Source organism: Neomonachus schauinslandi, chromosome 2 (genome assembly GCF_002201575.2).
Source record: "Neomonachus schauinslandi chromosome 2, ASM220157v2, whole genome shotgun sequence".
Taxonomy (NCBI): domain Eukaryota; kingdom Metazoa; phylum Chordata; class Mammalia; order Carnivora; family Phocidae; genus Neomonachus; species Neomonachus schauinslandi.
The window spans coordinates 159,514,653-159,658,831 of record NC_058404.1 but is presented as its reverse complement, the minus strand read 5'-3'; the positions used below and the strand labels follow the sequence as shown (position 1 = coordinate 159,658,831).

General features: G+C 38.6%; 2 protein-coding genes across 4 annotated transcripts; both read left to right on the top strand.

Annotated features, from left to right (window-relative positions):
• The first annotated feature begins 12,463 nt into the window (after window positions 1-12,463).
• On the top strand, window positions 12,464-28,037 carry EXOC1L (exocyst complex component 1 like). Its single transcript, XM_021701712.1, has 3 exons — window positions 12,464-12,584; window positions 21,241-21,371; window positions 27,771-28,037. Exons 1-3 carry the CDS (start codon window positions 12,464-12,466, stop codon window positions 28,035-28,037), a joined length of 519 nt encoding a protein of 172 aa, XP_021557387.1.
• A 23,302-nt stretch (window positions 28,038-51,339) lies between these two features.
• On the top strand, window positions 51,340-115,706 carry EXOC1 (exocyst complex component 1). Of its 3 annotated transcripts, XM_021701566.1 has the most exons (20): window positions 51,340-51,461; window positions 55,653-55,786; window positions 58,815-58,945; window positions 68,857-69,016; window positions 73,446-73,633; window positions 75,700-75,927; window positions 76,134-76,266; window positions 76,918-77,027; window positions 85,042-85,191; window positions 91,510-91,615; window positions 96,119-96,163; window positions 97,452-97,615; window positions 98,179-98,286; window positions 99,534-99,610; window positions 100,161-100,389; window positions 106,916-107,099; window positions 109,505-109,704; window positions 113,331-113,381; window positions 113,451-113,525; window positions 115,170-115,706. In XM_021701566.1, exons 2-20 carry the CDS (start codon window positions 55,663-55,665, stop codon window positions 115,320-115,322), a joined length of 2,616 nt encoding a protein of 871 aa, XP_021557241.1. In that variant the 5' UTR covers window positions 51,340-51,461; window positions 55,653-55,662; the 3' UTR covers window positions 115,323-115,706. The 3 variants fall into 3 exon arrangements, with proteins under 3 accessions (XP_021557241.1, XP_021557239.1, XP_021557240.1); XM_021701564.1 differs by having other exon boundaries at window positions 113,331-113,525; XM_021701565.1 differs by lacking the exon at window positions 96,119-96,163 and having other exon boundaries at window positions 113,331-113,525.
• The last annotated feature ends 28,473 nt before the right edge of the window (window positions 115,707-144,179 follow it).

Sequence of the window (144,179 nt, the reverse complement as noted above, 5' to 3'; positions counted from 1 at the left end):
ACAGTTGCATGTTCCACCAACTGATCCAGCCAGGTTCCCCAAGGTTAGCTAATTTTTAAAGATAGCAAACAACTCATCCCTGAGCATGCCCTTATATGCAAACCAACCAACTCAAAGCCCACACCCCAATCACTTTCTTTATCAAACTCTCATTCACCAAGCCAACATTCCCCCTGCCCTAAATCACTCCAGGGCCAGGTACTTGATAGCTAGAAACCACTTCCCACAGCCCAGAGCCTATAGAAATGATTCAAACTGTCTGATCCTAAAACATGCCCTGCCTTGCCTTTCCTGAAGATACCACAGCAAAGGCTTGTACCCATGCTTTCTCCTCCTTCCACTTCCTGACCCACCTTGGTGCTTCCCATGTTGTCCTGCATGGAATGCTATGTCTCCTTTCTCCAGAGGTCTGTGAATATGAACTTCTTCCTTCACAAAAGTCATGTCTGTGTCTGTGTGCTTTACCTTACCTGATTAAAAACAATCCCAAGTACATTTTTCAAGACACCAGCCAAACAGTGCTCCTCCTCAGAGACGTGATTATCAGTTGCATGGGGCCTCTTCTCTAAGTTTCTAAGTTTTAATAATTTCAATCTCCTTCCTTTGCTTCCCCAGTCCCAGAGAGTGGTGGTTGCTTTCTGTAGCTGCTACATTCAGGACACAGAGCTTCTTTTAGCTTTTCAGTTAAAGATTCTTCTTACCTAGTCAACAGTTCTTCATATTAAATCTTCTCTGTCAAAATTACTGTTGTGTTTTTCAGCCTCTTGACTAGACCCTGATGAATACACAATTTTATGGTTAATCCTGGCACTTGGGTTTGCATCAGAGCTTAATAATTTATCAATAGCTCATGAGATATTGCCAAGGTAGGGGAGAGGTGTGTGTGGAATAAGCCCAGCCAGTGAAAATTCTGGGAAATCAAAGAGATTCAGATCAACTTATGATGTGTCATTCTCAAGAAAAGAATGCTAAATTCTTCATACTTGCCAATTCCTCATCTTAGGCAGCAATGATGTTCTAAATCTTCACCTTTTATTAAATCAATACAGGAGACATATCCAAGTCTCTATTGTCAACAAAGATCATGATACATTTCTAATCTTCTGAAAAGCAAGAGGGTTTCAAAAACATATGTCTTTGTCATTGGGCCGCTGTAACAAAATACTATAAACTGGGTGGTCTATCAACAATCACTTATTCTGCGCAGTTCTGGAGGCCAGAAGTGTGAGCTCAGAATGCCAGTGTGGTCAGGTTCTGGTGAGAGCCCTCTGCTGGGTTGCAGACTATAGACTTCTCTTTGTATCCTCACATGGACGAAAGAGAGTAAACTATCTCTATAGCTTCCTCTTATACGGGCATTATTCCCATCATGAAGGCTCTACCCTCATGACCTAAATACACCCCAAACACCCCACCTCCAAATACCATCAGATTGGGAGTGAGGATTTAACATATGAATTTGGGACATAAGCATTCAGTCCACAACCATGTGTATAATAGAGAACAAGATCTTGCCCTGTTACAAACTTCTCAATGACATCCTTATGTTCCTAGCCCATGAGAATCACTCAGTTATGCCACCTATTATTATGATGATGGGTAATGGGAAATACAGGTATCCCCTGCTTATCAAAAGTTTGCATTAAGCCACTTTGCTTTTTATGAAAGACCTACATTATTGCCTGTTTTTGTTAACTGAGAGAAAGCCAAAGACCATTTTCGCTTTTATGCAAAGGGGGTGAAAGAAAAAGAGCATTCAGCATTTTTTGCAGCAAGCCATTACAGGGACAGCTCACATCCCAAGCAGCAAAAGCGGAACCACCAAGCTCCTTCCCCAGGAACTACACTCAGCATCTCAGCTTCAAGCTGCGATGGTTTTGAACTGTGCCTGGGAACATCTGTGCTTTATCTTGATTTATTTTGTGTATCTGCCAGCAAGATGTGTCCTAAAGTATAAGAATGCCTAAGAGAGGTTATTTTTGGGGTCTGAGAATGCTCAAAAATTTTTCCATATGAATTAAAAACTGTCTCATTTCTTCTCACCATTTTGGCTAATAAAAGTTTTCATAGGAATGTTCTACTTCCAGGTGGGGGAAAGGTATACTCTGGAGCAGGTGGCAAATACCTGGGTTCTAATCCAGCTATACTACTGCATACTGACTTGATAACCTTGGGAAAAGCATGAATTTCTCTGAGCTTCAATTTTTTTATCTGTCAAATGGGGTTATTAACACTAATTATTCCACCTACATTGTAAGCTTACTCAATTCACTAAATATTTATAGATCATCTATAGGTAAGATCTTATTCTAGGCATTCCATGACATACAGAGAAGTAAAAATGTTCCCTGCCCTCAAGGAATTTATAATCCAGTATCATTCTATCATTCAACAAACAGTTGTAAAATACCTCCTACCAGGCACTGTACTGGAGCTAAGAATATAAAGCTGTCTAAAATATGGTTCTTTCCTTCAAGGGGCTTAAAATCTGATAGAGAGATAAAATAAAAGCACAGATAACTAGAACAAGAGGTAGAGTGGGCAATGAAAGTTTGAAACAAATCAGCGTGGCAGTTAAAGGAATCGAAGCTTACACCTAGTTGAGAAGGTCAGGAGAGGCTTGGTGGCTCTGGTGCCATTTGAATTGACCATGAACAAAAACCTGAAAGAAGAAAAGATGAAGGCAGTGACCAGAAGAGTGCCTAGTTAGCTGTTATAAGAGCCTGAAGTGGAGTGGAGGTGGTAGAAATCAGAGAGAAACAATGAATATGAGTGATATTTGTTGAACAATGCTTGGCAATCCACATAGGACAATTATAGTAGTAACTGAGAGTTATGGATGAGGATACAACAGTGAATAAGGTGGGTGTGGCCTCTGTTTTCAAGGAACTTTAGATTGGTTGGGAATATAAAAAAATTTTAAAGTTCCCCTAATACCATCTTTGTTTTAAAATAGAGTTTAGAAATGGAACATTGGAAGTTCAGTAAGGCTGACAGATCAGGAAACAATTGTTATATTCACAGATGCCAAGAGGAGGGGCCATGCATGCCACGCCACAGGGAGATGCACAGAGAAGCCCCGGGGTCTGTCAGGAGGAAGAGGGGGGACACGTGGGCAAGAGTCTTTACTTTGGTTTGCATGGGGAGAAATGGGTGAGGCAGGATAAGCAGGTTTGGGATTGGCTAGTTTGATTAATTAAAGTGGGCTCTGGGGCTGAGGAGCTGTCCCCAGACGCCTGGTACTTGGCCCTGGGTGGATTATGACAGGTGGCCTGATAAGGAAGGTGATGGGGTTATGACCCCTCTAGGGTCAGCAAGGCTCCGGATGTCAATGCGTCAGAATACAGAAAATAAAACACTGTTCATACAATCTCCTCAAAAGTAGGAAAGTTTATTTAGTTTTGTATCCCTGGCATCCACCACAATACTTTGTATATAATATGGAAAGACTCCATAAGTGTTTGTTGAATGATGAGGTTAATATATCCCTTCTTTGACTCTTTAACTTTATTGAAGTTGGATAACTGTAACACATCCTTGGGCATCAGCTTGGTGGTCACTTTGTTCTGGAGGTCCTCTTTAGATTCCTCGGACTCAGCTGGGCACCCCTGCAGTGGGTACTACAATGCATTGCCCCAATCCCCCTCCAGCGAAGGAGGGCTGCTAGAGATTGCCCTCAGGAGATTGTGAATAAAAGTTAAATAAATAAATGATCCTTTTAAAAATTAAAGATACTATTAAAATAAAAAATGAAAAGTGAATAATATTTCTTTTGTGGCAAAGCTACTTTATATCCTGGTTAGTGCTCTTTCAATTTCAAGAGACAGAAATCCAACTTGAACTTGCTTAAGAAAAAAAAGGGAATTTAGTGGTAATATGACTAGAAAACCATCTTCAGTCATGGCTGCTCTCCACTTTCCCTTGTCTCTCATATCTATTTATCTCTATGTATGACCTCATCTTTTTTTTTTAACTGAAAATAGCCTCTCTGTGTTTGGGGACAATGGCCTCAAACAGCTCCAGCTTACTTTATGCTTATAGTGCTTGATCCAGTAAGAGGAGAGAGAAACCATCTTTTTTTTTTTTTTTTTCCAGAATCTCTGCATAATTTTCAGAGGAAACTGTTGAATCCAGTCTGGAGATGGAAACCACACAGGTTCCTTAAACAGAAAACAGCAGTTACTAACTGTAGACTAAGGACGGGTAAACAATAAAATACTAAGAACTAAAGGAGTCCCCTCCCCATCAAGAATGAGATTCAGGCCTTTTGAAGGGGGCGTGGCTAACACAGGAACCAGACACTTACCGGTGGTACGAGAGACTTGCCACCGGGTGCTGGAGGCCGGTCTCCGGAAGCAGCTTGCCGTCGTGGGAGGGTGTGGACAGGCTGCAACTGGTCTGTACAAGAAATCCACTGCTGCCAGAGGGTATGGGCGGCTGCTGATGGGAAGAGCATGGCCTGAAGGTTTAGCTAGAATTCCCCTGTGTAGCCACTAGGCTTCCACCCTGAATATCAGTAATAATGGAGGACCAGAACCTGGAAGGGACTTGCCTTCCTGCTGCTATTGCCTCGCAGGGTCACTCCCATTGCCCTCTGCTAATGCACTTTAACATTCCATCAGCTAGCGGGTGAAAGAGATAGGTTTACAGGGCCCATCTGCAAGATCACAAAGCAAGGCAAAGAAGGGTGGATTTGAAGCCGAGAGACAATCGGTGAGGCCCTATCCTGCTCGGAGCATATGCACAGCCCTGCGCCAACCACTGTGACCAGGGGCAGGAGTGTTCTTATTAGCTAAGACGAGGCCAGGGTCATGTGCTCGTGCCTGTGCGATGGTGAAGCAAATGGCGGGGGGGGGGGCAGCCCCACGGCCACACATGGAATGGCTCCTCCATGGAAAAGATGGATTCTGCTACCCGAAGAAAGGAGAGTGCGAGGCAAAGAGGAAACAAGTAGGTATCCTTTGTATGTTGTATGTTGACCTGTGTATTTCCAGTTCCATTTGGAGTTGTTGATATAGGCAAGGGAAAACCATGGCCTGTCCCTAAGACTGATAACTGCATTTTAATTCATTTAAGAGACATTTATTAAGCACCTACTATGAGAGGAGTCACCCTTCCTAGTCCTAAACTACTGGCATCTTTGTGGACACAGGTTGAATTGAAAGGCCTTAAAATGAAAAGGCAGTTAAAAAACAGGGTGAGACAAGAAAATAGTACCTTTATTTACAGATTAAAATGTCCTAAGAGGTAGATCTACAACTTCGTAGCGAAGTTTTTAAATACTACTCATGGTCAAGCTGGAACAAAGCAGTATGGTCTAGTGGTTCAGAACACAAATTATACAGCAAGACTGCCTGCATCCAAATCCAGCTCCACTACAGTGTGAGACTGGGCAAGTAACGGGCCACTGGTAGGAAAGTTTTCTCATACATAAAACTGGAATAACAGTAATACACACCTCATAGGACTATGGGAAAGATTTTTAAAAAGCCAACATCTATAAAGTTTTTAGAACAGCACCTGGCACCTAGGAAGTGCTGTACAACTATTACGCACTTATTATGAATTGACTATTATTAGTTGGATATCAAGTAATGTGAGGTTTTTTTTTTTAAGATTTTTTTATTTATTTGACAGAGAGAGAGATAGCCAGAGAGGGAATACAAGCAGGGGGAGTGGGAGAGGGAGAAGCAGGCTTCCCGTGGAGCAGGGAGCCCAATGCGGGGCTCGATCCCAGGATTCTGGGATCATGACCTGAGCCGAAGGCAGACACTTAACAACTGAGCCACCCAGGCGCCCCAAGTAATGTGAGTTTAATGTGAGTTTCTCTCTATTAACTAATTGGAAATCCTCTTATCTCCAAAATACAAAACAAACAAAAAAAACTTGCTTAAAAACATCTAACTGCGACATATATATATACATATATATTAGCACCCATTCTATAGAAATAATTTTATTATTTTCACTACCTTACAACATTGAGGTATTCTCCTTATGATGTAAGTCATATATTCCTGGGAACCAAATAAAGCCAAACAAAAACTTGTTCTTGGTGTTATTCTGCAGCATACGAAGAAGATAGAAAACTTTTCTTTATAACCTTTCCTTAAATGTTTGTAAAAATGTATGAAAAGACGAAATCTTCCCCGAAAATAAATTTGTATATATATCTTGTCAAAGGAATATTTTTTATGAGTACTTTTAGAATTTCTTTTTCTTTTTCCCTTTTAATAGGAAACTGCTTCTATAAATCCAATGTTTTAAAATGACACTAGAACATTCCGAGCAAGAAATGTACTCCATCTCTGGCTGAGTCAGAGAAACCCTTTCTTAATGAGGACTCTGGCACTGACTGTGAACCACTGAAGCCTTCCTATTGTGACATATTCGGCAATATTAGTGATAAACTGAAGTCCGAGATATCAAGTATCTCAGCAAGTCCTCATCAGTGAGTGGTAGAATGTCGGGGAATGGCGGGCACCAAAAGAAGGAATTGCATTTCTTTTCCTTTCAGGGATAGGGCTGTATTCTCTAATAACTCTTACAACAGAGAGTGGAGCATGGGACTATGTGGAGCATCCATAACTGGAAAAAAAAATGGAAACCAGAGAAAACACTGGACGAAGTACATCTATTTGGAATTTATCCTAAATCACCAAAGTGATTTAGTCCATTTGGGCCACTATAATAGAGCACCATAGGTTGGGTGGCTCAAACACAAAACATTTGTTTCTCACAGTTCTGGAGGCTTGGGAAGTCCAAGATCAAGGCACTAGCAGATTTGCTGTCTGGCGAGAGCCTGGTTCCTGGTTCTTTTCCCTGTGTCCTCCTCATGGAAGGAACAAGGGCGTTCTCTAGCATCTCTTTTATAAAGATAATCCATTCATGAGGACTCTATCCTCATGACCTAATCAACTCTCCAAGGCTGTACTTCCTAATTCTATCACATTGGCCGTTAGGATTTCAACATACGAATTTTTGGGGGAAGGACATACATTCTAGACTATTGCACACTCACATACATACACAGACACACACACACACACACAAAATATTTCTAGACTAGAATTACCAAGAACTACTTTGATTAAAGAACAAATATTTCTTGGATTAAGTAAAATATGATATGATATAGTAATAGAATTTTTTATGTGTAAAAAAGATTATTTTGATACCAACATTGTCCTGATTCCTACAAATAAAAGACTAAGAAATATAACACAGAACTGACAATTTTCAATCTGCATGTAAACTAACATAAAAAGGTATCATGTTCAGGACTCTCATAATGAAAAAGATTTAGTTACAATAACATATTATTACTAAAGACATTCTTACCAAAGGTAGAAGCAATAAATATGGGACAGAGATGCATTACCCTCCTTGTCAAGCATTAAGGAGGGCTACCGTGTTTCCACAGAATACTGTTTCCTCCTAGGGAAAATGGAGACAATCATATATCTTAGCTTTGCTGGAAGACTAAATTAAACAATGTATATTGCAATGGCCAACACTCAGAGTCTGGCACTGATTAGTGCTGATAAATAGTATTTTCTCTTCTCTCCTGGAGGCCATTCCAGGACTTAGTAATACGAGGGCATACACAACCACGGCCTTTTGCTTAAGCAAAAGGATGTGGGTCTAGAAAGAAGGCACAGAGTTGGGGCCTAGCCTGTATCCACAGTGTTTACCACCCTCTCATCATGCCCCTACAGAGCAGCCTTGAGAAGAGTAGAACTTTGGTCTACAAACTCCCAATTAGGCCAACTCTGTAATTCCAAGGAACAATTACCTTAGCCCCCAGCTCTGTGCAAGCCTACACTCCTATAATTTGTGAATGTGCAAAAGGGAGAATAATATTATCACTTGTACACATTATTATCCTGTTACCTATGAACACTTACTCCTAGATACCTTAAGCAAATAAATTCTGTAGTTGCAAGAGAGTGTAAAATTTTTACAGACTAGGTTGGGAAGTGATTAAAACAAAATTCCAAAACTGAAAATTGAAAGAAAAATAGTTCTTTGGTCTCTAAAAAAAAATTGTAAGAATAAAATAGATCTGGACTTTTTACAGACTTAGATATTATAGTCCACTCTTCTAGTTGTGGGTCGTGTGGAATCCAGGCTTCAGTTCCTCAGTTAACACAAAAGTTAATCTGTGAGTCTTTATAGGACTCACAAGGAGGCCTTTTCTTCTGAGTAATTTGCCTCCCTGTACACCAGCTGGGCTATATCTACATAGACAAAATCTTCATTATTTTACCCAGGATGGTAGACTGGCTGGACCTCATAATGAAACAGTAGGTATTAAAAATTCCTTCTCTAGGGGCACCTGGGTGGCTCAGTAGGTTGAGTGTCTGACTCTTGATTTCAGCTCAGGTCATGATCTCAGGGTCATGGAATCGAGCTCTGCATCAGGCTCCACGTTTGGCGTCGAGTAGGCTTGGGATTCTCTCTCCCTCTCCCCCTGCCCCTCTCCCCCACTCTCTTTCTCTCTAAAATAAATAAATAAATCTTTAAAAAAATGTTGCCTCTCTGTGGAAAATACATTTAGGGGATGTTGGAGTTTTAAATATAAGGGTTTCCAGAAAAACACCATTTTTTTCCCAATGGTTTCCTCATCATCATCCCCATTGACAATTCCATAGCATTTTAGAAAATAAATTTACAGACTAGAATGATCTTTGGCCATGAGGAAAGAATGTTTTTATAGCACCATTAAATACCTTTTTTAAAAAAAAATTTAATACCTACGCCCAGCATGGGGTTTGAACTCATGACCCCGAGATCAAGAGTCACATGCTCTACCAACTGAGCCAGCCAGGAACCCATTATAGTTCTCTTAAATATCTTAGTGAACACTTTCGGGGGTCTATTTGTTATTTTTCTATAACCTCTTCTGTTGATGTTAGTTTCTAAAGGTTTAGTACTGTATTCCTCTTCATTAACAAAGAAATTAGGGTATCTAGAGATTTTCCTTGTTTCCATTTTTTGATGAATTGCCATTTGTAATTCTTTTAAGTTTGAATCCTTTGATTCTTTATAACTTAGATAATGTTTTGATAGATTGGTCTCATAGAATGATTTAGGATCTTAAAAAAGACATTTATTAGCACTTTAATATGACTTTTCCCCTAGGACTGTCAAACAAATCAGTACAATAAGAATATTCAAACCAATTGGCAAATCGTTCCTGAACACATTTGTTGATAGCAAACATTTCAATTTGGAACTAAAAGGTCACTATGTCAGTTCCTGAACCTCTAATTTCAACATTACCTAAGACCATGCCAGAATACATAGCCACTCTTAAGAACTTTCAGAGAAGGTTGTAGTAATTTCCTTCAGAAGTGCAGTTGAGACTATCACAACTAAAGTGCATGCATTCATGGCAACAAGAGCAAATGGATATTGATACAGGATAAGTCATTGGTAAGACTAATAACTGTCAAGTCCAGCTATGAGGATATATAACAGTTATGGGGAAATATAAGCTGCAAAATCAGCCATTCAAAAAAAGAAAAAGTCATTATAAGACTGATTCACTTATTTGTTCTTTTGTAAATATTTACAAATAAAGTGAGTGAATAAATGAATGCAGGAATGTTGAGGATATGCTAGACACTGCATATCACATATCCTGGTTGTATGGTGAGCAGGAAAAACATGGTTCTTGCCCTCATAAAACTTACAGTCTAGCAGGAGAGAAAAACATTTTAAAAAATCACATAAATAAGTATCTCATTAAATTTCTTTTTTTTTTTTTAAGATTTTATTTATTTGACAGAGAGAGACACAGCGAGAGAGGGAACACAAGCAGGGGGAGTGGGAGAGGGAGAAGCAGGCTTCCCACAGAGCAGGGAGCCCGATGCAGGGCTCTATCCCAGGACCCTGGGACCATGACCTGAGCCCAAGACAGCTGCTTAAGGACTGAGTCACCCAGGCGTCACTAAATTTCAATGACAATGCTGTTGATGAGTGTTCTGACTGTAATACCATTTTTTTTGTTCTCCATAAGAGGACTAAAACACCCAGGAAATAATTTTTCAAGTGTAAAAGCTGGAAAAAACATCTTTTCTGAAAATCTCCCTTCTGTAATATGGGTCCATTATCTCATTCCCTCCATGGAAGTGGAAAGTCTTTGTGTCACATTGACTCTCCCTTCCACCTTTCATATCCAAGTAGGTACCATGGCTTATTGATTTTATCATCCAAATATATCTTATATTCATGCCCTCTTCTCCATTTCTTTTTAGAGAAGGGGGAGAGAGAGGTAGGGGGCACAGAGAGAGAAGGAGAGAAAGAATCTTAAGCAGGCTCCACACCCAGCATGGAGCCTGATGTGGGGCTCAATCTCACGACCCTGAGATCTTGACCTAAGCTAAAACCGAGAGTCAAATGCTTAATCAACAGAGTACCCAGGTACCCCACCTTCTTCTCCATTTCCATATCCAAAAGCATAGTACTAGTTCTCTGTTACTCTACCCAAATTGTTTTATCTTGACTCCCAGAATAGGAGATATTAAAGTAGGAAAGGACCCTAGAGATCATTCTTCAGATGGAGAAACTGAGGCTCAGAAAGACAAATGTCTCACCCAGGACCCCACAATTCAGCCTAGCCACAGCCATGCCAGTAATTTTTCTCTAGAGCAGCTAATATGGAAGCCATGGAACATGGCTCTTCTTCCTTGTTAGAAAATCCCAGCCTCTTCTTCCTTGTTAGAAAATCCCCTTTCCCATGGTAGGAACCAAAAATGACATATACTTGTTTCCTAGGGATGGCCCTGTGACCCAGTTTTGGCCACCAAGATATAAAGGGAAGTCTCTGGCTGGTTTCTGAGAAAGAGTTTGCTTCTGACATAAAGTGAAATCAACTAGAGCAAACAACCCCCTGATCCCCTGTCTTCCTGTCCTTGGAGCTGAACAACAACAGCCTAAGGACAAATAGCTAACAGCTGAGAATTGAAAGAATCAAAGCACTTGGGACCCTCATCTATGAGCCCTGAGCTAATCTTGAAACTGCCTACTTGCAGACCTTTTATAATGAGAGATTGTTTGAAGTCTTTCCTACCTACAATTTTATGTCATGTGTTCTGTTACTTGCAGCTGAGTGCACCCTGAATGGTCACTGGTTTATTTCTTTATTTTCCCTCTACCCCTCTAAGCTCTACAGGAGCAAGGAATTGACCTATTTTTTTTTTTTTTTCATTGCGTGTTCCCAGTTCCTAGAACAGAGCCTGGCACAAAATCAGCTTGAGAAATAGTTGTTGAATGAATGAATGCCCAAAAATCTTCACTGGCTCTCTAATTCTGCAGAATAAAGTCCAAAGGATTAATCTGGCATTCAAGGCCCTTCCTGATCTAGCCCCAATCCATCTTTCCAGCCTTATCTTTTACTTTCACACATGCTACCACTCAGGAAAACTGACTACTTCCTGTCCTCCCAAACATCCACTGAGCTTTCTGATGCAGGGCTTTGGCTCACAGAGTTTGTCTGTGGAATAGGCTCCTTCCCCTCCTCCACTTTGACACTTTTCATTAGTTCTTCAAGCTCCAGATAGATCTCCTATTAGCACTTCCTCTGATACTTTTCAGGTACAAATATCTTTTCTATGTTCCCTTTTCTTTTGTGCCATTTATCACTTTTAAACATTCATGCTAATTATTACAGTGTACTCATCTCTATCAGATTATAAACTCCTTGGGGATAGAAAATTCACCCTCCCAAGAAACAAACAGAAAGCTTTGCTCCAGTGGATACCTAGTACATTTTTCTTTGTGAGTGGGAGCATAAACAACATCAAAGTGAGCCCATTTAAACAATAATTCGGACCCAGGAATTGGTGCTGACTTTCATTGAAGCAGAGGTCTGATGAATTGCAGGAGGGGAAAGAAGGAGGGCAAGAGACTTGTTGGAAGTGTCAGGAGCTAGCACTGACGCTTTGTCTCCTGCCGATGATAGCAAAGTTCTTAACGGAAGATGATCCCAGTCAATAGAGCCAGACGTCTGATTTATATAATGGAGTCAAGCAGAAGCAGTGGTCTTCCTCCGCAGAGCGACGGAAAGGGACAAAAGGCTACTAGACTAGAATAACCGAGGGACTCCACAAGTAGAGCTGCCGGTGTTCAGAAATGTGTTCCCCATCAGCAAACCACAGGAGAGCTCCCGAGAGCAGCCTCCTTGAGCCTGGATGCTGAGGAGTGACGGTGGGGCGAGTGTCGCTGCTGGATTTTGGCCGCCGCCGCAGCTGCCACGGGGCACGCTGCGCAGTGAGGGGTCTGACCGCGCACCGACCGCTCTCGGCTCTCCGCTCTCCGGAGCCTGGGTCTGGCTGGGAATGAGAAGTTAAAGAGAGCCAGGGCTGGGAGGCGCAAACCCCAACAAGAAATCTAGGGAGCGAAGGGAGAGCGACGGTGATCTTGAGCCAGGACATCAGGCCAAGTGGACCTGGAGGAAATGTCATCATTGGTAAAGGAGGACTTGGAGAAGAAACTGTTTAAGCCGCTCTCGCAGAATCTGTACGAGTTTATTGAGATCGAGTTCTCGGTCCAGGACAGGTATTACCTCTGTGTGTCAGGTAATCTGTTCTTTCTGTTATGACTTCAAAATGTAAATAACTCCAAGAGGCATGGGTGGTGGAAGGACATGTTTGTATTTTCCAAAATAATAACAGCACGTGTATCTTCTCGTGATAGAGCTTAACTATGCCAAGTTTAGGAATTCAGATTCCACAGGATTTTATTTTCAGTGCTAAAATGGAAGACAAAAATAATATCATAGTAAGAATATCTTGGTTGGCTGTTCAGAATGAAACCGGGTATGTATTTTCCTGCTTTGATTATTTTGTCTCCAATCTTTTATTTAACTCACTTGCATGGTATACAATCTTTATGTGTAAGAGCTTATTTTTAAAAATTCAACAGAGAGCTTTCTTTATATTTTTAAATACACTAGAGAATTGAGTTATACAGCTCTATTTCCAACCAGCCTGGACAACTAGGAGATTCTCCTTTTTCATGCTAGGAAGGAAAAAAAGACCTTAGATTTTCTTCTAAGGGCTTATTTAGACTTCCTGGTGGTTTATTTTGAAAAGAGAAATGATCTTCTAAAAATTCTTTCTCTTCTAGGAAGTATGCTCACAGAAACAATACTTTAATCATAGAAATTAGTTCATGAAGATGGAACTTTAACGATAAGGGGCTGCTCTCTAAACTACTTAACTAAAATACAGATTTTTCCCTCATGTTCTTAAAATTCACAAAAATTGTCCATACATGGGAATAGGCTTTTGTGCTTAATTATGATTTGCCTAACCTGCCATGTTTGTGAATTTAGACAGAAATGTTTGTGCCATTATTGAATTTAATATATAGCATTCCCTTTTCCCAATCCATGCCTTTTGCTACTTCTTAGGGGCTTAGGAGGAAAGAGCTCAGAAACTCTAAGTGTTCATTGTGGACTTTCTTTTTTAAGGCACACACCTCAACATTTTCAGAAAACAACTCCTGATAATTGCCTCAGAAGGAATCTCTAAAGTTGTCAAGTTGGAGTACTATAAGGGAAGTAGAACAGCCTTAAATAAAGTGCTCAGAATTTTTTAAAATTCTATCATTCCTAATAAGAACAATGTTTACTCAATAGTAAGCATACTAATATTTATCTAACACTTTACCTAGCATATGTTGCTGTATATAAATACAAAGTATGAGGACTTGGCATATCAGCAAGGTAAAAAACTTAATTGGCCAGGAAAAAGAAAGAAATCAAATTATGGGAAAATGTCAAATGAAATAATTTGAGAAACTATATTGTATCCTAACCACGAAATCACTGTATGTTTAAGTATTTTGACTTAATATATTAGAGAAGATGTTTATTCCATCATTAATATTTAATCATTTTATTCCTCTCATGATCCTCTTTATAAAGTTAATTACTCATCATGTAACATTAGTAAACAAGTATTTTTAAGGAAAACTTATAAAAATAAAATAATCTGAACAATGTATATATCTAACTTACCAAATATATTTTAATTCCTTTCTCCAATCATATAAATAACTAAACTTGTCCTATCTGGTATGAAAAAAAAAAAGTCCCCTGGAATTAAACTTTTGGAAATGGATAATGTCTTTTTTCTGCTGTCCTTGAGTTCTAAGAAAGATACTGTGGGCTGGGGTTACCTGCTGTCTTTTTTCATAAATGACCTGAATCCTTTTAACAATGATCAGAAGGTCAAGGGGTTAACATTCTTAATATGTGTGAAGGCAACCTCTTCAGGGTTCAATTTTCTCATCTGGAAAATGACAAGAGTAGGTGATCACTTTCATTAGTAAAATTCAATGATTCTCTTCTGTAAGAAGGAAGGAAGGAAAAAAAAAAAAGGTCCTCTCAGATGTGAAGAGAAAGCAAGATTGTGTTATTTCAGATAAAAGTTAACATTATAAGTCATATTTATTCCTAATTTTTCATACTCTTCTCTGTATCACAGCCATCAAATGGAGAGCACTTTCCTTAAATGTAACATCTCTTTATGACCCTTTCAAATACATTTAGGCAGAGTGGTAATTTAAAATGAAGTCAGTGTGATGATTCATAGTCTTTAATCTTTGATCATGCTTTACTCAGAAGATTTCTATTGATATGAATCAAACAGGTCATATCACAATTATTGAGGCAGGTAACTCCAAATTTTGAATGTTGGCGACCTTCACAGAGTAGAGACTGATGATTATAATTTTCTCTTTATTTCCTACAATCTAGCAGTTCTAAATTTGTAAGAATTGAAAGGCTAGACTAGCTGAATTCCATCAGGCACTTTTCAAACTAAAGAAGGTATGTTTAGATAAGTTAAATTTTCTACTTATCTGATCAGAATCTGTCTTTTGTAGGGGTCTCACAACCAGATGATTCTGATTTACTGTTATCTTAATATTTTACCTGATTGATGTCAAAAATCAGATGTCATAAACCCAATCTCCCTCTCTGTATTTTGCTAGGATTTACACTGCGGATTTCCTGGCACCTCAGTCTCCTCCCAACTCAGGGTTTGCATGGTCATTTCTCCTTGGGATTAGCTTCCCCTAGCCTAGAATATCATTATCCCTGTCAGTTAAAAGCAGCATCTTCTTATAGAGGATAGAGGAGCCCTATTTTATGCAGTCACTAGAAAGGGATAAGTCACTGTGCAATGATGAGTGCAAATGAATTAAAGGAATTCTGAAGGACTTGAAATAGTATATCCAGCATTTGCCATAATTGAATGGGAAGTAGCAGGGCATGGTAGAATGGACCCTGGGATGCTCGCAATCAGGTCTGGTATAAAACGTGACTCTACTTTGTCCACCTGCCGGCTGTGAAATTTGGGACAAGATAATTAACCTCTCTGGCCTCAGTGTTGGCATCTCTGAAATGGAAATAATAACACCTACATATGCACATAGTGCTCTCCTGTTAAATCCTACCTAGGGAAAAAAAAAAAACATGATAAATTATGTTCCAAAGAAATAAAATAAAAGATAGGGTTATATTTTTTAAATGTATAGAAAAATATATTTACTGTAAAAATATGCTGAAATATATTTGTATAATCATATATACCTTAAATATTCATAATAAAAATAAAATAGACACTAAACATATATATTATATTTAATATATAATGAAAATTGAGATATTATATTGTATATTTTACAAATATAAATTATATACATATTCAGATACAGAGTATTTTAAGTATTCTCATATATTTAGAAAAACATTCTTCATTCATAAATATTAATTTTAAAATAAATGGAATTGTCTAGAATTATGAAAACTGTGTGTATAAATTATCCATACATACTACATTTTAATGTCAGAACAGAACTTCTCTGTGAACCAGGAATCTAACCATTTTGTCAAACCATTTACAGTAAGACTGGTAATAATAAGTTAAATAAGAATAAGAATAAATTAACAAGAAAAAGAAACAAAATATTAGAGACCAGGTGCCTTATAAACAATAAATATTTATTTCTCACAGTTTGGGAAACTGGGAAGTCCCAGATCATGGCACCAGTAGATTCAGTGTCTGGTGAGGACCACTTCCTCAGAGACCACCATCTTCCTGTAACCTTACATGGTGGAAAGGGCAAGAGATTTCTCTGGAGTCTTTACATAAGGGGACTAATGCCACATCACCTCCCAGTGTGCCCACCTCCTAATACCGTCACTGTGGGGGTTAGGATTTCAAAAATGAATTTTGGGGGGGGGGAACACAAACATTCAATCTATAGTGCTCAGTATAGCCCCAAAATTGATTTTATAAAAATATTTCTAGAAAAAAATATGATTTGAAAGTTGTTTTTTTAATGAAATCAATACTAGCATTCTCAACGACCCCAAGACATCACCCATACATTGAAACATTTTCACTGAGGCTTCCTATCTTTGATATCTCATGGTGATTTTTTCATATTATTTCATTTCAGTGATGAAAACAATTATGTAATACTAGGATTGTAAAATAGCAGTCATTTGTTTATTTAAAGCATTTCTGTGTAGCTCATTTGTGAGCTATTGTTTTTCCTCTATTCTGCAAAATTATATTGGTTCAATTAGCCAACCTTCTTTCCATTTAGTCTTATGAATTATAGTGACTGTTTTACCATGATAACAGAGGCAGTTATTAATGAGTGTTTCTTTTGAAATTCAAAGTGAAAATAAATGGTTGGTGTGAAGTTAAGATTGTAATTCTGAAAATGCTAACGAAACCGTTAATACTGGAGCAGGTTACTTTGAAATTCCCTGAGTCTGTGGATTACTCACTGAATCAGCATTATATGACGGTGCCTCTGATGTTACTGAAACCAACTCTCTAACACTTTGACTATATAAACACATTTCTGTTTTAAGACAATGTGATAAGTTTCCACTTTGCCGCTGCATTAATGTGGATACGGCCATTTAATTTCAGCTGGCAGCACAGGGCAAGCATGGAAATTAGGGATTGGGTCCACTCCAGCGTGAGTAGACTTCTTTGACTCTTGGCCAAAGACAATTCGTGGAGCCTCCTTGACTCCAGAGGAGGCTCCTTTTGCCAAATTAAAGAGTCTGCACTGTCTCTGTGCTGAATCATTGTATCAAAAGGTTGGCTTTTAAAGTGTGCTTGTTTCCTTAGTTTGGTGGTCCTGGGACAGTAGTCATTAATGTAAGAAAACTTGATAACTGGTAGGTTCTACCTTCTTAACATCTCTTTCCATCCTTTATAGAACTGCTCAAGAAAACTTCCTAGAATTTAAAGCTTAGCCTATTAGTTAAAATCCTTCAGCGACACCCCTCCTCCCAAGGGACCCCTCCACACACACATAGCTTTTAGGATCGCATTTGAACTCCTTAGCCTAGCATTCTAGACCCTTCAGGAACCACCTCCTGCCTTACCTGGTTCCTACTACCTATCCACCCTCACACTTCATGCCAACAATACCTAATACCTGTCATGACTCAAAAGGGTCAAGTACTTCATGCTTTTGTACACATGCTGCTCCAGAACTCCTTCTACTACTTTCTTTATTCTGCGAACTCTTACTTCCCTTTACAACTCAGATTACCCGCTTCAAGAAGTTCTCCCTGACCCCACCTTCTCCATTTTCCTATATTACCCTGTCTGTGCCTCCCTCATTCCCAGCACTGTGATCATGTGTGTTCTTTCTGAGCCCCTGCTCCCCGTAATCTCAGGGAGAGCAGGAATGGTGCCTTATGGGAATTCATTGTTTTCATGCCTAGCATAGGGCTTTGTACAAAAGGGGAACTCAAATATTTATCAAAATAATGAAATGAATCCGTGGGCCTATAGGCAATCAGCTAACTATCATAACATGTAGATGAGGCAGTGGAATTTGCTTCACATTACATTTTCATATAGTATCCAGTTATTTGTCCCCAAACCCATCCTCTCCCACACCCTAAGTAGCGAGTGAGACAGCGAGCCGGAACTAGAACACTGTCCTTTGGTTCTGAGGTAGAGCCTTCGTCTGAACAGACACAGCTGCCTCGTGGTGGAAGGAACTGTCTCCAAGATCTTGTCCTTATTAAGTCTGACAGAATCAACTTGGCCTCCACGTCAACACGCCATCCTAATGGCTTCCTTTCTAATCCTTTCCTCTTCCCAAAGCTAACATCTAGACCAGTAGAAATGGAGAAATATACATAGGCAAAAACCCACCAATTTTTGGAGGCTCACAGACTCTGAGCCAGTTTGCTGATACTGAATTAAGATCTTCTGTTCTGGGTCTTCTCAAGGACATGCTTTTCAATCACTCCCTTCATCCCCCAGAATACACGATCCCTCCTCTTCCAAACTCGTGGAATGTGTGATCTAAATCATAGCCTTTAATCTCCTCCTGTTTCTTTTTCTAATCCTACCTAACCTGGGAACTGGCACACAGTATGACTCAATATTAGCTAGTGCATGGAGGAGTCCTCTGCAAGTTGTCTTCTGCCCTCACCATTCCAGAGAAACTGCCCTCGGCAAAGAAATCAATGATATTCCCCAAGTCAGATTCAGTGCCAGGTCTGAACTCTGCTTTACCCAACAAAGTGACCTCACGGGATGATCTCCAATTTTTTAAAATCCTCCGTCCTTTTGATTTCTATAGCATTGCCTTGTTGGGCTTGTCTCTTCCTGCGGCACCTTCTCAGACCTCTCTGCTGACACCTTTATCTTCTCTGCTCTGTCTCACCTCTTTCCTCTGCTCTTTTCCCTATAAACTTGGTCTTGGAAACCTGTCCACACAGAAAAATCCCAAGCCCATATTTCCATTCCTAAACTATAAGCTTCCATCTCCTTCTTTTCTGAGATCGTTTATGGACACCTTGTCTGAATGTCAAAATCTAAACTCATTATTCTGCCCAATCAGCTCACTGTCCGGACTTTCCTGTTTGGGTTTCCATCCAGTGTTGTCAATGCCTCATTTGAAATCTTACTTAGATTTGCCACAACTATTCTATTGCCCACATTCTGTGCCTAGATTACAACAACAGCCTCTTAAAACAAACAAAATAAACTACTTTACCACTTACTGCAAACCAGGCACTATCCTACCTCATCTATATATTTTATCTTTAATCTTTACACCCTATGAGTTTGTCCAATTCTGATGTGCACTTTACAACTTGAGCGAATGGAGATTTAATCTCTCTGAACATGAAGTAGTTTACTCAGACCACACTGTAAGAAGTGGTGTCATGATTTGAATCCAAACTGTCTAACGCCAGAGCCCACTAAGCCTCACTGCCTTTTCCAGGGATCTCCAGTCCTTCTTTGTTTTCTTCTCCAGTGTATCTTGTGCATCACTGCTCCCAGAAAAATACTCCTTTAACAGGGCACCACTGTACTAGCCTCCGGTTCAAGGAGGAAAGAGACTTATTGAATATGTATAACTGTATGAGCTTTCACTGAACACCTGACAGAGAGCCCTCTTCTTAGATTTGTGAACCTGCTCAGACTCCCTCCGCTAGAGGATTGAAGTCACTGAGCAACTCTAAAGTTTGACTGGTTGCCTTAATTTCAGTCTCACTTGCACCTTCAGAGAATAATTACTCCCTTCACCAGCCCCAATTCTGGAGCCCTCACTGCCCAGGCCAGAATCCCATCCCTTCCACCAGAAGGAGGATTCGGGTATCACAGGTCCTCAGTGGTCTCTGTCCCTTTTCAAATCCAGAGGTTTTCAAAACATTTTCACAATCTTCTCAACCTAGTTAATCCTATTGCCCACCGTATCCTATCACCAACCAATCTACACAGTCCACTTGTTCTAATTCTATTGGTGAGGTTCAGCTTCTATTGTCATCCATTTCCTCATGCTGTCCTTCACCTAGAGGTGCTTTCAGTATCATCCCTGCCTTCCCAAACAGGACTATTATAAATCTGTCTCAAATTCTATTTCTCCCATAATTCCTTCCTTAACTATTCCAATCCTCTCCGTCCTCAGAAATCCTGTTGAACATATAGTCTGCTGCACATTGCTTATCTAGCATTATGATTGTATCTTAATGTATTATTGCTTTATATCTTCTTAACCAAGAGGACATGCCAAAGGGCACTTTCCAGAACCAAAAGAAAGTTCCTCAAAGACAAATTCCAGTTTCACTCTTAGAGGACAGAACCAGTTTGCAACTCTCTAAGTGACATCATCCATCTTGAAAGAAGCTTTCAGAAATTCAATTCCTACTGCAACCTCTTTATAATATACCTACATACCATTGTATAATATACCTATATACCATTATGTACCATCACTATATATTTTGTGTGACTCATGTGTGTTAGCAACAAAACCATAGATTCTAGAGGGCATGGACTATGTCTCATACTTGTATCCCCTCTGGCATCTGTAATAGCTCTATCAGGTAAATAGCAGATACTCAGTAAATATACCTTTATTAATTCATTGATAATTTTCAATCCAAGAGCTCCAACATCAAATGTTGATTCCTCTGTCATGTTCATCTGAGACCAAAGATTTTAAGTCCAGGAAATTATTTCCCTCATTTTGTTCACATCAAATAAGCAATGATTTTTCCCATGCCTTTCAAGTATAGTACTAAAGCTTTTTGTCTTGATGGAACATTTTGAATGCTAAAATTTGGAAACATGCTAAAGAAGATTAAAAATCTCAAACAATACCAAACAGGTCAACAGTAGCTGCGATGCAAGCACTTCTACATAAAAAATCTCACAGTGACTTTAAAAGAAAGCATGCAGAGTAGTATTCATATGGTCACTCTTCAACACTGTGTTGCTGTGTGAGCAGAACTGTTTGCTTTCCTGAACTCACTTTCTATATTGTCATAAATTAAAATTCCAATTTGTTCTGGTAAATACTTTGGCACTGACTGTATGCTAATGCTAAGCCTCTTATTTCCTGTCATGAGTCGAACGCCATTCTCCACCACAAAGCTCATAGCTGAAAGCCCATAGCTCAGTGCACCATCCGACAGACATTACCAGGGCAGTATGTAACCACAGTTGTAGCAAAAAGTAAGTTAACATATGGAGCAAATTAGGGGGCATTGTCATGAAGGTTCAGATACATCAGGATTCATCATTGGGGTACAGATACAATGAAGGCTCAAACTCATTCTATGAAAAGGAGATACATAAATACTGAAAGGTATAAAAAGTATAACTTGATGAATAATTTATTACGTTCTAAGAGTTTATGAAAACTAAATGTTTTTCTGCCCTCCAGTGACCAAAAATGAAGAAGTAAAAATAATCATGGTGAAACACTACAGAATAGGTTTAGATGAAAAATACGAAGTGACAAAAAAGTGGTCTTTGAACGATCTGCAGATGATTGATGGAAAAGAAGCAGATACTGTAAGTGTTACGTTTTGCAAGGGAGATGTGGGATCAATATGCTAGAAATCTTTGTGTTCAATATCCTACTTCATATTATTTTTGGCATATACTAAGTGTTAAGATGACGTATTGTTCTTAAGTGCTATGGGTTTTTTCTGCTGGGATAATCCACGGGGTTTTTGTTCCATTTTTCTGAGTTGGAGTTTGAATTTTTGTCCATTAAATTTAAAAGCATCTTTCCCAAGGGATTCTTAACAGGTTAAACACGATCTGCCAGTCAATCCTAAAACTTTATATGATGCTTCCACCACCGCCCTCTCCCCACCCCAAGTTCCTCCATTAAATTTTGGGGATTCCTTCCTCATCTTCTTCAAACTACTGTTAGTTAGCCACTTGATCCTCCAGAAAAACCAATTAACTCCTGGAAATCCTACAACCTTAGAGTTGAAAGGTGGGGAGAGGGTGTATATGCCAATCTCTCCACATAACCTCTTGACAAGTGGTTTTCTCAGTTTTCCCTTGAACTTGTCCATTGATGGGGAACTCATTGTCATGTGAGGAAGTCCATTCAATTTCTGAATTGCCATACTTTATTTTTAAATTTTCTGCTATGTTTAACCAAAAATCTGCTTCACTCTAACATCCACCCATCAATCCTGGTTTTACCATTTGGAGCAACTTAGAAAAACTCCAATCCTCCTTTCACATAGCAGCCTTTCTAATATTTGAAGATGATTATAATGTTCCCTCAAGTTCTCTATTTTCTAGGTTAAATGTAACCATTTCATTCTTTAAATAACTTTCACATGAAGATCAAATCAGATCATATGATGGGACAATACAAATGTTAAGAGGTAGTAGCATTGTTGTGGTTTCTTTCTCATGACATTGCCTCAACACCCTCACTACCCTGTTTTCTCTCCCCTGGAATGCTCCAGCTTTTCCAGAATTAAATACAATAATTTAGAATTAGTGTGACTAGTTTGTATTTCCTTCGATCTGAATTCTTTATTTCTCTTAAACACTTACCTGAAACCTCAGGTCTTTTGTGCCTGAATTACCATTTAACCTGATCTGCCATTACTTACATAGCATAAAATTTAAATTAGGGCTCTTGGTGATTTGGCTCCTTTATTTCTGGTCGTTCCCCCTTAAACTGTATACATCCACAGTGCTTAACTACTGACTCTTGAGGTTTAAAATGCCCAGTCACCTCCATCTCTCACCCCATTCCCAGATTCCCTATTGGGTAAAGTCCTACTAGTGTTTCCCTTCCCCAAAACCCCCATTGCATTGTGGATGTAAGTTACAGACATAATTCCAGAAACTGCAATTGTTGGCTTACTCTGTCTCTCCTCTGGATAGAAACCTCCTAAAAAACTGAGACCATGACTTTTGATCTCTTATCGTAGCCTTCTGCCTTACAGATATTAAGCATTCAATAGGTATTTGTGTTTTTGTTGGATCAATTAGAATTTAAGCTTATTTATTCTTTTTTTTATTATTATGTTCGATTTGCCAACATATAGTGCATCATTAGTTTTCGATGTAGTGTTCAATGATTCATTAGTTGCAGATAACATCCAGTGCTCATCACCACACGTGCCCTCCTTAATGCCCATCACCCAGTTACCCATCCTCACCCCCCTCCCTTCTGTAACCCTCAGTTTGGTTTCTGGAGTCCAAAGTCTCTCATGGTTTGTCTCCCTCTCTGATGTCTTCCCATTCAGTTTTCCCTCCCCTCCCCTGTGGTCCTCTGCTCTATTCCTTATGTTCCACGTATAAGTGAAACCATATGATAATTGTCTTTCTCTGTTTGACTTATTTCACTTAGCATAATCCCCTCCAGTTCCCATCCATGTCGATGCATTTATTCTTTATCTTAGTGAATACCGTATTCTTAGTTTAGCTTATTATTCCCACCTATCAAATCTTTTTTTAAAAGATTTTATTTATTTGACTGAGAGAGACACAGCAAGAGAGGGAACACAAGCAGGGGGAGTGGGAGAGGGAGAAGCAGGCTTCCCATGGAGCAGGAGCCTGATGCGGGGCTCTATCCCAGGACCCTGGGATCATGACCTGAGCCGAAGGCAGACGCTTAACGACTGAGCCACCCAGGCGTCCCTATCAAATCTTTTAATACTTGATTTTTTAATATTCACTGTGGTATGATGCAGATTTAATGAGCACAACATGTAGGACTTGATTCAAGTCAATAATAAAAATGATGAAACAAGCAGAGCTAAGCGCCATCTGGGTAACCTCTAGGTAATTGATTGGTTACTATTCCCACCACTTGTAATACCGATCCCTGCTACTATCTCACACTTAGTAAATTCTTATCAGATGCCAGGAACCACATGAAGCTCTTTTCATATATATTTCACATAATCATCACAAACCTTATAGAATTAGATTCTGTTATTACTTCCAATTTACAAATGAGGAAAACGAAACTTGAAGAGATTAATTGACTTGCCCAAGGTTACAAAGCTATTCAGTGGTGGAACTACACTTTGCCCAGAAACCTTCTTTGGACTGCTTGTTTAACATCTCTACAAATTCATATATTCATTCACTCATTCATTCAAAATTTGTGGTATACCAGGTTCTACTAGGCTCTTAAGATATGGTGGTGAAATAGACATAAGCATTTAATCCTACCTGACTTACTTATTTACTTAATTATCTAGTCTGAATACATGAATTTTGCCCTTGTGGTCTTTACTGAAATCAATATATACTATCTGCTATTATCTTGACATTACCTAGGAATCAATCCTATTTTAAAAATTTGGTATGTTTGGCATGACTTCTTGGTGAAAGCATGCTGGATTTTGTTGCTTTTTTTTCCTGAGTACTCACATAGCATTTTTCTGATAATATATTCAACCTAAATGTTCAACACTTAGGAAATAGTTATTATTGCATATCAATATGGTGGAATGTTACATGTCATTAAAAATCGTGTTTCCAGAAGAATGACTCAGAACTCAATTGTTCACTACTTAATAAGTTTTTTAAAAGTCAGCCAAATACAAAATTTTTCTACTGTTATCTCATCTTGCATATTTAGAATATTTCATATTATTGAAAACTGAAATCTGAACCTTAAATTCAAATACAAAAAATACATATAGGTATATGTATTTATGCATGTATATCTATATATGAAAGAAAGCAGTATTTTAACAATAATTATCTCTGTGTGATAGGATTACATATTTTTAAATTATTATTTCTTCTTTATACTTCTATGTAATTGTCAAAATTTCTTTTTTTTTTTTAAGATTTTATTTATTTATTCATGAGAGACAGAGAGAGAGAGACAGAGGCAGAGGGAGAAGCAGGCTCCCAAGGAGCAGGGAGCCCGATGCAGGACTCGATCCCAGGACTCTGGGATCATGACCTGAGCCGAAGGCAGACGCTTAACCATCTGAGCCACCCAGGCGCCCCCGTAATTGTCAAAATACTATACTGCATTGAATTTTATCAGAAATCAATCTCAAGGTGCTCCTGGGTGGCTCAGTTGGTTAAACGTCTGACTCTTGATTTCAGCTCAGGTCATGATCTCGGGGTGTGAGATCAAGCCCTGTGTCAGGCTCTGCACTGATTGTGGACCTGCTTAAGATTCTTCTCTCCCTCTCCTTCTGCCTCTCTCCACCCCCCACTTGTGCACTTTCTTTCACTAACACTCTCTCTCTCTAAAAAGGAAAAAAAAAATCTTACTGTGCTGTTTAATAAATAAAAGAAATATTTTTTTAAAAAAAGAAGTCAGTGTCAAGTTCACCAATCTAGTTCCAGGAATTAACCATCCCTGCCTCTTTTTTGGCCCATTTTTCTTTTCTTATTTTTCTCTCAAGTTCTCAAATATTACTGATGTCCATAATGATTTCCTACAAGTTTGGTCAGTGCCTGGGGTTGTATTCAGCAAGCCTGTCAACTTAGATTCCCTGGAAGCAGCTCACTGTGCTCTATTTTCTCCTCACCTTCCTGGCCTTAATTCCATCCCAACCTTGTTGATTCTTCCCTTTCCTGTTGAAGATCATCATCTTTTATAGTGATCTAGGTACAAAAGAGAAATTGAGTATTTCTAATTTTCTCATCACTTTAGGACCCAAAAATACTAAACTGCCAGAAAAAAAAAAACCCTATAATATCCAAAGAGCAGTTCTTTTAAAGATTTATTTTCTGTGGATGAAACGAAAATATCCCAGTTGTTCTGGGAATTTCTATGTCTCCTCTCTCTTGGAATTGAATCCTCAGAAGTCAGCATCTATTATATTTTTCTCAATAGCAACAATACGGTTTAAAATAGAACAATTCCAAGCCAGAGAGTTGTCAACTTTAAAATGGAATGGAATTAAAACTGAAGTCAATCTATAAAGCAGAAATCAAAAGGATTTGGAGAGTGATGTGGTTGGTATATCAGGAGGGCAGATGGTGTAGCAAAACATCAGGCTGAGTTGATTGAGATCTTTGTTCTTGTCCCGGCTCTGCCAACAACTACGTGTGTGACCAGGGCTCTCCCTCTCTGGAAACTATTATCCCAGACATAAACAAGAGGTCACTGAGTGATCCATGAGACCCCCTTCTAGCTCTAGGATTCTATGGAAAGAAAGAATGAGAGAAGGGAGGGGGAGAGAAAGAAGAGGAAGGAAGCACTTGTATTCTATGTGCATGCCTGCTCAGGCGTCAATTATTAGGCTAAAGTAGAAAAATAATCCTCTGTGAGTATCTCAAAGGCATAACGGATATTATCTACAGGATAAGGAGCCAATGTTTTAGTGAGAAAACTATATAAAGAGCATGATTAGTATATGGTGATGGAATGGGTGTGATTTCCTTTTATTGAGATTTCCTGCAGAAGTGTCTTTCAAGCTGCAATTATGACAGCCAGGAAAAATTTTGCAAGGTGTGGCTCAAGGGAACACTGCATTTAAAATCACATCATTTTTGAATCATGGAACACTACATCAAAAACTAATGATGTAATGTATGGTGATGATAAAATAAAATAATGATAAAACATGATAAAAACATGATAAAACATGATAAAATAAAATAAATAAAAATAAATAAAAATAAATCACATCACTTTTGTACATTCTTGTTTGAAAGCATTGTTGTTGGTTTTTTTTAATTTACTGGCATGAAGCAAGGCAGTATTCACACCAATATCACAATCTTTGGGGGCAGATTCGGGGAAAAAGAGCTATTATTCATTAAACGCTACCCTTGCAGTTTTTTAAATTAATCTCATGTAAATTTCATAGCAACCATATCTAAAATGAAGAGAAGAGTGAAGGTCAAATCAGGTAAGTATTTTGCCCATGGTTACCTCAGAGATTCAAAATGGTTATATAACTTCAAAACTCATGTTCTTTTTCCTGCATCCTGCAAGAAGTTTCCTATTTAAAAGAGAAATTGCAAATGCATAGCTGTTTCTTTATAATGTTTACACACTACCTGGTAACAAATTATTAATAGTCTGGTTTGGTCTCTCTCCACCTCTTTGTCATTTAGGGCAACATTTACCTCCACCTCTCTTTTTATAGGACTACTTCTGATCAGTTCAACACACATTTGTTGAGAACTTAGTAGTTGCCAGGGATAAGCACTAGGAACTCAGAGATAAATAATTCAAAACCTCTGCCCTCAAAAAGAGGGGTTAGACAGTTAATGAATGTGGAAGCATTTTGTAAACTGAAAAGCATTTCATAAATGCAAAGCATTGTTGTTACTGCTCTTAGTAACAGCAATTATTATTATTTTAATATATAGGACCTAGATGAGGTTTGATGTTTTTTCCTCCAAACACCTCTGCTAGAAATATAGCAACAGCCTAGAGCAATCAATAGAGGCAGTCTTAAGTAATTTGACAATTTCAGTCAAATGATTTAATGATCCCAGCTGTTAACTTCAAAGGTAATTCCTTGCTATTAACTTCAAAGTCAGCAAGCTGGTGATCTGTAGCATGCTAAATGCTAATCTTGCCATCTTGTATTTCCCCCTTCTACCATTGGAGTAGCACAAAGGATCAACCTCCTAATAAAGAAAAGGAGAAATCTTTTCTCCCCTCCAGAACGGGGGTTTATTTCTCTTTTTCCATCCCAACTTATCCTCTCAAACTCACTACTGTGGGAAAACTTGATAACTGTGCATCCTGAAACATGTTTTGTTTGAATAATTGAAAAATCACAGAGGCTTCCAAAATAATCTTCCATATTATTCTCTTTAGAAGCAATATGTTCAAAGCAGATAGCTTTGGAAAAGTTCATTTGTAGGTTTTAGAAATATGTTTGATACTGATACTTTACAATCAATAAGCATATGTAAGAGAATATGAGAGAATCCCCAGGAAATCTAGCTACTTTCCTGGCTACAAGCAAAATCATGTCTCTGTTTTTCTTCTAGGACAATCCATTTTTTGATCTGCATTTCAAGAAAGTGTACAGTTTGGAAGCATACAGTTGTGCTTCTAAATATGCCTTTGCTCGAACTGTAAATAAGCTGAATCATGCGTATCTTAAGAAGGATTTACAGATTGTGAACTTTGATTCTACTTACATTAATGATGATTCTATTTGGTCCTCCAACAACAAGGATTGCTTGGTTCTTATGAGAATATGCTTTTATGTTTTCAATCTAGTGTGCTTATCCCTGTGTCCCCTGCCACTCTGAAGATGTATATCATGTTCCTTCATCAGTGTTCTATGAAGATGGTTCCCTAGGTAAATACTGATAATCGTGATTTTGTTTCTCCCCTTCATCAGTGACTATGATTTATATGAAAATAAAGTGATTTGCAGTGAAATGTGTTTTAATGCAATCATTCAACATTTGGGACTTTGGCCTATGCATTGCTTGGTAACTTTAGAAGGAGCTGGATGGTTTTGCCTACATTTGTATTCTACCAAAAAGTATCAAGAAGTATCTTGAAAGGCCTAAGTAAATGGAAAGACAACCATGTTCATGGATAAGAATTAATATTGTCAAGATGTCTGTACTACCCAAAGCAAGCTACAGATTCAATGCAATCTCTATTAAAATTTCAACAATATTTTTAGCAGAAATGGAAAAGTTGATCCTCAAAATCATATGAAATTGCAAGGGGGCCTGAATAGCCAAACAATCTTGAAACAGAAGTACAAAGCTGAAGGACTCACATCTCCCAACTTCAAAACTTACTACAAAACTACAATAATCAAAACAGTGTGGTACTGGCATAAGGATAGCCATATAGACCAGTGGGATAGAATTGAGAGTTCAGAAATTGAGAGTTCATCTATGATCAGCAGATTTTTGACAAGGGTGCCAGATACATTCAAAGAGGAAAGAATAATCTCTTCACCAAATGGTGCTGGGACAGCTGGATATCCCCAAGCAAAGGAATGAAGCCCCTATCCTACACCATATACAAAAATCAACTTAAAATGGGTTAAAGACTTAAATATAAGACCTGACACCATAAAATTACTAAAAGAAAATATAGTGGTAAATCTTCAGGACCTTGGATTTGGCAATGGATTCTTATGAAGTCAAAAGTATGAGCAACAAAAGAAAAAATAGATTGGACTTCATCAACACTGCTTTTGTATCAAAGGACATTATCAAGAAAGTGAAAAACCTACAGAGTGGGAGAAAATATTTGCAAATCATATACATGTTAAGAGTTTAATACCCAGAATATATAAATAACTCCTACAACTCAGTATCAAAAAGACAAACAGCCCAATTCAAAAATGACCCACATAGACATTTTTCCAAAGAAGATATACAATAAGCACAAGAAAAGATACTCAACATCTTTAGTCACAGGGAAATACAAGTTAAAGCCACAATGAGATACCACTTCACACCTATTAGGATGGCTTTAAAAACAAAAACAAAACCAGCAAATAACAAGTATTATCCAAGATGTGGAGGATTGGAGCCCTTATATGTTGTTGTTGGGAATGTAAAATGGCACATTCACTGTAGAAAACAGTTTCACATTTCCTCAAAAAGCTAAACACCAAATTACCAAATGACCCAGAAATTCCACTCCTATGTATATACTCAAAGGAATTGAAAGCAGGGGCTTGAATAGATATTTGCACAGCGATGTTCTTTGCAGCATTATTCACAAGAGCCGAAAGATGGAAACACCCCAAGTATCCATAAACAGATGAATGGAGACACTAAATGCAGTCTACCCATACAGTGGAATATTTTTCTGCCGTAAAAAGCAATGATGTTCTGATACATACTACAATATGGATGAATGTTGAAAATATACTAAGTGAAATATCAGACACAAAAGAACAAATATTGTATGATTTTACTTACATGAAATATCTAGAATAGGCAAATCCAGAAACAGAAAGTAGGTAAGAGGTTATCAGGGGCTGGAAGGAGACAAAAATGGGGAGTTGTTGCTGAATGATTACAGAGTTTCTGTTTGGGTTGAAGAAAAAGGTTTGAAATAGATGGTGGTCATGGCTGTACAACATTGAGCATGTAATTAATACTGCTGAATTGTACATTTACAAGATGGTCAGAAAGGTAAATTTAATGTTATATATATTTTACCATGATTAAAAAAAATAATAATGTAATATGCTAAAAGTCACTGAATTGTACACTTTAAATGAGTGAATTGTATGGTATGCAAATTAAATCTCAATAAAGCTGTTTAAAAAAAGGACTACGTTTAGTCTGTTAAAAGTCTACTAGAAGAAAACATGAGTGAATTTTTTTATAAACTGAGACTGGGAAAAACTGCTAGCTATCACTCAAATCCAGAATAATAAAGAAAAAAGTGATTAACTACATAAATATAAGAAGACTGCATGAAAAAATACTATAAATATTCAAATAACAAATGACAAAGTTGGAAAAAATGCAAATTATAACAATACACTAATATTTTCCATAAATGGAATTCTCCTACACTTGAGAGGTTAAAAAGACCAACAATGCAAGGGCACCTGGGTGGCTCAGTTGGTTCAGCATCTGACTCTTGGTTTCAGCTCAGGTCATGATCTCAGGGTCATGGGATTGAGCCCCACATCCAGTTTCATGTTCAGTGCTGAGTCTGCTTAAGTTTCTCTCCTTCTGCACCACCTGCTCTCTCTCTCTCTAAAATAAATAAATCTTTTTTTATTTAAAGATTTTGTTTATTTATTTGACAGACACAGCGAGAGAGGGAACACAAACAGGGAGAGTGGGAGAGGAAGAAGCAGGCTTCCGGCGGAGCAGGGAGCCCGATGCAGGGCTCGATTCCAGGACCCTGGGATCATGACCTGAGCCGAAGGCAGACACCCAACGACTGAGCCACCCAGGCGCCCCCTAAAATAAATAAATCTTAAAAAAAAAAGACCAACAATGCAGTTTGCTAAAAAATTAGAAAATGATATGAACAGACATTTCATTAAGAATTGCAAATGACACTTAAACATATGAAAAGATGATTGACCTTGCCCATAATAAGAGAAATTTAAATTAAATCTACAGTATGATCCTGTTTCTCACCTATTAGATGGGCAAAAATCCAAAACTTTAACAATATTTCACTGGAAGTGGGAAAACAGGCTCTCTCATTCATTGTTGTTGGAAATGCAAAAGGGTACAAATCCTATAGGAGAGGAATTCGACAATATCTTGTAAAACTACATATACATTTACTCTTTGGCCCAGCAATTTAATTTTTTCCTAGGACTCTATCCCAAAGATATTTTAGCAAAGATACAGAATGACACATGCACAGGCATGTGACACTGTTTACAAGAGCAAAATATTTCAAATAGCTCAACTAATCATCACTAGAGGATGAATGGAATAAACCGTGGCACACACACACAATACAGTACTGTGCAGCAGTACAAAGTGGGAAATAGTGAAGGCGCCAGGTGTGCCCTGAGTGGAGGCTGTTGGCATGGAAAGCTGCAGGTGGGCTAACTAGAAGCAGGGTACCTAGGTGATGGTTAAAGACACATATTTGGCTTTCTCCAGTAGGTCCTAAGCTAGAAGTGGGGGCCAAAATTAAGGAAGTTTTCAATTATTAATCAAGTCCCGGCCACTTGGACCAGGCTATTTGACTTTCTAGGCTCATTGTTACAGATAGTAGTTTGACTTCCTGGACTGGTTACTGCACCTACTAGGTTGGCTTCCTAAGCTGATTGCTGCAGGTTGTGGGTCAGAGTTCTATTCCTGCATGTAGTCTGGCCATGGCCATTTGCATATTCAGAAATATCTTAATTATGGTGGTAGTCACATGACTGTATATGCTTGTCAAAATCCACTGAATCTAAACCATATTCTGAAGTTTAATTGTTACTAGTAATATTGGTAATGTTATTTTGAAACAATTATGAGAGTATTGAGTATTGTAAGATAAAGCATATGTTATCATGTTAATGTCATTAGAAACTGAGATTTCAAACTTGAGAGAGAATACATAAGAATGAAATCAAAAAATTAAAACCCTGAAGGAGTAATTTAACTGAAAATATTAATATAAACTCATCTTTAAAAAATAAGCATGCTAGGGCGCCTTGGTGGCTCAGTTGGTTAAGCGACTGCCTTCGGCTCAGGTCATGATCCTGGAGTCCCGGGATCGAGTCCGCATCGGGCTCCCTGCTCGGCAGGGAGTCTGCTTCTCCCTCTGACCCTCCCCCTCTCATGCTCTCTCTCTCTCTCTCTCATTCTCGCTCTCAAATAAATAAATAAAATCTTTAAAAAAAAATAAGCATGCATTTTCTAGATTTGTCCACCAAGACCTTGAAGCAAAGACATCATGAGCAATGAGCATCTTAGCTTTCAAGAGTCGTCTATAAACGCTATTCCTTACTGAAAAGAATGCAGATTCCTTAAAGAAATTACTGATTCTAAGTCTGGGGCAGAAAATGCACAAGATGAACATGGGACATCCTCATACACCAGAAAGAAAAGAAGCTATCAAAGTCAATTGGGATCAGTCAAAGGACAAAGGAGCCAATTTGAAGTAGCTCCCACTGGCCTAAGATGGAGAAATCTAAGCATAACAAAGAAAATGACTATGATAGAATGAAACACAGCAAATATATATATAAATCCATGAATTTCATAATATTAAAAATCTCATTTATCATCATTGGAATATCTGAAGATTGGTAGATAAAAGAAAGTCTCAAGCATGTATCTTGCCTTTTCTGTAGGAACTGTATTCTGGGGAAGATTTAGAGAAGAATTCCAAGCAATAAATGCAGGAGGAATGATAGAACTAGAAAGTTGCTGTTTTGCAATCTCTAATGAAATAATGGATTTAGGCAACAATTATCAGTGAACGCTAAAACCATTAGGGGAAAGTTTATGGCGAACTTTATAATGAAGGGACCAGGCTGACACCACTTGAACCCAATGAGCCATCTTAGTATCACTAGAAGTGGGTGAGCCAACCTGAAGGACTCATGAGGCAATGAAGTAAGTACATGGCACCACCAGTGAAGGAGTCTCACCTAAAAAATGAACCTGAATCTAATCCATCTTCTAGGCCTAGCCACAGGAAATATGGAGAATGAAGGAATGAGCTAAATGACACCCAAATACAGAATGTGAAATTCTACAGCACCAGTGACTCAGTTTCCCTAACAAATCAATTTTTTAAAGCATGGAGGGTGGGGAGGAGCACTGTTTATTATTATCTTATTTCATAAAAGAGACTTAAGAAATGTAGTGTCCAAATACTACATGTGGGCCTGGTTTGGACCCTGATTTGAATACACCAAGTATAAAAAGATAGTTTTGAAATAGGGAAATATGAATTTGTAAAGTATTAGGTATCAAGGAATGGGTTGTTAATTTTGTTAAGTGTGATAAGAATGTGGTGGGTTCGTTTTATTAAAAAGTCCTTATACACTAGATAAGATAGTTAGATACTGGGATATTTATTGGTAATATGTCATGAAGCAGGGATTTATTTTCAAATACTCCAGGGAGGAAAAAACGGAAGACAATAAAAAATAGGATTGGCATAGTCATTATCGAAACTGGATGATTAATCCATGGGAGTTTATTATACCCAAATATTATAAAATTTTCATAATAAAAAATTTAAAAGTACCACATCTATTGTCCTGAAACAAAGGTTGAAGATCATTTTGAAATACCATTGTCCTATAAAAGGAGCCAGAGTTCTTGAGAAGGGGCTGGGCAGGGAAAATACTAGATAAGCCCAGAACATCTTGTGCCAGAGGATGAGGAAGCACTCAAAAAAAAAAAAAAAAAAAAAAACCATGGATGAGGAAAAAAGACTCAGGAGACAACTTGAAATAACTCCCAATGGCCAGGGCTGGAACAATTTGAGCAAAACTAATAATGGAAGTATTGGAACACAACCCAAAGGAAAAAAAAAAAAGAATAAAGTAAAGATGAGCACATACTGATGGAAATGAGTGAGTGAGGGGAGAAGGGAAAACTCTTCCTTACAGTACAATTCCAAATAATAAAAGCAGAAGGAATGAAGGAAATTAATAAATGTAGAAAATGAGAGAAATAGAAAATCACCAGTAAAACACTGCACAGTAATAACTGTTACAGGCAAGATCAACAGATGATGCTAAAATTAGTGAGTGAAAGTGTAAAGAGATGTCTAGCCTCAGAGTGTTTCCCTTAAAATATTTGTTGACTAAAAAGGGGGAAAAATAGTAACTTTACAGTGGCAGATACCTGACAGACACCCCCTTACCTAGGGGATCAAGGTTAATATCACCAGCAGTAATGGGACGTATCAATGTTGTGTGCCCCATGACATGATGCAGAGAGAAAGGCACATCACTTTTGTAGTATTCTTCCCCCAAATCCATAACCTTATATTAACCATGAGAAAACATCAGACAAATCCAAATTAAGAGACATTCTACAAGGTAACACTCTTCCAAAGTGTCAAGGTCCCAAAAGATAAGGAAAGACTGAGTGTATTTGCTAGGGTTGCCATAACAGAGTACCACAAACTGGGAGAAGCAGCAGAAATGTACTATCTCACAGTTCTGGAGGTCAAGCTAGAAGTTGGAAGTCAGCAGGATGGGTTCCTTCTGAGAGCTGTGAGGGAAGGATCTGTTCCAGGTTTCTCTCCTTGGGTTGTGGATGGCCACCTTCTCCTTTCTCCATATCATCTTCCCTCTGTACACATCTGGGTCCACATTTCCTCTTTTCATGAGAACAATAGTCATATCAGATTAAGTCCCTTCCTAATGAACCCATTTTAACTTGATTACCTCTAAAAGGATCCTATCTCCAAATAAAGACACATTCTGAGGTGCTGGGGTTTAGGGCTTCAACAAATGAATTTGAGGTACAAGGGGGGGACACAAATTCAACCCATAATAACACTGACGAACAGATGGAGGAGTCTTAAGGGGATATGACAACCCAATGCATTATAGGATCTTAGAATATATCCTGGAACAGAAAAGGAATATTGGTGGAAAAACTGGCAAAATCTGAATAAGATCTAAAATTTAGTTACTGATATTATCCTAAGGTTAATTTCTTAGTTTTGATAATTGTACTATGGTTGTGTGAGATGTTAGCATTGGGGGAAGCTGGACAAGAAGTGTGAAGCTCCCTGTACTATCTTTGCATTTGCTCAGGAAGGTTAAATTTTTTCCAAAATAAATTTTTTTATATCAGAGAGTTGATTTTTAATCAACTGTATATGAGTTGATTTCTATGAAGTAGCTAAAAGATGAACAAGGCCATCATATACAAACACTGTCAAAATGTGGAAAAATGAGTTAGTGGTGTCTCACTCCCTGAAACCAAGTTACCAAGTTATCTAGTTGCATTGAACATGGAAATGCCCTCTAGTTGAGTACAACCTTGAGTACACCTTTTAATCAAAGCAGGCAGTTCAAATTATGATATGCTAGAAAAATCTCATGTATCCCATGCCAAGTCTTACGTTGCCCTTTCCAACGAATAAAAACCAATCCATATAGCTCACATGTTTGCTTCTCAGGTAAAGAGTCAGATTGTGGTTAGCAAAAGTGACCACTTCCTACATTGGAGTGATTTCTTTATAGAGAGAATAAAGATAGTATCTTATCCCTTTTGGAATATACACAGGAGGCACTCAAGATATATGTATTTATTTTCTTGACATGTAATCCTTATAAAGGAAGTCTGACTCTTTAAGTACTTACTGAAAACCTCATCATATTACATTATTTTGTGTTTTTTCTCTCTCCCCTTTGCCTTTTCTGTGTTCTTTTTTCCAACTCGTTTTTAGTTTAATTCCTCTGCAAGCTAAAATGTCCTATTTCTCTATATTCTGTTCTTAAATATGTTTTCTTGTACTCCTTTTTACCCTAGCCACTGTAAGCAGTTTGAAACTCCCAGAAGCTAGTTGCCAAGACCGGCAGAGTCACCCATGTAGGCATTCAGGTTGCAAACTACACAAGAGTGCCACATCTAAAGGGGAATTTTGGATCACCCAGCTGACTTCTGCAGCACTGGGGGAGAGCTCCCTCCTCAGTAAACCCTCATCCGCACTCATGGAGATTACCTAGCACACACTCTACTCTTGACAACATTCTGAGCATCAGTTGGTAATAGTTATTTTCACAATAATGCCATATAACAGACAACTACAAATTGGAATGCCTCAAAAACAACAAGTATTCAGCTCTTGCTCATACATCTTTAGGTTTTACTGAAATATGGCTGCTCTAGGCTAGGCCTGTCTGAACTGGGCCAAGGTGGCCTCCAAGCTTCAGATTGAGTTCAGATTTGCTCCACATCTCTCTTCCTCCTTGGACCAATGACTACCCAGACTTTTTTTTCTTATGGTCAAAGACAAGAAATTTTTGAAATTTTTTAAAAAAGGGCAAGTCCAATTGTGCAAGCACATTTCAAAGTTCTGCTCATATAATGTCCACTAGCAAACCACTGGTCAAAGCAAGTCACCAGACCAAGCCCAAAGTCAAAGTACAGGGAAGTATACTCCACTCACCATGAGATCATCAAGAATGTAAATGTATAATAGGAATACAGGGGAGTAATAGAGACCAATTCCACAATCTAACAAACCCCTCATGTTGCTTCTCTTGCTCACCTTCTCTCGGAAGCCTGAGCCATTTTGGCTTTGTTTCCTCATCTAGATGGATATTGGAAGGATGAATGGTAGCACAGCATGCATTCTGCCTGCCTGGGCTCTGGAAATCTTTCTCAGGGGGAGTTATTCAGGTCGTACAATAATATACTACCTAATTTTTTTTTTTTTGAGAGAGAGAGAGAGAGAGAGAATGCGCAAAAGCAGGGAGTGGGGTGGGCAGAGGGAGAGGCAGAGAGAGGCTCCATGCTCATTGCAGAGCCTGACACAGTGCTCGATCCCATGACCATGAGATCATGACCTGAGCCAAAATCAAGAGTCAGACACTTAACCAACTGAGCCATCCAGGCACCCCATATACTATTAATTAAAATTTATTTTTTTATTTTAAATTAAGTAAAGTAAAATAAATTTAATTAAGTTCATATCAAGGCATTGCATGGGTAAGAAAGTGATAGCCTCACAGGGTAGATATGCCCAATGGTCATCAGTTTTCATTCCAAAGTCCTTGAAGACATGATAAAAACTGTTCATCTTTGGGTTCCTCATGGCACATAATACAGTGCCTGCCCCCGAGGATGTTTTATAAATATAAAAGTGAGATTTTATTCTGAAAACCGGATTTATTTTTTATAATAAAGAGACCTAAATTTTAAAGGTATTTATATGGTGGATTATTGCCATACTTCCCATTTGCAAATGATACACATTTTTTTTTTATCCTTAAGCAAATGACAAATAAGCCTATGATCCTGCAAGTCCAATAACATGTTACCACTGAAGGCTGGTTGTGGGAGAAACTTGGAAACTCTCAGTTCTTGAGTAAGTGGAGCCAAGTCGTGATAAAAGAGAAGCGATGGACACTTCAGCCACTTGTTTCCACAGCCTCTGAGAGTAGCTTATTCATGATATAAAAGCAGCCACTTTTCCCTTCTTGGGAAAGTCTGAGCCAGGAAATTATTTATTAACATAATTGTTCCCCAGATATTATATGTATGGGTGCTTAAAGAGATACATTTTTTAATCTTACATAATATTTTTAATCATCTAATTCTCTATTATAAAAAATCTTTTTTTTTTAAGATTTTATTTATTTATTTGACAGAGAGAGAGACAGCGAGAGAGGGAACTCAAGCAGGGGGAGTGAGAGAGTCAGAGAAGCAGGGAGCCCAATGCGGGGCTTGATCCCAGGACTCGGGGATCATGACCTGAGCAGAAGATAGACGCTTAACGACTGAGCCACTCAGGCGCCCCCATTTTTAAAAATCTTATTAAAAGAAAACATCAGTAAGAATAATGACGATTGGGGCACCTTGGTGGCTCAGTCGGTTAAGCATCTGCCTTCCCAGACGCCCCTATTTTAAAAAAACTTATTAAAACAAAACATCTGGGGCGCCTGGGTGGCTCAGTCATTAAGCGTCTGCCTTTGGCTCAGGTCATGATCCCAGGGTCCTGGGATTGAGCCCCGCATCGGGCTCCCTGCTCCACGGGAAGCCTGCTTCTCCCTCTCCCACTCCCCCTGCTTGTGTTCCCTCTCTCGCTGTGTCTCTCTCTGTCAAATAAATAAATAAAATCTTTTAAAAAAGAGAGAAAGAATAGTATATAGAACACAATAAGTGCATTGGTATGAGTTTCGGGAACTGGGAATACATCTGTGAACAAAACAGATAAAAGTCCTTGCCTTCATAAAGCTTCATTCTAGAGAAAGAGAAAGAGCAAGTAGACAAATACCATATACAGTGGGATGTAATGTCATAGTATTCCAGGATGTAATAAGAACCATGAAGAGGAAAACAAAGCAAAAGTGGAAGATAAAGAATGCTAAGTTGGGACACTTATTTTATTTTATTTTTGATTATTTTTTTTTTAAGTAATCTCTATACCCAATGTGGGGCTTGAACTCACAACCCTAAGATTAGGAGTCACATGCTCTACCGACTGAGCCAGCCAAGCACCCCTGGGACACTACTTTAAATAAGGCTATCGTGGGAGCCCTCACTGAGATAACATTTGAGCAAAGACTTGAAAAGGATGCAGTTGTGAGCCATGCAGATATTTAATGGAAAATCATTCTAAGCAGAGGAAAAGGCAAGTGCCGAGGTCCAGTTTGCCTGGATTTTGAATGGAGTTTGTCTGGATTTTTCATGGAACAACAAGGAGGTCTAAGGAACTAGACTAGAGTGATCAAGCAGAGTAGTGGAAGATGAAGTCCTGGTGGGTGGAGAAAGGAGCAGATTGTTTAGAGCTACTGGATGATTCCGAGCAAAAGGTAACATAATTTGACTTATCTTTTTAAAAGGATCACTCTGGAGGCTGTGTTAAGAATGGACTGTGAGGAGACAAGAGTAGAAAAGCAGAGCGTAGGGGGCTGTAAGAGACAGTTTGGACAGCAGTAATTCAGGAGAGACATGATACTGGCAATAATCAAGGAAGAGTAGCCATGGAGATGGTGAAAAGCGGTCAGATTCTGGATGTACTTTTTTTTTTTTTTTAAAGATTTATTTATTTATTTATTTGAGAGAGAGAGAATGAGAGAGAGCAAGCACATGAGAGGGAGGAGGGTCAGAGGGAGAAGCAGACTCCCTGCCGAGCAGGGAGCCCGATGCGGGACTTGATCCAGGGACTCCAGGATCATGACCTGAGCCGAAGGCAGTCGCTTAACCAACTGAGCCACCCAGGCGCCCTGGATGTACTTTTGATAAGGGAAATCTGTGTTCTAAGGTGGCTGACCAACCCAGCAAGGGAATCCAAGTCCTGGCCCTAGGGCCATTCCGGGTTTTCCCTCCTGCCCTGCCTGCCGTGTCTGCGCAAAAGTGTATATATATATATATATATATATATGTTTAAAAAGTGTATAAATCACCCCCTTTGTTTGTGCCGGGGCTCAGACCTTTGGAGATCACTCTCCTCTGAGCCCGCCGGCATTAAATAAACCTCCTATCCTCCAAGATCTCTGAGTGCCACTTGGTTCTTCCATTGAGTGATCCAGTCCAGGTTCGGTAACATTTGGTTCCCTGACCGGGAAACCCAACTGCGCTGGCCCATTGTTGCCACCAGTTTGGGGCAATGGCGGGGCGGTGACAGAACAAGGGATCATATCAGAGAAGGCACGCCCTGCCTAATTTTTGGCAGTCTCTTGCCCCGGTCGCCTCGGGCCGGCCCTGCTCCGCTGTTCCTGCCAGACTCCAGGAGACTTGGCAGGTGAGGACCTGGTCACGATGTCAGATTCCGGTACAGCCTGGGGCCCCAGGACCCAGACAGGCCCACCCATTGGGGTGAAAGGGAAGCCTGATCACCTCCCAGAGACCTCTTAGAGGTCTCACAGGTGGGGATTCCCAGGGAGGGAATGTAATAACTTCTGGAGTGAATGTGTGAGTGAATGTGCAGTCCGACCTGACTTGCTCAAGTGGACTGATTCTGTGACTCCACGGGTGGGCACCCTTAAGGTCCCCAGAAGCTTACGGAGTCTGAGTGGGCCCGTCTGTGATTCCGTGGTGAATGCCATATGGTCTATGGCGGCATCGGAATAGTTTCGGATCATAAGTCACAACGCTGAGACAGCTATGGCTAAGCCTCACCTAAGCTCCTTCGGGACACGGCCAGACGGGCATCTGATTGGTCTCCTCACCACAGGAGGCACCCACCCCCTCTTGTCTGTCTCTGCGTCACCACACGGGAACATCACCATGGGGTCAGGGCAGAGTAAACCTACGTTTCTAGAGACCATGACCAGTTTCCATACATTGACTCCTGGCTAGGAATTGCCCAGACCCTTCCCCCCTGGGTGCGATTCACTTGCAATAAGCAGGGACAGGCCAGGGTCTTAATCGCCTCATCCAAGCGACCTAAAGAAGATCGGCAAAAGCCCCAGTCTCCACAAATCCTAGCTGGAGATCCCGAGGACGAACCGATCCTGCCCCCACCGTATGCACCCCCAAGACCATCTTCACCTGGCCCTTCAGCTCCAGACACTCCACCGCCATTGGTTTCACTGGTGCCCCCAGGCCCAAAGGATCCACTTTCTCCAGGACCAGCAGCCAGGCTGCGCCCCAGGCTGGGCACAAGCGCCCTCCAAATGCCAGTAGGAGAGACGCGGGAACCCGAGAGACGATGAAGACGGGACGGTCCAACCCAGCCGTTCCATGATGTATTATCAGCCCTTCTCCACCACCGACCTCCTCAGCTGGAAACATAACACCCCATCCTACTCTAAGAAACCACAGACTATGGGAGACCTCATGGAATCCCTCTTCCAGACTCATCGGACAACTTGGGAAGACTGCCAACAGTTACTCCGCACCCTGTTTAACAAAGAGGAAAGGAGGAGAATAATGAAAGGTGCACGGCAGTACCTGGAAGAGCATGCACCCTGCTGCCTGGGCTAATACGGCCGCACCCAAAGAGGGCCCAGCATGGGACTTCACCACAACTGAGAGACAGGCCCACATCCGCCGGTACCAGGAGGCCCTCCTCCGGGGAATCCGGGCAGGAGCTAAGAAACCCATGAACATGACTAAGGTATCCTCGGTCACTCAACCACCAGGGGACTCCCCTGGGGACTACTACGGAGAGATTATGTAAAGTCTACAGGATATACACTCCATTTGACCCTGAGGCACAGGAAAGCCAACAGATGGTAAACACCTCCTTCGTGGCTCAGGCCGCCCTAGACATCAGAAAAAAAAACTTCAGAAACTAGAGGGTTTCACCGGGATAAAGATCACCCAGCTAATAGAGATTACCAATAAGGTCTACATGAACAGGGAGGTCGCAGCTAAACCGGACCCCGGCAAATATATGAAAAAAAAAAAAAGTCAGCCTCCTCGCCGCCGCCCTGAAAGAAAAGGACGACACAAAGGTGGGGAGACCTCAGCCACCGAAAGGGGGGAGACGCAGAACCCCCTTGGCAAGGGATCAATGTGCCTACTGTAAGGAGAAAAGGCATTGGAAAAACGAATGTCCCAACCGGGGAAAGGCTCAGAAGCCCAGCCACTACAAGGAAGAGACCCAAGAGGAGGACCTCATAGGCCTTGCAGGAATAAACTCAGACTGAGGGGGACCAGGCTCTTTCTTCCTTGACCCACATGAGCGCATGATCAGAATGAAGGTGGGGGGCCAACCAGTGACTTTTATGGTAGATACTGGGGCCGATCACTCTGTTGTCACCTCCCCAGTGACCCCTTTCAGCAAAAGGACTGCAACCATCCTTGGGGCCACTGGGATGTGGGCGATACAACAGCCCTTTTGCCAGGCTTGCCAGTATGAACTCGGGGCCCACAAGGTCCGACATGAATTCCTTTATCTGCCTGACTGCCCCATCCCCCTCCTGGGCCGAGACATACTCTCCAAGCTTGGGGTTCAAATAACCTTTGAGCCCATTGGGCACACACACTAGCCTCTGACTGAACCCAAGGCAAGAGGAGACGGGGTCTCTGGTACTAGCAATTACCACACCGAGGAGAAGAATGGAGGCTATTCTGTGCCCAGGCCCAACTGAGCAGCCCGTAGGAGTTCAAACTCGCCTTCCCTTCAGTATGGGCTAAAGACAACCCACCTGGACTAGCCCGGAATCGGGCCCTTATCATTGCTGAACTGATCCCAGGAGCCCAACCTCAGAGGCAGTCAACATCTATACTGACTCGGTATGCCTTTGCTACTGTACATACACATGGAACCATCTACAAGGAAAGGGGCCTCCTTACCGCCGCAGGAAAAGCTATCAAGAACAAGGAGGAGATACTAAAACTCCTCGAAGCCATCTGGCTTCCAAAGGAAGTAGCAATCCTGCACTGTAAGGGACACCAGAAAGAGACGACCCCATAGCGTGGGGAAATCGTCTGGCAGATGAGGCAGCCAAGACTGCAGCCAGTGAGGACATGGACAGAGCCCCTTCCCTCACCATGGCCCTGACACCCCCGGAAGAAGTCCCTCCACCCAGTTACACTAAAAAGGAAAAAGAATGGGCCATGGCTGAGGGAGCCACCCTGACTGAAAAGGGATGGTGGATGATGCCGGACGCGTGCTTCTTTGTCCCAGCAGCAACTGGAGGGCATCTAGTCAAGGAACACCACCGACTCAGTCATCTGGGGAAAACTGCATTAGAGGCCCTTCTAAAGAAGCACTACTACCTCAGTCACCTGCCAGCACTGTGCCAAGCAACGAGTGAACGATGCATAACGTGTGCTACAAATAATGCTCGGTATGCATTAGGTGTCCAGAGGATGGGAGCAACCCCCTTCAAAGATCTAGAAGTAGACTTCACAGATGTGCAGCTGAGCAGGGGGTTCAGATATCTCCTAGTAATAGTATGCACATACTCTGGGTGGGTCGAAGCCTTCCCAACTTGGACAGAGCAAAGCCAGGAAGTAGCTAAAGTCCTCTTACGGGAGATCGTGCCCCGGTTTGGCCTGCCATTAACAATCCATAGTGACAATGGACCCGCATTTATAGCAGACATTGTACAGGTCTTGACCAAATGTCTCAACATCACCTGGAGACTCCACACCGCTTACCGGCCCCAAAGTTCAGGGAAAGTAGAGTGAATGAATTGCACCCTCAAGGGAACCTTAGCAAAGTTTTGTCAGGAGACTAACCTCCCATGGCCGATGTGCTACCCCTAGCTCTCCTGCATGCTCCCTGCACGCCTGGGACATTAGGTTTCTCCCCATTCAAATTAATATATGGACGGCCTCCCCTGTGCTTGGGGAGCCTTCCAGGAAACTTACATCAGGTTGGAGATAAAGAAATAAAGAAGCAGCTTCAGGCCCTGGGGGTCACCCTAAATACATTACAAAAGTACACCATTGAAAGGGCCCCAATCTCCTTAGGGTCTCAGGTACACTCTTTCCAGACAGGGGACTCAGTTTGGGTCAAAGTTTGAAAAAAAAAAAAAAAAAACCTTCAAAGTGCAGTGGACAAGGCCCCGCACTGTTGTTCTAACCACTCTTTCTGTCCTCAAGGTCTCAGGTGCCACCCCGTGGGTCCACCACTCAAGAGTAAAAAAAGCTCACCATTCGGACGAGGAGCAGTACCAGTGGAGAGTCCAGCCAGACCTCGTGAACCCGCTCCGGCTTCGCCTTCAACGAGACCCCACCGACTAATGGACACCTGCTCACCGTGGTCCCTGGCTCTCATCGGCGTGATTTCCCTCATCTTGGGAGTCAGACTACACTGTTGCCCCTCCTGGCTGGACTTTCTCCCAGAGGCTTACTATTGTCATTGTTTATTGGGTGACCCTAGGGTATATTACTGCACTTACTTGTCCACTGGTTTCATCTGCTGACGGGTTAGCTACGATGGCTCCCTCTGACTAAGGTCATAGACCCCACTTTTACTGGCCCTCTGCTGTCTACTCCTCAGCACATTTCACCATGGTTTTCCTGGCCCCAGTCAGTCCCGGTTTTCTGCTGCCTGGTGTGCTGTTCCTCCTCACTGCCTCTAGCTGCCCGGCCAGGCAGGGGGGCAAACTCTTGTATCACTGTTACTGGCAAATGGACTTTCCAGCTTATCCCCCTCAATCCTGCACCAGCGCCCCCGCTGACTTCTTCCACCAGGGATGGACACACACCAAAGGTTGACCTCCATTTTGATGGATGCCAACTTCTTGATACCTCCTGGGAACCTCATAGACGGTGTTCCTACCATGGCCCTCACTCAGGTTACCGGCTGGTAGATATCTACATCTGTGGGGGCCCTACGCCTCAACAGCCAAACACCTGCCCTCAGTTCTGCTCTCAAGCCTGGGGATGCGAGTCATGGGTGGCGACTTGGCCAGGAATGGAACGATGGTCCACCAGGTGGTGCCTCAAACAATGCAGTGACATCCAGATTTCCTTGTCATGCAACACCACCCCATCTTCTTGCCCTAACAATTACCATATACCGCTCACTCTCTCAGTCCTAGAACCCAATGCCACATCATGGGCCACGGGAATCATTCTCCTGTTGGACCAGTATCACCCTATAGGGACCGACCCCATGGCCAAGTTTATGATTAAGTCCGTGTTCACCCCAAGCCTTGCAGTCAAACCCCCAGAGTCAGACAGAAAATAACTCACCCTGGCGCATCCCCCGAGCCCCCATCCACATGCAGCAAGCATCTATAGCGCAACTGTTAGGTATGATTAATGCCTCCCACCAAGTGCTTAACCACTCAAATCCACCCCTAACGTCTGACTGCTGGATCTGTATGAAGCCCGGTCCCGTCCAATACGTAGGTATCATCCTCAACCAATCCACCGTGTCACCTCCCACCTCGGCACCGGGGACCTCAGATTATCCCTTTCTGGCTCTGGTACCGCTGTATGGAAACTCTTCCTCTCCCGTCACGGGCCACAGTCAGGTCTGTGCACCTAGCAACACTTTTTTAGCTTGTGATCAAGGTGTATACATCTGCATCACCCCACACAATCAATCATGCACTCTTGTCAGTCTCTTACCCGATCTTTCAGTCCTCCCTGGGAACAACGCCCCACTTATATGGAGACCTCCTAGCTGCCCCCGACGCTGCCCTGAGGCCATCCCCTTCTCATGACCCTGCTGGCTGCTTCAGGTGCTGCCCTCGGCACCACCGGCATCGGGATGGCACAGGTTCAGTACCAGGGGTTAACTCAACAACTCACGGCCGATTTTTCCACCCTCACTCATTCGGCCCTGGCCCTGCAGCGCCAACTCGGTTCACTGGCCTCAGTGGTCCTCCAAAACAGGCGCAGGGCCTCACAAGAGGGGCTCTGCCTCTTCTTACAAGAGGAATGTTGTTTCTAAGCTAATGTGTCAGGGGTGGTCCAAGAAACTCTGACCAATTACAGGAACGAGTACATCGCCAGTGGGAAGCACTCCAGCGGACAACTTGGTGGGATTCCCTCTCACAAGGGTTCCCTTGGTTCGCCTCCCTCGTCGGCCCCCTCCTATCGCTTCTCCTCATAGTGGCATTTGGTCCTTGTATTCTTAATGCCCTTACTAGGTTTATCACTGCTCAAACTGCTAAGATCAGACTCCAGTTGCTCCTTACTATCGCCCCTTAGAGAATGAAAATGATGCCCTCTAAACTAGGTGTTTAAAGGGGCATCAAAGGGGGGAATGATAAGGGAAATCTGTGTTCTAAGGTGGCCCACCGAGCCAGCAAGGGACTCCCAGTCCCGGCCCCAGGGCCGTTCCAGGTTTTCCCTCCAGCCCCACCTGCGCACAAAAGTGCCACAGATATGGACGTAAACGTGTTTAAATTACCCCCTTTGTTTGTGCTCGGGGCTCACACCTTTGGAGATCACTCTCCTCTGATCCCACCAGCGTTAAATAAACCTCCTATCCTCCAAGATCTCTGAATGCCGCTTGGTTCTTCCATCGGGTGATCCAGTCCAGGTTCCGTAACACTTTGAAGGTAGAACCGATAAGATTTCTTGAAAAATTGGATGTGGAATGTGAGAGAGAGAGAGCGCAAGAAAGAGAGATACCATTAACCCAAATAGACAAAACTGAGGGAGAAGCTGTGTCTTTCATTAATCACTTTAAATCCTTCAAGAAGGATTGCAGGAAGCCTTTCATGCATCACTTTAAATGCTTCCAGCTTCACCTCCTATTCTAAGTGTTGGGCCGTGACCAATTCTGTGCAGTTATCAACCAGGTACCATAAGATCAATCAAAGTGGCCCATGACACAGGTCACCTCAATAATGTACTCTTGTATTGGTTTTTCTCCCCTATTTTATTTCCCCTGTGCCCTCATTCTGTTCCCTGAACTCATATTCTCAAATAAACTACAAGCATGTAAGCCTTCATCTTGGGCTCTGCTTTCAGGCGAACCCTGGGCACTAAAACTGGCTCTAGAAAGGAAACTTTCAATACGGGATTTTGGATCCTACAACACTGATCACAAGACAGTAAGGACCCTGCTGGGGGTAAGTGGTTGGCGGTAAATCCCAAGTGGTGTTAACCCCTGGCATATAGTAACGTCACAATTACCAAGACTCTCAACTCTAGTAGATTAGAATGAGGGGCAGACAGAAGATGAAGCATTGCATTTCGTGGTACATATGGTACTTCAGCATTATGGCAGCAATAATAATTATAAGATGGGTTGATGTCTGTTAACTGCTTTGGAGGTCTTAACAAAAGAAAATGACAGGCTGTGTTCAGTCCATCGTAGCACACTGTGAAAGCTATAAGGCCTCTAGGACCGTGTAGCCACAGAGCAGACTGTGCTAAAAATCAGCTCCAACATATAATCATAAGGGTGGCAGAGCTACAAAGAAGTCTGAATGCACAGCCTTGAAACATCACCCATGTCAAAGCCAGGTCCCTAATAGGAAAATAATGGGACCTTGAGATCCAGAATGGGGACATTTGTGTAGACATGCCTTATACTCCTAAGCCTTCAGATTTTTTGTTATCCTCTGTGCCAACAGTCTCTTTCCTCCTGATAAAGGAAAGCAACCTCTCCTTGTCCAGATATTCTGCAAAGAATATATCTGAGGCAAGCGCCTCCTAATATAATCTTATTTCCCTCAATATCCACCCCTATTACTCTCATTACCTCAAGCCTATAACCATAGTCAGATCTCAGCACAACCTATGTGGGGGATTGCAATCCTTGCCCTAAAGTTAACTAGACCAGGATTTCTCAATCTCAGCACTTGTGATATTTGGGCTGGATAATTCTTTGTTGTGGAGGGCTGTCCTATGTATTGTAGGTTATTTATAGCATCCCTGGCATCTACCACTAGATTCTAGTAGAACCCCTCTAACAATGACAACCAAAAGTGTCTCCAGCCATTACTAAATGTCCCTTAGGTGTCAAGATCACCTCTGGTATGGGCTACTGAACGAGACTAACTGATAAGGAATTTCAAGACTGCTACAACATACCAATACGAACCAGGGGAATATCTGTGAGAGTGAATATTTAGAGTGTTAAACCAGAGGGATCAGGTTATAAGGCTGTCCAGGGGAGAATTTATATCCTGGGGCCATTCGCCTGTGATTCTGGATTTAATGTTTTGGCAATGACATCTAGAGTCAGTTCTAATACAAGATCTTGATATCTCCTTAAAACTTGGATATGATGGTGGCCTGTGCTAAATGGGATGTTAGAATAATTCTGAATGAGTATTGAAAAATGAATCAGAAGACAGAAACAAGAATGTTAGAATTAATTTACCAAGGCGCCTGGGTGGCTCAGTCAATTAAGTGTCTGCCTTTGGCTCAGGTCATGAGCCCAGGGTCCTGGGATCAAGCCCCTCAACGGGCTCCCTGTCCAGCAGTGAGTCTGTTTCTCCCTCTCCCTCTGTGCCTCCAGCTGCTTGTGTGCTCTCTCTCTCTCTCTCTCAAATAAATAAATAAATAAATAGAATCTTAAAAAAAAAAAAAGAATGAATTTATCACGTGAGACTAAAGAACCACCACCAGAATGTGTTTCTCAGAAGTCAGGATGTTGGAATGAACTTGTGAAACCAAGTACCCATCGCTTGGATATGTTCCCACAAGGGCTCTAATGCAAGTTACTTAACGCTCAGGCCATTTGTCTGAGCAGATCTAATGGTGCTAGAGGGATCTATGATAGATAAAAAAACACTTTGGCATTTCTGCAAAGCCCCCAGTAAGAGAGTTGCAGTTCAGGTCCCTCATGTTCTGCAAGGCCACGCCTTCTGAGTCAGAGAACTAGTCACTGGGAAATCTAGAGCTATTTATCGTGGGCCGCACAGGATCAGATCCTTCAAGTCATAAGCACACGGATACAGCAGGAATGTATGAAGTATGGAAATGGTATAGGATTGAGGCTGAGCACATCCAGCAGACACAAGTAAACTTGTGGGTGAATCCGATTCCTGGCACTTACTTCTACAGCACGGACATCTGTTCATCAGCTCACTCCTACAGCCTTTTGCGAGGTCCCCATGACCACCTAACACAGAATGAAAAATTTAAACCTGGTTCACAGATGAGTTGACATATTACGTTGGTAGGCAGGCAAAACTGGACTGCTGTTGCACAATAGCTCCACGCAGGGATGGATCTAAAGAACAAAGGTGAAGGGGAATCTTCCCAGCTGGCAGAGCTTGGAGGAGTATTCTTCCTAGATTGCTTTATAGAGAGAAATGGCCTGAAAAAAAATCTTTACAGATGTCTAGGTTTTTCTGTCTTGCCCGCAGTGACTCTGCCAACATCCATGATCACCAGAATTATAACATTCGTGATCAACATTATCTCAACCAAGGAATCCATTTCACAGCCAAAAACCAAACCAACCACAAAGTGACAATTATACACATCACCATGGAATCCACTGATATTGAAATATTCCTCATCATGCGGAAGCAGACAGGCTCATAAAAATAGTGGAGTGGCTTGCTACAAACCCAGTTAATGTGCCTCTTGGGATTGAGGTGTTGTCCTACAAGATGTGGTAAATGCTCAAAACCAACCAATAAAGAGTATCCCTGAACAGTTAAAGACATGGCTCCAGAAACCCAGGAATTGGAGAAGGATTGGCCCATCTTATCAGTGACTCACTTATAGATTTATGTTTCCTGACTCTCAAATTTGAGGTTTGCTAGATAATAATAATTAGTTCTCCAGGGGTTGGGTGGAGAGATATTTCCACCAGAATACACAGCATGGAATTCAGTGAACTTGAAACTCTATTACTTGGTCACCTTGGGCTTCGTTCTTGCCTTTAGTGGGCAGTTTTGAGACATCTCATGAAACTTCTCAGAAGGTCTTAAGAGATGAAGAGAGCATTCAAATGTGGTGATGACCAATGAAATAAAACATCATTATATTGCCTCTCCCACTTCCTTATTTTACTTTTCCTCCCCCTTCTCCTACACTTGCTCCCTGGGGTCAAAACCCCAAATAAACTACTGTACATAAGCCTTTGTTTCAGCCTCTACTCTGGGGAAACCCAAGAGGGGAGAGGGGAGAGAAGAATTTAATTTTGGACCTATAAGGTTGAGATGCCTGACAAGACACGCAAGTGGAAATGTTGGGGAGGCAGTCTATACACAAATCTGGAGTTTAAGGAAGAAGTCCAGACTTCTGAAATGCTGTTCACTTCACAGCTTTGAAGAAGGCCACAAACATACAGTTGTTAAAAAAAAGAAAAAAAGAAAAAAAAAGCATAATAGGACAAAATAGCACATGCAATTGTCACATAAATAGTGTTGACAGTAAGAGTTCTAGTACTGAGCACGAAGGGCCAAATGGGTCTTTTTAAAGATAGGACTAGGGGCGCCTGGGTGGCTTAGTCGTTAAGCGTCTGCCTTCGGCTCAGGTCATGATCCCAGGGTCCTGGGATCAAGCCCTGCATCAGGCTCCCTGTTAGGCAGGAAGCCTGTTGTGTTCCCTCTCTCGCTGTGTCTCTCTCTGTCAAATAAATAAATAAAATCTTTAAAAAATAAATAAATAAATAAAGATAGGACTAGATACAGATCCAGCTCTTAAAAGGAAAATCATTTAATGAAATTGAAAAGCATTCCAAATAGCATTAACTAGAGCATATTAATCTCAGTAGCAAATAGGTCCTTATTAATTCTGATTTTTTCCAACAAATTATATATTCAGATAAACACTGAAAGATACTTTACAGAGCTTATTTTTCTCTTCCATCCCTGACAGAATGAGTCACTTCTTCTTTTGCAGTCCCATGGTAGTCTCTTTTGTCTACCTTTGTTGTCGGATATACCTCACCAAACTATAATTTATCCCTGTATTTCATTCTCTTTCCCCAATGAGAGTGTGCCCTCTTCTGAATGGGATCCCTGCCTTTGTATCTCCAGCACCTGACACAATGCCTAGTATAGAGGTGGCACCATTTGTCAAATAAATGAATGCACACTTGAATGGATCCCTGCAGAACATCTGCAAAGGGCTGTGTTGAGCAGGAGCAAAGAAGTCACACCTTTGAATTCCCAGCACACTTCACTGACCTGTACATCTCTTTGGTCCCTTATTTTGTATCTTATTTTATATGTATTTGTACCTACCAACCTGCGAACTTGTCAGGGTAAGATTTGTGTCTGAATCACCTCTGCACCTAGGTGAAGGTACCTGGCATAAAACCAGCGTCAGGAATATGGAATATGAATTATCTGTCTTGCAACCAGCAAACTTGGCATCATCTGTGCTTCTCAAACTAAATGTGCATAGGCATCATTTTGTTAAGATGCAGATTCGGATTCAATAGATCTGAAGTGAGCCAGAGAGTCTGCAGTATCTAAAAGCCCCCCCTGATGCCCAGCATCTGGTCTCAGGACCACACTTTGACTGTCAAGGTCAGTACATCAACGGTTCTCCACCTGAGCTGCATTTTAGGATCTTCTCAGAAGATATTGAGAGTACTGAAGTTGAGTCCCGCCCCTCAGTAATTCTGATTTAAGTTATTTAAACTCCCCATGCTATAAGTAGCAAGGACCTAGGGTTAACAGACCTTTACATATACAAAAAAAGAAAACAATCGGATAGCTTCTTTTTTTTTAAAGATTTATTTTATTTTATTTTATTCACTTGAGAGAGATATATACAGAGAGAGAGAACATGAGCAGGGGGAGAGGCAGGAGAGGGAGAAGCAGGCTCCCCGCTGAGCCAAGAGCCCAATGCGGGGCTCGATACCAGAACCCTGGGATCATGACCTGAGCGGAAGGCAGATGTTTAACCGTCTGAGCCGCCCTGGTGCCGAAATCGGATAGCTTATTAAATGAAATTGCGGAAAATATCTCAATAAATGACTCTTCTAAAGAAAGTAATAGCATGCAACACCAAATACCCGGATGCCAAGTCAGTCTCCGAGCGACAGAGGCCCCGCCCCTGCCTATCCTTGACACGCCCCTCAGGCGGGACCTAGCCCGCTTCGCCACGCCCATCACCTCTCCTTCCTTTTCTACGGGGTCGACTTCCGGCGTGGAGTTTGTCACGTGCCCGGAAATGGGAAGTGGTGGCTGAACGGCTCAATTGAGCTCGTCCTAGTAGCGGTGGCCGTCCCGGCCTTGTCCGGTCTCTGTCTTGGAGGACCCGCCTCGGCACAGCCGGGCTCGGTCCGGCCTTGCGGTAAGCCTTGGGTCGTGGCTGCCCAGTAGTTCCGGCGGCGGTGGACAGATGAGCAGACAGGCGGGCGCCAAGGTCTGAGGCGGCGCTTCAGTCCCGCTGCTGGCTCCGCGTCCGGGGTCGGGTACCTGTCTCTCCGCCGCCTGGCCTCCCTTCCTTTCCCCGCCTGTCTGGGTAAGGCGCAGAGGCCGCTGGGAGCATCCACCAATTCCTCGTTGCTCTAGGGCTGGGAGACCAATTCTGACGCGTCCCTTCCCGGTTTCACCCATAAGAACCAGATTGCATTGGTGCAAAACGGCCCTGGTCATTTGCTCTTTGGCGTGGACCAGGAGAGGAGGACGTGACAGTGCCTTCTTTGTCCAAATCCACATTTTCTTCTAGATCTCTGAAGCGCATTCCCCTGTCTCTGTGCAGTTTTCTCTTGTGGTTGACAGTGCTCCACTTGCTGAGTTGCCTCGATAGCATATAGGGCCCAACCCACGCGGACTCTCACAATGACAAGCTCTTTGTCACGCAGTATAATGGTCCAACTGAGTTTAAGGTAACAAGAACCAGTACAGAGAACAGTGGCTGACTACTTCTGGAACGTGGTCAGACATGGATTCTTAAACCTGGAAAATAGTTTTAGAGGATCTCTAGTGATTTATTCACTGACTTAAACAAAAGTAAAGACTCAACCCTTAGAATGTAAATGCCACTGAGGCACGATGTTCTTGTCTTCCTGAACATGCCCGTCATATTCATCTCTAACGTAGTATGGTGCATGGCACTTAGTAGGCATCAGTATTTGCTGAATGAATAAGGGTCACATAGTGCTTTCCATTGTGCCTAACTCCTTTATGAGGTATAACCAGTCCTCTCTTGCTTTACACTTCCCATACATTCATTGTTGCTTTCGACCAAAGAGGGACTGTGTGGTAAAGGTTGGCCACTATTATTCATTTGACCAGTTTTTACTATTCAGTTCAGGTGATCTCAAGAGGTATTTGCTGAGTACCTGCTAAGAAAGAACACAGAACTATGCTGGAGCATCTTTTCCTCTCTCTCTCTCTCTCTTTCAAGTGAGTTCTTGAGATCTACAAGCTTATGATAACCAATTGGACAGCAAGTGCTTGATTTTGTGGGAAATACAAATAGTGCTCTAGCAATTGAGAGGAGAGATCAGTTTGGATTAAGATCATTATTGAATCAATTCTCATAAACCATGAAGTGTAATTAGGGTTTGGATAGATGATATTCCCTGCATGGAAAAGCACTAAGCAAAGATGCAAAGACTGCACCTAGAAGAGGGCTTGGACTGGAAGATCTGTATTTGGGAAACTTAGGAAAATGTTGAGCAGGAGCATGTGGTGATGAAAGCTATGTTTTAATATTATTTGTTTATCCAGGGTTTGGGGATTGTGGAAACTTGAAAAGAGATAACCAGATACTGAAATAATGGATATAGTTGATGTGAACCTGGTTTAGTGTGTTAGCAGTGGGGACAGAAAGGAAGGGTAAATTATATGTAGATGAGGGGAAATCAGAAGAATGTGGCAGCAGATTTCATGTTGACAATGGAGGAGGAGAATCAAATATGACTGATTTTGAACCCAGACATTTGCTTACAGATGTGAGAGTTGGAAAGGGGAATCAGGGAAACTATAGTTGTCATGTCATTTGGTGCTATCATTTTGCTTAATTTTGAAATGCCTGCTATGTCTTTGCCAAGTTCTAGGAATACAAAGATGAAGAAGGTATGATCCTTTCCTACAAAGAGCTACTTTTAATGGGAGAAAGACTACAACTAACTAGAAAATAGGGTTTGTAAGTGCTATGTTAGAGTAGAGGGAATGTTTGAGAAGTATAAAAGAATTATTCTTTGTGTGTGTGTGACTACTTCACAGAAGAGGTGACATTTTAGCAGGATCCTGAAGAATGAGTTGGAATTTCCTAGGGGGAAAAGAATTACAGGAAAAGGAAATTGCATGAACAAAGCCCAGAGATAGAGAAGTAAAGTGGCCATTATCCAGTGTAGCTTGATCGTAGGGTGGAGTAAAGCTTTTAAATCAGTGTCTAGGCCCTAGAACATACTAAGTGATTAGGAACATGGGCACAAAATTTTGCAATAGGTGGAAAGGACGTTAGGATGGGTGAAGATGTAAAGACATGGAGAAGAAAGCAACTGGGAAAAACTGTACTCCATGGCTTCTAAATCTTCTGCCGCATAGATGGTGACATCATTTGCTGACACTAGCATTGGGGATTGAAGAAGATAAATAAGATTTGCAACACACTGATGGGGAATAGGAAGAGGAGTCATCAAAGGAAATGTTAAAGGGTTGCTGAGCAACAGTGGAAGTCTAGCTTTGAACAGATTGAGCTATTTGTAATGAATGCAGTGAACATAGATACATGGCCTTCTTAAGTGGTATATAGTAGCCCATAAGAAGTGGAGAAAAATACAGTTCATGGAGATTGATAAAACATGCTGAACAAGTCTACAAACAGTAAGATAATTGAAGGAGAGTGTGGGTGAACACTGCCTCCAGGCTAGGTTGGAAAAGAAATTAAGCTTGGAGAAGCCAGATAGATAATGAGAACAGGAAGGAGGGGGAGGTCAGAAGACTAGAGGCTAAGATGAGGTGGAAAAGGAATGGAAGTGGGAAGATGTGATTTTTTGTGAGAAAAGCATTTTTTTGACTTGGAGCAGAGATCAAAATTTCACAGATTGAGTAAAATATAAGAGATCCCTGGTTTCCAAAAGTGTCAATGTATTATAAAAATTTATTCTGTGTCATTTATTTAAAATTCATAGTTTCTTAATTTTCCCATAGAAAGAGTGTTAGAAGTTAATTTCCTAAGTAAGTTCACATGTATGAAATACCACACATTTGCACTGGAAAATAGTAATATACATACATACAAATATATATATTTAAAAATAAAGTTGAAAAGAGATTTTAAAAAGTATTTAACTTAAGTTGGTATTTGAAAAAAGACATTGAATTTAGTGAGAAAAAGGAGATAAGTGGAAACCTCTTTATAATAGCTTTATTGAGATATAATTCGTATACTATAAAATTCACCCTCTCAAGTGTATAATTCAGTAGTCTTTAGTATATTCACAAGGTTACACAACCATCACTACTATCAAATTCAAGGGCATTTTCATCACCCCAAAAGAAACCCCATACCCATTAACAGTCTTTCTTGCCCCTAGCCCCTGGCAGCCACAAATCATTTTGTCTTTATGCATTTGTCTACTCTGGACATTTCATGTAAGCAGAATCATAAAATATGTGGTCTTTTAACTGGCTTCTTTCACTTAGCATAATGTTTTCAAGTTTCATCAATGTTGTAGCATATATCAGTACTTTGTTCCTTTTTTATGGCCAAATAATACTCCACAGTATAGATGTACTTCATTTTGTTGTATCAGTTCATTAATTGGTGGATATTTGAGTTGTTTCTGTTTTTTTGGCTATCGTCAATAATGCTGCTATGAACATTTATGTACAAGTTTTTGTGTGGACATATATTTTGAGTTCTCTTGAGTATATATCTAGGAATGGAATTGGTGGGTCATATGGTAATTTCATATTTAAGTTTTTGAGGAACTGTCAAACTGTTTTTCCAAAGTAGCTGCACCATTTTACAATCACCAACCATGTATGAAAGAGTTCTTTTTCTCCACATCTTTACCAACACTTGTTTTTTTAATGTTAGCCATTCTAGTGAGTGTAAAGTGATAGTTAGCACATTTGGTTTGGTTTGCATTTCCCTAGTGGTTAATGATGTTGAGCATCTTTTCGTGTGCTTATTGGCCATTTGTATATTTTCTTTGGAGAAATGTCTATTCAAATCCTTTGCTCAGTTTTTAATTGTGTTATTTGTTTTTTTATTGTTGAGTTGTAAGAGCTCCTTATATAGGAAATTTATATTTAAAGATTGAGCATGGGTTTTTTTTTTTTCATATCATAATATTTGGTAAGCACTTCCAGAGATTTTAGAGTTTGATAACGTTCATTCTCTAATTTCTTTTCCAATCATATGACTTTTTATTTTCATGATGTTGATGTGTTGATATATGAAATCATTCTTCCTATGCTTATTAGCCATAAATAAGATAATTTTTAAAATCATAAATGAAACAATATGAGATAGAATGATTTTGAGAATGAGCTTAATATCTATACTCTCCATTTTTTTCAGCTGATTAAGAATGACAGCAATCAAGCATGCATTACAAAGAGACATTTTTACACCAAATGATGAACGCCTGCTGAGTATTGTCAACGTTTGCAAAGCAGGAAAAAAGAAAAAGAACTGTTTTTTGTGTGCCACAGGTGGGTATTTAGTAAGAAAAAGCTCTTGTTTGGCATTCTTTTATTGTTTTATTCCCCAGGGGACTTTTCCCCCTTGTTTTTAATATTCTCATTCTCTCGGGATGCCTGGGTGGCTCAGTCAGTTAAGCATCTGCCTTCTGCTTAGGTCGTGGGACCGGGTCCCACATCAGGCTCCTTGCTCAGCAGGGAGCCTGCTTCTCCCTCTGCCTGTCACTCCCCCTGCTTGTGCTCTCTCTCTCTCTGACAAAATAAGGAGGAGTGGGAGAGGGAGAAGCAGGCTTCCTGACGAGCAGGGAGCCCGATGTGGGACTCCATCCCAGGACCCTGGGATCATGACCTGAGCCAAAGGCAGACGCTTAACGACTGAGCCACCCAGGCGCCCTGTTCCTGATTTTTTACTTTTTTTTCTTTTTGGTTTTTTATCACTGGATGTTCAATTTTATCAAAAGCTTTTTCTTTTTTTTTAAAAATTTTTATTATGTTAATCACCATACATTACATCATTAGTTTTGGGGGTTTTTTTAAAGATTTTATTTATTTATTTGACAGAGAGAGAGACAGTGAGTGAGGGAACACAAGCAGGGGGAGTGGGAGAGGGAGAAGCAGGCTTCCCACTGAGCAGGGAGCCTGATGCAGGGCTCGATCCCAGGACCCTGGGATCATGACCTGAGCCAAAGGCAGACACTTAACGACTGAGCCACCCAGGCGCCCCACATCATTAGTTTTTGATGTAGTGTTCCATGATTCATTGTTTGCGTATAACACCCAGTGCTCCATGCATAACGTGCCATCTTTAATACCCATCACCAGGCTAACCCATCCTCCCACGCCCCCTCCCCTCTAGAACGCTCAGTTTTTCAGAGTCCATTGTCTCTCATGGTTCGTCTCCCCCTCCCATTTCCCCCCCTTCATTCTTCCCCTCCTGCTATCTTCTTTTTTTTTTTTTTAAACGTATATTGTATTATTTGTTTCAGAGGTACAGATCTGTGATTCAGCAGTCTTCCACAATTCACAGCGCTTACCAGAGCACATACCCTCCCCAATGTCTATCACCCAGCCACCCCATCCCTCCCACCCCACCCCCCACTCCAGCAACCCTCAGTTTGTTTCCTGCGATTAAGAATTCCTCATATCAGTGAGGTCATATGATACATGTCTTTCTCTGATTGACTTACTTCGCTCAGCATAACACCCTCCAGTTCCATCCACGTCATTGCAAATGGCAAGATCTCATTCCTTTTGATGGCTGCATAATATTCCATTGTGTATATATACCACATCTTCTTTATCCATTCATCTGTTGATGGACATCTTGGCTCTTTCCACAGTTTGGCTGTTGTGGACATTGCTGCTATAAACATCGGGGTGCACGTACCCCTTCGGGTCCCTACATTTGTATCTTTGGGGTAAATACCCAGTAGTGCAATTGCTGGATCGTAGGGTAGCTCTATTTTCAACTTTTTGAGGAACCTCCATACAGTTTTCCAGAGTGGCTGCACCAGCTTGCATTCCCACCAACAGTGTAGGAGGGTTCCCCTTTCTCCGCATCCCCGCCAACATCTGTCGTTTCCTGACTTGTTAATTTTAGCCATTCTGACTGGTGTGAGGTGGTATCTCATTGAGGTTCTGATTTGGATTTCCCTGATGCCAAGCGATGTTGAGCACTTTTTCATGTGTCTGTTGGCCATTTGGATGTCTTCTTTGGAAAAATGTCTGTTCATGTCTTCTGCCCATTTCTTGATTGGATCATTTGTTCTTTGGGTGTTGAGTTTGATAAGTTCTTTATAGATTTTGGATACTAGCCCTTTATCTGATATGTCATTTATCAAATGCTTTTTCAAATCATTGAGATTATCATATACTTCCTTAATTTATTAGTGTGGTGAGTAATTGTACTTGGCTTTTCAAATGGTAAATTGAGTTCTTGGGATAACCTAACTCAATCATGATGTACCATATGCCATCAATTATAATGTATATTATTTTATGTACCACTTAAAAAAATGCTATGATATTGCATCAATTGTTAAGACATATTCTGATTTCAGAGATGTTAAAATGTGGGGAAAAAATGTACATCTCAGAATTGGTGAAATGAAATACTATCTTTTGTATATGGCCTTGGATTAAGCTTGCCATTGCAGTATTTGTTTGTAGTTATTTGTATATTTGTAGTTATAAGATTTTTCACCCATGTTCATTAATGGCATGGTCCTGTAATTTTCTTTTGTACACTATCTTTGTCCTTACAACCAAAGCAATAAAGTAAGTTGGGAGTGTTCCCTTGTTTTCTGTACAGTGGAATAGTTTTGTATGTTTGGGATGTTTCCTTGAAAACTTGGCAAAAGATACCAGTAAAACTGTGTTGGACTAGGTTTTGGGGAAGAGATTTTTCACTTACTAATGCAATTTCTTTAATGCTTATAGAATTTTCTGTATTTTCTGTTCTTAAGTCAGTTTTGGTAAGTTACATTTTTTAGAGATTCAACCACTTCATCTAAATTTTTAAATGTACTGGTGTTCAATCCATCCACTATTCTGCTGACAGTGATTTTTAGAAACAAATTAGAGCATGTCATTTCCCTAATTAAAATCCTCTAAGAGCACCTCCACAACCTCAAAGGCCCTTTGTGATCTGAACTTTCATCTTTTTTTGTAACTTCATTTCCATCCACTTTATTGCACGAACAATCCATACTGAACCACTTAGCGTGGTTCTGAAATGGTGTTAGGCTCTTTCAAGCCCCTTTGGCTTCACATATATCAGTCATTCTTTAGAGCTCATACTATTCTTTCAAAACTGGTCTGCAGCTTTACTTCACAAGGAACCTGCCTCTGACCCTGTTATCTGACTTAGATGTTCCCTTTGATGCTCTGAGCATTCCTCAGTCATGGCAGATATTAGGAAATACTACTCCTGTTTTAGTGTCATGTACATGCACCTGACAGCTGTATTTGCAATGAGTGGATGAATGGATGAAAAATAAGTGAGTGAGTATTTCTGATGAAAGTGTGTTTTACTCAACAGTGACAACTGAACGCCCTGTGCAGGTGAAGATGGTCAAAGTCAAGAAATCTGATAAAGGAGATTTCTACAAAAGGCAGATTGCTTGGGCCCTTCGAGACCTTGCTGTGGTAGATGCCAAGGATGCTATTAAAGTATGTTTTTCTTAGTTCTTTGACCTATGTTCAGAAAGTGTCTTTCATTTTCTAATGTAGTAGTATGGCTTCTAAGACGATCTAAACTTCTTGTTTTGTAACCCTCTCCTCTACCAACTCACCAAGAATTAGTCTAAAGTGTATTATTAAACCTTCCATTCTCCCACTCTTCAGTCTCAAGCTACTAAATAAATCTGTATGCATGTTGTTTCATTGTTTTTGCTTTTTTTGAGCTGTAGTTAATGTTTGTGCACAAATTATGTACGCTGGAGCAAAATAACTATTTATTTTGGTATTTAGGTTAGGTATATTTAGTATAAAATCCATGTATTAGTACACATTTTAAAGTGTTGTGAGTAGTTTTTTAAAAGCCTTCATTGTTTTGGTAAAACCTAGTTCAACTTCATGTGTAACACTATAACCAAAGTGAGTCTTCCTTAGTTCGTCTTCATGAATTAATGTAGAATCATCAGCTGAGGCAACCAGGCTAGACTTTTGAGGCCATGGTTTCATATTTGTGGCTCAAGTAAAGGAAGTGGTGGTGAGTTACACACCTTATTTTCAGGAACTTAAAGAATAAGATATAAGAATGTAAATACTATACTTTTCACTGAAGCCACACTCAAACTTTAAGAAAATTGAATAATGTAATAGTCATGTTAAAGGACCAAGTTTATTTCTGACAAGTCAAGGCTTTTCACAGCAATACCCTTTTTTCAAAAAAACTAAGTAGAGCTCCTCTGGTGAAATTCAATCCTCCTTCCCTTCAGCCTCTCTAACCCTGCCCTGCATCTTCCTTCCCCAGGAATGTTTTGCATCACACCCACTTGTGATGGGGCTGATAGCAAGGCTTACATTAATGTAACTGCAGGTGCCCTTTGACTTAACCCTTGAAGTCTCACACATTTACTTAAAAGGCACAAAGAAATAGAAGCTACCTTTGAGGAGCAATCCAATAAAATAAAAGTCTGACTTTACCGTTTTACCTGGTACAGACTCTGGGGAACTAAAGGCTAGACAAATTGACAGGCAGTTGGCTAGAGTGTAAAATATTTTTTAAATGAAGCAAAAACAACTTTAGGAGAGCTTTGCTTGTCTAGAATATGCAATTCAGAATTCAGATTTCTAACAAATGTGGCGAATGCCTTTATTTTTTTTAAGATTTTATTTATTTATTTATTTATTTATTTATTTATTTGACAGAGAAAGACACAGCAAGAGAGGGAACACAAGCAGGGGGAGTGGGAGAGAGAGAAGCAGGCTCCCCGCCGAGCAGGGAACCCGGCTCCCAATCCCAGGACTCTGGTTTCATGACCTGAGCCGAACGCAGACGCTTAAGGACTGAGTCACCCAGTCGCCCCTTTAAGTATTTTAGTCACACTGGGCCACCGCTGCTTTATCCCTAAGGGGCACCCAAAACACTTCAATAAATTATTTAATAAATTCTGTTACCATGGGAAAAGATCAAGAGTAGAGACTTTCTTGGTAGGTTTCTGTTTTGGTTTTTTTGTTTTGTTTTTTAATTTTATTTTATTATGTTAATCACCATTCATTACATCATTAGTTTTTGATGTAGTGTTCCATGATTCATTGTTCGTGTATAACACCCAGTGCTCCATTCAGTACGTGCCCTCTTTAATTCCCATCCCAGGCTAACCCATCCCCCCACCCCCATCCCCTCTAGAACCCTCAGTTTGTTTCTCAGAGTCCATAGTCTCTCATGGTTCATCTCCCCGTCCGATTTCCCCCCTTCATTTTTCCCTTCTTACTATCTTTTTTTTTTTTTTTTAACATATATTGTATTATTTGTTTGAGAGGTACAGGTCTATGATTCATCAGTCTTCCACAATTCACAGCACTCACCATAGCACATACCCTCCCCAGTGTCTATCACCCAGTTACCCCATCCCTCCCACCCGCCACCACTCCAGCAACCCTCAGTTTGTTTCCTGCGATTAAGAATTCCTCATATCAGTGAGGTCATATGATACATGTCTTTCTCTGATTGACTTACTTCGCTCAGCATAACACCCTCCAGTTCCATCCACATTGTTGCAAATGGCAAGATCTCATTCCTTTTGATGGCTGCATAATATTCCATTGTGTATATATACCACATCTTCTTTATTGATTTCATCTGTTGATGAACATCTTGGCTCTTTCCACAGTTTGGCTATTGTGGACATTGCTGCTATAAACATCAGGGTGCACGTACCCCTTCGGATCCCTACATTTGTATCTTTGGGGTAAATACCCAGTAGTGCAATTGCTGGATTGTATGGTAGCTCTATTTTCAACTTTTTGAAGAACCTCCATACAGTTTTCCAGAGTGGCTGCACCAGCTTGCATTCCCACCAACAGTGTAGGAGGGTTCCCCTTTCTCTGCATCTGCACTAACATCTGTTGTTTCCTGACTTGTTAATTTTAGCCATTCTGACTGGTGTGAGGTGGTATCTCATTGAGGTTTTGATTTGGATTTCCCTGATGCTGAGCAATGTTGAGCACTTTTTCATGTGTCTGTTGGCCATTTGGATATCTTCTTTGGAAAAATGTGTCTTCATATCTTCTGCCCATTTCTTGATTGGATCATTTGTTCTTTGGGTGCTGAATTTGATAAGTTCTTTATAGATTTTGGATACTAGCCCTTTATCTGATATGTCATTTACAAATATCTTCTCCCATTCTGTCGGTTGTCTTTTGGTTTTGTAGACTGTGTCTTTTGCTGTGCAAAAGCTTTTTATCTTGATGAGGTCCCAATAGTTCATTTTTGCCCTTGCTTCCTTTGCCTTTGGCGATGTTTCTAGGAGGAAGTTGCTGCAGCTGAGGTCAAAGAGGTTGCTGCCTGTGTTCTTCTATAAGATTTTGATGGACTCCTGTCTCACATTTAGGCCTTTCAACCATTTTGAGTCTATTTTTGTGTGTGGTGTAAGGAAATGGTCCAGTTTCATTCTTCTGCATGTGGCTGTCTAATTTTCCCAATACCAGTTGTTGAAGAGACTTTTTTCCATTGGACATGCTTTCCTGCTTTGTCGAAGATTACTTGACCATAGAGTTGAGGGTCCATTTCTGGGCTCTCTATTCTGTTCCATTGATCTATGTGTCTGTTTTTGTGCCAGTACCATACTGTCTTGATGATGACAGCTTTGTAATAGAGCTGGAAGTCCGGAATTGTGATGCCACCAGCTTTGCTTTTCTTTTTCAACATTCCTCTGGCTATGCAGGGTCTTTTTTGGTTCCATACAAATTTTAGGATTATTTGTTCCATTTCTTTGAAAATAGTTGATGGTATTTTGATGGGGATTGCATTAAATGTGTAGATTGCTCTAGGTAGCATTGACATCTTCACAATATTTGTTCTTCCAATCCATGAGCATGGAACATTTTTCCATTTCATTGTGTCTTCCTCAATTTCTTTCATGAGTATTCTATAGTTTTCTGAGTACAGATCCTGTGTCTCTTTGGTTAGATTTATTCCTAAGTATCTTTTGGTTTTGGGTGCAATTGTAAATGGGATTGACCCCTTAATTTCTCTTCTTTCTGCCTTGTTGGTGTATATAAATGCAACTAATTCCTGTGCATTGATTTTCTATCCTGCCACTTTACTGAATTCCTGTATGAGTTCTAGCAGTTTTGGGGTGGAGTCTTTTGGGTTTTCCACATGAAGTATCATATCATCTGCAAAGTGTGAGAGTTTCACTTCTTTGCCGATTCGGATGCCTTTTATTTCTTTTTATTGTCTGATTGCTGTGGCTAGGACTTCTAGTACTATGTTGAATAGCAGTGGTGATAGTGGACATCCCTGCCGTGTTCCTGACCTTAGGGGAAAAGCTCTCAGTGTTTCCCCATTGAGGATGATATTCGCTGTGAGCTTTTCATAGATGGCTTTTATGATATTGAGGTATGTACCCTCTGTCCCTACACTCTGAAGAGTTTTAATCAAGAAAGGATGCTGTACTTTGTCAAATGCTATTTCTGCATCTATTGAGAGGATCATATGGTTCTTGTTCTTTCTTTCATTAATGTATTGTATCACATTGATTGTTTTGTGGATGTTGAACCAATCTTGCAGCCCAGGAATAAATCCCACTTGGTTGTGGTGAATAATTATTTTAATGTACTGTTGGATCCTATTGGCTAGTATTTTGGTGAGAATTTTTGCATCCATGTTCGTTAGGGACATTGGTCTGTAGTTCTCCTTTTTGATGGGGTGTTTTTCTGGTTTTGGGATCAAAGTGATGCTGGCCTCATTAAATGAGTTTGGAAGTTTTCCTTCCAATTCTATTCTTTGAAACAGCTTCAGAAGAATAGGTATTAAGTCTTTAAATGCTTGGTAGAATTCCCCTGGGAAGCCATCTGGCCCTGGGCTCTTGTTCGTTGGGAGATTTTTGATTACTGCTTCAATTTTCTTAGTGGTTATGGGTCTGTTCAGGTTTTCTGTTTCTTCCTGGTTCAGTTTTGGTAGTTTATACGTCTCTAGGAATGCATGCATTTCTTCCAGATTATCTAATTTGCTGGCATATAGTTTCTCATAATATGTTCTTATAATTGTTTGTATTTCTTTGGTGGTGGTTGTGATCTCTCCTTTCATTCATGATTTTATTTATTTGGGTCCTTTCTCTTTTCTTTTTGATAAGTCTGGCCAGGGGTTTATCAATCTTATGAATTCTTTCAAAGAACCAGCTCCTAGTTTCGTTGATCTGTTCTACTGTTCTTTTGGCTTCTATTTCATTGATTTCTGCTCTGATCTTTACTCTTTCTCTTCTCCTGCTGGGTTTAGGCTTTATTTGCTGTTCTTTCTCGAGCTCCTTTAGGTGTAGGGTTAGGTTGTGTATTTGAGACCTTTCTTGTTTCTTGAGAAAGGCTTGTATTGTTATATACTTTCCTCTCAGGACCGCCTTTGCTGCATCCCAAAGATTTTGAACAGTTGTGTCGTCATTTTCATTGGTTTCCATGAATTTTTTTAATTCTTCTTTAATTTCCTGGTTGACCCATTGATTCTTTAGTAGGCTACTCTTTAGCCTCCATGTATTTGAGCTCTTTCCGACTTTCCTCTTGTGACTGAGCTCTAGTTTCAAAGCATTGTGGTCTGAAAATATGCAGGGAATGATCCCAGGCTTTTGGTACCGGTTGAGACCTGATTTGTGACTAGGATGTGATCTATTCTGGAGTATGTTCCATGGGACTAGAGAAGAATGTGTATTCTTCTCTATTTGGTCCAGTGTGTCATTTAAAGTCTGTATTTCCTTGTTCATCTTTTGCTTAGATGATCTGTCCATTTCAGTGAGGGGGGTGTTAAAGTCCCCTACTATTATTTTTTTCTTTTTTTTTTTAATTTTATTTATTTATTTTTAAAGATTTTATTTGACAGAGAGAGACACAGCAAGAGAGGGAACCAAGCAGGGGGAGTGGGAGAGGGAGAGGCACGCCTCCCACAGAGCAGGGAGCCTGATGCGGGGTTCGATCCCAGGATCCTACGATCATGACCTGAGCCGAAGGCAGACGCTTAACGACTGAGCCACCCAGGCGCCCCAAGTCCCCTACTATTATTGTATTGTTATCGATGCGTTTCTTTGATTTTGTTATTAATTGGCTTATATAATTGGCTGATCCCATGTTAGGGGAATAGATATTTACAATTATTAGATCTTCTTGTTGGATAGACCCTTTAAGTAGGATATTGTGTCCTTCCTTATCTCTTGTTATAGTGTTTGGTTTAAAATCTAATTTGTCTGATAAAAGGATTGCCACCCCAGCTTTCTTTTGCTGTCCATTAGCATGGTAAATGGTTTTCCACCCCCTCACTTTCAATCTGGAGGTGTCTTTGGGTCTAAAATGAGTCTCTTGCAGACAGCATATCAATGGATCTTGTTTTTTTATCCAATCTGATCCCCTGTCACTTTTGATTGGGGCATTTAGCCCATTTACATTCAGGGTAACTATTGAAAGATATTAATTTAGTGTCATTGTATTGCTTGTGATGTGACTGTTCTGTCTATTGTCTGTGTTCCTTTCTGGTCTATGTTACTTTTAGGCTCTCTCTTTGCTTAGACGACCCCTTTCAATATTTCCTGTAGGGCTGGTTTTGTGTTTGCAAATTCCTTTAGATTTTGTTTGTCCTGGAAGCTTTTTATCTCTCCTTCTATTTTCAGTGACAGCCTGGCTGGATATAGTATTCTTAGCTGCATATTTTTCTCATTTAGTGCTCTGAATATATCATGCCAGTCCTTTCTAGCCTGCCAGGTCTCTGTGGATAGGTCTGTTGCCAATCTAATGTTTCTACCATTGTAGGTTACAGACATCTTGTCCCAAGCTGCTTTCAGGATTTTCTCTTTGTCTCTGAGACTCATAAGTTTTTCTATTAGATGTCAGGGTGTTTACCTCTTTTTATTGATTTTGAGGGGGATTCTCTGTGCCTCCTGGATTTTGATTTCTGTTTCCTTCCCCAAATTAGGGAAGTTCTCTGCTATAATTTGCTCCAATATACCTTCTGCCCCTCTCTCTCTTTCTTCTTCTTCTGGGATCCCAATTATTCTAATATTGTTTCATCTTATAGTATCACTTCTCTCTCAAATTCTGCCCTCATGATCCATTAGTTGTTTATCTCTCTTTTTCTCAGCTTTTTTATTCTCCATCATTTGGTCTTATATATAACTAATTCTCTCTTCTGCCTCATTTATCCTAGCAGTTAGAGCCTCCATTTTTGATTGCACCTCATTAATAGCCTTTTTGATTTCAACTTGGTTTAGATTTTAGTTCTTTTATTTCTCCAGAAAGGGTTTCTCTAGTAACTTCCATGCTTTTTTTAAGCCTAGCTGGTATCTTTATAATCGTCATTCTGAACTCCAGTTCCGACATCTTACTAAGGTCCGTATTGATTAGGTCCCTGGCAGTCAGTACTGCCTCTTGTTCTTTTTTTTGAGGTGATTTTTTCCGTCTTGTCATTTTAAGGATTTTTATTTATTTGTTTAACACAGAGAGAGAGAGCACAAGTAGGCAGAGCAGCAGACAGAGGGAGAAGGAGAAGCAGGCTCTCCGCCGAGCAGGGAGCCCAATGCGGGGCTCGATCCCAGGACCCTGGGATCATGACCTGAGCCGAAGGCAGCTGCTTAACGACTGAGCCACCCAGGCGCCCCTCGTCTTATCATTTTATCCAGAGGAGAATAGATGAATGAGAGAACAAAATGCTAACAGGGTAACAACGACCCCAGAAAAATATACACTAAACAAATCAGAAGAGATCTGAAACCGGGGGGAAAGAAAGGGAAAGAAAAAAGGAAGAAAAAAAAGAGAATATGATCAAATATGATCAGGCTGGTGAATAGATCAGTGCCGCATACTAGATTTTGGGCGTATTTTGGTCTTTTAGAAGAAACTGCCTCCCAAAATTTTAAAGAAAGAAAAGCTTATATATTTACAAAAATATGGATTAATATGATGAAGGGATGGAGTATGACTGTGAAGATGAAAATTATAAAAGATTTTACAAAAGGAATTGATAAGATAAGAAGTTGGTTGAAAAAGGAAAGAAGAGAAATTTAAAAAAAAGGGGGGAGAGAATGTGATCAGGCAGGAGAGTAGAACAAAGCCGTACACTAGAGATTTAGGGTATATTTTGGTCTGTTAGAAGAAACTGTATCCCAAAATTTTAAAGAGAGAACAACTTATATATATACCAAAAATAAGGTTAACTACTGTGAAGGGATAGAATATGACTCTAAAAATGAAAAATAAAGAAGATTTTTAAAAAAGGGATTGATAAGATGTTGGTTGAAAAAGGGAAAAAGAAAAAGCTGGACTGTGACCTAAAAAAAAAAAAAGAGAGAGAGAGAAAGGGAAAAAGAAAAAAAAGAAAATTAAAAAAATTAACTTTGAAAGACTAAAGAATCATGGGAAAAAAGCCATGAATTATATGTGCAGTATTCCCCTAGCACTTTTATAATTTTCATCTTTACAGTCATATTCCATCCCTTCATTGTATTTACCCTTATTTTTGTAAATGTGGTCCTGAGACCACACTGTCCCGCGAGGGTACCCCCCCCACCCCCCCACCCCCCCCCCCCGCTTAGCCACTGGAGTGATGTCCCTTAGCGGCGCCGACTTCTAAAAGTTCCAATTTTGTGCTCCAGGGCTCTATCACTTGCCGGTAGCCGCTGACTGAAGCCCCCTCCCCCGCCGTCTATCCTCCCAAATATCGCCTTGGATTCACTTCTCCTCACGTCCTACCTTCCAGAAAGTGGTCGCTTTTCTGTTCAGAGAGTTGCTGCTATTCTTTTCATCGATTTCCTGTTGAGTTCATAGGTGTTCAGAATGGTTTGATCCCTATCCAGCTGAGTTCCTGGGACCAGACAAAATTTAGGTCTCCTACTCCTCCGCCATCTTGCTCCTCCTCCCTCAGTAGGTTTCTGTTTAAGAGAAAATACGGTAAGGGCTTTTTAGAAATGCGTATTTATTAAAGAGTCTTTTTCCTTCAATAGTTTTGCACTTTATAACCCCATTGACTTGCATAATTCACTAACATTGCTGATCATTATTTGAATGCTTTCTCACGCTGATGCTTCATTGCTGGCTTTCTTAATGGATGTTGTTGTTTTCTTTTTTTCATTTTATGTAGGCACCTTGGCGTGTGCACACTATATATGGATATAAAACATAAAATTTTTATACATAGCCTAACATTAGCCATTTAGTGTCACACATTGATTTGTGTGAGTGTTGCCACTGGAGCACTCAGCTTCTTTTATGGCATTATGAGAAATATTCCCAGGGAAGAGATAATTTCCCATCAAGTTTTAGATTAGTTGCCAATACTCTTAGATTTTTTTTGTAAGTGATAATGCAATTACCTCTTCATTGCAAATACAGATTTTTAATCTTTTGATGTTTCAGTTCTGCTTATTGAGCTAATTAGTAGTTTCATGCAACTGTAACGTGATTATTGTACTGATCCCTAAATTATCCCAACTGTTCACAGTAAAAGTCTGATATCCTCTCCCTTTCCTTTAAGGCATTTATTTACATTTTCCCCCCAAATGACACTTTGTATGAATCGGATATATTATTAGCCTTCCATTGGACATTAAGAACATTTTAATCTATTTTTAATTCCTTGATGTGAAGAAAAGCATACAATACATTCATATGTTTTCATGTTTTAGATAGCAGTCAAGTGTTCTACATTCACGTGGGAAATATTAGCCCGGTATGAAATCATAGCTGCAAGGTGGCTTAAGAGACAGAGAGTATACTGCACTTCTCCCACAGGTTGAGCTTCTTTGTCATTCGAAAAAACTTCAAGGTTAGCCAGCATTTTTTATTTTTGAGGCACCTTTGATCATTCTCTTTTCAGAATTGAAAACAGAATCAGTCCCTGCTTTCACCTCATTTGTTCTTGGAAACCACACCAGGATGTAGGTTGTCTTTTTTCTCCTATGTTATAATTAGAAGATATCTTCTTTACTAAGGAGTTAGTGTCAGATCACAGTTACAAATAATAGTGCATCATCATCAAAGAATAGGTGTAACTCTAAAATCCCATATGCAATTTAAAAAGAAAAATTAGGTCCACGTCAAAACTGGAGACCATTGTCATCTTATAGACTAGGAAGACAGGACACAAAGTTTTTACCTAGACATCCTCTACTTCTACTCATATACTTAAGGGGCATAGGAAGGAAATTACCGAAACACTGTGTTGTTTTTTTATCCAGCTTCTTTTCGGAGGTAAACAAGGTTTTTCCTATAAATTGAATTCTCTGAACCATTCTCTGTAAGTCACTTAGCTGATTTTTAATGGAGATTTTTTTTTAAAGAACAGCTTCAACTTCTTTTCATTTTATTGAAATATAGACTTTATAATAATGAAAAGGGGATATGATCCAAAACAATATATCTTTTGTATATTTTTATTTCAGGAAAATCCTGAATTTGATTTACATTTTGAAAAAGTATATAAATGGGTTGCCAGCAGCACCGCTGAAAAGAATGCATTTATTTCATGCATTTGGAAATTGAATCAGCGATATCTCCGAAAGAAAATTGATTTTGTCAATGTTAGCTCACAGCTCTTGGAAGGTAAAGTTAAATAGAAATGCTTATGTAAAATCAAGTATATCTACAAGTGAATATATAATCTGACGTTACTCAAAATGATTAGTACACTGATTTACCTTATATTGCAAAGGAGTTGAAAAATAATTTTTCTTATTGTGGAGTGATACTTGTTCATTATAGAAATTGATACATTAAACTAAATAAATAAAAATCACTTATAAACTTAATCCTCAGAGATAACTGCTGTTAATGTTTTGTTAGATAGTCTTCCAATCTTTTTTCTATGCATATTTAAATACTTTCTTAAAATAAATTCACATTCTGTTTTCTAACATACTTTTTCTTATAATGAACATTTTTCATGTTATTAAATATTTACCCCAACATTTTTTCTAGTGGTACCATAATATTCCATTATATGAATATACCTTAATTTATTTAACTAATCATTTATTTTAAAATTTCCAATCTTTGCTTATTTTAAATAATTTTGACATGAATATCCTTGTAGTTGTATTTTTGTGCAGAGTATAGGTATAGTGGTTAAAAATATAACTCAAGTCAGACTGCTTGGGTTCAAATCCTGGCTTTGTCACTTACCAGTATGTGACCTTGGACTATTCTATGTTTCAGTTTTCTTTATCTCAGAAATAGAGATAATTAGTAGTATCCACTCCATAGGGTTGTTGTGAGGATTAAATTACTTAATATATGAAAGTGATGAGATCAATGCCAGATATATAGTAAGTACTCAATAAATATTAGCTCTTATTATATTATCAGGATAAAATCCTTAGATAGAAAGTTAAATAGGGTATTTTTGATCCGTATATCTTCAGGGATGTTACTATGGATTATTTTGTGTTATAAGACGAAAACTACTGTTATTTATTAAAAATGTACAATGAGATTTTATTCTTTAAAAATTTCTTTCATAAAGACATAAACATTGTAAGAAAATGGTTCTGTATGCCTTGTGGATACAATTTGTGTTGTATTCTTTATCTCAAAGAAAGCAGTTGAAATAACAGCTAGTATGCAGATGAATAGAGTTGTTGCTCCTCTTATTAATAAAAAAAGATTTATTCCAAATAATATATATTAGAAAGAAAACTTAGATTTGTCCTAAGTTGTATATTAGCATTTTAAAATAGGAGCTTCATTCTATTCCGTTAAACTGGAAATAGCCAATATTCAACCATTTTGACCTATAAAAATGGCCATTTCAGATACTTCAGACTATTCATTTACTTAGCCAGTTACCTCTGTCCTTTTTCTATTCTGTTTTACTTACTCCTTTTCTGTTTGCCTGTGGATATTTCCCTGAAATATAGTATTCCTTCCTAACTTAGTAATCAGTAAGGCCATTATTGGTTTCAGGTTTGATGCTTGAAACCGGCAGAGGCAAGTCACATCTGTCAGGCCCTGTGCTACTCCCCCCGGTGGAGCCCTTGAGTAGCCCTTGGGGTTGACATCTCACCAACGTTAGACCCCAGTGTCTTGGCAATTGAGTATGTTAAGGGAATGACCTTCAAGAAATTGATGGTAATTTTTCATGCCTTGAATAGTGGTTTAATTTGTTTTGAACAGCTCTTATTTTTTTTTTTTTTTTGAACGGCTCTTATTTTACTTATTTTTTTTTTTTTACCATTTCGGGGTTGAACATTTTGATGAGGGAATGATTGCTATTCTGTTTTTAAATATTGTGTATCTCCAGATGTTACTCGTTGCCTATGATGTGTTTTAAACCAATGTATTTCATTGAGCCAACAGTATGGGAAAATACATACCCTACCTGGTTTCCCTCATTAAGAAATTTTACCCTAATCAATGAGAAGAATATTGCTGTTTTTAGAATGCCTAGCTTAAAAAAAAAAAAAATTTAATTTTATAAGGCCTAAAGCAATGTGTAGACATTTTCATGTTTATAAAAGTTACCCCTAATTCAGATCAATTTTAGGAATACTGTGAAGATCCTTAAGGATCTCACTGTGAAAATCATTTTCCATAAATCAGTAACTGTTGTTTTGGTTTAGTGGAGTCCAGAGAATAGTTTTCTTAATATCTGCAAATTTGTTTAAATGTTTTAATGGATTTTGAAATCATAGCCGTTGATTCCCATTTAAAAAAACAATAAATGTGTCTAAGCTTTGGGTGATGTTAGAAAACAAATAAGAAATTATCCTTTTAAGAGATCAGTAATCATCCCAGTAAGACTTCACTGTGAATGCTAACAGTGGCAACTTTAGTGGTTTTTACCGGTGACAACTGAATATTTATGCTAGTAAGTGGGGTTTCTCAGCAGAAGGCTTTTAAGATTTTTAAAGGAGGATTTTGTTAGCAGTTGAAGTAGAGTCAAGTTTTTGTTTGGCTTTTTCTTTTTCATTCTTATAACCAGATTTTAAAAAAGAAATCTTTGACTTAAATCCTTAAAAGCCAGCTTGAACAGATAACTCGTGTGTTCTTTTTAAATTGTTTCAATCTCATCCTTTCTAACAGTGTTTTATGACTAATCTATTGTGAGGGAATGTCTGGGTAAAGTTTTGGGGCCTTGAGTGAAAATAACTAGACTAAATGCATGAGTCACAGCTGACCTAAAAATAATTCTCAGGAAGTGATCTATTTCCCAGTTTTCTCCAAGGACTAGTCAGTGTTGTTTCTTAAAAGAAAGAAAAAATAGAAAGATAAATGTATTTTTAGTCATTGTCAGAAAAAGAGTAAGAGAATTAACTCTGGAAATTTAGTTTCTGTGGATCTTTCCACTTTGTACTTGATTTGGACGTTGTCTTTTAAACTTTGATGTACCAGAAGTTCAAATGAAATATGGGTAGTATTTTAAAATTTTAAACCTGTATACTTTTCTACCCAGCTAATATTCTTTGCTTACTTTCCTCTGCTTTTTTCATACTTTTTACTCTCCAGAACTGCCTAAAGTTACAGAAGGTGCGTAACACCTTTTCTTTTTATTCTATTCCATATATTTTTTATTACTTGCCATTGTTATGTATTGTTGGTTGCATATTTTATGAAATTGTGCATAGGGACAAGTTTATTACCACAAAATCCATATAGTAATAAAATTAATGAAAGGATTCATTATTGACTTCCAAAGGACTGTTTCATGGAAGAGAAAATACTGATGCAGTTATGGTCGTTTAAAATATTTATTTATTTTAAATAATCTGCTTGTGTAAGGAGCTGTACAGAATGATTTGGGCAGTCCCTGCCCCCTAGTGGCTAATAAACTGTCAGATGTGAGCTAAAATGGACTCGTTCAAAGGCCAGGGAGCTAGGTGATACCTGTCTAAAGAACTATTTATATACTGTAATCTGTAATTGCCTGTACCAAAAGTTTTGTTCCCCTCCTTTTTTTTTTTTCTGGGACATTATCTAAATCTGCCTAATTATCATTCTTAAGAGTAAATAATTTATTACTTTGAGTTAGTTGTTTTTTTCCCTAGAACAAATTAACGTATGTCAAGTCATGCTGAATGTAAGTATTTCATTTGCATACAAAATAATGAATATTTAAAGTTCCAGAGGTGGTGATTTAAATCGTGTCCCATTAAGTTTATGAAAATCAATAACTTTATTTAGAGTTTTAGTTAGGGGGTAAAAAAATTTTTTTTTCACTTTACCTCTCCTAACCTCAAGCTTTATATAAAATCCCACAAACTAAATGTATTTTCTCAAAAAATTGAACTGAAACGTTTATCCAGAAGACACCTTACATTTGACCTCTTGGTCTTTTGTTAAGAAGCATGAAGACTAGTTAAATTTTTGTAATTTCAAACGTCCATGCTATTGTTGCTCTTCTTACTGTGTAGACTTGTTGAGAAAACTTTTATACCTGATCTTTAGAAATTTTATTAATGCATGTGAAATTGTTTTAAACAAAGAAATGGAAAATCCATTTAATATTTTTAATACCCAAAATAAATTGTGAATACATTTTTCATTTCAACTAAAAGTTATTTGGGAAAAAAAACATAACAAGGACAAAAAAGAACAGAAAAAAAATGTTACCTGGGGAAAAAAAGGAAAGCAAATTATTTTTTATGTGCCCTAAATTCATAGTCATTGTTTTGTTAGAGCAAAAACCACCTCAGATAGGAAAAAAAGATTAGGCTTGTTTCCACATGTTTTGTTTCTGGTTTTGCATTTGTTTTTGTAGTTTAATTATGTTTTGGGAAATTGTTCTAAAGCCTATTTTAACACTTAAAAGTGAGCGAATTAGACTGCATGCTTTGTATTTGTTATAATAAATGTTACAGTAAACATTAACATATGCATTTTTCATAAAAATAAGGTTTTTTTTTTAATATTCTGAATCATCCTTTCCTATTTTTCAGCCACTAAATGTGACCTGTGCTTATAAATGACTATAAGTACCGTGTTATTGTCTTCCTACTTTTTTACTACTTTATTTTTAATTTTTACCCTCTTTAAGAGTCTGTTCCAAGTGGAGAAAATCAGAGTGTGACAGGAGGTGATGAAGAAGTAGTAGATGTATACCAAGAGTTAAATGCAAGAGAAGAGCAGGATATTGAAATAATGATGGAAGGCTGTGAATGTGCAATCTCTAATGCTGAGGCCTTTGCAGAAAGGTTGTCCAGAGAGCTGCAGGTGCTGGATGGGGTAAGACCTTTTTATAATCTGTAAATGAATGATGTGTAGTGGATTGAGAAGACCGGTGATGTTCAGATTTTACTGCCTCAGCACCTAAGCCTTTATAGTGTGATTATTGCCGTCTCTCTCTGTAAGCACATTACCAGATGCTTATCTTTCACTTCTCTTGTTCAAAAGACAGAACCATTCCTGTTAATCAGGCCAGTGAAGGCAGTTGGGTGAGGTTGGGGATTTGGGGAGGTTCTTGACACAAAGCGATGGAAGTAACAAGTAGCCGACCAGAAACCAACTTGGGGTTGCTTTCCCCCAGCCTCTGAAACATCACAGAATAATGCAGTGCAAAAGAATAGCATTTTTGTGGTTCAAAAAAAAAAAAATAGGTACAAGTCAGAAATAGAAAAATTAGTTTGAAATAAGTGAATCATTTACTCAAATGGAGCAGAGTAAGGATAGTGAAAACAAGGAGCCAGGGGAAAAGGATGTTTGGCTCCCCTGCTCAAATGTTTTGGGATAGCTCTTTTTAATTTGTATGCACAGTTTCTGAGTCTACAAACTAAATGCACATCTTTAGAAAGTAAAAAGCTAAAAGACATAACTAAAAATAACACCACTAATGTGAGAAAAATCTAGAACAAGAACATGTGTTTTTTTGTTTTGTTTAAACAAAGTAAGCATTTAAGAAAAACCCTCAGAGAATGCGGAATATTTTAAAGACAAAGAATTTTGACATTTTATACATGAAAGGTACAGAATTTATGAGGTTGACCTCAGGCCCAGAGATTACACAAATAGTCCAAGTTTACAAGTTTATAAAACTCACTGGAAGCTAAGCCTAGAAGAAACTTCAAGTTGTTAAAGTGGAAATTGTCCTGGACAAGGTCGAGCCCCAGGCCTGCTACTTGAGAGATCTATTCAGTGGACCAGAGGCCTGCTGACTCTTACAGTTGGGCTGCACTTAGAGTTGACTTATTATGAATAGCATATAAAATAATGTGTGAAATTATAGCATCAACTGTCCAATGAAATTCTTTTCATTCCTGGTCTGGTCCAAGTTTTTTCCTCATACCCTGTTACCTGCCTTCTTAGTGTGGCTTAGTGGTTTATATTTTCTAATGGATATTGCATGTATGTTACAAGTTATCACCTTGCTTCCCAGTTTTATGTTGGATTTGACAGCTTCCATATTTCAGGAAATTTAGAATCAATAGTCAGAATCACTTAGAAAATGATAAGGGGATGATGGTTTGTTCCTGCTTTGCCTGGAAAAAAACATACAGTAGTTGCAAATGAAAGAGAAAAGAAAGAAGACAATAGAAGGAGCTATCTTATGGATATATAGTCTGTGGCCATGTGGTCTTATGGTCGTGGGTGGCTCTTCCACGTCATGTAAGTACCAATTGTACTACAGTTATAAATTAGTTCAGTGTATCTTTCAAACACTGATATACCACTGCTACTCTCTTGACTAAGGTATTACACAGGTGGTTATACTTTTTTTAGCATTTTACAACAATGTTAAGAAGTACAGGAAATTTTTATAGCTGGTAGAATTGGAAGTGTCAGAAATGGGAGTATATCAGGGTGCCTGGGTGGCTCACATGGTTAAGCATCTGCCTTTCGGCTCGGGTCATGGTCCTAGGGTCCTGGGATCGAGCCCCACATCGGGCTCCCTGCTTGGTGGGGAGCCTGCTTCTCCCTATTCCTCTACTGTTCCCCCTGCTTGTGCACTCTTGCTCTCTCTTTGTCAAATAAATAAATAAAATCTTAAAAAAAAAAAAGAAATGGGAGTATATCAACACTAATGATACATTGTGGGACAGAACCCTACTTGTACAGTCTGAGAAAATATAAAATACTGAGGCATGGTCCCTAACCTTGATAGGGAGGCAAGTGTATCTTCTTGAAATACTGTGTAAAAACAGAACATAAACATAAAGTGATAAACTGAAATAAATGTTTAGATGCATACCAATCTTTGTTACTCAGGTGTCAAAGGGATTTAGCAATATTTCATCTTACGCTTCTTTTATACATTTAAATAATATGAAGAGTTACTTTTGTTTTTCACTTTGTAGGCCAACATCCAATCAATCATGGCCTCTGAAAAGCAAGTGAACATTCTGATGAAGTTGTTGGATGAGGCTCTTAAGGAGGTAGATCAGATTGAGTTGAAACTGAGCAGTTATGAGGAAATGCTCCAAAGTGTAAAAGAACAAATGGATCAGATCTCTGAAAGCAACCACCTAATTCATCTTAGTAACACTAATAATGTAAAACTCCTGTCTGAAATAGAGTTTCTTGTGGTAAGTATGTTGGTAAATTGTTACCACCAACAAAAAAAAACAAAACAAAATATAATATATAAAACCCATTTGTAAACATTTTCTAAATTCCTTCTGAGAGTAAGATTTAAAATAATTCCAAAGACCTTATGATAGTATTGAGTAGCATCTTACCTGTAAATTTCCCAAAATTACATGTGCAAATGGTGTATTTATATATATTCCAGAACCACATGGACCTGGCCAAAGGTCACATAAAGGCCCTTCAGGAGGGAGATCTTGCTTCTTCTAGAGGCATTGAGGCCTGCACCAATGCCGCTGATGCCCTTCTGCAGTGCATGAATGTAGCTCTCCGTCCAGGTATGTTCATTAGAAATGATAAAATCTGACCAAGAATCTGAGACTAAACCTGTAACTTGGTATAAAGCTTTTAACAAGAAATACATGGGGCAAGTGGTTTAGGGTGACTGTAGTATTAGCTCCTCAAACCAGTTTCATTTCTTTCCAAACGTGTTTCTGTTGGCACTAAGAACTTTTTCATTTTAGTTCCTGTGATTGATCTTCAGTGACTCTAGTTAACACCATGATTTTTCTCTAGTACAGTCTACAGAACCTAGCACAGAGTTGATGCTTTGATTAGACCAGAGAGCATGAGGAGGTTTTGTTAGGCAAGTGGTTCCAAAACTTGAGTTTGCTCAGAATCATGGAGATGGTTTGTTAAAACACATATTGCTAGGGCCCAGCCCCAGATTGAGTAGGTGTGGACCAAAGCTCCAGTATCCACATTTCCAGCAGTTCCCAGATCATGCTGAGGCAGGACCACACTTGGAGAACCCCTGTACTACACTGTTTTCTCCTCTTGCTTACCTTTCTTTTATAAAGCAGATGAATAAACCAATAAAATTTGGGGGTCTTCAAAACAGAAATGTGGATACTGTTATAAATGTATTCATTGAAGATCGGAGAAATCTCTTTACCTGTTAAATCAGTCAGGAACTGTTCTGGTTTCAGGCCATGACATGCTCCTGGCAGTCAGACAGCAACAGCAGCGTTTCAGTGATTTGCGAGAGCAGTTTGCCCGGAGACTGGCCAGTCATCTCAACAACGTTTTTGTTCAACAGGTAATTTTATTTCATTAATAAAACTGGCATGTTTCTGTAGCTTTTTGATATATATGTTTCCACAAAAATTGTAATGTGTTTATTTGGGATCACATTCTTTCACATGTTTATTCAATTTTGAGATCTTTAAATAAGATTTTTAAGTATTTGCTCATAGGTGTATGTTGGGCCTCAACTGTCTCCTTAGGTAGACAGTCTAGTTCCTTCTAGCTAAAACTCTCTGATTCTAGAAATCAAATAAATAACTATGCTTACTTATTACATATACCATTTATATGTTCTTATTTGTAAAAGTGAGTCCAAACTTGTTACGTTTGCTGCTTAGCCTATTTTATTTTTCAGTATTTTGAGGTGAGAACCAGGACTTGACTCAAGTGTTTTAAATGTTTCATTGGCTGTATATATTTTTATATATGAGAAAAATGACTATGGCTGAGTTATAAATTCCATTTGATTTAATTTTATATAAACCCTTTGTCTACATTTTTATATGGAAAAGGAGGTTATAATTAACGTTGTGGCAATAATATTAATATTAACAATATTAAGAGTACCTTTGAGGGATTTGAATAGAAGACATTTTAATCTGGCATAATAGATTAGGTTTCTTACGTTTTTCATCTCTTATTAAGGTTATTGGACAAAAAAAAATTGAGAGAAATTTTGTTCAAGAAATGCTGTCTGAAACATTAGATTCTTATCTTGTTTTCACTTTGCAGTATTCTAAAACAATTGTATTTACTATATTTTATTTCTGATTAGTTTACTCAGGCCCTCCTTCAACTCTATAACAGGTCCTACTTTCTTTCGGTGCCTGTGAGTACATCAGATTTGGCTCAAGCTTTTCTCTTTTTTTTTTTTTTTTCCCTATAAAGTTTGCTAAACTTAACAGCAGCAGAATCTTAAAAGATTATAACTTTACTGACTTAAGCTGCCTGTTAACCATATTTATAGCAGTTTTTTAATGTCCCATAGCAGAACGTTTATTTTGGCCAGAAAGGCATTTCATCTCCTTCTGCTTGCCTCTTTTCCTGTTATTCTTTCACTCACTCACTCCTTCATTTATTTAGAAACCTTTTACCAGGTGATTGGGATACATACCAGACATTTACTTGGGTATATAGGTGAGAGGCTGATACTGTCCTCAAGTGGCTCACAGTCTAGGGGAGGGAGGGAGATACACTTAGGAAGGATAAATATTATTGTAGCGGTCACACCTGTGAGCATAAAGGAAGCCCATCTAGCTAAGGGTGCAAGGGAGACATTGGGGAAGACTGTCTTAATGTTTCACTTGACCTGAAAAGTATCAATAAAAAAGTAAATCTAGAAGTCACATAGGAAATAATAATCAAATTTTTTTTTGCATTAGTATTTTAATATTTATTTCTTCCCAATTCCGTAGTTTTTAAAAATGACATTGTTGATAGTGATGTTACCCACATTTGTAGAGGGCATTGGGAATGTTGGAATGTTGGAATGTTGGAATGTTACTGTAGGTAAACAGCAGTCCTTTCTGCACCCTTCATTGTTTGTTGTAACATGCAGTTAATTTATGATTTTGCTTCCTTGCCTTTTAAACTAATGGCTTTGTTTACTATGAATGCTTCCAGTTCTGAAAATCTAATATGTATTGTTACATGTGAGTGATGCATGTTGAAAAACCAGGATGTTGCAACAACCTAGGATATGCTGAAGAAAGTGGAGGAGGGTGTCCCAAGTACAGAAAAGAGATTTTTCTGTGTGTTGAATTCAGTGCATCAGGTCACCTGGCGAAAGAGTTGGGAAACATGGGTATTTTCTATTCCCAGTTGTGGAACAAATGAGCTGGGAAAAGTTGATTACCATATTATAGTATATCTCTTTGTCAATCGGCAGATTTTCATTGTGTGCCTCTTAAATACTTGTTTCCATATGTAAGAATAAGAAATGGCTTCTACACTCCAGATGCTTCTAAGAAGGCATTAAGACTAATGTGCTTAAAGCTGTACAGCAATGCATATATGAAACTGTTAATTGTATGACTACATATACATAGTTTATATATGTATGTACAAGTGCTAAAAAGTTTTAATCAAAAGTAAGTTTACTGAGAATTTAGGTAGTCAAGTATGGCATCATGGATAAAATAAGACTTGAACAGAGTCTGCAATGCAGTTTTTGGCAAATGTATGTATATTCGACATATGTAACTACTGTATAGAAGAATACAGTGGAAATAATCTGTTGATCACAACATAACAGTAATTTAAGAGCACTGATTCCCAGTCTTTTTAAAATTCATACATCAGTAAAATTAAAAGAAATAAAATTTGGAGACTTACTAAGTCACCAATTTTTTATTTTACCAAATAAAAACTTGAAAAAAGAAATCCTGCCATCTACTTTCACTATCTTTTTGTCTTGGCACTAAACGAAAAGAATATAACTTCAGATTTCCAGATTAAATACATTTCCCTTTATGAGAAACTCTCTGCCATCATTTTATTTGTTTCTTAGTGCCATAGGCCAGTAAAAAACATCTTCGCATTTGGGAATCACTGATCCAGAGCATGCTATGATACAGCTTTCATATTAGTACTTCCACATAGCTATATTACTTTAATAAAACCTGAAATGCATTTTTTTAATATTCACTTCTTACTATATATACATATAATAGAGTAATATTTTTAACAATTGACTAGATTCTTTTGACTCTTCTAGGTCTTCTTACACACTCAGCTTCCATTGAAATTATAGACTCTTACCTATAATTTTTACACTTATGAGGGATTTATATATCTAAGAAGATATTCAACTAGAGAATCAGGTCAGTTACACTAATTAGGATTCCGATATCAAAAACACGCAGCCAAATTAAGGCTAACGAAATTGAGGAAATACTTGCATAAAATGTATGTATTTAAAAAACTATTTTGGGGGTGCCTGGGTGGCTCAGTTGGTTAAGCGACTGCCTTTGGCTCAGGTCATGATCCTGGAGTCCCGGGATCGAGTCCTGCATCGGGCTCCCTGCTTGGCAGGGAGCCTGCTTCTGCCTCTGACCCTCCCCGCTCTCATGTGCTCTCTCTCTCTCATTCTCTCTCTCTCAAATAAATAAATAAAATCTTTAAAAAAAAAAAAACTATTTTGGTTGTCTTTTGAAAGATTCGGCTTGAAAGGATAACTCTTTTCTGCCTTTTTTGTCCCCCTTGGATTCTTCAGAGACCTCGTAATTCTGTACATTTTCTTTTGCAATATGATGAGAACTGATTATCCACTGAACTAAAAGTACAACTGGGAAAAACAAATTGTGGGGGGTTTGCTATATGCTTAAGCTTGGGAATTTTTCTTTCAATGTATTTTTATAGAAACATCCTATAGTAAAATAAAGCCTGTAAAATATACCACCAGTGTTCAGTTCATTTCACAAAAATTGTTTCCTTAAGCATGTTTCACCATTTCCTAAACATAGGTTAATGATCTGTAGTTAAAAGCTTAGAAAGAGTTAGGATTATTAAGATCAGTTTTTGTGATGTTTGTTGGAACTGTGTTCAGACTTTCTTTTTTCTTTAAGAAAACAAAAATAAACATGCCACTACACAGAAAGAAAGAGTTCCCAAATCTTGAGAATTTATTCAGCATTTGAAATGAGTGTATCATTTCTGTTTGAAAATCAGTTACAGTGGTTAAGAGTACGGCGGCGGAGCCAAACTTCCTGGATTCAAAACCCTGACTCTGCTACCTCCTAGCTGGGTGACCTTTAGCAAGTTAATTAACCTCCTTGTGCCACAAATCCTAGTAATATATACGCTAATGAAAATTTATAATGTACTAAGTTTGTAGAAAATGTGTCTGTCTTAGATTAGCTGAACACAGAGCTCGGCAGGGGGCTCAGTCCCACGACTGCAAGATCATGACCCCAGCTAAAAGCAAGAGTCAGACCCTTAACCGACTGAGCCACGCAGGCACCCAAGTTTTGCTATTTTTTAAATGAGGAGCAAAGTACTTTATTTACAAGGTTATTGTGAACATTAGAACTTATATATATAGAAAGAGCAAGAGAGCACACCCAACATGACAAAAGGCATTCAATAAATTGTTATTGTTACTAATTTATTATTATTTATAATAAGAAACTTTATTTTTTAATTTAAATTCCATTTAATTAGCATATAATATATTATTAGCTTCAGAGGTAGAATTTAGTGATTCATCAGTTGCATACAACACCCAGTGCTCATTCCATCAAGTGCCCTCCTTAATGCCTATCACCCAGTTACTGCATCCCCCCACCCTCAGTTGTTTCCTATAGTTAAGATATAATAAGAAACTTTAAGCAATGTCTTAATTTTTTTATATATAAAGAATAAAGTTGTGTGCACATGAGAATTCTAGAAGTGACTGTAACTTATATTAGTGATTGAATTAAACAGTTTAAATATGTAATTTTCCTATTTCCTATAGTTATTTTAGAACAGTTTCTCTAAAATTAAATCTTCTGTTAGCACTAATCACATTTAATCTATCTTGATAGTAATGGTTTGAAGATCATGATGTTCTTCATATTAGAAGGAAATTCTTCAGGTGATGGTGATCTTAAAATGCTGTTTGCAAAAGAAAGCTTTGAATAGTAACATGTGAAAGAGCTTTATAAATTGTAAAATCCTCTACAAACAATAATTAGTTCTTCCATTTTTAGGGGAGAAGGTTTTTAATTGAAGAACTTTCCTGACACTAAATTAAGTAATATAACTTAACATGTAATGGCCTGAGTAAACAGTTGCAGAAGAACATAAACAATAATTTTGAGTCTTGAATCATTGAGAAAAATTAATGAGAAAGACTGGGATGATGAAAGATTTCTAATATTATTATTAATAAAGAATTTTTAAAAATTAACCTTTGGCAACTATAATGAGAGCTGAAGTATAGTCCAGTGGTAATAACTGTGTGTTTTATTTAAAATGATTAATTAGGGCGCCTGGGTGGCTCAGTTGGTTAAGCGACTGCCTTCGGCTCAGGTCATGATCCTGGAGTCCCGGGATCGAGTCCCGCATCGGGCTCCCTGTTTGGCAGGGAGTCTGCTTCTCCCTCTGACCCTCCTCCCTCTCATGCTCTCTGTCTCTCATTCTCTCTCTCTCAAATAAATAAATAAAATCTTTAAAAAAAAATAAAATAAAATAAAAAATAAAATGATTAATTATTTTCATATTTGTTAGTCTTTACCTCACAGAAAACATGTAGGTGACCAGGCATTCCAAATATATAGAATAGTTGCATTTTTCAACACTGTAGCTCTTAGTCCACAATGATTCTTTTGGAAGATGTGACTGTTTTATATTTAGTCAGCCAGCCAAAAAAGAATGTTCACATAGGTCCATGCTCCCCTATCTAAAACTCTTGGGGTCAGCTGTGTTTTTAGAATTTTTCAGATCTTAGTAAAGTCATATAGTACATATACTATGTATTATATAACCACTCCAAGAGGGTCTGGAGCAGGGCCCTGTGATTAAGCACACAATGTTCCTACAGCAAAAAATATGAATAGTCATTCCAAACGCTATAAATAGCCTCATGTCAGTTCAGGTCAAGTTTTGCCATTAAAATAGATTTGGCACTGAATTTAAACAGAGGTTTTAGAGCTTTTTGTATTTTAGAAGTACAGAAAGGGATTGTACACAGTATACCTTGTATATAACATCTATAATAGCTATGAACTTGTGTTGCCTCTCCCTTTCCTTTTCTTATTTTAAATTGGTCAGTCTAGTTTTCTGATACTTTCCTGCTTTCTCTAGTCCAATTTCCTAAGTATCAGTAATCTTTATCTTAAGTAATATCAGTAATCTTAATCTTTTTTTCAGTAATCTTAATCTCAAATAATCCTTAATCTTAGAAATATATTGATTATTCTACATAGTTTTATATGGAATTTCTATATAATGGGTCCTTATTTTACTTTTTATCTCCATTTTAAGTTGGGGATATAATCTTAGAAGAAGAAAATTCTCCAACAGGCTGATTTGAAAGCTTTAATGAAGAAGGAACTCAACGATGGTTTTAGTACTTGACACGTCTTATTCTCCTATCTTTCTTGCTCTAAAGTACTTCTCAATTGCTAGAGAATTCTTCATTGCCTTAGATCAGGAATTTTTTTCTGGATACTCTGTAGTTAAAAGAAATTGTTTAAAAAATCCATAACCAAAGTTCTTATTTTGTGTCTATAGTAAAGCATATAAATTAGATAGAGAAAAGAAACCTCTTTTAAATTAAAAGAATTTAAATTCAGGGGCACCTGAGTGGCTCAGTTGGTTTTGCATCCAACTCTTGATTTCAGCTCAGGTCATGATCTCAGTGTCGTGAAATTGAGCCCTGTATCGGGCTCCGCGCTCAACACAAGAGTCTGCTTGAGATTCTCTCTCCCTCCCTCTCCCTCTGCCCCTCACCCTGTGCTCTCTAAATAAATAAATAAATAAATAAATAAATAAATAAAATCTTTAAAAAATAAAAATAAAATCATTTAAATTCAGGATATTTATAAGCTAATTTAGGTCAGCTAGTATAATACACATATAATTAGGTTTAGGTAACTTTACTAGGAAATGAGTTAACCAGCACCAAAAGTCAATCACTGTGTCATTTTAACAGAATGCTAACAACTAAGTTCTGACTAAGCAAATTAGATTGAGTCAGAATTACATCAAATAAATCCATATTGTTTTTCCTTTTCCTTGTTCTTGGGAACTTATATTTTCAAGGGGAAATTTACTCCTTTAATCTTTCAACTCTTTTAATTATTTCCTGAAATATTTCCTGAAAGTTTATATCCTGTATGACACTAGTTTTGAGTTCATGACAAATATTGACAAAGTAGCAGAGAGAGCTAGATTGTTTCCAAAGAGGGCTGGGAAGATTTTTATTGTGTTTGTTTGTTTTTTAGATACCAATAACGGGTAGGCATTTGCAATTTTTGAGTCTGGTTAAAATGATTTTGTTAGATATGTTTTTTGTTTTTGTTTTTGTTTTGTTTTGTTTTGTTTTTGCTGGTATTGTCTTTTTGTTGTTCCATGAGTCATTGTTTGCGTATAACACCCAGTGCTCCATGCAGAACGTGCCCTCTTTAATACCCATCACCAGGCTAACCCATCCTCCCACCCCCCTCCCCTCTAGAACCCTCAGTTTGTTTTTCAGAGTCCGTAGTCTCTCATGGTTCGTTAGATATGTTTTTAAAAGAAAATGGAAGTGTGACTCACATGACTAAGGTTCCAGTTCTTCCCTCCAGCATGACCTGAGTAAATCACTTAACCTTTTAAGTTTCAGTTTCTTCTAGAAAATAAGCTCATTGGAACAGATAATCTTCCAGGCCTATATTTTTCAAAACAAAAGTCAGGATGCATCATCTAAGACTAACTGATAACTTACTAATTTATTTACATAAAAGCCTTGTCAAGGTTTTTAAATAAAATCATGTGTAGTTATTTAACAAATTTCTAGAAAAACTAAAATTACACTATTATTAAGTATTATCCAGGAAAGCCCAGGATATCATCATCTGTGTTGCTTCCTAGTTCTAAAAGTTTATATCCTGTATGTCCTTATCTGTTGTTTTAAATATTGTAGACTCTAATAGTAGAAATACCATAGATGTAGACAATTTGTTTTGAATGACTTCCCTATTTGATGTGTTTCTCGGTACAGTTGTATCATGAGGTTTATTTGCTTAGTAAATAGCAAAATGTACGGTATGGGAGAGACAGCCTTGATTAAAACATTCATTGTCAACTCCTTTAGAAGATGAAATGGGTAGTTGATTTATCCCAGAGTGCCATTCTTGCATGTTTATGATTATTTTATGGTGATGAGGTTCGGTAGATTTACACTGGATGATAAAAGAAGACAAGTAAGTACTCAAGTTTTTATCCTTCTCTCTTCGTTTGCTTTTCTTTGGCTACATTTGGTCGTTGTATAGACTTTTCAATTGCAACATGTTTCTTTTACTGTCAATGTATTTATTGACTTATTTACAATATCACTCTAGGGTCATGATCAGAGTTCAACTCTTGCTCAGCACTCTGTTGAACTGGCTTTACCCAACCATCATCCATTTCATAGAGACTTGCTTCGATATGCCAAGTTGATGGAGTGGCTGAAGAGTACAGATTATGGAAAATATGAGGGACTAACAAAGGTATGAGTTTGATATCAATTACTCACTGAGTATGGAATATAATCTTCTAGAATCAAGATGTCATGTATTCAGTTCCCCAAGTGACATTTGAAGTACTGTAGTACCTTCTTAGCGAAGCAGAAACTAATTGAATTTCTGAGTGCTCATTAACCAGGCAGAACACTTACTTTATTTACTTGGGTAAAGATGAGCTAAATTTCGAACTTCAGCTTAATATAGTAATAGGCTGTACTGTGGCCTTAAGCATCATTCAGTTTAGTTAAATGCAATAATTATTTCCTGAATTTCTTTACAAGCAATATAGAAACTAGAGACTAGAAGATATATAAGTGAGGTATTTGCCCTCTAAGAATTCATAACCTGTTTGATAAAGCAAGTGCAGAGTGCCTCTTTATTAAGCAAACATTTCACTATTCCAGGCACACGGGGCCTAACAAACAAGCCCTACTTCTAGAGAGCCTCACATCTGACTGGGAAGAACAATTACACTTAAAACAATCAGCAAAACATTAAGTGCTAAACTGAAAATGAGTTTAAATGCATGGCAGTTTAGAAAAGAAAAATCCATGTCCTGAAAACTTCAGGGCAGAAATTGGACGTGAATTGAGTTTTATTTATTTTTTTTTTTTTTAAAGATTTTATTTATTTATTTGAGAGAATGAGAGACAGCACAAGAGGGAAGAGGGTCAGAGGGAGAAGCAGACCCCCCGCTGAGCAGGGAGCCCGATGCGGGACTCGATCCCGGGACTCCAGGATCATGACCTGAGCCGAAGGCAGTCGCTTAACCAACTGAGCCACCCAGGCGCCCTTGAATTGAGTTTTAAATAATGAATGGGATTAGATAAACCAGAAAAGAGAGAAAGGGTATTCCAGGGATGAGGAGCAAGATGTGCAGACAGAGGTGGGAAAATACGCCCTTTTGTCAGGACAATGGAGAATGCAAGCCTATGAAGCAGAAATTTCATATTCTGGAGCAGTGAGAAATTATGTTGAAAAAGATGAGCCATGAGACCTAACAGCATTCCTCATACATGGGAAAAGACTAGATGAGGCAAATTCATAAGAACCTAATATAATAATTAGATGAAATGAAATCTGACCCAGGAAGATAGTGGTAGGAATAGAGAATAGAAACCAAAAGAGAGACTCCGAGGATGGAAGGGACAGGATGATGCCAAACTTTCTAGGCTTGGAGATTAGAAGAGCAGTGCCAGAAACATCAGCAACTGGAGAAGATGAGTCATTCATTCATATATGAATTGAGCACCTGTTATGTTCTAAGTAAGTGCTAGAGATGCAGCACCAAAGGAAATGGGCAAATGCTTGCCTTCTCAAAGCGCATGGTTTGGTGGAGAAAGACTTGACAAAAAAGTCAGTTGTGTAGTACGTTAGAAGGTACTGCTGAGTGCTCTGGTGAAAATAAAGCAGGGAATGCTGGGACTGGGGGAAGACTATAGTTTGAAATAAGGCATCATGAGAAGATAACATCTGAGCGTAGATTTTTAAAATGAGCAAGGATGTAGGGTGCCTGGCGGGCTCAGTCGGTAGAACATTCAACTCTTGATCTCAGGGTTCTGAGTTCGAGCTTCATGTTGGGTGTAGAGATTACTTAAAAATAAAATCTTAAAAAAAAATAATAATAAGCAGGGCTGAGCAGTGCGAGTTTCTTAGGGAAAGCTTTCCAGGCACAGTACAAGTGGTCTATGGCAAGAGCATGGCTGGTGTCCTGGGGGAGCAGCAAGGAAGGCACTGGGGTTGGAGCCCAGAGCACCAGGGCCTGGACCTTAGAAGGAAGGTAGGAGAGGTAAAGTGGGGGTGGGGCAGGGCAGATCTGGAAGGGACTGTGTGCCATGGTAAGGACTTGGCTTTTACTGTGAAGGAGCTGGGGGAGGGGGTTTTGGTAGGCTTTGAGCAGTAGAATGACATGATCTGATTTAGCTTTAATAAATGGCCATTGTGGTGGTAAGCCATGGGTACAATACTTTTCTGGCATTTCTGCTGTGACCTTTAGTATTGGAATTGACCATGTCACTTAGGGAGCTGAAGAATTGCTACCTAATTCCAGTATATAAATAGCTATATTTATATATCAGATATAAGAGCAGTTTACTTAAAATACTGAAATACCCTGAAAAACATGTAAACTCTTTTAAGTTTTTATGAATTTGGAGTTTAAAAATAAAAAAAATTAAGTAATGCATAACTTAATTTTAATAATTAGTAATAATTTAATTATGTGGACAATATGACCTGAAAAGATGTTCTTGAATTGGAAAAAGTGATGTGTTTTGTTTCTTGGAGTGAAAACAAAAATATTGAGATTGTTAATATAAAAGCTCTTCCCCTCAACCCATGTGCTTGTGACAGAAAATTTCCTAACAGAATTTAGATAGCAAAATCATCTTATCTTTTGCTAGTTTTGCTAGCCAAAGTTTTTCCTAGTTTTACTCAAAAAGTGGTGTTATCTTTCAGAGTGTTTTATAATGAAGATTATTCTCTCTCAGGAAACTAATGTTTATACATGAACCCATTTTATTTTCATACTTACTGAAATAATTATTACAACTTCCTCTAGTGTTAGGTTCATACTTCATGAGAAGGCAGAGGATTAGGTAGAAATTTATGAGCACTATGATGATAAAAAAGCAGGTTGTACATTCCTATCAATGTATCAGTATGAACACACTTGGCATGAGGACATTCTTGAATGTATATCAGTCTTTATGTTTTCTCCTCAAAGTGCCTTTGCCTACTTAAAGTAAGATCTGGTTCCCTTTACTTCTAAACTGAGATAAGAAAGAGGACATAAACCTTGGTAAAATAAATAATATTTTTAAAGTATAATTTTAAAAATGCTTTTCAAAAAGAATATAAGTATCCTGGGGTATTTATATATATCTTATCTGGTCAGCTATTTTAGGTAAGACTACTTTTGTTTCTCAGAATTAGTCTTTTAAGTGTTCTGCAACTCTACTGTTATGTTATATTTTGTTTTGTTTTGTTTTGTTTTCATTCAACAGAATTCTGATTTGGAGATATCTTAAGGAAAAATATTTACAATACTGGAATTCTTCTTTTGAAGTTTTAGGAGGATTAATATTTTGAATAATTAAACATTATTATATCTCCTTAAGAGTTTTGTGCCAACAAGTGCTTTGTCCCCTAGTGAATATTCAAATAAGTATAAAGTAATCAATAAGCTTTTTGCCTAATTGTGTTCTCAGTGAGTATTATTGCCCTATCTTTATATATAATGCAGTACTCATGAATGTAATTTAAGTGAAGAAACAAGGCAATAGCCAACCTAGCAATGATTTATGGAATCATTCTCTGCTCACGTATAGTTTTGATTGACAATATTAATGAGCTTTTTAAGTGAAATTGACTTATTACCGAGGAATGTTACTTGATCCTGTGGTTTGAACTTTTGACAGACTATGTATTTTACCTCATAATCTAATTTGGTTGCTGAAGTTATCAAAAACAGGAATTTTATTAAAAAGGAAGAAGGAAGAGAGGAATGAAAGAAGGAAAGAAAGAAAGAAGGAAACAGACAAACCAGTACTTCTTTAGTAAGAAATAATAATTAAATGCAGATACTGTTTGCACTTGATTGGGTGTACACAGCTCTCATGCTTTCTGGCAGGAAAAAGAAAAGGCTTTTTCCATTCTTTAAGGAATAAGAATCAGTAGGCACTGCCCCAGCTCTGCTTAGGGCTGAATCTAAGCAAAGCCCTGAGTTTTAGTATACATAATTAGAGCTTAGGGAAATAGCTCAACTGCCCAGATTCCTTCCTCCCCAGGACTACAACCCCTATCTGTGGCTCTGGGTTATTCATGTAGGGCAGTTAATAATAGAGATATTCCATCCATGCTTGGGGAGGAAATGAGCTTTCCTCTCCCAGTAATCTTCCAAGGTTGACGGTCAGTCTTGAAGATTACCCAGATTTCTTCTCTCAACCTCAGTTCTGCATTTGTGGAATTTACCCGTTTGTGTAAAGAAGAAGTAAAATATAGAGATCTTGGTAAGACTGCACAGTCAACACAATGTAAAGTTGAAAAGACTGCCTGAAACAACAATATTTAAACTCCTAATAGTTAAATGTAAGGTGCTGTATTCAAGGTGCTAAGAGGCACCTCATAAGAGACATCCTTCAGAATTAGGTAAGTGAATGAACTGATGGTTACACCTGTCTGTGGTCTTTCCCACCAATGAGTTCTGCTATGTAGCTGGAAAAAAGGTATCCAGTCATTCAAGTTGCAGTGGAAAAGGGTGTGATTTTCAATAGTCTGCTCATGTCACTGTTTTCTAGATACCAAAGAGCTGTTTTGAAATTGTTTAAATTGCTTGGGTAGTAATTGCACTTTAGACAATTTGGGTATTGGAATGCAATCTGTTATGTTGAATGATTTGAGTAAAAACCACGGATGAAGATTTCACAAATTATATGAAACTCATTTTCTGTTTGTCAACTATTTACTGATTTGCAGTGATCAGTATTTTTATGAGAATTTAAACTTGGAAAAGTGAGACAGCCCAGTGAAATAGGAATTAATTTTAGGGTATATTTTAATTTATATTTGCTTTTAAATGTATGCAAAGATCATAGGAAAGAATTGCCCATTTGACTAAATTTTCCTTACAGAGACTATGTGGGAGATATATATGGCCTACAAACTGAAAAACCAAGGATTTATATACTATGTTTCATCCAAATACTATTTTATAAGGATATATCTATAAACTAAGAAAATCAGTGGTAAACGATGAATCAGCATACAAATATTCACATAATATATACCTTTTGAAAGGTGCACCTGATGTTTAAAGCAACATAAACCTGCTCTAAAGCTGAATGTATTGGGGAGTCTAGGTGGCTCAGTTGGTTAAGTGTCTGCCTTCAGCTCAGGTCATGATCCCAGGGCCCTGGGATTGAGCCCCACATCGGGCTCCCTGCTCCTCAGGGAGCCTGCTTCTCTCTCCCTTTGCCTGCCGCTCCCCCTACTTGTGCTCTCTCTCTCTGTCTCTGTCAAATAAATAAATAAAATCTTTAAAAAACTGAATATATTAATTTGAAATTATAAAGGAAGCTGAAGCTTAGATTCCATGATAAATTTAAAAGAATAACCAAGTACAGTTTTTCTCCTGTGGATTTATTTAAATTTAGTCAAACTGTGTATGGCATTTAACTTAGGACTTGGTAAAATATAGGGTCTCCCACTGGTGAAGAATCCTTCCTGAGAGCATAAAATATTTTTATGTGATAGTAAGCAGATATGATGAGGAAATGAGTTTGTAAGCATACAAACAAAATTATAGATGTTTCCATTTGAGCTAGAATCAATCCAGTTTGTTTTTAAAAAATGATTGTGAAAACTGTAAGATGTGCTAATTATAATTAAGTTCTTATTGAAAATAACTTATTTTGGTATACCTAAATACCCTAAGCTTATTGAAAATAGCCTATTTTTTTTTAAAGATTTTTATTTATTTGACAGAGAGAGACACAGCGAGAGAGGGAACACAAGCAGGGGGAGTGGGAAGCAGACCTCCCGCTGAGCAGGGAGCCAGATATGGGGCTCGATCCCAGGACCCTGGGACCATGACCTGAGCCGAAGGCAGTCGCTTAACGACTGAGCCACCCAGGCGCCCCGAAAATAGCCTATTTTGATATACCTTAATACCCTAAGTTGACAGGCGACACTGACTGAATGTGCTCCTTTGTTGCCGTTGACAGTGTCTGTCGGTATGATTGTTTTTAAAAGCAACATGGCAGGATGGAGGAACAGTTATAAAGAGTCCCATATTCCTTGGCCCTGTATTTCCACCCTTAGGATATGATTCCAAGAAAACAATTCATTAAAGATGAAAAGGTTATTGTAACATTGTCTATCATAGCAAAACATTGAAACCACTTAAGTGGCCTCTGCTAGGGGATTGATTTGCTGAATTGCGGTACATCAACAAAGCATAACACTGTATAGTCATTAAAGTGTGAGACTGGAGAAACATGATTGCTCTGACCCAAATATCTTATATAGTATGAGTGCAACTCTATTTAAAATATATGAAAGATAATGCATAAAAATGAAAATATAAGTGTGATTATGTTCAACTTCATATTTTTGTGAATTGCTGTTTTGACGCCTGTTCGGTTTTTTTTTTTTTTTGAGACAGAAAATAGCCGACTTTTTATATCCTATGAAATACATCAGGATTTTAGACCAGAAAATTTAAAGCAAGCACGAAGGATTTGGGGGGACTGAATTGTTATATTTGTTTTATTAATAAGAAGTACGTGTTACTTTTATTTTAAGAATTACATGGATTATTTATCACGACTTTATGAGAGAGAAATTAAAGATTTCTTTGAAGTTGCAAAGATCAAGATGACTGGCACAACTAAAGAAAGCAAGAAGTTTGGTAAGCTTAGACACCTCAGTTCATTGTTTTTATTCTATTAAAAGTGGTTTTATTTATGACAAATAATTCTAAGACTTTTCAGAGCAAGGTGGAAGAAGATACAGTAGAATTAATGAAAAAGTAAGTCTGATGCGTTGGTTTGATTTATAGTTACTTCACAGAACAAATATTTGTATCTGTAAATATGGCTTTTACTAACATTCTGTAGTATATGAATCTGACAGCAATTGTGTATTCATGCCATAGTTGAAAGCATCTATTCATAGGAAAAGTAGCTGACCAGAAAATGAATTGCAGTCTGGTCAAGAAAGTACAAGGCTTAGAGATGTGTTGAGAGTTCAGTTTCCAACTTCCTAAAAGGCCTTTTTTAGCAGTTGGTGGCAAGTCATTGATCTCTTAAGTCATTGCTCTTTATAGGGAAATGAAAGTAATTCCTGGCTTCTTACTTCTCACTGGCTATTTTGAATCAAAAAGAAAGTTTGTGTTTCCTCCCGGGTCAAGGGGCTGTAAAAATGTCACCCAAATTTCTCCTGTGATTATACCTTATTTTTCCTAGGAGATATTTTTCAAGCATGCAAAAGTTGTTGCTTCTAAATATGTTAAGTGGACAGACAGAAATATGATTTGAAAAGATAACCAGTGAAAGTATCAAGTTGCGAGGAAGGTGATTTGCCGAGGCCACATTCTGCTCTTGCATGTACCCATCTCTGGAGTTCCTTTTTGGATGGAGTTCTGTGCCTATTCAAGTCAAAACCTGGCCTTAAATGGCTACAATGTGTACTCCTCAGTGTGTCTGCATAGTTCCCCTTTAGAATAATGAGTTTAGCATTTGCTTGTTGAAATGAGCCTATGCCCTAAGCAACTTCTGGTAATCAGGAAACAGGATTGAAATTGATAGCACATCTTCCCCTTCTCTTCCTTTAGGACAGAGAAGACTGTCTTTAGTGGGTAGTTATTTAGTAATTCACTGTTGTTGTTGTTGTTTTTTAATTCAACACTAATAAATTGATTATACTAGTCCAGACTTTTGAAATGTTTTGAATCTGTGTACAAATATGTTACACTTAGGTAAAGATACTGATAAGAATCTTGGGACCATAGGCTTTTGGAAACAGAAATGCTAACTCATCCTAAAGGTTATTGTTCTTAAACAGCAGTGTGTTTATATCCTTGTTAATGTTTCACTGTGGGTATGTTATGCTTTTTTTTTAAGTAAGCAGCATATTAATTCAGTTACATGTTTAATGTTTTCATTTAGTATATTTGTCACCACTTGTTAGTGAACCATTGTATTTTGAGAGAACTCTTCTACAGTATGTGAAAACTGGAGGCAAAAGGGAAATCTTTCTAAAATTATCTCCTCAGGAGGTCATTAATCCCAGTAGCATAAAAGTTTATCAAGCATAAGGTTCACATTGAGATAAATGACATAACAAAAATGTAATTTGAAATAAGTATAATAGTATCTTAATGGTATCATTGCATTAACCTGAAAATTAAATTTTTTCTTTTTCTTCCTCTTGGGAAGTTCTTAAATTATTTTGTTTAAAATATTTTTAAATTAGAAGTTTAGAAGGCATTTTTATAGTTTTAAAATAGCATTAAAATCATATTTATTCTTATGTATCAAATAGTAACAGGAGAGTAATTTGTAATGGTTGATGGCACCAGAAAATCATAGTTTCAGTTATTTTGATATCAGCTACAAGAGAAGAAAAACTAAATAATAAACAATTCAGAGGAAAAGTTAAATACAGATGACTTAAATTCTAAATAAGGTAGAATGGAAATTTTTTTAAATATCTTTCCAGTGATTCAAAATGTGTTTAAATCAGCTTTTAATAGTAATTATAATTAAAATAGAAACCTGAAATTTTGTAAAGATAACTTGTCCATGAATCAAAATGAAGTAATTATAAATAAAATTTAATTTTTTTTGTTTTTTACTTGCTCTGAAAATTCTGGGTCATAGATACTAATAAGAATAGAAAGTCAGATTGAATGTACTTTACAAAAGGAAATGTATAGTCAATATAGTCATAGAGATACAGGTGAATACTCTTCTATTTGAACCACTTTTTTTTTTTTTAAAGATTTTATTTATTATTTGACAGAGAGAGACACAGCGAGAGAGGGAACACAAGCAGGGGGAGTGGGAGAGGGAGAAGCAGGCTTCCCACTGAGCAGGGAGCCTGATGCAGGGCTCGATCCCAGGACCCCGGGATCATGACCTGAGCCAAAGGCAGACACTTAACAACTGAGCCACCCAGGTGCCCCTTTTTGAACCACTTTTGACTCAACTTTAACATCACTTTAATTCACGTAATTCAGAATAATGTTAAAATACCAGCAAATATCTTTTCTTTGTGTTAAGGTCTTTACATAGGTAATTGCCTTTTTTAATTAATAGGTTTACTTTGATAAACTCAGAGGCATGGAATTTTCCCCTCAAGAATGATATTTTGGTGAGGTTTCATCCCCTCGTGTTCTACAAATGTACTTAATGAAATGGCAGGCAAACGAAATTTAGAAATTATTTTTAAAATCACCAATTTTTTCTTTCTATAGCTGAAATAACACACACACACACATATTATTTTAGTCCCTTAACATATGCATTTATATAATTACTGCCTCCCTTGTATTTAATATTCCAAAATCTTAAAAGTGGTATGTCAAAATTATTTTTCATTCTATGTTTCTCCACTAAACTAAGAATCTTGTTGGTTCCTAGAAAATTCATTTAATAAATATTAATTACCTATTATATAATAAGCACTGCTAGGTACTGAGAATGCAACAATAGCAAAGACCCTACCTCATGAAGTATACAGTCTAATGGGGATTATTTAAAGATATTGAAAAGGTTACCTGAAGGGGCACCTGGGTGGCTCAGTAGGTTAGGCATTCAACTCTTGATCTCAGTTCAGGTCTTGATCTCAGGGTCATGAGTTCAAGCCCCTACTTTAAAAAAAAAAAGGTTATCCGAATATTGCTTGTTGCTGATAAATAATATAGGCTTTGATAAGCCCCAGATTATAATTAATTGGCACTACTAGTAACTCTGTATTCTTTATTGGGTACAAAAAAAAGAGAAAAAAGTGTATGAAGTGTCAGGCTTTGCTCTGAAACTGGTGAATTTAGTATAGTGACACCTTAAGGCCTCCAGAAGATACTGTTCAGATTGGACAGCTAGGAGCTCCAGCATGATCCCTGCTTACCACTTTAATGTCTAGCCTTGGTGTTTCATACTCCCTTAAGCTTCATGTAGCTAGGGCTGCACAGATAGGCATATCCCTGGTATGACAGGTTAGTAGCTTTTACTTGGGTTTTGCCTTAAAGTTTGGTAGGGATAGTGACAGTTGATACATTGTTCTCTGTTTTTAAAATATTTCCAGGTTATAGTTATATTCTTTATTTTTCTCTTTAATTCTATAATTTCTTTCTTTGCCTTTCACATTAACTTCTAATTTGAGTTTAGAATGTTTCACAAGATGATCTCTATAATTGATCTAATAAATATTATAGAGAGAGAAGTTTTAGAATAAAAGAAATGCCAAATGACCCTAAAAGAGCTCAAATTCCTGTATTAAGCCTGTTCCTTTGGCTTTAGCCTCCCATCCACCCATCTCCTGATAATTAGTATTTTAATATATACTTTCCATTCTAGGTGTTCATAAAGCCAGTTACTAAGTAGTTCAGCTTGATATTTTGAAATGAATTTAAAGCCCCGCTCATGTAATTTTTTATCATATATGGTATAACATTGTTCAGTACAATGGAGACTCCTCTCAGGAGTTTTCAGGGAGTGCGAATGTTGATGCGCTTAATGTTTAAGTCTACAACTTCATTCTAATAAATTTCCACTTTATTAAATTTTTACTTGACCATATGATCTCATTCATATGTGGAATTTAAGAAACAAAATGAACGAGCAAAGGAAATAGAGAGAGAGACTAATCAAGAAACAGACACTTTAAAACTATAGAGAACAAACTGATGGTCACCAGAGAGCAGGGAGGGATGGGTTAAATAGGGGATGGGGATTAAAGAGTACACTTATTATGATCGAAATAAAATAAAATAAAATGACTTTTAAAAAATGTAAAAAACACTTTTACTTGAACTGTTGTTTTTTTTTTTTTTCAGAAACCAAAACTTACAAATGTAGTCTTTTAAATTTTAAGCACACTAGCTCCATAAACTTAAAAAAAAAAAAAATCATTTAGAAGTATTGGGGGAGGGGTTGACAAATATAGATATTTTTACTTGAATATTTGATTAAAAACAAAACATTAGACTAGTAAAGTTTTTTCTCTCAGAATTTGCCAAACAGTAGCTGACCAACTAAACATATGTTGCACCTCTTGTTACTTGATGCTCATGGTTCTTTGCATGTGTCTTTTAAACTAGAGCTTTAACTTCCTCTTGTGCATGGTTTGTGCAAATTGCAGTTTATTAACTTGTCTTTGTCTTTGATGCTTGCAACCTAATCCATCACAGCTACACTGCCTCGAAAAGAAAGTGCTGTCAAACAGGAAACAGAGAGTGAGTATGCTTAGTGTATTAGTAGGTATTCTCAATGCATGTTTGTTTAATGTCTAGAAATTAGTTTTTGTCTTGAAAAAGTTACACCAAAAAAGTTACACCAAAAAAGTTACACCAAAAATATTGATTGCTCTGAGTTGCCAGGTTTGATGAAAGAAAACCAACATCATGGTTGTGGTATGGCTACATTCAAGAAATGTAATTCAAAATCTATGGTGGGTAGTCAGAAATTTATGAAAAGGCTTAACCATTAAACTTCTTTTCAGGCTGTGTTTAGAAATTATAAAAATTCTTTTAAAAAAAGAAATTATGAAAATTCTTATAGATATGGTCAGATTTTGCATAATGAAACAAAAGTTTATCTTTAGTTGTCCTTATTATGTCTTCATCTGTCCCTTCTGACCATCAGCAAATAATATAGGTTAACTGAGAAATATTTTAGAAGATTAAAAAAATTTATTGTTTATATTTAATTCTGAATAAAAATGTTACATTTTCTTGTAAAAATGAAAGCCTTTAATTCCTTGATGGATGTAGAATATTGTCCAGCCACATTGTTCTCATTTTTCCTCAAAGATGTCCCATATTATATAGTTCATGATGTATGTATTATATTTTAGTTGTATTTTAAGTATAACAAGTTTTCAGGGTGGTTTTTTTCTCTTCATTTTGTATAGTTTTTAAAGAGCTGTAGTTAATCAGTTCAGTTATTGTAAAAGAGAGTTTCTGGGTTCAGGAATGTTTTAAGTTGAATCATATGTAATTGACTTTTTGTAGGGCAAGAATGATCGAGTATTGGCAGATTTGTATGGTTCACCCCAATATTTTCATTTAATGTGGAGGCGAGTAATATTGGGATATGGCCGTTTTCTTCAGAAATAAAAAAAAGTCATTAAAAAATAAAAATAAAAAAGTCATGTTAGCTAGTACATTAAGGAGTCATTGGCCTTCATCCATATTTATGTCTTTTGAGTAGGAAGGAAATCTTCATCTACTTTAGTCTAGAAATATGGCAACTTTGGTGGTACTGGGCAGGGTATAGATTATGTGATCTTTAAGACCCCTTTCAGTCCTATTCTGGAGATTGTGGTTTCACTACTCTTTGTAATATGCTCAAGAATAGGACACAAATGTTAATGAGAGAGCAGGACACTCTACAACCCGCCCCATGCAGTAGACTTGTGCGATAAGAGCACTGAAGACGAAGACAGTAGAAGACAGCCCTCATTTACACTATGGGTCTTTGATTCATGAAGGTCACAACTGTCAAAGTTTTATTATTTCTTAGGTCTTCATGGAAGTTCTGGGAAATTAACTGGATCTACTTCTAGTCTAAATAAACTCAGCGTTCAAAGTTCAGGGAATCGCAGATCTCAGTCATCTTCTTTGTTGGATATGGGAAACATGTCTGCCTCTGATCTCGATGTTGCCGACAGGACCAAATTTGATAAGGTAAAATAATATAACAAGTATGTCTTAAACATTAACATTAGTTTTCTAATAGCAGTTTGTTATTGCTTTAAGTGTGTTCAAGGACTTGGGCTATGTTGGTTCTCTGAATTAACCATATTTTGAATTCTGAATTTGAAAAAAATACTAGTCAAATGGCAACTGAAGTCTGTATTATCAACTCATTGACATAACAGCTTTATTAAAATTTATTATAAATCATTAAGAGCTTGTATCTCTAAGTTCTTTGAGCCAACTACAAAGTAAAGAGGAAATAACAGCTTTTATGAAGCTAAACTGTTGTCTGTGATGCATTAAGTTTAAAAAGTTTGTCTCTGTGTTCCTCTTTCCAGATTTCAAGTGAATAATTATTGTGAGTTTTATTTTAGGTATGTCTGGCCCTGTTAAGCCTTGATACTTCTGCATCGTCCTATCAATCTTGGAATAGTTTCTTTTGGGATTCTATTAAGATTATACATAAAGCATCTATGATCCCTACAGAAAAGTGAATTAAATGTAGAAGATTTTTTTAAGCGTTTGGTGCAGTTCATTTTTGTTTTCTTCAGATCTTTGAACAGGTACTAAGTGAACTAGAGCCCTTGTGTCTGGCAGAACAGGACTTCATAAGTAAATTTTTCAAACTGCAGCAACATCAAAGTATGCCTGGAACCATGGTATGGCTCACATTTATTTATTGGCTAATATTGATAATCTGTAGGATAATTAGCCTAATTAATTGTCACACTTTCAGTCTCAGAACAGAAAAAGAAAAAATTTATGATGTAAGGATTTTTTTCAGTAATTTTTGTCATACCACAAGATAATAAAAACAGTGATAGTTGGAGTTGGAGCATCTTATTTAATACTCCAGATTGTCTTCGACCTAAATATCCTCTAACTTAGTGAGGGGGAAATGTCTGAATTTACTTTGTAAAAAATATTATTCAAAAAGAAATTTCAGCATTTTAGTAGTCACCAAGAAAAAATATAATTTTCAAAAGAAAAAAATATTTGAGTGTGTATACCATGGTCTAGCAAAAAAAAAAAGAAGAAAGAAAGAAACAAGCCCCAAATCTGAACCTTGCCTATGCCTTTGTTACTAACTAGCTCTGAGACCTTAAACCTAGTATTTAATCCCCAGTTTTCCTCATCTGTACAGTGAATATAGTAATACCTGTTCAGCATGCCTCTCAGGTGGCATAAATGTAAGAAAATAAAATGAGAGGCTGCTGCAATATTTTGAAAAACTTAAAAGCACAATGCAAATAAAATCATTTTTAAATTAAGGTCATCTTGGGCGCCTGGCTGGCTCAGTTGGTAGAGTATGCGTCTCTTGATCTCGGGGCCATGAGTTTGAAGCCCATGTTGGGCATAAAGTTTACTTGAAAAAAAATAAGGTCATCTTAAAAAACAGAACCAACATATAAAAAGCAATCATAAAATGAATTTGTTGTTATAAGTGATAGTGATAGTAAATTTGCTTATTTGTTAGCCTAAGAATTTTTAATAGCATTTTTTAAATGCCAGAGTTTTATTTAAACATTGATGAAATTTCTTTAATTTTTGAAATTCTCTCTTAAAAGTTGTTTCTGGTTTTTTGAGCTGCCCTCTCCCATTCTCACACCCCCTCTGAACCTCCTGTACCTTCTCTGTCCCTGCTTTCCCCTTATGTGCATACACACAAGCACATCTTCTCAGCCCACAATAATTCTCAGATAAAATCTAAGAACAAAACATTTCATAACCATTCTTAAACAACATACTAAATTATGTAGTTTTATCAATAGTACTACCTTTAAAAATCATTATTTTTCATAATGTATTCTCTCCTAGGCATTTTAAGACTGAGCAGGCTTTTGCTATATAAACTAGTCAAATTGTTGGTCTTTTATTATGTAAAGTACCTGAATAATTTTTGCAGACTGAAGCAGAGGACCTAGATGGAGGAACATTATCCCGGCAACATAATGCTGGCGTGCCACCGCCTGTCTCTTCTGAGTATGTGTTTGTTACTGTCATTTATCAGGGGTGGGGGGACTTTAAATTGAGCCTGAAGGAGTGTTGTTCAGTGAGGAGCCAGATGATTCTGGTAATGTGACAGCACTCAGAGCACTGACCTGTGTGCCCAGTGTCTTCTCAAACATCTTACTGAGTTAAAATTGGTCCTATTGTCTGACTCTTCCGCTCTTTTTGGTTCTAGTAATCACAGAAAGGTGCAATCAGTTTTAATGTTTGCTGGTAAGAAGTAGCATTTGAATTGCAGGGTATTTCTCAGAAATTACAAAAGCACATTTCATGATCCAGCTTTACAAATGACATGAAGTTGTACTTTGAGTAATAAAACTTAACTTCAGAAAATATTTTTATGTTGGAAAAAAATATTTTTATGTTGGAAACTGCTGTAGAATCATTAGGTCATCATATTTGGACATTTTTCATTGAGAAATGTAAAATTTTAGTCATTTTGTATATTTGCAATGGATTAAAGTTAAAGATCAAGACAGGAAACCTGTAATAAATTCCTATACTTTCTATGTTTTCTGAACAGGAAAGATATGATCCGTCAGATGATGATTAAAATATTTCGCTGCATTGAGCCAGAACTGAACAACCTAATTGCATTAGGAGACAAAATTGATAGCTTTAACTCCCTCTACATGCTTGTCAAAATGAGTCATCATGTGTGGACCGCACAGAATGTGGATCCTGCTTCTTTTCTGAGTACTACATTAGGAAATGTTTTGGTGACTGTCAAAAGGAACTTTGACAAATGCATTGTAAGTTTTTTTTTTTAAATAAGAATTCTAATCATTGCAAAAAATAGGTAAATGTATTTATTTATTTTTTTTTAATGTTTTATTTATTTATTCATGAGAGTCAGAGAGAGAGAGGCAGAGGCAGAGGGAGAAGCAGGCTCCCTGCCTAGCAAGGAGCCCGATGCGGGACTCGATCCCAGGACCCTGGGATCATGACCTGAGCCGAAGGCAGACGCTTAACCATCTGAGTCACCCAGGCACCCCAAAAAATAGGTAAATGTATTTAAATCAAGAGGTTTCCAGGTTTTCCCTTGAGTGATCTGTTCACATCCCTCAAAGCCCCGAAGCAGAGTGTTGGCTGTAATTTATAGGCACAGAGTTAGCTGGATGCTACTATGCCAGCTAGTTTCCCTTCTATACTGCATGTGAATCTTGGCAAGTTCTGGAGTAAGTGCCATACAGGCAGCCCCTGCTTGAGAGATCCACTAGGTAACTGAAATCTCAGTTAACTGATGAGTGACCATAGATCACATAAAGCAGTTGAAACTATCATTTGGATTTATTGTTGTTGTTCTTTTTAAAATATGTTCTGATAAGAAAATTAATAATTGGATTAGTTTAACTGATTCTTTAAACTATTTAGGTTTATTAGTTTACTAGTTTAACAGCTTTAATTAATGATCATATTGTTTTATTTTAAGAATATAGTGTTCTTTGGGGCGCCTGGGTGATGCAGTTGGTTAAGTGTCTGACTCTTGGTCTCCGCCCAGGTTATGGATCATGAGATGGAGCCCCACATCGGGCTCTGTGCTCAGTGAGAGCCTGTTTGTCCCTCTCCCTCCCCCGTTGCCCCCCCCGAATAAATAAATGAATCTTAAAAAAATTCTTTAAAAAAAAATAGAGAATATATTGTTCTTATGTTAACTTCCAGCAGTCATTATGTTCTTCCTTCTAATAGGAAAGAAAAATCATTAACAATTTTATTTTTGTCTGCTAGGTTTTGGTAAGCTTGTAGGTATGAATTGGGCTGGGCCAGGTTCTAAAATAAAAGCTTCATTTTATTAATGTAGTTAGCATGTCAACCATCTGAATATTTCTACTATGTAACTTCTAAGTTATATCCAGCTCTTGAATATCCATAAAATAATAGGAGATAAAAATATTAAGGGCAATTAAAATCCACATCATTTTTGTACTCGTGAAAAATAGTATTTATTGAGTTTTTAAAGTATAAAGGCAATCTCCGTTCACTATAGAAACTTAATGTTGCCTCAGCAGGCTTGTTAATCCTCTTTCCTTGCCACATGACTTCACTTGGTATTTGAAATACTATGAAATTTGACCGCTTAAGGCTTACCCTCTTCCCTCTCCCACCTTCTCCCGCGGTGACGCTAAACCTAGAGGGTCTGCTGCAAGCTGAGAGCCAAAGAAAAAAGTAAGAGCTGCCAACAGCTAAGATAATGAGTCCTGTATGACATAGCAGGAACACTAAATCATGAGGACACTACATTTCCAGACTATGAAGGCTTTGTTGATTTTATCAGTAAAATATAACTCTATGAAACACCTGTCAATCCAACAGAGCATAATTGTTAAAAGCATAGGATGTAGTGTCAGATAAATATAGATGTGGGTTCAGATGGAGTGCTTAGCACACTGCCTTGCACAGAAAAAAACCTTACTAACTGATGGCTCATAAGGGTGGTAGTAATTAATAATAGTTCATTAAACAATGTTCATGTTATTCTCAAGACAGAACATTGGAAAAAGAAAGTAAAATGAACTTAGACAAAGGTGTAAACTCAGTATTTTCTCATAAAATTGCATGTATTTCTGAAGGCTCTATCTTTTGTCACTAAAGGGACATCTCTCTGTCTCTTATTTTTAACTGATGTCTTCTCACAGTGTCTGGTGGATAGTGTGTACTCAGTACGTGTTATGTTTTGGTATTTGGGACAAGATTAGGACCTAAGGCATACCTTGAAAAGGTAATAAATGGGCCTGTTTGTCAGATGGCTGCAGAAAATGGAACCTGAGTTTGGCTCTTTCAACTGGTGGCCAAGCTCAGAGTATCTGCTATTCTTGAAAGAACGGGACTAAGAAAGCTAGCCTAGCCTGAGCTAGAGCTAAAGTTAGAAAGTAAGTGACATATCAGGTACTACCACGCTGGGCTCTGCAGTCCCATACATTTCTTATCTGCACTTAATTTGCTTTTCAGGATTCTTCACACTATAGTGATAAGGATTTGCGCTCTTAAACCTTTAAGAATGATACGATTTGGTTAAATTGCCATGGACAGAGGATGGATAAGTAATATAGTGATGTGTGCCTCACATCAAAGTTGTAGTTTTAGTCACTGAATAACCTCTGTGTCAAGCAATCAGCTGCAAATAATGTATACATTGAGCTTGAGAAAAAGTTTATTTCTATAAGATTTAATTCATTAATGGCTTTTTTGAGAGAGAGAGAGTGCACACGCACACATGCGTGTGAGCTCGGGGGAAGGGGCAGAGGGAGAGGAAGGGAATCTTAGGCTCCACGCCCAGCACAAAGTCAGTGCAGGGTTCAATCTCACAGCCCTGAGATCATGACCTGAGCAGAAACTAAGAATCTGATGTTTAACCGACTGAGCCACCTAGGCACCCCCAATGGCTCTTTTCTTAAATGAATGCATTGTTTCTCTTCTACCAGTTACAACGCCAGAAAAGATAACTGTCATTTAGAGTATGTCCTGTTGGGATGCCTGGGTGGCTCAGTCAGTTAAGCGGCTGCCTTCGGCCCAGGTCATGATCCCAGGGTCCTGGGATCAAGTCCCACATCTGGCTCCTTGCTCAGCAAGGAGCCTGCTTCTCCCTCTCTCTCCCTCTGCTTGTGGTGCTCTCTGTCAAATAAATAAAAAATCTTTAAAAAAATAAATAAATAAAATATGTCCTGTTAATGTTTAAGTATATTCAGGCTATAATTATATCCTGTGCCTTTGTGTGCCACACTGAACAAAAATCTTCATGCAGCTTAATAACCACCATAGACCAGCATTCATAAATTAGTGTTTACTGTGTACCAGGCACAGGTCTAAGCACCTTGCACACATTATCTCATCTAATCTTCATGACCTCCTCCCGCCTCCATAAGGTAGACTCTCTGAGAGGTTATGTTACTTTGCCTGGGTCAACGGTAAAAAATGATGGAATTAGTATTCTTACCCGGACAGTCTGGTTCCAACACCTGCAGACTTACGCTCCCCTCTCTACTGCATCCATTTTTACTTTTCACAATGATCAATACCGATGAAGTAAAATACAAGGATACCTCCAAGTTACTGCAGGCTCGGTTGGTCCAGGCTCCTGCAATAAAGCGAGTGTCACAATAAAGTGAGTTATTGAAATAAAGTGAATTCAGATGAATTTTTTGGTTTCCCAGTACACATAAAAGTTATGTCTATATTATACTGTAGTCTCTTAGTGTTCAGTAGCATTATATTTAAAAAACAATGTCCATAACTTAATTTAAAAATACTTGCTAAGAAATGCTAACCATCATCTGCGCTTTCAGCGAGTTCTAATCTTTTTGCTGATGGAGGGTCTTGACTCCATGTTTATGGCTGCTGATGACCATGACCTTGCACTTTATGTTGCTGTAGGTTGGGGTGGCTGTGGCCATTTCTTGAAATAAGACAACAGTGAAGTTTGCCCTGTTAATCAACTCTTCTTTTCACAGTTTCTCTGTTTGATACTATTGTACCCACAGTAGAACTTCTTTCAAAATTGGAGATAGTCCTCTCAAACCCTGCCGCTGCTTTGTCATCTAAGTTTATGTAATATTCTTGATCTGTTGTCATTTCAACAGTCTTCACAGCATCTTCACCAGGCATCGGTTCCATCTCAAGAAACCACCTTCTTGACTCATCCATAAGAAGCAACTCCTCATCTATTAAAGTTTTATCATTGTAGCAATTCAGTCACATCTTCAGGCTCCACTCCTAATTCTAGTTCTCTCACCGTTTCTACCACATCCACATCTGCTACAGTTACTTCCTCCACTGAAGTCTTGAACCCCTCAAAGTCTTCCATGAGGGTTAGAATCCTATTCATGGCTTACTTTTGTCCTCTTCCCATGAAGCACAAATGTTCCTAATGGCATGTAGAATGATGAATCCTTTCCAGAAGGTTTTCACTTTCTTTTGCCCAGATACATCAGAGGAATCACTATTTATGGCAGCTTAGCCTTACAAAATATTTTTCTTAAATAATAAGACTTGAAAGTTGAAATGAGTCCTTGGCCCATGGGCTACAGGATGGATGTTGTGTTAGCAAACACGTAAACAGCATTAATCTCATTGTCCATCTCCATCAGAGCTCTTAGGTGACTAGGTGCATTGTCAATGAGCAGTCATATTTTGAAAGGAATCTCTTCTTTTTTGGAATAGTAGGTCTCAACAGCGGGCTTAAAATAGTCAATAAACCATGTTGTAAACAGATGAGCTGTCATCCATATTTTGTTCTATTTATAGAGCACAAGCAGAGTAAATTTAGCATAATTCTTAAGAGCCCTAGGATTTTGGGGATAGTAAATGAGCATTGGCTTCAACTTAAAGTTACCAGATGCATTAGCCCATAACAAGTGAGTCAGTCTGTCCCCTGAGGCTTTGAAGCCAGGCATTGCTATCTCTAGCTAGGAAAGCCCTAGATGGCATCTTCTTCCAATAGAAGGCTGTTTGTCTACACTGAAAATCTGTTGTTTAGTATGGCCACCTGTATGAATGATCTTAGTTGGATCTTCTGGGGAACTTGCTGCAGCTTCTCCGTCAGCACTTGCTGCTTCACCTTGCACTTTATGTTATGGATACGGCTTCTTTCCTTAAACCTCATAAACCAACAGAGGTTGGTAGCTTCACACTTCTGCACCTTCCTCACCTCTCTCAGCCTTCACAGAATAAGAGTTAGGGCCTTGCTCTGGATTAGGCTTTGGCTTAAGGGAATGTTGTGGCTGGTTTGATCTTCTATCCTGACCACTAAAACTTTCTCCATATCAGCAAGAAGGCTATTCTGCTTTCTTACCGTTTGTGTGTTCACTGGAGTAGTACTTTTAATTTCCTTAAAAAAAAACTTTTCCCGTGCATTCACAACTTGACTGTTTAGCACAAGAGGCCTAGCTTTCGGCCTGTCAGCTTTTCACACACCTTCCTCACTAAACTTAATCATTTTTAGCTATTGATTTAAAGTGAGAGACATGAGACCCTTCCTTTCACTTGAACACTTAATTGGCCGCATGTCAATATTGTGTCTCAGGGAATAAAACTGTGTCTGGACTTAAGGACAGGGAGAGAGATGGGGGAATGGCTGGTTGATGGAGCAGTCAGAACACACACATTTATTGATTAAGTTTGCCATCTTATATGGGCATGGTTTGTGGCACCCCAAACGAAAGATCACTGATCACAGATCACCGTAACAAATATAAGAATAATGAAAAAGTTTGAAATATTGCCAAACAGTTACCACAGTGTGACACAGAGGCGTGAAATGAGCAAATGCTGTTGGAAAAATAGTACTGACAGACTTCCCAATACAGGGTTGCCACAGACCTTCGATTTGTTTAAAAAAAAAAAAAATGCAGTATCTGTGAAGTGCAATAAAGCAAAGTACAATAAAATGGGTATGCTGTAGCAGTAAAGATAATATCAAGTGGTTGACAGTATTCCACAGGACTTTCTAATAATAATGCCTATAGCCTACAAAGAATACTTTTCTAAGCCACATGTCCTAGGATTTTCAAGTTATGCCCCCAAAAGCATTTATGGAATTTTAGGTAGAAGTAAAAATGTCTAACAGTATTTGGCAGTGTAATTCTTATCTAGATCCTCTGAGAAGTACACAGAACCATAATTGAATTCATGGATCTTTTTGAACCCAAATATCTAGGTTTTGTCTATATGAGACATCCCTTTTGTACTTTGTCACCATCATACACAAGCACTTTGCTGAAATAAATAGAGAAAAAATAGGATAAGTAACTAATAGATACATGGCAAACTTATGTAGTGTAAATCCATTGTAGAAATGCCTGTTCTCCCTCTCTGTTCTCATATCCAGAAATGAAAGAACTGGTCTATCCAAACACAAATTTTAGGCTAATGAGAATTGGAAATGACTATGATTCTCAAACTTGGCCACATGGCCACCAACTAAAAATAACCTAGAGAAATCCTGTACCTGCCCTGGTATCTACTCTGCCCCAAAATGAGCAATCACCTTATACTTATCTTTCATGAATGATAGAATTGTTTAGTGCTTGTTTTCACTTTGAACAAAAACTTGAGCTTCACAAAGTTTGATTGTATCTTGTTTTAAATAATATGTACTTTTTAATCTATAAAAGTAGTGTTTCTTGGTTATCCCTGTTGTATTAATCTGTAATTAGTAAACATCCAAAATGTTCTAGGTACTAAATTATGTCCTTCCCCTATAATATATACGTTTGCTTATGATTATATGTTGTTTCTAATGTGCTTGGCTATTTCTCTCCCTTGCTTTCTGCCTAACTGTAGAGTAACCAAATAAGGCAAATGGAAGAAGTAAAAATCTCAAAGAAGAGTAAAGTAGGAATTCTTCCATTTGTTGCTGAATTTGAAGAATTTGCTGGACTCGCAGAATCGATCTTTAAAAATGCTGAACGTCGTGGAGATCTAGATAAAGCATATACTAAACTTATCAGAGGAGTATTTGTTAATGGTAAGCTTTGTTATGTACTAAAGAATTTTTTGGTTGGTTGTTTTCACTATTTATGGTCATTTAAGTTGGGAGATAGATATGTTCATTATTTTCCATATTCTATAGTCTTATTTAAGTTTTCTGAAAGTAGGTATTTCTTGAACCTGAAAAAATAAGCAGTACGTAAAACCCATTCATATTCATCAGGAACCACTTCTATTTTAGTTCATATGGGATTATCACTATGCAAAATTGGAATTCCTTTTTTAATCACAAAAAAAAACAACCTTTTTTAAAAATTTAAAAATGGGATTTTACATTTGCATTTTAGCAAGTGTCTTCGGGAGATGATAGGCAGTATAACATGAAGCAAATCAATTTACCTCTTTAGGCCCAGTTTTCATATCTGTCACATAAGGTAGGGTAATGCTAAACTACTGTCTTCCTGTGGCAGATCCCACAATTAAGTTACAGAAACTGTATGATGTGCCATTTAACTTGAAATAAATGATCTGATTGCATATATTCAGGAACTTTAAAAGCTGAAACAATTGACAGGAAGTGGAATCATCTTACCAATTACATATGACATTTTCGGTGGAAGCATGTCTAGGGGAAAGATAGATAAATTACATGATTGAATGTTTGTATGGTAGATATTTCTTTTAAAATTCAAAGTAACTTTGGGGCGCCTAGGTGGCTCAGTTGATTAAGCATCCAGCACTTGGTCTCAGCTCAGCTCAGGTCTTCATCTCAGGGTCATGAGTTCAAACCCCAGGTTGGGCTCCACTCTGGGTATGGAGCCTAGTTAAAAAAAAAAAAATTTAAATTCAAAGTAGCTTTGCTTTGTCTGATTGTAAAGTAATATATGCTCATTATACACCCCCAAAAATCAAAAAACAGATTTTAAAAATCAAGAAAAAAACAAAAATAATTTGTAGTTTCATCAGGAAAGATAACATTTAATTTTTATCCGTCCAAATTTTTCAGTATTTCTCCTTCATATATATGTGCATATTGTATGTGTATGTGTGTGTATGTGTGTGTGTGTTCTTGAATGTAAAAGTTTTTATCATACCTTACACTCTGTTTTGGAACATGCTACTCTATAAATTTTAATGCCTCTCCTTGTCAATTTATATTATAACTGTAATCATTTTTAATGATTGCATAGTATTCCATGTATCATTATTTATTAAATCTCCTATTAATAGGCATTTAGTTTGTTTCCAGTTTTTTGCATATATTTTTGTATTCTTGTCCAATAGTTTCCTTGGGGTAAATTACTGGAAATGGAATTACGAGGTCAAAAGGTTTACATATATCTCAAGGCCTTTGCCAAACTGCCTTAGAGAAAGGTTATACCAGTTTAGTGTTCTGAGCAGTTGATGAAAGTTTTCATCACATCTCATTAATGCTGAATATCAAGTCTTTTTTTTTTTTTTTAAGAGAGAGAGAGATAGTGAGAGCAGGAACACAAGCAGGGGGAGTGGGAGAGGGAGAAGCAGGCTTCCCACCAAGCAGGGAGCCTGATGTGGAGCTCAATCCCAGGACCCTGGGATCATGACCTGAGCTGAAGGCAGATGCTTAATGACTGAGCCACCCAGGCGCCACTGAATATCAGTCTTTTTATTCTTTGTCAACTTAATAGACTTAAATTGATTTTATTTATGGTGTTTTTTTTTTTTTTTACTATGCAAGAGCTTTGAAATTTCATGTCAGATTTATCCATCTCTCCCTTTATGATTTTTGGACCATCTGTAAAAAAGTCATGCTATCACAAAATTATTTTGTTTAAAGATTTTATTTATTTATTTATTTATTTATTTGACACAGAGAGAGAGAGCACAAGCAGGGGGAGCTGGAGGCAGAGGGAGAAGCAGGCTCCCTGCTGAGCAGGGAGCCCAATGGGGGACTTGATCTCAGGACCCTGGGATCATGACCTGAGCCGAAGGCAGATGCTTAACCAACTGAGCCACCAAGGCATCCCAAAATTATTTTTTTAATTAGCTTTATTTTCCTTAGTACTTGTGATTATATTTGTTTGCTTTTTACATTTTTAAGTACTTGAGCGATTTAGAATTTGTTTGGCTGAAAATGGGAAATAGGAATCCAGATTTATTAGTGTATTCAAAAGGACCAGGTGGTTGTCCTAACACATTTTGAATAATTCATCATTTCCCCCACTGATTTGAAAAGCCACCTTTATTATATACTACATTTCCATATATATATATATATGACTATTTTAGAGTGATTTTTTTATTTGGGCTAGGTGGATATGAAGACCCTTCAGAATATCTTAAGTCCAGAAATGTGCTTACTTCTTAAACTTACAAATGAAAAAAATCACATAAATATTTTTATAGCTAAATATGGTAATACTCATGTCAGGATGTTATTATGTTTTTCTTTTTTTATTTTAGTGGAGAAAGTAGCAAATGAAAGCCAGAAGACCCCCAGGGATGTAGTTATGATGGAAAATTTTCACCATATTTTTGCAACACTTTCTCGTTTGAAAATCTCTTGTCTAGAAACTGAAAAAAAAGAAGCCAAACAAAAATACACAGATCACCTTCAGTCTTATGTCATTTACTCTTTAGGGCAACCTCTTGAAAAACTAAATGTAAGTATATATTCATTCAGTAGTATTTTCCTGATTTTGAACCTCTATACATATATTTACGTATGAAAAACATAAGACATTCATCCTAAGTTTGCTCATGTATTGATGCAAAGGTTAATGAAGGAGGGACCCAGTTATCAAAGGTTCCAGTGTACTAAGATACTGGTAGATGCTCTGTATGTTCTTATTTTAATTGCTGTAAACAATGATGTGGGGTGAGGTAGTGTCAACCCATTTTACAGATGAAGAAACTGAAAGTAAACTTGCTTGAAGTTACAGTAACTGGCAAGTAGCAAAGCTGGTTGATGAACCCTAGATTAGGCTTTTCCATTATACCACACTCTCTTATTTCATACCTCACAAATGGCTGATCTTTAACCTTAGTTCAGATGAAGATTTCAAAAACTTTATCAAGATAAAAGGAAAACCAAAAATTGTTTTTTTCATTGCCTTTTTCTTTCCCTTCCTTTCCTGAACTGAGTCATTCCCCACAGCATATTTGATCATTAAAATTAAGAAAGGATGGTTTGGGGGCACCTGGGTGGCTCAGTCGGTTGAGCCTCTGACTCTTGGTATCAGCTCAGGTCATGATCTCAGGGGTTGTGAGGTCAAGCCTCGCATCAGGCTCTGCACTCAGCAGGAGTCTGCTTGAGGATTCTCTCCCTCTGCCCCTCCCTCCGCTTGCGTGCTGTCTAAATAAATAAATATATAAATATATATATATATATTTTTTTTTTAAGATTTTATTTATTTACCTGAGAGCGAGAATGAGAGAGAGAGAGCATGAGAGGGGGGAGGGTCAGAGGGAGAAGCAGACTCCCTGCCGAGCAGGGAGCCCGATGCGGGACTCGATCCCGGGACTCCAGGATCATGACCTGAGCCGAAGGCAGTCGCTTAACCAACTGAGCCACCCAGGCGCCCCTATAAATATATTTTTTAAAAGATTTTATTTATCTATCTGCTGTCAACAACAAATACTTAAAATATATTTAATCAAGTACAGAACCAATTCCTTCTAAAACTTAAGAACAGATATTCCTTTAGGGTAAAAGGTCTGTCTTAGACCTAAATCCTATGTGATACTTAACTGCAACATCAGAGGCATTCCTGTGAAATCAAATTTAAAGCAGAAACATTGCTACATCCTTTAATATTTAACATTGTTATGGAAGCTCTAGCCAATGCAATAAGACCTGAAACATAAATAAAAGATATAGAAAGAAGAGTTAACGGGGCACCTGGGTGGCTCAGTCAGTTAAGCATCTGACTCTTGATTTCAGCTCAGGTCATGAGCTCAGGGTAATGAGCTTAAGTGCCCGCATCAGATTCTATGCTGAGAGTAGAGCCTACTTAAGATTCTCTCTCCCTCTCACCCTCCCCACCCTGCTCACATGCACTCTTTCCCTCTCTCTCTCTAAAGAAAAAGAGAGTCAAGATTATAATTACCTGTATATAATACATTGAAATTACTGATCCATGAAAATGTAGCAGGATTCAAAATAAATATATAAAAAAACAATTTATTTTCTGTGTGTCATAATCAATTAAAAGTTTATGTAGAAACAAAAATTTAAAAGCACCAGGAATAGACTTGTCAAAACAATTATTAGCAAAAACATAGTAATAATAATAATAATTTAATGAAGAACAAACAAATAGTAATTGCCAAGAAAATTTTAGAGAAAAATAATGAGAGGGGGATTGGCTTTTCAGTATTAGATCAGATTGTATAGTGCTCAAATACAGGCATGCCAATCAATAAAACTACATATTTAAAAAACAAATATATTTCAAAGACAACCTGAGATGAATATTTATAACAATCCAGTAGTCAGTAATATAAAATATAAAATACCTTTTTAAAATCAATAAGAAAAGCAGTAGTATCCCAATGTATAAATGGGCAAGGGTTCTGAATATACTGTGAAACATATGAAAGCAGGCTAACTTCATTTATAGCCAAAGAATTGTGAAATAAAAAAACAAATCTTTTTCACTCATCAAAATGCAATGATTTCTTTAAGTTGTGATAATGCTGATGATAATATGGTAAATAGCAGTCTCATGTACTGTTAACAGAAATAGAAATTGATTGAACTTTCCTGGGAAGCAATTTATGTGTATGAAGAATCCTCAGAATACTTACCATTATTCTCCTCAACTGAGGAATTGTAGTCATAGAAATTTGTGCTGAAAAGTAATCAGTAATGTGGGTAAATAGTTATGTATGAAAGATACTTGTGACAATTGTGTTTATAATAAATTTCTTTTAATCTGAGTAGATTTTATCAACTTTAAAAAAAAAAAAGTGAAAAATGTTAAATATCCAATACTGGAGGAATGAATGTATAAATTATAGTTCAGTCATTAGATGGAATATTATGCAGCCATTAAAATTTATACTTTGGAAAAAAATATAAATATTATGTAGAAAATACAGCATGCGGGGCGCCTGGGTGGCTCAGTTGGTTAAGCGACTGCCTTCTGCTCAGGTCATGATCCTGGAGTCCCAGGATCGAGTCCCGCATCGGGCTCCCTGCTCAGCAGGGAGTCTGCTTCTCCCTCTGACCCTCCCCCCTCTCATGCTCGCTCTATCTCATTCTCTCTCTCAAATAAATAAATAAAATCTTTAAAAATAAATAAATAAATAAATAAATAAAAAGAAAATACAGCATGCAATATTATAATCTCACTTATGTACTCACATCAAAAGACGAGAAGGAGGGGCGCCTGGCTGGCTCAGTCGGTGGAGCATATAACTCTTGATCTCAGGGCTGTGAGTTCAAGCCCCGCTTTGGGTGTAAAGACCACTTAAAAAATAGAATCTTTAAAAAAAAAAAAAAGACTAGAAGGAAATCTAAAATGTTAACACAGTGAATAAATTTCACTGTTTTATAAGTAGGGTTTTTTAAATTTGATAATAAAAGCAGTGCTTAGCCATTATTAATTTTTTTTTACATTTTTATTTTTATTTATTTTAGTTTCTTTTTTTTTTTCTTTTTGTAGTTTCAAGTTTTTATTTAAATTCCAGTTAACATACAGTGCAATATTAGTTTCAGGTATAGAATTTAGTGATGCATTACTTACATACAACACCCAGTGTTTATCACAGCAAATGCCCTCCTTAATACCCATCACCCTTTGAGCCCATCCCCCCACGCACCTCCCTTCTAGCAACCCTCAGTATGTTCTTTGTAATTAAGAGTCTCTTATGGTGGGGCACCTGCACAGCTCAGTCGGTTAGGCATCTGCTTTTGGCTCAGATCACGATCCTGGGACCCTGGGATCAAGCCCCACATTGTACCCCCTGCTCAGTGGGGAGCCTGCTTCTCGCTCTCCCTCTGCCTGCTACTCCCCCTGCTTGTGTGCTCTCTCTCTCGCTCTCTGTCAAATAAATAAAATCTTTAAAAAAAAAAGCCTCTTATGGTTTGCCTCTCTTTTCGCCCCCTCTGTTCATTTCTTAAATTCCACAGGATTGAACTTATATGGTATTTGTCTTTCTCTGACTTATTTCGCTTAGCATAATACTCTCTAGCTTCATCCACATTCTTGCAATGGCAAGATTTCTTTTTTTGATGACTGCATAATTGTATATGTATTCCACATCTTTTTTCATTTCCTTGAAGCATTTCTTTGAAGGCGTTGAAGCTCGAGTAGCACAGGGTATAAGAGAGGAGGAAGTAAGCTATCAACTTGCATTTAACAAACAAGAACTTCGTAAAGTCATTAAAGAGTATCCTGGAAAGGAAGTGAAAAAAGGTCTAGATAACCTCTACAAGAAGGTTGATAAACATTTATGTGAAGAGGAAAACTTACTTCAGGTATGCTTCGTTCTGTTAACCATCCTAGATTGCACATCTTAAAATGTTTTGCTTTTCTCCAAACGAGTCCTCTAGAAAGGCTACAGATTTTCTAATTTTAGTGCAGGAGGAAATTTCCATAAAGTGCCATAAAGTACAGACCAGACTAATGAGTTGTGAGGAAGAAAGGAATAATATTTATAATATGTTTATATGGCTATTCCTATTTATTTTATATTTCTGCTGTATTGTTTTGAGGCATTAGTTGTTTTTCTTTTGTTTGGGGGTGGGGCAGAGTTTTTTTAGGCTTTTTCTTTGTTTTTTAGATTTGAGGGGAGTAACTAAATGGAATAGAGTATAGTACAGTGGAGTAATTCTGAGCATGGGAGCCAGAGTTAGAAATGGGTTCATAATCTGGCTCAAGATTAAGCTGCATGACTTTGGGCAAGTCACTTAACCTCTCTGAGCCTCAGCTTTCTTATTTGAAAAGTGGAAATAATACCTCTGTCATAGAGTGGACACTACTATTATTGTCACTGCCATTTTATAGGTAAGAAAATCAGAGCTTAGAGAGGTGGAGGAACATGACCAAGATCCCACAGTGAATGGATGGTAGAGCCAGATTTAAACCCCAAATTGGGTCATTTTTCTTTATGAACCATACTGAAAGGCCCAGAGATGAGGGAGAATAATTGACTTCAACATCATCAAAGCCTTTATTGCATTTGTGTTTGCCTCTGAAAGTCAGATAGTTACAGATAAAGTGAGAGGAGTCGCAGGTGGAAGAAACACCATGAGCTAAAAGATGTAAAGCAAAAAGTGTAATACTGTTTAGTACGTAGACTTAAGGTGACAGGAATTTAGGATTTATGAGATTGAGGGTTTACAAGGAAAAATCCTGGAAGAATACATTCCCTTATCTGTTGGGTAGTGATGACGGTCATAGCACCCACCCTCACCAGGTAGTCATGAGACTTAAATAGAATAATACGTATGTAAAGTACTTTGTACTGTGCTGAGACAGAGTAAGCATCAATAAATGTCACCTGTTAGTATTAGCGAATATGTCAGTGTATATATCAGATTCTGCCTTGATAGTTATCTACATAGTAGTTTCCACTGCTAAATCATAAATCACTGGATTATATATAATCTATCTCATTTTAGTATCCCTTATGGCATCAAGCAATGTTTTGTATCATCAATTTTAGATAAATGTTTAAACTTTCATCTGGAATGAAATTTAAGCAGTAAGTGTTGCATTTCATCTAATTACTAGTCTTAGTTCCATGTATAATTGTGCATATACACATCTCTATTGGATATTGTAGTAGCTATAATAATAGCTAAAATGTAATGAGTGCATACCATGTCAAACACTGTTCTAAGCACTTTATATACATGCACTCATTTAATCCTCACAAGAAACTTATGAGGAGGGTATTATTGTTACTACCCTGGTTTACAGATGAGGAACTTGAGGCCTAGAGCAGTGATGTAACATACTCAAGGTCACATATCTTGTAAGTAGAAGGAGCAAAGATGCATGTTCTTAACCATTACACTCTGCTAAAATCTTAGAATATATCTTGACATTATTTCTACCTACTTGATTATATATTTCCTTTCATAATTTAATGACTTGTATCTTCATTTTTATAATAGGTGGTGTGGCACTCTATGCAAGATGAATTTATACGCCAATACAAGCACTTTGAAGGTTTGATAGCTCGCTGTTATCCTGGGTCTGGTGTTACAATGGAATTCACTATTCAGGACATTCTAGATTATTGTTCCAGCATTGCACAGTCCCACTAAAAAAGAAGAGATAAATGAAAGAAGTGTCTACTATTTTATTTATATATATATGGGAAAAAAAAAGATTTAGCTGCTAGGGAGCCCCTGTTGCTTTACGTCAACAGACTGGGTAGGAGGAATGGTTATATACAACTTGCCTTATCTGTGTGATTAATAACACGAGACCTACCTGTTGGAGGTGGTCACTTGGCCATAGGTGCTAACAGAGGCATGTGAAAGGAAGAACAGCAAATTAAGTGTCTCAGAAAGTGACAAAACCATACTTTTGACAAGTTTATTTAATCCATTGTGGTAGAAAAGGTACAACTCCAATAAATGTATCATTAAATGTTTAAAAATTAAAAAAAACTTCTGAAGAAAAGATAAATGAAAAAAGCACTCTGAGTACACCAGACATTATTCAAAATTATCAAGTAACTGTTTTGAGAACCCAGACTTAGAACTTTATGTATTATTAAATGTCAGATAAATGGGTAATACCATACTACAAATATTCAAGAGCAAAAGTACCAATTTATGTAGCAGTTTTATTTGCCCAATAGGTTGTGTACTAACTTAAAACATTTGTCTCATCACAAAATGCCCTTAGCATTTTTCTGTGACTGAACAGAAAGTTTTCTTTTATTGCCTACTTTCTTGTGTTTGTCAGTGGTTGTCCTGTGTGTAAGGCATTGGGAGTTCTTCAGTTTTCACTAATTCACTATTGCCTACAAATCATGGAACTACTAAAATAATTGTACAGAATTTTTTTCCCCTCTGTCTAACTAATGTGTATATGGATAAGGGATCTTGTGATGTTCAGTTGTAAACTTAGATTCTGAGAATTAGGTGACTCTGTGTGGCAGTGAATCTGAAATAAAGAAATTTTCAAAAAAATTTTTTTCAGAAAAGTTAAAATTTGATATTCTTAGATCTGTTCTATGCTATTTTTTTATAAAAGCAAATTCTTACAAAATCAGTATACAAAAATTAATTACATGTTCATTTACCACAAAACACTTAAAAGTGTAATAAGAAAAATAATAATAGCATCAAAAATATTTAGTATTTAGGACTAAATCTCACAGAACACTGTACTATGGATTGAACTGTGCCTTCTCAAAATTCATACATGGAACCCCTAACCCCCCCCAACAGTGTGACTGTATTAGAGAGAAGGCCTTTAAGGGGGTGATTAAGGTTAAGTGAGGGGATAAGGATAGAGCTGTGATCCAACAGAACTGGTGCTCTTCTAAGAAGACACCAGAGCTCTTTGTCTGCCATGTGAGGACACAGCAAAAAGGCAGCCATTTGCAGACCAGAAAGAGAGCTCACTAGAATCCAACCATGTGGCACCCTAATCTTGGACTTCCAGCCTCCAAAACTGAGAAAATAAATTTCTGTTAGCTAGCCCACTCAATCTATGATATTTTATTATGGCAGCCTGAGCTAAAAATACAAGATGTATAAGACCTTTAGGAAGAAAATTATAAAACTATTGAAAGATAATAAAGAAGGCCTAAATAAGTGGAGGACTATTTCATGCGCCCAGATAAGAACACGTAACAGTAGAAATGACAGTTATTCTCAAATTTAAAGGTTCAGTACAGATTTCCAATTTCCAGTCCTATCCATAAGAAACTTAAGTCACCTCTCCATTCTAACAAGTGAAAAGCTGAACAAACTGAAAAATCAACTCTTCTTAGATCTGTAAGAGCAGTGAGGTCACAGGGCAAACGACTGCCACAATCAGAGAGACCCAACAGGAGAATACAGATTATCATGACTTACTGGACCAGAAACCCCCAAGCTGAAACATCCTCAGGAACCAGTGTCCAGGTAGGGAAAACTGAACTGTAATTGACAAATTGACAAATGGCTTGAGGCTGAGTGTGGGTTAAGTCTGAGAAATAACTCCTAGTCATTGGGAATCCCTCAAATATTTGTGAGTTTTACCTCCTGTAGTTCTACCAGTGAATGTCAGAAAAATCCCCTTGTGCTTCTGGCAGGGGGATGAAGAAAGGATCCACTTGGAAATACGGCAGAGTATTCTACTCCTGACAAATTGTGTTCTCAGGAGAAACATTTAACCAGAGCTTAAGTGACCTAGGAGAAGGGAAGTACCCAGCTCCAGCTGGCTCTAGCCTTACACATGGAGGAAGAGAAATACCCAACTTCAGTCCATTCTATGTCATCTTTTCCCACATAAAGGGGGGGAGGAGGACTGAAAAACACAGGTAAAGTTGTGCCTAGAGGTACAGGCTCAGTAAAAGACCTATTCATAGGACTATATAACATTGCCTCTCCCCCAACACCCCACCCCCACATTACTAATGGCCTATTTACAGCAGTTCCTTTTACCTAGCACATCACATCCGGCTATCAAGGAAAAAAATTACAAGACATATTAAAAGCAAAAAAACAGAATTTAAAGGGACAAGCATCAGAACAAGACTCAGATATGACAGGGTTTGGGGAATTATCAGAGCAGCAGTTTAAAATAACTATAATTAATATGGTCAGTGCTCTCATGGATAAAGTAGAACACATGCAAGAACAGATGGGCAACGTAAGCAGAGACAGAAATTCTTTAAAGAAAACCCAAAGGAAATCATAGTGATCAAAGCACTGTAACAGAAATGAAGAATGCCCTCGATGAGCTGCTTAGTAGATTGGACACAGCCAAGGAAGGAATCTCTCTGAGCTCGAGGATATCTCAAAAGAAAACTCCAAAACCAAAAAGAAAAGAGAACAAAGACTAGAAGGGGAAAAAAACAAAAAACAACAGAATATCTAAGGCCTGGGACAACTACAAAAGGTATAACATGCATGTAATGGGAATACCAGAAGGAGAAGAGAGAAAGGAACAGAAGAAATATTTGAAAAAAATAATGATTGAGAAATTCCCTGAGTTTGTGTCCAACACCAAACCACAGATCCAGGAAGCTGTTCCAAAAAACAAGCAGAATGAATGCCCAAAAAACCACACCTACACGTATCATTTTCAAGCCTCAGAAAATGAAAGGTTAAAAAAAAAATCCTGAAAGAAGCCAGAGTAAAAAAAAGTCTTCACTTCTAGAAGAACAAGGATAAGAATTACATTCAACTTCTCAGAAACCAGTCAAGCAAGAAGAGAGTGGAGTGAAATATTTAAATTATTGAGAGGGAAAAAAACCCACCCACCTAGAATTCTATACCCTGTGAAATTATCCTTCAAAAGTGAGGACAGATAAAGAGTTTCTCAGATGAGCAAAAACTGAGGGAATTTGTTGCCAGTAGACTTGCCTTAAAGCAAATATTAAAAGAACTTATTGGGGTGCCTGGGTGGCTCAGTCAGATAAGCGTCCAACTCTTGATTTCGGCTCAGGTCATGATCTCGGGGTCATGAGATTTGAGCCCCAAGTTGGGCTCTGCACTCAGCAGGGCGTCTGCTTGAGATTCTCTCCCTCTGCCCCTCCCCCCCACTCATGTGCTCACTCTCTGTCACTCTCTCTCAGATAAATAATCTTAAAAAAAAAAAAAACTTTGAAGAGAGGGAAAAATAAAATGAGGTGAAACCAGAGAGGGAGACAAACCATAAGAAACTCTTAATCATAGGAAACAAACTGAAGGTTGCTGGATGGGAGAGAGGTGGGGGGATGGGGTAATTGGGTGATGGACATGAAGGAGAGTACATGATATAATGAGTACTGGGTATTACATAAGACTGATGAATCACAGACCTCTACCTCTGAAACCAACAATACATTATATGTTAATTAATTGAATTTAAGGAAAAAAAAGAAAAAACTTTTTTAGAAGGAAAATGATAGTGAAAATGAGTGAATTTTAGCTACACACAACATTGTAGATAAGTACCAGGAAAATAATGTCGGATGAAAAAAAATCACAGAAGAATGCATACAATATGATTATATTAATATAAAATTCAAAAACCTTCAAAATTAAACACTATGTTGTTTAGAGTCACAAATATGGTAAAACTAAAGAAAAGCAAGGGAATGATGGCAAAATTCTGGAGAGGTGATTAAGGGGCAGGAAGGGAAGGGTTGGTATCTCTTAGGTACACATAGGATTTTTTTTTTAAGATTTTATTTATTTATTTGAGAGAGAGCAGGGAGAGCAGCAGGGCAGAGGGAGAAGCAGGCTCCCCGCTGAGGAGGGAGCCCGATGTGGCACTCAATCCCAGGACCCCAAGATCATGACCTGAGCCGAAGGCAGACGCTTAACCGACTGAGCCACCCAGGCACCCCCAGATACACATATGATTTTATTTTTTTAATTTATTTTTTAAATTTTATTATGTTATGTTAGTCACCATACAATACATCATTAGTTTTTGATGTAGTGATCCATGATCCATTGTTTTACACATATGATTTTAAAGGCATATTATAATATTCTTAAACTGGGCAGTGGGCACATGAATTTTATTATATCATGATTCTTTATCCCTTACATATACCTTATAAATCTTATTTTATATCAGTTCAACATTTAACTTAAAAACACTAAATCAGGGGCACCTGGGTGGCTCAGTTGGTTAAGCAACTGCCTTCGGCTCAGGTCATGATCCCAGGGTCCTGGGATCGAGCCCCGCATTGGGCTCCCTGCTCAGCGGGAAGCCTGCTTCTCCCTCTCCCTCTACCTGCCGCTCCTCCTGCTTGTGTGCTCTCTCTCTGTCAAATAAATAAATAAATCTTTAAAAAAACAAAACAAAACAAAAACACTAAATCAGATTTGTATGTGTGCATCTTTATTGATATACAATAAAACCTGAACATTTAGAGGTAACAATCTGGGACCAAAAGAAATTCATTGACTTGATCAAGGTCCAAGCCAAGTATTAACAGAGCTGATACTCCACATTGACACTGAACTCCCTCTCCAGGTGCTGGCCTTTCTTTTTCTCTAGGCTAACAGGAATGATACAAATACACATCACATCCAAGGACCAAACACTATCTAGTATCTCCACTAACAGGCAAAAGCAATGGATGACTCTCACCAGCCACAGTTTTCTGGACCCTTAGATCTATACTGCTGTTTGCTAGAAGGGAACACTGAACTTCTAAACAAAATGCTGAAAATGATAATTTAAATAAAGAATAACTGTAAGTTAAAAAGTACTGAGAAAGTAAAAATAGCTTTACCGGGTTGAATATGTAATAGACTGGTGTCAAAGGAGTAAGATTATGAATCCTCATAGTTCATGTGCTTTGGGATCCTCTGCATCTGTGCTTTTCAAACTTTAATGTACATATGAAACAAATGGGGATCTTGTGAAATGCAGATTCTGATTCAAAAGGTTTTGTGTGGTCCAAGATTCTGCATTTCTTTTTTTTCCTTCAAATTTTATTTAAATTCTAGTTAGTTAACATATAGTGTAATCCTGGGTTCAGGAGTAGAATTTAGTGATTCATCACTAACACCCACTACTCATCACAACAAGATTCTGCATTTCTGACAAGATCCCAAGTAACATCAACGCTGATGCTCTAAAGGCCACAGTTTGAACTACTAAGCTTTTCGATGTAGAGTTATATCATGGCTACCTCTGAACAAATCAGGATTACTTGTGCTTTTCTTCCCGGGGAGACAGCTGACCATAAATGCCATGGTTTTAAGAGTTCTCTTTGTTAAATTTAGTGGCACTGTGCCATAATGTTCACTCACCTAAATTTCTAGGTGAGTACAGTACTGAGTGCATTTAGGACTAATTCGTGTTTTCAAGAGGATGGAGGAGCAGTCAAAAGGCAGTGGGGTAGACAGAAAGAGGGGAGAGAAATATGAAAAAGGTGGGGAAGGCACATACTAAGAGGCAATGGAGAATACAGCAAGCAAGACAAAGCAACCATCCATCTATAAACAAATTGCTTGTCCAACAATCTTAAGAAAGCAGCTTCTCTGAGCTCAACATCTCAATTAATTTCACTTGTCTATACAAGATGGTGGGTCTTTGGAGAGGTTAAGTATTTGCCTAGTTGGCTAGAAGAAAGTTAGTGGAGAAGCAATTAAGAAATTGAAGGGATGTGCCCTAATCTGAATTTTATACTTGTCTCCATTTAATTCTGAACAGCCTTTCATGATCTTCTTTAATTTAAATTACATTGCCCTATAATTCTCTGAGAAGAGCCTATTCTCTTCATGGCACTTATTGTAATTTGAAATATATTTGTCTTTTTACTTCTTGGTATCTTGTCTCCCCTACTTAGACTGCAAGCTTTATGACTCAGATCAAGACCGTTTTGTTTACGAGTATCCGTCTACCACATGTAAGTACTTAAGAAATATTGAGTTTAAAAAGTGAAAAGTGAATAGGTAAAGCCTGAATTGTTAATTCACAGAGGGAGGAAACCGTCACTCCTATTTCTTTACTATTCTCTTCAATATAGACAGCACAACCAATCTTCTGAAATACAAGTTCCATTAGGGCAGAGTCTCTACCTACTTGGTTCACTGATTGAGCTCAATGCCTGATTGGCTGCCTCGCCTTAAGTGCTCACTAACTAGATGTTGAAGACTAATACTCATTCTAGGTACTGAGTGAAGGAATTATTATAAGGAAACTGACCCGCAAGATAAAGAAAAATTGTGCTCTGCTCACCATTTACTTTATACATATAGGGTCTTGCAAATATAATAGTATAAATTCAACACATGCTTGATGAATTGAATTCATGGAGGACCTGTTAAAAAAACTGAACCAAGTAAATTTGGAGATCTATTTAGCTTTATTAAATGATTCATGAATCAGGGGCACCTGGGTGGCTCAGTCGTTAAGCGTCTGCCTTCAGCTCAGGTCATGATCCCAGGGTCCTGGGATCGAGCTCTGCATTGGGCTCCCTACTCAGCGGGAAGCCTGCTTCTCCCTCTCCCACTCCTCCTGCTTCTGTTCCCTCTCTCACTGTGTCTCTGTCAAATTAATAAATAAAATCTTTAAAAAAATAAAAAATAAATAAATGATTCATGAATCAGGCAGCATCCTATCTAGCAAGTGGCGGCGGGGGGGGGGGGGGGGGGGAGTGGCGGCGCTCCAAAGGGCTACAGAAAGGGAAAGGTTTTTAAAGGCAGGACAAGGATGTCAGGATTGGGGGCGGGGGGAAGGATTATTTCATGTGAGGTCACTTTCATTTGGGGGCAAAAGAGTTTTAGTAGATGGATTACCTCATCTCCCTTTGGGAGATGAGGAGGGTCTTTGTGACAGATTCCTTATTAATGCTGACCAGAAAATTCCTGGCTGGTTAAAGGTTATATTCCTGGTGCAGGGGGGCGGGGCGGGGGGGGGAGTGTTAAAATTGAAGTTAGGTTAGATATTAAGTCTTGGTTTGCTGATGTGGCTCAGTGACACCATTTGGGGCCTGTGGTTTTCTTTTTAACAACCTAAATGAACGATACCTTCTATAGAATTCAGATATGTTCTCTTTAGGAGGGTTTTCTAGACCTACTTCTGTAAATTCCTCAGATAGCCACTGTGGGCTGTGGGGCCTTTCTACATTTTCTTGCTAACAGAGCTCTACTTTTTACAGGATAGGAACATGGCCAAACAAGGGCAAAAAAATCAAGATTGGCATAAACCTTTGGATCTCAACCTGCTATATATCAAAATCACTGGGGAAATGTTTAAAACTAATATCCTGCACCCCACCCCAGACAAATAAATAAGAATTTCTGAAGGTGGGGCCCAGGTTTTTTACAAATCTCCTGGATGATTATAATGGGCAACCAGGGTTGCACTGGTCCAAGACAGTTATGACAATCCTGTTCTGCTTTGCTTGTGTTTGGTTTAGAGGTTATGCATCTATGTGACCCAGTTCTGGTCACTGAGATATAAGAGAAAATCTGCTAAGAAGTCCTAAAAAAGATTTCTACCTTGGTAAGCAGTTTATAAGATATGTAGGATCTTTTGCCTCTACCTCTTCTTCCATCTTGATGTATCATGATATGAGATCATTAGAGCTGCAGTCATGAAGAGACACGGGCTGACACACTCAGATGACAGAGCACAAAATGCAAGAGTCTGGGGGCGGCTTGGTGGCTTAGTCGGTTGAGCCTCTGACTCTTGGTTTGGGCTCAGGTCATGATCTCGGGGTCGTGAGATAGAGCTCCGCATCGGGCTCCGTGCTTGGCACGGAGTCCACTTGTTCCTCTCCCTCTGCTTCTCCCACTGCTGGCTTGCTCTCTTTCTCTCAAATAAATAAATAAATGAAATTTAAAAAAAAAAAGGCAAGAGTCTGCTTAACTCTGAATTTGCCCAGCCTTCTTGTTATGTGAAATGATTCAGTGTCTTTATTGTTTATGCCACAGTTTTTCTGTGACTTGCATATAATTCCCTTTCTCTTCCTACTTCTAATATAACCCTTACTCATTCTTTCATTCATAAAATGCATTCATTTATCAAAATTAAGATGCATAACAGTTAAGAGCATGAGCTTTGCAATCAGACAGCTCTAGAGTCCTATTTACCTGTTACTAGTTGCATGTCTCTCTAAGCTTTGTTCCCTCTTCTATAAAAACAGTGGTGCCTATTTATAATTTCATCATGAGAGTTAAATGAAATAATATGCAGAAAGCTCTTAGCACAGAGCTGGCACCTAATCAATAATGGCCATTGCTGTTACATGTCTGCTCTGTACCGGAAGTTTCCTCTTGTTGCATTAAATTAAAAGAAAACAAAAAGCATACCTATTCCAAATGATATTCAGTAATGCATTTGATTATTAAATATTACCTCAGAACTTTCCAAGGCACAGTAATCCTAATTTAACATCTTGTTATTCACAATTTATACTTTAGAATCTCCACATAGCTCTCTTGAGTATAAGATATGTAACGGAATAGTGATTTGTTTTCTAGAAGCATTGTATGCAAAGAAAAACATATTCAATCATCAGTAGTCTGGCTCCATTCATTTGCAATTAAAATTAGAAGGTGAGATGTGGTAGCAGACATTTTATTGCAGATTAGAAGACCAGTATTTCATTTCATGAATGGTTTTGTAACCTTGATTTTACTACATAAGAGAAGTATCAAGTTATTGTTTTTGCACTAGATGAACTGGCATATTAGTTTTGTAGTCATGTGCCCATTTCATACTTTAAGGCTAAGTAAAGAATAGAAGATATGCCTTTGTTTGGAAAGGGAGGATGAACCTAAAATTTTGTTGGATTAATATGCGAATGCTCATGTGAGCATTCTGAAGTGAGAGGTATTAGGTTGGTTTCTTGTCCAGTATGAGAAGAAAGTAGAAGGATTTTACTGAGGAATCAAAGAAAAATGTAGATCACAGAATGATATGAGTGCATGAATAGCAAATATGTAAAAATAACATGTATAAAACAGTAGAAAGAATAGGTGCAATTATCTGCAAATTGGGGGATCAGATTTAATTTCTTTAATGGTTATCTGTACATTACTATTAATCATTAGGGTTTTCTATTCAATATTCATTGCATAATGGATTAAACATAGGGTGAAAAAATTCTTCCCCAAACTTTCACATTAATTTACTGGGTAACTTTAGGCAAGTGACTTAACATTTGGGGGTTTTGAACAGCACAATCATGATCCTTTTGTGTTTTGTAGATGATTTTGATAATGATATGTGCAGAAAGGTTTGAGGGTTCTTTTGGAAGAAATTTTACATTGTTTCATTAGAATTTAACATATCTTGCATTTGCCATAATTTTTTTATTTTTTTATTTATTTATTTTTTTTTAAAGATTTTATTTATTTATTTGAGCCAGAGAGAATGAGAGAGAGAGAGAGAGAGAGAGAGCGTAGGGTCAGAGGGAGAAGCAGGCTCCCTGCCGAGCAGGGAGCCCGATGCGGGACTCGATCCAGGGACTCCAGGATCATGACCTGAGCCGAAGGCAGTCGCTTAACCAACTGAGCCACCCAGGCGCCCCAAGCCATAATTTTTTTAAAGCCCTTTATCTTTGGATGGTTTTTCTGGTCCAGTAGCTCTTATTAGGTTACCTCCCAGGCTTTGCCAAGTTGTAACTAAGCCAATATTGATTCTCTGCAACTACTTTGAGCTCAGCACTGACCAGTCAATATTATAGCACTTAGACAAAGAGAACTTTCTAAAAGGATTTCTAAGTAGTGGAATAATACATTTAATCCAAAACATTATATGCTTTCATAAGAAAGTTTGTAGGCCCTAAAATTTAATTTGAAAAAAAATCTTTAAGTGATGTGTATTAAAATTTACTTATTATAACTTGTAATTTTATAAACCAAATTTACTTTGGATTAACTATAGCTATGAATGTACTATTTCTTTTTTTTTTTTTAAAGGTTTTTTTTTTATTTATTTATCTGAGAGAGAGAATGGGAGACAGAGAGCATGAGAGGGGAAGGGTCAGTGGGAGAAGCAGACCCCCTGCTGAGCAGGGAGCCCGATGCGGGACTCGATCCCGGGACTCCAGGATCATGACCTGAGCCGAAGGCAGTCGCCTAACCAACTGAGCCACCCAGGCGCCCCTGAATGTACTATTTCTAACTTGTGCTCATAATAATTCATTTCCTTGTTTGTTTATTCAGGAGGTGTAGTCTGCTGTAAGATTGATCAAACCATAAAATTCATCACAGTGAACAGTTCTGTAAATAGAAGAAAATGGGGGGGGACAGTTAATAAGAGTATAATAGACTAAGTACTTGGTTACTGATGAAGCCTGTAGTAATGTGCCTCTCCTTAAGGTATCAGCCTAAGAATGGTGATTTCTCCACTTATTCTCAGTATCCCTCTGCCTGAAAAATCATATTGTTCTTCATGGTACACATGTACACATGTGTAAGGGGTACACAATATGAAAAATCATATCGTTCTTCATGGTACACATGTGCACATGGTAAGGGGTACACAATTTATCAAAATACTCTAGAAACAAATACAACTATTGCTCATTCTATATCACAGTAGAATCATTCTGGATCCTGGTCACTATCCATCACAGTCCCTGTGCTCTAGAAGGATTAGGCAGATGACTATAGTAGTTGGACCAACCAGGCTCTCCGTCTCTGCCAGGGATCTGAATCTTGAACAGAGTGACACTTGAGTTAAATGAAGGCCCTTGGAGTTAAAATATTCCAATGATCAGGGCGCCTGGGTGGCTCAGTTGGTTAAGTGACTGCCTTCGGCTCAGGTCATGATCCTGGAGTCCCTGTATCGAGTCAGGGAGCATGCTTCTCCCTCTGGCCCTCCCCCCTCTCATGTGCTTTCTCTCTCTCAAATAAATAAAATCTTTTTTAAAAAAATTATTCCAATGATCATACTAAAGAGACCATATGTAAATGTCTTCTCTAAAGATCCCCAGAGTTGTTCTGGTTTCCATTCCTCCCAAGGTCCAGTGGTTCTATTTTCCTTTGATTCTGTGAATCAACCAGTGTTCTTCCCGTATTGAGGGCAGGGAGTGGTAGGGAGCATTTCAGTTAGTTTCTATAACTTGCAATCAAAGATTCCCAACTGAAGCAGGCAAAACACGTATATACACAAAATCAAACACACTATATAAGACAATAAATGATAGATGCCAAGTGAATGATACAGACAGTGTTGTAATAACTCAGAGGAGCTAGATATATCTGTGGTCTGATAAAGTCAAGACAAGGAAGATTTTGTAAAGGAAATGAGACAGGTGTCATTGAGTTACTGCCACCTACCCATTGGACAATATCCATGAAGATCAGTGACAGTATAGCACTGAGCTAAGAGCTCAGACCCTGAAGCCAGAGAGAATTGGGTTCAAATTCTGGCTCTGTCTGGCTGTATGATCTTGTTTAAGTGAGTTAGCCTCTTTGTGCCTCGGTATCCTTTATTTGTAAAATGGAAATAGTAGTACTCCTCTCATAAGGTTCATTGTAAGGATTAAATCAAACAACATTTGTAAAATGTTTAGCACAACACTAATAAGCACTCAATTTTAAAAAGAAATGAATCAATCATGTATTTCTTGACAATGGTTGAGAAATCCAACTCAACTCTCCAGAGTGAATGGATGAAATGGAGCAACATAATTGGTCCAAGAAAATGACAACACATAAAAGGGATCCATTCCTTTTTCCCACAACCCACCCTATCTCCCTCCACACGTGCACACATTTTCTCAGGCTAGAAGGAGTCTCATTGAGGTCTTTGCCTGGGAAGCCATTATCCACTATTAAATGTCTTTAATAACTTGCTAATGGTGTTTCATCAGCCCTCAGTAACCTGTGAGATAAGCATTATTGTTACTAATGCCCATAGAGAAGCACAATGAGTAAAATATCTTCACTCAAACAATCCAGAAGAGGAGCACCTGGGTCACTCAGTCGGTTAATCATCTGCCTTCAGCTCAGGTCATGATCTCAGGGTCCTGGGATCGAGCCCTGAGTCTGGCTCGCTGCTCAGCCTTCTCCCTCTCCCTCTGCCTCCTCCACTATGTTCATGCTCTCTCTCTCTCCCTCTCAAATAAATAAATAAATAAAATCTTAAAACAATCCAGAAGATTGAGAAATTGATTTTTATTAATTTGATGTTTTGCCTAATTCATAGTCTATGTTCCTTTAATATATGGCCAAATAAGACGAGGAAGGCAACTATTTTAATATTTCTTTTCATTAGGAAATCTTTCAGGATTTCCAAACAAAAATTATTTTCGCTTTCCTAAAGAGAAAAACTACTAAACTCTAAGTTCATTGAGAGAGATGTAGGCCAATGAATAAAATACATTTATAGGTGACATGCTAGAAGTAGGTTGAGATGAAGTAACTGATTCTAGCTGGGACACATTAGGGAGTCTTCATAAGTCTCTTTGTTTCTACTCTGTGTAATTCATTCTTCTCACAGAAATCTAAATGACATTTTAAACCATGAACAAATCACACAGACTTCCTGTTTGTACCTTTTGTCCCCATTACTATAGTTACGTAACAAATGACCTCAGACTGTTGTGAGGGAAAAAAACCATTTTTTATGCTCATGAATTCTGTGTGTCAGGAATTCAGACAGGACACAGCAGAGATGACTTGTCTCTGCTCCATGGTGTCTGGAAGCTTAGCTGCTGCACTCAGAGGTGGAGGCTGGAATCATTTGAGGACTCACCCTCTCACCTGACTGGTGGTTGATGCGGGCTGTTGGCTGGGAGCTTCAGTAGCTCTCCACACGAACCCCTGCAGGTGATCTCTCTGTGAAGACGAGTTTGCATTTCATCGCATCACGGTCGTTAGGTTCCAAGGGAAAATGTCCAGAGAGCGAGACAGAGTAAAACTATTTTTTATGACCTACCTGCAAAAGTCACATGGTTTCCCTTCTGCCATACTCTATTGGTCAGAGAAGGGATAAGCCCCAGGCCTAGGCTCAAATTGAGGTAACATAAACCCCACCTCGCAATGGCAGAGTTTCAGGCCCTTTGTAAGAGGAGTGTGTGAATGGGATTTATGCTGGTGCAGCTACCTTTGGAAAATTCCACTTGCCACACTTTTCAAAGGTGCCTGCTGCTCTTAGAAAAATTCAAACTCCTTGAATGGTCTATAAGGCCCTGTGTAGTCAGGATTCCCACCTACCTCTCTGAACTCATCTCCTACCTCTCTCATTTCCTGTACTCCAGTCACACTTTTGTCCGTCCCATGAATTGATTAAACCAAACGTTACCTAAAATACTCTGACCCCAGATCTTTATAAGCCTGCTTCCTTGACGTTCAGCTCCGGGCTCATATGCCACTCCTCACAGAGGCCTTTCCTGGCCAGCTCTCCTCCTACCATTATTCTCTGTCACTTTACCCCATCTCATTTTCTCAGTCACCTATCTTAAGCTGAAGTTAAACTATACACTTATTTGTTTACTCGTTTATTTTCTACCTCCCACCTACATTCCCCACTGAGAGAAGGATCCTTACCTGGCTTATTCCCCTCTCTGTCTCCGAGCTAGAACAAGGAGGCTTGGCACATCCTAGGTGCTCAGCACATATTTACTGAGGGAACTGAGTGAATAAGGGGGCATCGTGTTTGGGGTGCTTGGGTGGTGCAGTCAGTTAAGCACCTGACTCCTGGCTTCAGCTGAGGTCCTGATCTCAGGTCCACCGATTTCAGGGTCGTGAGATTGAACCTCAGGCCTGGCTCTGTGCTCAGCACAGTCTGCTTCAGATTGTCTCTCCCTCTCCCTCTGCCCCTGCCCTCCACACCTGTGCTCTCTCTCTTTCTCTCTCTCTCAAATAAATAAATACATCTTTAAAAAGAGGGGATGATGTTTGTTCCAAACCTTAAAAGACAAACAGGTGGGTTGTTTTTTTTTTTAATAGCTTTACCAAACTATAATTCACATATCATATAGTTTATCCATTTAAAGTTTACAATGCAATGGCGTTAATATATTCACAGAGTTATGCAACCATCACCACTATCTAATTTCAGAACATTTTTATCACCCCAAAATAAATGCCATCCATACCCATTAGCAGCCATTCTCCATTCCCCCAATCCCTGGCAACCACTAACCTGCTTTCTCTATATATTTAGATTTACCTATTCTGGACATTTCATATAAATAGAATCATACAATATGCAGTCTTTTATGATTGGATTATTTCACTTAACATAATCTTTTCAAGCTTCATCCATGTTGTAGCATGTATCAGAACTTCACTTCTCTTTATTGCCAAATAATATTCTATTCTATAGACATTTTATTCATCCATTTATCAGTTGATAGACATTTGAACTGCTTTCACATTTTGGTTATTGTGGATAATGCTGCTTCTGAACATTTGTGCACATGTTTTTGTGTGGTCAAATGTTTTTATTTCTCTTGGGTATATTACCTAGGAATGGAATTGTTGGGTCATAATGGTAACTTTTTTAAAATTTAAATTTAATTTTAAATTCCAGTATAGTTAGCATACAGTGTAATATTAGTTTCAGGTGTACAGTACAGTACTTCCATACATCACCCAGTGCTCATCACAACAAATGCCCTCCTTATTCCCCATTGCCGATTTCACCCATCCCCTCACCCACCTCCCTTCTGGTAACCAGCAATTTGTTCTCTAGAGTTAAGAGTCTGTTTCTTGGTTTGTCTCTCTCTCTCTCTTTATTCCTTTGCTCATTTTTTGTTATTGTTTTTTCTTAAATTCCACGTATGAGTGAAATCATATGGTATGTGTCTTTCTCTGACTGACTTATTTCACTTAGCATTACACTCTCTAGCTCCATCCATGGCATTGCAAATGGCAAGATTTTATTCTTTTTTATGGCTGAATGATATTCCATTGTGTATATATACCACATCTTCTTTATCCATTCTTCTATCAACGGACACTTGGGCTGCTTCCATAATTTGGCTATTGTAAATAATGCTGCTGTAAACATAGTGGTACATGTATCCCTTTGAATTAGTGGTTTTGTATTTGGGGGGTAAAATTGCACCCAGTAGTGCAATTATTGGATCCTACTCTATGTTTAACTTTTTGAGGAGCTGTCAAACTATTTTCCAAAGCGACTAAACTGTTTTACATTCCCACCAGCAATGTGAGAGGGTTCCAATTTTTCCATATTCCTGCCAATACTTGTTATTATCTGTCTTTTGGATTATAGCCATCCTGGTGAATGTGAGGTTGTATTTCATTATGGTTTGTTCATATGGATGTTTATCCATTCCTGATGGAAAATGATGTTGAGCATCTTTTGAGGTATTTACTGGCCATTTGTATATCTTCTTCAGAGAAATATCTATCCAAATCTTTTGCCTATTTTTACTTTATCTTTTTATGAATGTAAGTCCCACATCAGATATATGATGTGCAAAAATTTTCTTTTGTCACTTGCGTTTTTGGTGTTGTCCCTAAGAAACCATTGTCTAACAAGCAAATGTTTATATATTTCAGGAAAATTCAGTAGGAGAGAGATATAATAATGATGAGGGGAAGCCATCGGATAAAGTCATGGGAGAATGAAAGCCCCAGGCAAGGTGTTTTCAGAATTCAGTGTATCTGGAGGCTGAGGGAGAGGGGGTTGTCTACAGTGCCTGGAACATGCAGAGGAGGGGTGAAGATTTGGGAGTCATTGCCATGGGGATAGTGGCTGAATTCACAGAAGCCCAGTGTACTGAGTAAGAAGGGAAGCGCTCTGAGGCTTGAATCTAGGAAGCACCAACATTTAATGGGATTAGGGAAGAAAAGAAGCTCACAACAGAGGTTGACCAAAGAAGTGAGAGAAGGCCAAGAGATGTTGTGTCACAAGGATCAAGAGAGCAGCAGTTTCCAGAAAGAAAGTTATCATCAACCATGTCCAATAAGGCAGTGTCCAATGATGGTTAGTAAGACAAGGGCTGAAAAAATCCACTGAATTTGGCATTTGGTGGGTCATGGCTGACCTTGGTCAAGGCATTTCAGTACTTTAGTAGCAGAGAGGAAGCCTGATTGTGGTAGAATTGAGTACAAATAAGAGATAAAGGACAGGTTTACAAATAGAAGGATGACTCTTTGCAGAAGCTTGATTATGAAGAAAGGAAGGATAATGTCCCAGACAGGGACCCAAGAACAAAGCTGGGACTTTATTAAAATGATCTTGAGTTTGTGTACCCATCAGAGTTCAGTGCAGGAAATAAAAAACATTCTAGGTATTTCAAAAAGAAAGGAATTTAATTCATGACATTATGTGCCTTAAAACTCAATGGAAGGGCAGGGGGTCAGAAGTCAGAAGCCACCAATGACTTTCAGCTTCAAGATCACATCACCACAGCAGAAATCCGTGGTTCTCACTGCTGCCACCACACAGCTTCCCTACTCTGAGATAGAAAAGGGGAGGAGCTGGGTACTGGTTCAGATGACTATGGATGTGGATGCAGGAAGTGCAGGTTCACTCCTTCTAGTGGCAACCCAAACACATCTTGGTTAGAAAGACAGCCCTAGTTTCTAGAATAGTGAGTAGTTTGTAGTTAACTTTGAGCATTATGTGTGAAGCACTATGGTAAGAATGTGTTTAGTTCTTATAACAAGCTCACTTAGTGAGATCTGTTTTCCCAAGGCCATGCTGCTAAGAAATGATGGAACAGGCCTGTCTAACTTCACATGGGCTTCTGTGACCGTGCAAGGACAGAGATGTCTGCTATCTGCCCACTTGGGACACAGCAGGGAAGAGGGGCTGCTAGCCTCAATTGATCTTCCAAGAACTTGATTTGGAATCCTCCAAAATGACCTGGGGAAGAACCCCATTACCAATTCTGGGAACGAGACATAAACTTGGTCTTATTTCTTATTCATGCACCAATAATCTATTCACTAGATTGGTATGTCTCATCCCTATTTTAATCAGACTGCCAAAATTATTTCTTTTTTAACTTAAAAAAGAATCATATTACTGCCTTTTAAAACACTGATGAGGGCACCTGGGTGGCTCAGTCGTTAAGCGTCTGCCTTCGGCTCAGGCCATGATCCCAGGATCCTGGGATTGAGCCCCACATCGGGCTCCCTGCTCCGTGGGGAAGCCTGCTTCTCCCTCTCCCACTCCCCCTGCTTGTGTTCCCTCTCTTGCTTTGTCTCTCTCTGTCAAATAAATAAAATCTTTAAAAAAAAAAATAAAGATCTCATCTTTGAAAATAAATAAATAAATAAATAAATAAAACACTGATGAATCCAATTGATCAATCACCAGCACATTCCATTTTACCTTAGCACATTAGATAGCAGAGGCTGTATTGGCTATACTCTAGAACACATCAAAAATAAAATAAGCATGAAAGTTTTGGACATTATTGCTATGATATCAGATATTCACATAAAAGCACAAAAGCAGTGATGAAATGCCTTGTCATCATCCAATCTTCATTATTTGGTATAAGGTCTCTGAAGCATAATAGGAAGCATTTAAAAGAACACTGTAATCTCATAATTTAATCTCTGTTCTGTTTTAATCAGACGCAATCCTATCAAGAAAGCTCAAAAAATGACTAAGCATCTTAACAAATTTATATAACAGTAAATTTTTTCTTAAAGACATTTTATGTAATCTATATTATTTCATAATTCATTATTCAATTATTTATTCATTCATCAAGCATCTATTGGGGACCTCTGGTGCTACAGAGGCAAGCTCAAAAAGCTCATAGTGTAATAGGGGAGATGGACAAGTAAAAAAGATTCAATCAGACTGCTTACAGTTATTATCTTTAGGAAAAAGAGTAAAACGGGTCAGGTCAGGGAAAATATTAGCAGTTTCTTGGGGACTTTGAATTTGTAATCTCATATATTGTTTGAATTCCTCTACAAGCATATACTAGTTGATAATTTTGAAATGTGGTAAAATGTAGATGTTAGTTAATAAGGTTAATATTATAGAAATTATCAGCATGATTTTTCTCTTTTGCTTTTCCTAGCACATATTTTTCCTAGTTTATACAAGACACCAACCAGTCTCAGAAGGAGATTAAGGGATTTGTTATAGAATGAGAACATTGATTGCTTACTGGGTGCCAGGCACTGTTCTAAACAATTTACCTGTAATGCAAAGAGAAAGATCAAATTAATATTCAGTTTCTGACCTTCAAATAAGATTATGCGGCCAAACAATAGCCTCAAAAATAGGTTATTGAATCTAGAGGTGATTTCCTAAATTCTTTTTTTTTTTTAAGATTTTATTTATTTAGGGCGCCTGGGTGGCTCAGTTGGTTAAGCGACTGCCTTCGGCTCAGGTCATGATCCTGGAGTCCCGGGATCGAGTCCCGCATCAGGCTCCCTGCTCGGCAGGGAGTCTGCTTCTCCCTCTGACCCTCCTCCCTCTCATGCTCTCTGTCTCTCATTCTCTCTCTCTCAAATAAATAAATAAAATCTTTAAAAAAAAAGATTTTATTTATTTGACAGAGAGAGAGACAGCAAGGAAGGGAACACAAGCAGGGGGAGTGGGAGAGGGAGAAGCAGGCTTCCCGCCGAGCAGGGAACCCGATGTGGGGCTCGATCCCAGGACCCTGGGACCATGACCTGAACCAAAGGCAGATGCTCAGAGACTGAGCCACCCAGGCACCCCCCTAAATTCTTTTATTAAGCTTCATCCCCCATCCATTAGAAACCAGGCCTGGACGACTTGGCTCGGACAGTTCTTTCCTTGAGTACAAAAGACACTCAGTTGAGGAGCTCTAACTACTCTGTGGTAGAAGGAGAAAGTGAGGAGGAAGCCATTCCTCTTCGGCCCCAGAATTGTGGGACGAAGAGCAAGACAGGAAGACAGCCATCAGACACCTGTCCTGAGTATGTAGTATGGGACTGGGGAAGATACGAAGGGCAAGAGGAGGTCCTTCTCCCTCCTTCCCCATCTGAGACTCTGAGAAGGGGCCTCATTGCAGGCTGCCTCATGTCACCCCAAGTAGGGCCAGCATGGCCAGGCAGAGAAAATCATGAGATTTAACTTTAGAGTCACCTATACTTTCCACATGAGGCCCTTGTGACTGAGAATATCTGAGAATCTGGCTGGGGATCCACAGTGCCTGTGAAGTAGGTGAGGGACTGCAAGATGGGATGGGATAAAATGGAAGTCACAGCCAGTCAGAGGAGGATGTAATTGTGGGAGGAGGCCAGGGAAGGCAGAGTGAGTCAGAAAGGGCCATCAGAAAGAACAACAGAGACAGAGAGAGATCCATGCATCACATCAGCCACAGGCTTCAGCCCAATGTCAGCAGTGCCAGAGCAACCGAGTGGACAAGAGCAGAAGAGACTGCCAAGGACCAGAGTCTTCCCCTCAGCCACAAGGTCAGGCAACTCCACACTTCCCCACAGGCATCCACACAGTTAGCATCTTGGAGCTGAAAGGGTCAGAAATCTGACAGGCTAAGCTTTTATTTTCCAAGACAGACCAATATCACCTTTTAAAGCGTGTGTTTAAATTATTGGATCAGATTAAATTTAAACCAGGAAGGATGTAAATGTTCATTGTTTTTACTCCTCACCAGCAGGTGGGGATGGAGGAAGAAGGCTGGATTAGTTAACAAAGGGACTACAATTTCTCCATATTACGGAGATGTGGTGTGAGTTAAATTCACAATCCTGCTAAATAAATTTAAAAATCAATTACAGTACAGAATATTAAATGCTATGAAATGAAGCATAGGGTGCTATGGGAGCTCTATGCAGCAAAATAATTGCTGTATTGGATCAGACCCATAGCACATCCAGCCCAGGATTTGGTCTCTCTAGTGAAACCTCATTTGCTGGGCACTAGAGTAGGGAGCATGGCCAATTTTGACTTTGTATGTCATCAACTGGAAAATTGAGGGTATTCCTTGAAATATTACCAGATTTTCATAATATTCTACTATATATTTGGCATCCATTGATTTCTCCAACTCTTCTTTTTTTTTAAATTTTATTTTATTATGTTATGTTAATCACCATACATTACATCATTAGTTTTTGATGTAGTGTTCCTTGATTCATTGTTTGTGCATAACACCCAGTGCTCCATGCAGAACGTGCCCTCTTTAATACCCATCACCAGGCTAACCCATCCTCCCACCCCCTCCCCTCTAGAACCCTCAGTTTGTTTTTCAGAGTCCATCGTCTCTCATGGTTCATCTCCCCCTCCGATTCCCCCCCTTCATTCTTCCCCTCCTGCTATCTTTTTCTTTTTTTTTTCTTAACATATATTGCATTATTTGTTTCAGAGGTACAGATCTGTGATTCAACAGTCTTGCACAATTCACAGCACTCACCATAGCACATACCCTCCCCAATGTCTATCACCCAGCCACCCCATCCCTCCCACCCGCCACTACTCCAGCAACCCTCAGTTTGTTTCCTGAGATTAAGAATTCCTCATATCAGTGAGGTCATATGATACATGTCTTTCTCTGATTGACTTATTTCGCTCAGCATAACACTCTCCAGTTCCATCCACGTCATTGCAAATGGCAAGATTTCATTCCTTTTGATGGCTACATAATATTCCTCTGTGTATATATACCACATCTTCTTTATCCATTCATCTGTCGATGGACATCTTGACTCTTTCCACAGTTTGGCTATTGTGGACATTGCTGCTATAAACATCAGGGCGCATGTACCCCTTCGGATCCCTACATTTGTATCTTTAGGGTAAATACCCAGTAGTGCAATTGCTGGATCGTAGGGTAGCTCTATTTTCAACTTTGTGAAGAACCTCCATACTGTTTTCCAGAGTGGCTGCACCAGCTTGCATTCCCACCAACAGTGTAGGAGGGTTCCCCTTTCTCTGAATCCCCACCAACATCTGTCGTTTCCTGACTTATTAATTTTAGCCATTCCGACTGGTGTGAGGTGGTATCTCATTGAGGTTTTGATTTGGATTTCCCTGATGCCGAGCGATGTTGAACACTTTTTCATGTGTCTGTTGGCCATTTGGATGTCTTCTTTGGAAAAATGTCTGTTCATGTCTTCTGCCCATTTCTTGATTGGGTCATTTGTTCTTTGGGTGTTGAGTTTAAGAAGTTCTTTATAGATTTTGGATACTAGCCCTTTATCTGATATGTCATTTGCAAATATCTTCTCCCATTCTGTGGGTTGTCTTTTGGTTTTGTTGACTGTTTCTTTTGCTGTGCAAAAGCTTTTTATCTTGATGAGGTCCCAATAGTTCATTTTTGCCCTTGCTTCGCTTGCCTTTGGTGATGTTTCTAGGAAGAAGTTGCTGCAGCTGAGGTCGAAGAGGTTGCTGCCTGTGTTCTCCTTTAGGATTTTGATGGACTCCTGTCTCACATTGAGGTCTTTCAACCATTTGGAGTCTATTTTTGTGTGTGGTGTAAGGAAATGGTCCAGTTTCATTCTTCTGCATGTGGCTGTCCAATTTTCCCAACACCATTTGTTGAAGAGACTGTCTTTTTTCCATTGGACATTCTTTCCTGCTTTGTCGAAGACTACTTGACCATAGAGTTGAGGGTCCATTTCTGGGCTCTCTATTCTGTTCCATTGATCTATGTGTCTGTTTTTGTGCCAGTACCATACTGTCTTGATGATGACAGCTTTGTAATAGAGCTGGAAGTCCAGAATTGTGATGCCACCAGCTTTGCTTTTCTTTTCAACATTCCTCTGGCTATTCGGGGTCTTTTCTGGCTCCATACAAATTTTAGGATTATTTGTTCCATTTCTCTGAAAAAAGTGATTGGTATTTTGATGGGGATTGCATTGAATGTGTAGATTGCTCTAGGTAGCATTGACATCTTCACAATATTTGTTCTTCCAATCCATGAGCATGGAACATTTTTCCATTTCTTTGTGTCTTCCTCAATTTCTTTCATGAGTATTTTATAGTTTTCTGAGTACAGATTCTTTGCCTTGTTGGTTAGATTTATTCCTAGGTATCTTATGGTTTTGGGTGCAGTTGTAAATGGGATCGACTCCTTAATTTCTCTTTCTTCTGCCTTGTTGTTGGTGTATAGGAATGCCACTGATTTCTGTACATTGATTTTATATCCTCCCACTTTACTGAATTCCTGTATGAGTTCTAGCAGTTTTGGGGTGGAGTCTTTTGGGTTTTCCACATAAAGTATCATATCATCTGCAAAGAGTGAGAGTTTGACTTCTTCTTTGCTGATTTGGATGCCTTTTATTTCTTTTTGTTGTCTGATTGCTGTGGCTAGGGCTTATAATACTATGTTGAATAGCAGTAACACCTAGTCTTTTTAAACATTTTTAACATCTGCACTGTCTTTCAGAGGCTTTAAGTCTCTGTAGAGGATATTTTTCGACATTCTGGGTTGTTTCTTTTTTTAAGATTTATTTATTTATTTTGAGAGAGAAAGCATGGGTGAGAGGGAGAGGGAGAGAGAATCTGAAGCAGACTCCACACTGAGCACAGAGCCCAACGTGGGGCTCGACTCACAACTGGGAGATCAGGACCTGAGCTGAAACCAAGAGTCGGACGCTTACCCGACTGAGCCACCCAGATGCTCCTGAAACTTCTGTTTGTTATCATCCAATTTTGGTGAGTTAGGAAGAGTGAGGTGAGGCAAGTTCTGTGTATCAGAATCTTCCTCTTCAGATGGTTTTCCCCAACCCTGAGGGAAAAAAAAAAAAGAGAGAGAAACCAAAGTATGTTTGAAGTTTAGATAATACATATGGTTTGCTCAGAATGGCTCAAAACATGAATTTTATTTCCTCACATGCAGTTCTTCCTCTTGCCCCTATACTTGTCCAGTATAACCCATGACTTTTTTTGGTATCTCTGAAGTAGAGTAAGTCCCTGGTCAGTAACGAAAATATCCAGTTCCCTGTCATAAACAAAACTTTAAGCATGGCTGAATGGTCATTGTTTTCTCCCTTTTCTAGCATGGGCCTGCTGCAGGGAGAGAAGACAAAGGGAAGTGGTCACTTGCTTTCCTCTTTCCCATCCTCATTTCAATTCCTCCTCTAACCAAGTTGCTAAAGGAAGGAGAGGAGGGGAGGGGATAGGAATGTTCTTACTTGACCAGTGTTGCTATGAACTGATGTCTGCTCTCTGGCCCTGCCAGGTGTCTAAACCTCTTTCTTTGTTGTTATGGGTGCTTTGGAAACCACCTCCCTTCTTCCTGAGGGCTCTCTTATCTGCAGCTCAACTGCCAAGAGTCAAGGCATCCCTATTCCCGGAGGTCTCTTACTCCTTCTCTGCCCTGAAACTGGCACAATCTCCAACTTCCCTTCCTGTAGACCTTCCTAGACAGGACGCTTTGCTGTTAGGGTTTAGTTGCAGCCCACAGAAATCCCTCTAGATCGGGGCGACTGGGTGGCTCAGTCATTAAGCGTCTGCCTTCAGCTCGGGTCATGTTCCCAGGGTCCTGGGATTGAGCCCCGCATCAGGTTCCCTGCTCGGCAGGAGGCCTGCTTCTCCCTCTCCCACTCCCCCTGCTTGTGTTCCCTCTCTCGCTGTGTCTCTCTCTGTCAAATAAATAAATAAAATCTTAAAAAAAAAAAAAAGAAATCCCTCTAGATCATTTAAATGGAAGGAGCCTTACAACCAGGTTATAGGAGGCCGACAAAAATTGTTTGGAAGGGCTATATTTGGAAGGGCTAGAAGAAGAGGCTCTAGGCAAAGCTTCTAGAAACAGCTACCAATGCCAGGATTACATCTCCCTTGTGGTCAGGAAAGCTTTCACCGGCAGGATGAAATCTCTCTTGATTTGAGATGAAGAGACAAGCTCTCCAAAAATTCCTGGATCACTTTTAACATTCTGTTACACTGCTAATAAAACCCTAACTTGGTCTGGGAATGAATCAAAACTGATTCAGGCCTTCTTTGCCAGGGACTGCTCTTGTGGGCATGGAACCCAGTTCTGGCCAATAAAGGGAACTCTACTACGGGATTCTGGGCGACATTTTTCTCCCTGATGACAAAGAAGCCTTTGAGGCAAAGTCCTTTTTTTTTTCTTGTCATGCAATCCCTGTCCTCTGCCCTCACTTTTTTTTTTTTTTAAGATTTTTATTTATTTGAGAGAGAGAGAGCACAGAGGGAGAAGGAGAACAGACTCCCTGCTGAGTGGAGAGTCCGACGTGGGGCTCGATCCCAGGACCCTGAGATCATGACCTGAGCCGAAGGCAGATGCCCAACTGACTCTGCCACCTGGGAGCCCTATCTGCCTTCACTTCTTGTATTTGGTGTTGTTGCATGTAGACCTGTTTCTTAGAGTTATGACAGCCATCCCATGAAACAATGGGGCAAAATGTCTGAGGATAGAAGCCATCCACTGAGAAGAGAGAATGTGGATGGATGAGAAGTGATCAGGTCCTTGATGGCACTGCTGAACTGCACACCAAACTAGGACCAGCTACTGTCAGGGATGTTGTCAAGTGAGACCACGAAATGCTTTGATTACTTAACCAATTATTCATCAGGCATTCTGATACTTGCAACCAAAGACATGTTGACCAATACGCAGTCTCCATCTCTGGAACCTGTGATAAGTTCTGAGAGAGGATGAGAGAGCCAGTCCAGGCCTAGGAAAAAGATGCAAAGGCAGCCCAATTCAGCAAGTAAGTATTTTCATGTTTCTGCATACTTGGGACTTTCTGAGCAAGTTTCACCAGAACCTGGGTTAAAGAACAAGCCGTAGAAGTTAAAATATGACCGTGGCAGAATATAGTGAGAAAACTGAGAGCTTTCCCTCCTGGATGTATGTATTTACCTTTCAGAGTGGGACACAACCTGAAACCAGGGAGACATCCCAGGAGGTATAGACCAGGAGAGGCTTCTCTTGTCTTCCCCCTGGAGACATTTACAGTTGACCCTCGGACAATACAGGTTTGAACTATGCAGGTCCACTTACATGCAGATATTTTTCAATAAATACAGTACTGTAAATGTATTTTCTCTTATGATTTTCTTAATAGTATTTTCTTTTCTCTAGCTTACTTTGTTGTAAGAATACAATATATAATACATATAACATGCAAGATACGTGTTCATCGAATTTATATCATCTGTAAGACTTCTGGTCAACAGTAGGCCATTAGTAAGTATTAAGGAAGTCAAAAGTTATATGTGGATTTTTAACTGTGCAGTGGTCTGTACCCCAACCCCCCATGCTGTTCAAGGGTCTAACATATTTATATTCCAGAAGGTAAGAACCCAGGACCTTTCCCTTCTCTTTCTAAGGAAAATGAGTATACCATAGGCAGCAAACGTTTGTCTTCCTTTCTCAGGAAGGGAGGGGTGAGAGCTGTCCCTCTCATATATAAACTCTCAGATTCTTAATTTAGAGGGGCTTACTGTCCTGCAGTATAGAACCCAGAACATATTGGGTAACATCTGGCTTTCATCTTATCACTCTGGGGGGTTGGGCAAGTGAACCCATAGTTATTGATGTAATAATAACTTTGGTCTCTGCTCCAAAAACTCACATTTGTCTTCAAGATAATTAAGTAAATATTAAAAATGTATCAGCCATAGAAAGAAGCTTATGTATGGTTCTTTACGGCTGAATATGTGACTCAGTTATAAAAAGGCTAAGGTGATACTAGATTGTGTTGATATACATTGAATGTGCTGTGCCAGATATATCAACAGAAACAAATATATCCCAGTCCTCAGTCTTAATCTGATACAATAATTTATAGGTATAAATTACAATAAGAAAACAGAAAAACTAGAGTGTTTCTACTCCAGACGAGGTAGCCAGTTAAGTTATAGGCTTGGAGACCATGTCATGTGAGCAAAGGCTGAAGGATCTGGAGTATTTTGAAGGGTCATCACATGTATGAGGGAGAAAATTCACGTTCTTTTGATTGCTCAGAAAAAAATTGCTCACACTCAAGGAGAAGCAGATTTTAGCTTCATATAAAGAAGAATTTTTCTAACAAAGCTTTCAGCAATGCAATGAGCTGCTTTGAAAAGCAGTGAGTCCTCTTGTTGTTGCAAGTAGCTACAGGGTAGCTGGGGTGACCATCTGTTAGAGAAGTTGCACAGACATCTGTGTTTATGTGGGAGGCTGGTCTAATTAACCTTTTGGGACCCTGGCAACTCTATGTCTCCACAAAATTTAATTGATCATCATCTGAATATTCTCTTTTTTGGCCATTGTCCTATAGATTTCCTTTCCTTGACAGAATTGTTTTAACTTCCAGACTTGAAGCCAACACTCTTATCACTTACTTTGTGACTTCTAGTAAGTTAATCTTATCAGTATACTGGAGATACCAATACCTCCTCTGTCATAGGGTTACTACAGTGATTAAATGAACTAGTACCTGTAAGTCACGCACAGCACTTAGAACATAACCTAATATGCACTCGATGCATTATGACTAATATTAGTTTATTCGTATCTTTGCTTATTGCCTTTTTCTACCTTTTACTTGGCTACCTACTCATCCTTCATACCTCCACTACTTTGAATTTACATGCCTCTTATTTTCAGTGAGTTTGAGTCCCTGTTCATACGGGTAAAGAGCCATGTGATGAATTACATGTTCATATTTTTGCTCATTTTAAAATTATTTTCCAACTATATTCTATTATTTGTTAGTCATTTTACTGTCGAGTTATAGGAGCTCTTTATATATAAGGTCTATGGTAATAGTTGTAAATATTTTTCCCAGTTGTCCTTTGTCTTTTGACCATAGAACTTTTGAAGTGCAAGAAAAAGTTTTTTAAAATATATATTAGTGTTTATCAATCTTTTCAGTCATGCAGAGCCCCTTCTCTTCTCTCTATTCTTACTGACTCCAAATGGTGATTAAAGGGTGTAATCCCTTGCACTAGCATTATGCAATGAGAAGTTCTGATGTCTTTGTAGACACAAAAGAAGCTGCTATGTCATTAAGATGCTTTAGCATTGTGCTTTTAAAAGTGACCCTTTCTTGGAAATAATTTCCTAGTGTCTCTGCTGCTAAAGAATAGCTCCTCATAACATCTGATCACTTACACAGCTTGAGTGTCTTTTGTAGCCAAGTCACTACAGAGGCTCCACTGCAAGGCTCCAGACAGACGGGAACTATTGTAACCATTATCCTTATCTGCCAGTAAAAATCAGGTTGCCAGCCAAACCACATACCTGTGGTAATAGGGAAACTGAGTCCCTGCTGCTTAAATAAAAGGACCTGAATTAGCTAGTAGTCATAGTGACATTTTAGCCCCATCTTTGGGCCAGTCACTGTAGGGAGGCAACTGTGTTGTATGGGACTCAGGGTCAGAAGATCTGGTTCATTCAGTTCTGTTCAATTCAATTCACCTTCCTGATCTTTTTTTTTTTTTAAGATTTATTTATTTATTTGTTTGTTTGACAGAAAGAGAAAGAGCACAAGCAGAGGGAGCAGCAGGCAGAGGGAGAGGGAGAAGCAGGCTTCCCACCAAGCAGGGAGCCCGATGCAGGACTCGATCCCAGGACCCTGGAACCATGACCTGAGCCGAAGGCAGACACCCAACCGACTGAGCCACCCAGGTGTCCAACCTTCCTCATCTTTTATTAAGTGCCAGTCACTCTACTTGGTTATGGGCACAAAGAAGATCACATTAGTCTTCTGTGTAGTATGAGGAGCTCATTGTCTAACAGGGGAAATGGGATAATCAGTGACAACAGCAGAGTTAATGATATCCAGATATGCAGAATATGTTTTGAAAATACTGAGAAGAAATCTGAAAAAGAAACCTCAATTTATCTCTGTTAAGTTTCTCCTAAATATTATCTGCACATACCTAGTTGTTTCCTGGTGAATTATTTTTATTCACAACCTTTTGACACCAGATGAGAGATTTTTTGTTTTTTTTTGTTTTTCCCTCCTGACACCAAATATAGTGTCTTTTCCAAAATCACTTTTCCAAGCGGTCCAGACTTCAGTTAAGTTCAGACTCTAACTACCTAGAGTTACCACAGATTCCACAGGTTAAGACTCTACAAGACTGGGTGCCTCGGTGGCTCAGTTGGTTGGGTAACCAATTCTTGGTTTTCACTCAGGTCATGATCTCATGGGTCATGGAATCAAGGCCCTGGAGGGGGGCAGGGGCTTGAAGATTCTCTCCCTCTGCCCCTCTCCCCATTTGCATGCATGCGCCTGCTCTCTCCCTCTCATTCTCTCAAATAAATAAATAAATCTTAAAAAAAAAAAAAAAAGACTATACAAGACTGCTCCTACTTGAGATGCCAGTCATAAGTCCTGGGCCTCCCATACTTCTGTTGGACCAACTATAAACTGGGGTTCCCATGACCTCTCTCAGGTTAGATAATTTACTAGAATGGCTCACAGAACTGAGAAAGGCACTTTACATGCTATTACCAGCTTCTTATAAAGGATAGAACTCAGGAACAGCCAAATAGAAGAGATGCACAGGGCAAGGAAGGGGGAAGGGGCATGGAGCTTCCACGCCCTTTCCAGACATGTCACCCTCCCAGCACCTTGATGTGTTCACCAACCTGGAAACTCTCTGGATCCTGTTGTTTAGGGTTTTTACAGTGGTTCTATTACATAGTCATGATT

What these genes read in the sequence shown, in the direction of transcription:
- EXOC1L (XM_021701712.1), top strand. Translation starts at nt 12,464, where the DNA reads ATGTCATCATTGGTAAAGGAGGACTTGGAGAAGAAACTGTTTAAGCCG. An exon ending in GTATTACCTCTGTGTGTCAG is followed by an intron (nt 12,585 to 21,240) that starts GTAATCTGTTCT and finishes TCTGCCCTCCAG; the next exon opens with TGACCAAAAATGAAGAAGTA. An exon ending in ATGGAAAAGAAGCAGATACT is followed by an intron (nt 21,372 to 27,770) that starts GTAAGTGTTACG and finishes TTTTTCTTCTAG; the next exon opens with GACAATCCATTTTTTGATCT.
- EXOC1 (XM_021701564.1), top strand. Translation starts at nt 55,663, where the DNA reads ATGACAGCAATCAAGCATGCATTACAAAGAGACATTTTTACACCAAAT. An exon ending in TAGCTCACAGCTCTTGGAAG is followed by an intron (nt 69,017 to 73,445) that starts GTAAAGTTAAAT and finishes ACCCTCTTTAAG; the next exon opens with AGTCTGTTCCAAGTGGAGAA. An exon ending in CCACCGCCTGTCTCTTCTGA is followed by an intron (nt 99,611 to 100,160) that starts GTATGTGTTTGT and finishes TTTTCTGAACAG; the next exon opens with GAAAGATATGATCCGTCAGA.